At 44.5% G+C, this 143,540-nt stretch overlaps 2 protein-coding genes and 1 pseudogene across 2 annotated transcripts; 2 read left to right on the top strand and 1 right to left on the bottom strand.

Moving 5' to 3' along the window:
* Nucleotides 1-66,439: 66,439 nt before the first annotated feature.
* Nucleotides 66,440-76,279, top strand: ARPIN (actin related protein 2/3 complex inhibitor). The gene is made up of 6 exons (XM_044231154.1): nucleotides 66,440-66,597; nucleotides 67,867-67,942; nucleotides 70,509-70,641; nucleotides 73,505-73,711; nucleotides 74,085-74,248; nucleotides 75,179-76,279. Exons 1-6 carry the CDS (start codon nucleotides 66,506-66,508, stop codon nucleotides 75,185-75,187), a joined length of 681 nt encoding a protein of 226 aa, XP_044087089.1. The 5' UTR covers nucleotides 66,440-66,505; the 3' UTR covers nucleotides 75,188-76,279.
* A 4,890-nt stretch (nucleotides 76,280-81,169) lies between these two features.
* Nucleotides 81,170-134,309, top strand: LOC122893864 (AP-3 complex subunit sigma-2). Its single transcript, XM_044231155.1, has 6 exons — nucleotides 81,170-81,285; nucleotides 86,356-86,447; nucleotides 86,817-86,928; nucleotides 102,488-102,559; nucleotides 131,561-131,668; nucleotides 133,352-134,309. The coding sequence occupies exons 1-6, from the start codon at nucleotides 81,217-81,219 to the stop codon at nucleotides 133,478-133,480; spliced, it is 582 nt and encodes a 193-aa protein (XP_044087090.1). The 5' UTR covers nucleotides 81,170-81,216; the 3' UTR covers nucleotides 133,481-134,309.
* LOC122894029 lies at nucleotides 96,358-98,476 on the bottom strand (annotated as a pseudogene).
* Nucleotides 134,310-143,540: the final 9,231 nt, after the last annotated feature.

Genomic DNA, 143,540 nt, shown 5'->3' with positions numbered 1-143,540 from the left:
GGCCGCAAAGTACCAAGAACCAGCCACGGTCTTCCAGAGAGCCTGTGGGAAGCCCCGTGCTCGCAGGATTACGATGGAGCCAAAGGCAGATGCTTAACCGACTGGGTCACCCGGGTGCCCCTGCCTACTGATTTCTAATGTCCTAGCTCGTTCTTTTTTTTGAGTGTATCCATTGTATTATACGGCCTTGTATTGTTCCCAATTATTTTTCTCTTTTAAATGGCCTCACTTTACCTTTTCTCCTCTCCAACCTTTTAAGCCTTCTGGTTTCCTGTCAGAGCTCCTATTTAGTTATCTGTTTTAATTGTGGTGTATTTCCCTCCAATTTAAAAAAAAATCATATTTTTCTGACTTGAAAGTGTAATGCATTTTTATTGCTAAATGTTTGGAAAATATAGGAAAAGGGTATAAAGAAGAAAATTAAACTATCCCATTAAGCTCTCCTCTAGGAATAATAAGCACTGTCGCTTCCTTCTAGTCTCTTCAACTACCTCTCTAGCCACACACGCTTACCATACTGCTGTAACCCTTTGTCCACCATTGCGCTGTAAATATTTTCCCACGATCTGATGTTTGTTGAGAAAGAGTCTTTATTTCCTCATAGCGTGAATGGTCTAGAACAAACAGTGCACCCGTCCCTTCCTCCACACCCATACCCCTGCGCCTCAGACCAGCCCAATGTCAGGAGAAGGTGCTGTTCCTCTACATCCCTCTAGAATGTGAAAATGCATTTTCATGTATGTTTTAAACAAGAATTGGAGGGCTGCCTGGGTGGCTCAGTGGGTTGAGCCGCTGCCTTCGGCTCAGGTCATGATCTCAGGGTCCTGGGATCGAGTCCCGCATTGGGCTTTCTGCTAGGCAAGGAGCCTGCTTCCTCCTCTCTCTCTCTCTTTCGCCCTCCCTCCCTCTCTGCCTACTTGTGATCTCTCTCTGTCAAATAGATAAAATCTTTAAAGGAAAAGAAAAAGAATTGTATTAGACACGTGGTTCTGCCTTTTGCTTTTCCCCTCAACAACGTGATAGGTGTCTTTCCACGTGAGCCCCGAGTGGGGCAGAGGTGGGCTTGCAGAGGCTCCACCAGGCGGGGGGGGGGTTCACCGCCCCGAGTCAGATAACCCCAGAAGGCCACGCTGGCCCATCTATCACCGGGGATGTTCCAGAGGGAGCTCATGTTTGTGGCCCATAAGCCAGAGAGGATCAAAGCACCATTCATTTCATTATTAGCAGAGCAAATGCCTGAAACCGGAGAGGCCTGGGTTTGAAAACCGGCCTGCAACGTGCCTCCTGGCGCTTCCTGGTGTTCTAGCAAGTGCAGAGCAGGAGGCTAGCCCGCCAGCACTGCTCCGCGGGCACAGGCTGGGGGTGTGGGAGGAGGCGGCTTCTCCAGTTTCCTGGTTCCCACTCAAGACGAGGTGCGAGGGTAGCCAGCTGTCCAGGCTGGAGCCCTGCCTGAGCAGCAGCTTTGCTGTAGTCTGTTGGATTCCATCGTAATGAACACGGAGTGACTGCAGGCCAGGCTCAGCTCCCAGCCTGCTTCTTATCTCCTAACTCTTAATCCTCATGAGCGCTCTGGAAAGCAAACACGATATGATAGTATTTTTGGATGATAATGTTTTTCAGAGAAGAAATCCGAGGAACAGAGTAGTTAAGTAACTCATCAGTGGTCACACAGCTGGCTGGAAGTAGACTCTGGATTTGAACCCAGACAGTTTTCCTAACTGTGATGCTGTTCTAGTTTAGTTTCTAATGGCTCTGAGGTATTTACCTCATCCTGTATCTGGGTCCCTGAGTTAACCTCCTACAGCGCGATGCCACATGAGGGTCAGGCCCTCCCTCTCTCGTGGGAGAGCAATGAGTAGGCATTGAGGCAGTCACACTGCACCCACGTGAGTATGTGTCCTCGTTCATCTTCTGGGTCAGGAGGCCCAGGAAGGCCCAAATGAGGAGCCACACCTCACACGGCACTCAAAGGTAGAAAGAAGTTGGTCCGCGGCGCATAGCCAGGCTGAGTCTGGGAATCTGGGCAGCCCCAGTGTAGGGGAACCTGAAGGAGATCTCCAGAACCCAGGGTGAGGGACAGCCAGGACGCCCCAAGGCAGCCCAGAAGCTACGAGCCCCCAGAGGTGAACAGGGAGGGCAGCCTAGGGAAGAGCAGCCATGGGCGTATCCATTCAACACGGTGACCTCACCCCTGCTAGACCAGGTCTGATCAAAGCCTAGCAACTCCTCCTCCAGGCTTGCGGTGTGTTGAGAGGAAGTGGCAGAGCAATCTTCCCTGCACGGAAAAGTACAGGCCAAGCTGACACATTCTTTTTAACCACGGCACATCATGCCGTCAGGAGGCTTCACCTACTCACGAACATTTAGCCGCATGCTCCCTCTCTTTAAACGTAAGCGAAGCTCAGGGAATAAATTCCACTCCTTCTACCGTGTTCTCCATTTTCTCTGAGTGGCTTTTATGTCATCCAGCAAAGTTGTATAGCTTTTGTCACATAGGAATTTTACATTTCTTGTTAAATTTATTCCTAGGCATTTTACAGCTGTTATTATTTTGAAGTTAGGGTGTTTAAAGCATACACACACACACACACACATATATACATGTGTGTATATATATGTATGTACCTATATATATGTGTGTTGTGCTTGTATATTGCCAGATATGCCCACCTTTTCCTTTGCACCTGCCAACTCTGATACCAGCCTCGAAAGGTCTTCTTCACCCCAAGATTATGGAGCCATTAGCTTAGATTTTCTTCTAAAACTTTCATATGGTTGTTAGCCAAATTGTTAGCCAGTAGAACCAATGTAATGTATTGAGTTACCCATCTTTTCCCCACTGATTCAAAATCAGACCTTTATCACACATCAGATTCTTATATCTTGTGAATCTTCTCAGTTTTGTGTTCTGTTCTATTGATCTGTTAGTTTACTCCCAGGCTGATACTACGAAATGACTTTATTTCTTATTAGAAAAGCAATAAAGGCTTATTACAGAAAGATCAGAAAATACGCAGACAGAAACAAACAAAAAACACTCACGATTGTATCCCAGGATAACTACCATTTTACTCTGGTGTTTCTCATTCTAGATCATTTCATTTATATAAACATGTGTAAAGATATATTCATACAGTAAAATTAAGACAATGTTGTACAGTTTCATCAACTTTTTTCATTGTATGATACTTCAAGAATGTTTCCTTGCTAATAAATACTCTTTTTTAAAGAGGGAGAGAGTGTGGAAGTGGGGCGGGAGCAGAGGGAAAGAGAGAGAGAGAATCTGAAGCGGACTCCGTGCTGAGCACGGAACCTGATGTGGAGGCTTGATCTCCCCACCCTGAGATCATGACCTGAGCTGAAATTGAGTTGGATGAGCCACCCAGGTGCCCCCTGATAAATACTCTTTTAAAAAAATTTTTATTGAAAAGTATAACATGCATGCAGTATGGTACACAAAACACACACATTTAACGCAGTGATTTATCACAAAGTGAACACCCATTCTCTTTCACTATCTCAAATTTAAAAATCTTTAAAAAAAAATAAAGATTTTTCTTTTTGAATGAGTGAGAGAGAACAAGGTGGGGAGGGGAGGGACAGAGGAAGAGGGAGGAGCAGACTCCCCGCTGAGCAGGGTGCCTGACATGGGGCTTGATCCCTGGACCTTGAGATCATGACCTGAGCTGAAGGCAGATGCTTAACTGACTGAGCCATCCAGGTGCTCTGAGAGAGAGAATCTTAAGCAGATTCCAAACCCAGTGTGGAGCCTGATGTGGGACTCGATCTCATAACCCTGATATCACAACCGATATCACAAGCCGAAATCAAGAGTTGGACGCTCAAACAACTGAGCCACACAGGTGCCCCTGTTTTCCTCTTGTTAATTTTTTTTTTTCCAGTCCCAGCCAGTGAACCTAAGATGGGTAGAAGAAAAACTCTTCCTCTCCTACAGTTTGGGCAACTATGAAGGGCCAGTAAAAGCTTGGGAGGCCCCACTGGTTCTGGAATCTACAAATGAAATCCTGGAACAATGGATAAAACTTGGCAAGAGGTAGGAATTCGTTTTTCATGTCAACCTGTGTCTGTCTGTGGTAGCTGGTTGTAGGAGGAAGGTAAAAATTCCTCCTTGTCCTCCCCCGCCCCCCAAATTTAGATTAATAGGAGAAAATATTTGTGTGAGATAGTTCTTTGGCTTTGTGCTGTTTTTGCTATTTGCTATTGATCTGATTCTCTCCCAAGAGTAGACATAATTTTTCTTTGTCTTGGTATTTTATGTCATTTGTCACAGTGGGGAGAATCATAAAACTTAAGTATAGGCCCTGTAAGCCCCTTGTTTGAGTTAGGGACACAGATTGGTGAGCTGACTTCTCCCCAGAATGATATCTATTTGGACAAACTTTGCTGTGGGTCACCAATAAAAAAGAGAGAGAGAGAGAGAAATGAAATTCTGCTTCTGTTTCATTTCATGTCTTGAGAGTTTGGCTTGGATCTCGTGAGTGGATACTTTCCTTGTTTTCTCTACCTCCCCAGGAGTACAAATTGTTGGGGGTCTGCCTCCTTAGGTGATGGGCCATCAGGCTGGGCATCTGAGATGCTTCCTTACCAACTGTGCCAGTGATCAGGGGAATTTGTCTGGAGAAGGGGTCACAGCCTGTAAAAAGTCTTTGTTGTCTTTAACCCTCTCTGCCTTGGCAGTGCTGGGAAAATCCCATCCGAGCCTTGCCTCCCTGGTACTGCAGGTTAGTGGGTCTGCATTTAAAAACATCTAACTTTTGTTGGATGTTGGTGTTTCCTTGTTGCATGTGACAACAAAGGTCTTTGCTTTCTTTGGCAATCTCTGAGAGTGACCTTTTTGGATCACAGGGGCTACACCATCTACACTTGTTCTGGGGACCCTGCTTATACCTATAGTAAAAATTTATTCTAAGCCTAGAAAGCTGTCTCTGGGATTTCCCTTAAAAAGTTTTTCTGGGGGGCGCCTGGGTGGCTCAGTGGGTTAAAGCCTCTGCCTTCGGCTCAGGTCATGATCCCAGGGTCCGGGGATCGAGCCCCTTGTCAGGCTCTCTGCTCAGCTGAGAGCCTGCTTCTCCCTCTCTCTCTCTCTGCCTGCCTCTCTGCCTACTTGTGATTTCTCTCTCTCTGTCAAATAAATAAAATCTTTAAAAAAAAAAAGTTTTCTGCACCTGGCTCAGTCAGTGGAGTGTGTGACTCTTGAACTTGGGATTGTGAGTTTGAGGCCCATGTTGGTGTAGAGATTACTTAAAAGTAAAATCTTTAAAAAAAAAACAAAGGCGTTCTTGTTTGTGCTGCATTTGGAATGAATATACCTTTGGGAGATCCTACCTATTGATGGCCAGGTAATAGTTTTTTTGTTGTTGTTTTTTTGTTTGGTAATAGATCTTTTGATTTGAAAACATTTTTATACATTAATGGATTTTTAGAGAGATCTCATTCAAAGTATCATATTGATACCTATGGAAAAATGGCATTATAAGGAGGGCACATGACACAATGCTGTACCAATAGCCTAAGGGGCTCCCTTAATTTAAAAGGCAAAAGTCAGATGTTAAAAGTCAAAGACAGAGAGAAAACTTGGAAATCAGCTGGAGGAAAGTGACCTGTCACATACAAGGGAGCGCCCATAGGTTCCACTACCCAAGATCCTGTGGTATTAGTGAATATATATCAATGAAATAGACTAGAGAGCCCCTAAACAGACCCACATAAATCTAGTCAACTGATCTTTGACAGTGGAATAAAGATGATGCAATGGAGCAAAGATACAATTTCAACAAATTGTGCTGGAACTACTGGACATGTACATGCAAAAAAGTGATGTAGCCACAGACTTCATGCCTTCCATAAAAATTAACTCAAATGGATCACAGATCTAACTGTAAAACACAAAAATTATATAAACCGACTCTGTGAAAGACAATGTCAATAGAACAAGAAGACAAGCTACAGACGGGGACACAGTGTCTGTGAAAGCACATCTGATTAAGGACTGTTGTCCAAAATATACAAAGAGCCCTTAAAACTCAATGATAAGGAAAGAAACAGCCTGATTTAAAAACAGTCCAAAACCTCAACAGGTACTTTGCCAAGGAAGATAAACAGATGGTAAATAAGCCCATGAAAAGATTTTCAACATCAAGGAAATGTCTCACTTTGGTAAGACAACAGTGAGATACCACTACCCACATCTGTTAGAATGACCCAAATCCGTTAACAGTGACAACACCAAACAGCTCCACCTGTTGGGGAGCAACAGGAATTCTCATTTTTGCTAGTGGGAAAGCAACATGGCAGACTCCCTTTGTATTTCCTTACAAAAATAAAAATACTCTCGTCCTATGATGCAGTGATTGTGCTTCTTGGTCTTTCCCCAAGAGAGTGGAAAACTTCTGTCCCTAAAACTCCTGAGCAAGGATGTCTATAGCAGCTTTGTTCATCACTGCCAAAACCCGGAAGCAATCAAAATGTCCTCCATTGGATGAATGGATAAATAAACCATGGTGTATCTAGATAATGGGATATTATTCAGCACTAAATAAGAATGAGCTATCTAGTCGTGAAAAGACACGGAAGAAACTTAAGTGTGTTGGGGTTCAGGATACACTACCCCCCAAATATGGCACAGCTTGAGATGTTGAATATTTTAAGCTGAAGGAGCTTGAGAAAACAGCAGAAACAGGAAGGTCTCTGTGACCTCTGCAATCCCTTGTTCTTCTTCCTTGAAACACCTCATAAAACAGTCACGTGAGAGGCATCCTCCCTTTAGGTGGAGGAAAGGAGCATCCTTATTTATAGGACTTGGAGAGTTCCTCCAGTTTACTACAATTAGTGGATACTCCTAACCTAGCATACTTTGCCCCTGCTCTCTTTTCATCAAACCTACCATAGAAACACAGAAGTTTTCTTCTCCTTATGAAGGCTCATGTGTCGGGTAACACTCACCTTAGATCATTTTGTTTACCTTTCTCTTATTAACCTGTCTTTGTTGGTGTAATTGTCAGACCCAGTCAGGGACCCTCAAGGGGGTCAAGGAATAACTTTTCTTCCCGTACAAATACATGTTTCTAAGTGAAAGAAGTCGATCTGAAAAGGCTGTATATTGTAGAATTCCAACTATGGGACATTCTGGAAAAGACAAAACTATAGAGACAGTGAAAAAAAATCAATGGCTATCAGGGGTTTGGAGGGAGGGAGGGATAAGTCATGAATGGCACAGAGGATTTTTAGGGCAGTGAAACTATTCTGGATGAATCTGTAATGGGGGGAGCATGTCATTGAACATTCGTCCACTCATGCAGAATATACAATGTCAAAGGGAACTCTAGTGTAAACCATGGACTTGGATGATGATGATGTGTCCATGTAGGTTCATCAGTTGGCCCAAATGTACCCTCTGCTGGGCGTTATGGATAATGGGGGAGGCCGTGCATGTCTGGGATAGAGGCTACATGGGAAATTACCTTCCTTAATTTTGCTGTGAATCTAAAACTATCTAAAAAATAAACCATATTAAATTTTTTTTTAAATGACTCAAATCCTCCTCACCAACTGTAGGAACTTTCTTATTTATCTTAGGACACTGCAGATACTGGAAAAAGCCATGACTTTGGAAAAACAATTGTCCTATGGGTAAGCTTAGGGAGGGAGGATTAAGTAGTAACGGCTCTAGATTTCCGATACTAGGGAAATAGGCCCTCTGAATTCTTTCTCAGAGAAACCCTACATCCTTTCTCTGTCCCTTTGAGATGTAAATCTTACTATACCTTTGAAATATGAACATCCAAGGAGATAACTCTTGGCTATGCAGCCACCTGAGTGGGAGGAAAATAAACATGAGCAAAAAAAGAAGCATTTGGACAGAAGTCTCCACCTGGTATTTTCAAAAGGGTCCCTGGCCCAAAATGTAGTCCACACTCTCTGTAATACTGCATCTCGGGGCAAATAAAAATCCTAAAACTCTCCACAGGTATTGGTAAAAGCTTTAGCCCTCATTGAGCAGGTAATCTTAACTTGTTCAGTCTGCCAGAAACAACTCTGATTAAAACTAAAATAAGACTAGGATGAGAATCAACTCATAAAAGTTAGCAAAATTTATGTTTCTATTTTTATACCAAACTCAGCAAAAATTTAGAATAAAAGCTTTTTTTTTTTAAAAGATTTTTATTTATTTATTTGACAGAGAGAAATCACAAGTAGGTGGAGAGGCAGGCCGAGAGAGAGAGAGGAGGAAGCAGGCTTCCTGCTGAGCAGAGAGCCCGATGCGGGACTCGATCCCAGGACCCTGAGACCATGACCTGAGCCGAAGACAGCAGCCCAAGCCACTGAGCCACCCAGGCGCCCTAGAATAAAAGCTTTAAGATCTCTATTTGCATTTGTATGTTTAGGTACTTAGGTTGTGTACATGTGATAATATTCTAAGTCCGGATGGGATTGCCCAAAGTAATTTGTAAGAAATCTCCATTAATTGACTTTAAAAAAAAAAAAAAGACGTATTTATTTATTTATTTGAGAGAGAGAGAGCAAGCGCGCACGTGCGAGTGTGGGGAAAGGAGCAGAGTGAGAGAATCTTCCCGAGAGCTCCTACCCATGAGGTCATGACCTGAGTTGAAAGCAAGAGTTGGAGCTTAACTGCACCATCCAGGCCTCCCTCTCTCTCTTCATTGAGTTAAAAAAATAAACATGTGGGGGCACCTGACTGGCTCCATCGGTGGAGCGTGGGACTTTTGATCTCAGGATTGTGAGTTCAAGCCCCATGTCGGGTGTAGAGATTACTTGAAAAAAAAAAAAAAGTAAGTGCTCATATAAATTAAGTCTTTCTAACACTTCAAAAGAAAATAAAAATTAACCTCAATGTTTTCCAAGTTCCCATGAGGTGGGATAATCTTTGGTAAATAATTTGGTTAGTTTACAATTGTAAACTAATTGGTTAACTAAAAGTAAGTATGTCTTTAGAATTGACAGCATTAGACAGAATGTAGATATAAAATTTTATTCTGTCTGGGTTTACAAGTCAAGCTTCTCTTACATGTCTAAGATTATTAAATTATCAATTCAACCTAAGAACAAAAGAAACAATAGAGATGAAGGGCTTGATGTATGTCAAACACGGCAGTAAAAAAGAAACGGGGAGAAGGGAGAGACATATGTTTCACTTTTAGATTTTTTGCTTCTGTGACAGTTTTTTTATAGCTGGATTTATCAACAACCACAAAAAATCAGGATGATGGTTAGCTTTATTTAATGTCTCATGGAGCTTTCATGAGCAATCCAAACATAGTTGTTAAGGCAAGCAAATTAAATAAATGTAAGTGGGAAACATATATAAGTGAACATTTATTTATTTAAAGTAATCTCTGCACCCACTGTGGGGCTGACTTACAACCCAGAGATCAAGAGTTGCACTGTCCTCTGGCTGAGCCAACCACAGGCCCTGTAAATGAACTTTTTTTTTTTTAAGATTTTATTTATTTATTTGTCAGACAGAGATCACAAGTAGGCAGAGAGGCAGGCGGGGGCAGGGCTGAGGGGCTTGATCCCAGAACCCCAAGATCATGACCTGAGCTGAAGGCAGAGGATTTAGCCCACTGAGCTACCCAGGTGCCACCCCGTAAATGAACTTTTTAACAGTAATTGTGTTTTATAATATATCCACTTAAAAATAGTTTCCAAAATCTTTTTGGTAACTTGGAACCTTAAAGTTACACTTTTAGTTAAATGATAGATATTCAGTAACTATCTAGATCATTTAAAAAAAATACTGAAACATTAATTGCTAAACATAAATATAAGTTTATCTACTTTGGCTTCTCAGTTTTTGCAGAGAAGCAAAAGATACTTGGATCTGTTAATAAACATGCCTTTTTTGCCATACTGAAAAATTATACTATGGAAAATTATGTAGAAATTATGAAATGGCATATTAATAAATTTACTAATTTGAAGAATGCTGATCTACAACAATTCACAATTGCCTGCTCCCTAATTTTCTTTAGATATTCAGGTCAGTAAAACTTAAGAATCCTAATCAATACATGTAAATGAGTTACAAGAATACTACAGGGAAAGGAGAAAACCCTATATGCATAGTGTGCAAGGAAAGTGAGACAGGTTTTTAAGGAAAGATGTAAGGAATGACAGGTGCATTTTCTTTTTTTTTTTTTTTGGATTTTATTTTTAAGTCATCTCTGCACCCAACATGGGGCTCGAACTCACAACCCCGAGATCAAGAGTCACACACTCCACCCACTGAGCCAGCCAGGCGCCCCACAGTGGGTACATTTTTGTTAAGGGAAAAGGAGAGTAATTTTGTCCTCATTTAAAGGTTATTTAAGGTTGTCTCAGAATAAGAAAGAGGAAAATAGAGGGCAAAATCCTAAAGGGTATAGAAAGTTAAAAAAAGAAAGAGACAGAGAATATCTTACCTCGTGGTGTCAAGCTGGCTAAAGTTCATGGATTTATTATAAGGGTATAAAGAAGCTTTAATATCAATAGAATACCGATGCAAAAGTAGAATTTGATTTTTCTTTCTCTGTTAAAAAGATAAAGTTTCCTATTATTTCCTATTACGATTATTGGTCAGTTCTTTTTTTTTTAAGATTTTTATTTATTTATTAGAGAGACGGAGATTACAAGTAGGCAGAGAGGCAGGCAGAGAGAGAGAGAGAGAGGAGGAAGCAGGCTCCCCGCTGAGCAGAGAGCCCGATGCGGGGCTCGATCCCAGGACCCTGGGACCATGACCTGAGCCGAAGGCAGCGGCTTAACCCACTGAGCCACCCAGGCACCTCTATTGGTCTGTTCTTAATAAAAAATTATAAAAGCTGTTTGTTTTTTAATCTATGGAGTAATATGTCTAGGAAGCAGATACTTTATCAAAATAATTTCCCACACTTCACGTTATCTCTATCAAGTCTTCAATTAGTTAGGAAAGCGAAGCCTTCTCAATATTAACACAGCTAAATCTTTTTTGTTTTTTCTTTTCCCCTCAGCTATGTTACTTCCTACGTTTTTGAAATCTTTTGAAATCTTTTATTTTTGAAATCTTTTTTTGCCACTTCGGTAAATGAATAAGTAAGTATTGCTTCACATTATCTGTAATCCTATCTATAGATCTTCCTCCATTTACGATGGGGTTATGTCCTGATCAATCTACTGTAAGTGGAAAATCATAAGTTGAAAATGCATTTAGTGTACCGAAACTACTGAACCTCGTAGCTTAGCCTCGCCTACCTTACATGTGCTCAGAACATTCACATTAGCCTAAGCTGCGGAAGATCGTCTAACACAAAAAGCCTCTTTTTATAATAAAGTGCTGACTATCTCATGGAATTTATTGAATACTGCCCTAAAAGTGGGAAACTGGGATGGTTGTGTGGATGGACAACGGTTTTAAGTGTGTTTGTCTGTGTTCACCCTTGTGATTGAGAGACTGAGTGAAGCAGTGGCTTGCTCTCGCTGCCCAGCACCGTGAGAGATTACTGGGTATTACTAGCCCTGGGAAAAGATCAAAATTCATGATTTGAAATATAGTTTCCATTGAATGCATACTGCCCCTGCGTCGTCGTAAAGTAGGGAACCATCTGCCATCAAGGGCTTAAAACTTGCGGTATTTTCTACAACCTTTACGAAAGCAAATTCTAAATAAAGTCTTTGACTTCAAACTAACTCTGAGGTTTATTTGTTTTTGTTTTGAGGGTCCTCGGGAAATCACCAAGGATTTGTCCTCTCACCTGGTAAAAACAGATGTTAAGCTGATTAGGTTTATTTTATATGTTAAATTACACAGGAAGCGGGGCGCCTGGGTGGCTCAGTGTGTTAAGCCGCTGCCTTCGGCTCAGGTCATGATCTCAGGGTCCTGGGATCGAGTCCTGCATCGGGCTCTCTGCTCAGCAGGGAGCTGCTTCCCTTCCTCTCTCTCTGCCAGCCTCTCTGCCTACTTGTGATCTCTCTCTGTCAAATAAATAAATAAAATCTTTAAAAAAAATTACACAGGAAGCATTGTCGAATAAAAAGTGGTTTAACTTTCTTTAGGTTGTAATTGTACGGACATATGTTAATAATGTAAGTGTTCTAGCAATTGCATGAAATTCCCAGAGTTGTGTTAATGTTCTTATTATCCATGTACTCAGTCGTAATTTCAATTAAAATCTTGTATGCCACAGAAGTAACAAAATTTCCTTGTCAATTACATTACAGTGAACTCTCATCAGACGTTTCACCGTGACATTTCAAGCCTTTTGTCATTCATAGACAATTATTGTTTTACTCTGACACTTCCCAGAGATCTTTTATAATAAGCAGCAATCCGAAAGTACTTACTCCTCAAAGAAGTTCATGGAGAACCCTCTGACAAATTCTCTGGAGCAGAGGTTTCTGATAACTTTGAAAGCATACCACTTGACTGGGTAAGTATTTCCAGAACTCTAATAAAGAAACAGATAAAACTGTTGGCTCAAGGTCAGATAGAACAACATTGTCTACAATGGCCAAATTATGGAAGCAGCCCAAGTGTCCACGGATAGACGAAGGGGGAAACAAGATGTGGTGTATATATGCAATGCAATATTACTCAGCCACAAAAAGAATGAAATTTTGCCATTTGCAACGACATGGAGGGAGCTGGAGAGCATAACGCTAAGCCAAACAAATCATATATGGAATTTAAGAAACAAAACAAACGAGCAAAAGGGGGGAAAAGAGGAGAGAGAGTAGGACAAACCAAGAAATAGACTCTTTTTTTTTTTTAAAGATTTTATTTATTTATTTGACAGAGAGAGATCACAAGTAGGCAGAGAGGCAGGCAGAGAGAGAGATGGGGAAGCAGGCTCCTTGCTGAGCAGAGAGCCTGATGCTGGACTCGATCCCAGGACCCTGAGATCATGACCTGAGCCGAAGGCAGCAGCTTAACCCACTGAGCCACCCAGGCGCCCCAAGAAATAGACTCTTAACTGTGGGGAACAAACTGCTGGTGACCAGAGGGGAGGTGGGCGGGGGATGGGGGAAAGAGGTGTTGGGGATTACGGAGTGCACGTGTCCTGATGAGCAGCGGCTGATGTGCGGAAGTGTTGAATCACTCTGTTGCACACCTGAAACTATCATAACACTGTATGTTAACTGACTGGTATTAAAATAAAAACTCAGAAAAGATCAGGCAGAACAAGAATTAATTACATAAGATGAAGTTGGTTATACATTTTTAATGGCCTTTTTGTTTAAATTATTTTTTTTAAAGATTTTATTTATTTTTTTGACAGACAGAGATGAGAAGCAGGCTCCCTGCTGAGCAGGGCTCGATCCCAGGACCTCGAGATCATGACCTGAGCCGAAGGCAGAGGCTTAACCCACTGAGCCATCCAGGTGCTCCCTTTTTGTTTAAATTCTTGATGGTTCTTTCAACGTTCTATTTTCTGGATATAGGAAACCCTTTTTCTCTCTTCTCATAAGCTATTTGCAACTTACAGCAATGCCTAAATTGTATCTTTGTAAACAGAAATATAATGTTAATTTTTCTTCTTTCCCAGTATGCTGATATATGGGGGTGAGTCCTGGGGAGGTGATCAGGTCATGAGAGTGGGGGGGCCTCATGAGTGGAACTAACTAGTGCCAGGGACCCCAGAGAGCTCCCTCACTTCTTCCGCCACCTGCGGACACAGTGAGAAGACAGCGGTCTATGAACAAGGAAGAAGCTTCTCCCCGGATGCTGAATCTGCCAGCAGCTTGAGCTTGGACTTTCCAGCTTTCAGAAAACTGTGAGAAATAAATTTCTGTTGTCTGTAAGCCTCCTAGTCCATAGTATTGTTATAGCAGTCTGAATGGACGAAGTTACCGACTGATCCCTCCAGAATTCAGAAATTCTTTTTTTTTTAAACTTTATTTATTTGTCAGAGAGAGAGTGTGTACAAGTAGGTGAGGGGCAGGCAGAGGGAGAGGGAGAAGCAGACTCCCTGCCAAGCAAGGAACTCGACGGGGGACTCGATCCTGGGACCCTGGGATCCTGACTCAAGCTGAAGCCAGACACTTAACTGACTGAGCCACCCGGGTGTCCCCAGAGTTCAGAAATGCTTACTGAGCCTTGTAACCAACATACCATGGCAACAGTGGAGTTGCAGGATTTCCGTGGCTGGGTCACGAGAAGGTTTGCCGTTCCTGCCTTGTTCGTTTCTCCAACACTCTCTGTGGCAGCGGCTGTGGGAGAAATCTGGTTACCTTGCGGGTAAGACGATGTGGAGGGACTACACTTGAGAGGGAGAAGAGCCAAACTGAGCCGACATTTTCAGCTATTCTCCCCAAAACACTAGGCACATGAAGGAGGTCTTCTTGGGCCTTTGGGCCCAGCCCAGCTGCCAGGTGAAGACCATCCAGCAATGCTTGTCAATGTCATGTGGAAGCTGAAGAATCAGCCTTGCCCCAGTTCTTGATAAAAAATATTGTGAGACATTTAAAGGGCTTTATTATTAGTAGCATTTTTGATCACTAAGCTTTGGGGTAGTTTGTTACACGGCAATAGCTAGCTGAGACAATATTAATACATGTCAAATACCTTCTTTCTCTTTATTTATTTTATCCTAGGTACACAAAATTCAGAGTTTCTTCCTCATTGGTCTGCGCAAATTCTCTTTTATTGTATGATTTTTTTCTATTCTTCCGTCCTTGTAGGAATTTAATACAGGTATTTAACATGTGCTTTTCCAATCTACCATCTCTGTTTATTTTGATATATGTCTCTTCTTAAAAAATATAGCAAGTCCCATTTTTTGCATATACCTTTAAAGTTACAGAATTGTGCTATCAATGATGTTCTGTTTTTTACTTTTTTTTTTTTTTGCATTCAATTTATAAATTTCTGAGATCTCACAATATCGTGTCGTGGAATCCAGGTTGCTTTTCCTGAGTGCTGCATAACCTTCCACCGAAAACACACTCCGTCTTCTCCTCACGCATCCTGCTGGTATGGGAACGAATGATTTGTTATGACACACAGTTGCGTTGTTGTAAAGGTGACAAACTTTTGCAAGATAGTGTTTCCCGAGAAGTAAGGAGGGGAAGTATTGCTGTGTTGCAGGGAGTGTGTGTTCTTGATTTCACTAAGTGCTACCGTGTGGCTCCCCAGAGAGCTGCCCTGCTTTAGAATCTTATCAGCAAGATTGGGGGGGGCTTTTATTCCCCCACCTTCTCCAGAACTTGATAACATCTCACTTCCTGGTTTTAGTGCAGTGGTATCTGTTGTTTTGATTTGCATTTTTCTCATTACGGGAAGATCAAATGCTTACTACCCTGGTGACTTTCCTCTTCAGGGACTTACCTATCAAATCCTTTGCCCATTTAAAAAATTGGGTTTCTTGTAAAAAAGAAAGAACAAAAGAAAGAAAGAAAGAACTGTGTTTCTTGTCTTTTTCTTGCTGATCAGCAGTTCTTAAATGTTCTAGCTATGACTCTGTTCTTGGCTTTTTGTACAGATTTCTCTCAGGCTGTCATTAGTCCGCTCCCTTGTTGATGGGGCCACTCTACTGAACTCAAATCTTTAAATGGTCAAATCCACTGATTTTTTAAAAAACAATTTATGTAATTTAAAAATCTAGTTTAAAAGATCCTGCCTCCCTCCCCACCCAAGGTGATAAAGTTGTTTTTCTGTTTTCCCCTGATAGATTTTATCCCTGAACCTGCCACAGTGCCATCTGAGACTCAAAGCCTTTTCCCAGTGAATTCTCCAGCATTTTCAACCTTTCCTTTGAAGGCTGTCCTCACCCTCACCTTCTTGCTCTGGAAGAATCCTGGCTTTCCCTGGGGGATCATACTGAACTCAGGGTCATGGACTCAACTGTAGAGTGCTATGGAGTAAGTCAGAAAAAGGCAGCCCTTCTGGGTGTCAGAGCCCCCAGGCATAGGGATGGTGAGGGGAGTGTAGATCGGGTCTCCTCCCCTGTTGGCCCTTTCCCTGCACACCCCCTGCAGGGCACACTCCTGGCCGAAATGTGGTTTTATCCTTGTCATCCACTTTCACCTCATAAGGCTGAATTCTTGAGGTGCCTGGCTGACTCAGTTGGGAGAGCATGTAACTTGCTCTTGGGGTTGTAAGTTCGAGCTTCACACTGGGTGTAGAGATTACTTAACAATAAAATCTTGACCCAGAAAAAGCTCAGTTCTTAAGCTCTGTCCTCTCTGCCCACTTCCTCCCATACTTCCTGTTGCATCAATGCCCCAAGCCCTGTGGGAACCTCCAAAACACCGAAGACCACTTTCTCAGGGTGCACTCACCATTCCCTGTCTGGACTCCTCCCTCCCAGCTGCCCAGTGACACGTGTAGCTCGCACCATCACATCATTATAACCATGCCCTTGCACCCCCAACTTGCCTGGAAAAACTGTCCCAACCTACCACCAACCTTCCACTAACTCCGTGGCAGCACCTGGACTAAGGGCTGAAAAGTCACAGTCATGCTGAATTAATCTCACTTTTCATTAATGACCAAACATCTCCGTGTCCTATTGACTATTTCTTCCACAAGGAATGGCCCGCCACCAGAGGTTGAATGGTTCTCTCCATTATTTAACTTAGGTCTCTGCTGGGATCACCTCTTTGGAAAGGCCCTTATCATGTGATCTAGACTTCCCCTCCCCCAGGGCTGTCTAGTCCCTGTGATATGGCTTTATTTTTCTTCATAGCATGTACCAACTCCTAATAATCTTTAATTATTCTCCTTCCCTCACTTGAATGGAAGCTCAGTAAAAGCGACTTGCCTATTCTGTTCTGCACCATATCCCCAACCCAAAACCCTCAGGAGGCATTTAATAAATATTTTTGAAATGAATGAATGATGGCTGACTCCAGGATGGATGTCCCCAAAGTATTAAGAACACTGATATAGTATCTGACATATTTGATAGAATTGAGAGTTTTGGAGTTCCGGTAGAGAATCTGGGTATATATTAGCGATAGTCACCTAGAAAAGCAAGCAAATTTAAAGATAAACCAATTACTAATTGCAGGGGGATAAAAACAACAAAAGGTTGTTTCCAGAAAAGAAATATAATTATAGAACCATACAGGGCACAGCTATTAATGTTTATGTGGTCAGAGTAAGGTAGGCATGGAACAATAATTTAACCTAAAACTGTGACATATTTATTTTGGCTCAATGGTGACTAGGGACAGAAGAGGAGGGACAGGCGTCTCCAGGTCAGTATGGTGGGAGTAGATGGCTGGGATTTGTATGTGTGCCTGGTACTTAATCCTAATCTTCTGTGATGGGAAGTCAAATGACAATACCCGGGCGCATGGGTGGCTCAGTGGGTTAAGCCGCTGCCTTCGGCTCAGGTCATGATCTCAGGGTCCTGGGATCGAGTCCTGCATCAGGCTCTCTGCTCAGCAGGGAGCCTACTTCCTCCTCTCTCTCTCTCTCTGCCTGCCTCTCTGCCTACTTATGATCTCTCTCTGTCAAATAAATAAATAAAATCTTTAAAAAACAAACAAAAAAAACCCCCCCAAAAACAAACATAAAATGACAATACCCCAAACTGAAAAATCATGAAATGTCTGTTTACAGATCCTATCGCAAGAAGAGATTGTAGGGGAGGGAAAAGCTTTCCTTGACCCTCTGAGGGTCTCTGGCTGGGTCTGAAAATTAAGCTGACAAAGACAGATTAAGAGGAGAAAAGCCTACACATTTTACTGAATTTTTACATATACAAAGGAGCCTTCAGAAGAGAATGGAGACCCAAAGTAGTGATCAGAGCATGAAGCTTTCATAACTTATAGACAAACAAACAATTTGTGAAGAATTGACAAGACAAAGGGGTAGTATATAATGAAGAAATGGCTAGGAAGGGTACCTGGGTGGCTCAGTCGGTTAAGCGTCTGCCTTGGGCTCAGGCTATGATCCCAGTGTCCTGGGATCAAGTCCTGCATCAGGCTCCTTGCTCAGTGGGGAGTCTGCTTCTCCCTCTTCTTCTGACTGCTGCTACCCCTGCTAAGTTCTTGCTCTCTCTCTCTCAAATAAGTAAATAAAATCTATAAAAAAAATTTAAAATAAAATAATAATTAAGTCTGTTACAATCCAGTTGTACCTTTAATAAATTAGTCCCAGTCAAATGGTTTTTGCTTTTTTTTAAGTGGGCTGGCAATGGAGCCCAACACGGGGCTTGAACTCATGGCCCTAAGATCAAGACCTGAGCTGAGATTAAGAGTCAGACAGTTAACAAGTGAACTACCCAGGTGGCCCTCAAATGATAATTTTCTATAGACCTATAGAAATTTTCTACTTAAACTTTTTGGGTAAAGTTATTAAAATGTAATATTTCTTTAATTATTATTGACAGTATATTAATATATTATGTTTATATTCACCTAATTTTATTTTTTTATCATCTTGTTTTGGAGATTTCAGACAAAAAAACTACTGACTTTAAAATTATCTCAGTTTTTTTTTTAAAGATTTTATTTATTTATTCGACAGACAGAGATCACAAGCAGGTAGAGGACCCTGAGATCATGACCTGAGCCAAAGGCAGCGGCTTAACCCACTGAGCCACCCAGGCACCCCTAAAATTATCTCAGTTTAGGCTTCCTGGCTGGCTCAGTTGGAGGAGCGTGTGACTCTTGATCTCAGGGTCACAAGTTCAAGGCCCATGCTGGGCATGGAGCTTACTTAAAAATAAAATCTTAAAAAATATAATAAAATAAAATAATCTCAGTTTATCCAAAGACTTATGAATAGTTGGTAACAGAATATTGCCTGTGACAGAGGAGAAATGATGTCATAGATAAATGTATACACTAAATTTTTAAAATGAGTCCATATTTACCTAAACAACCTAAAAAGCAAAAGGAGAATTTTGCTTATACCTCAAAAATGTGTATTTCTCTATATTCCAACTTTTATTACTCTTATTAAACTCTATCAACAAATAGGTATTCTCCCTAATATGTCCCTTAGTGTATATTAAAACTTCTTTTATTTTAAATAACCGGTGTTGTGTTCAGAATGGTGTTGATCATGAAAAGTCATCTAGATCTATATACTCGAAATCAGAACCATCATATTCAGCTTTAAAAGGAAAGGAAAAGGATTCATGGCCACCCATGGGATCTAACTCTGCATTTTTGTTTTATTTTAAAATATACAGGTTCTTCCTAAACCCAAAATGTTATTAGGTACTTAAATGAGTAAAACAATTAATGTGTTATAGGTTTGACACTATAATTTTACCACTTAAAATTTAATTGTTTTAAAATTATGATTTTTAAAGCTCTAAGTAAGATAATATTTCAATGTAGATTGCTTTAACAATCTCTCATACATATGTATATTTATATATGTGGGATATATATATATAGAGAGAGAGAGAATAAAATTACTTTGCATTTATTTCTTCCCATTTCCTGAACTATTAATTTGCAAAATTTCTGTTAAATCCACATACATTTATAAAATTTAATATACCATATTTCATATGTATGATTGTATACATATGTGAATCAGGATTGAAAGAAACAAGAAAGGGGCTCCTGGGTGGCTCAGTGGATTAAGCCGCTGCCTTCGGCCCAGGTCATGATCTCAGGGTCCTGGGATCGAGCCCCACATTGGGCTCTCTGCTCCGCAAGGGAACCTGCTTCTCCCTCTCTCTCTGCCTGCCTCTCTGCCTACTTGTGATCTCTGCCTGTTAAATAAATAAATAAAATCTTTAAAAAAAAAAGAAAGAAACAAGAAAAAGACAAACAAAGACCCCTAATAGTTCAGAACGGGGAGGTGTGGCAGTGGAGATACATGTAAAATTTGTTGTTGCTGTTTTAAAGGTTTTATTTATTTATTTGTCAGAGAGAGAGAGAGAGAACGAGCAGTGGGAGCTTCAGTCCAAGGGAGAAGCGCACAACCTGATACCAGTGTTGATCCCAGGACCCTGGGATCACGACCTGAGCCGAAGGCAGATGCTTAACCAACTTAACCAACTGAACCACCCAGGCATCTTTAAAGTTTGTTTTTATAAACAGTAGCCAAATGGAGATGATCTCGCAAGAATTCTTTATTAAAAAGATTTTTATTTATTTATTTGAGAGAGAGTGAGAGAGCATGAGCTTGGGGGAGGGGCAGAGGGGCTCGATCCCAGTGCTGGATCCTAGGACTCCATCTCAGGACCCTGGGATCATGACCTGAGCTGAAGGCAGAGGCTTAACAGACTGAGCCCCCAGACACCCTCACAAGAATTCTTATGTAGGAACTTTGCACTTGTAACCAGCACTGAACCAGAGGCAGGCCCCTCCAAGTTCTTGTACATGATGGTGGCCCACATTTTCCATCCATTTCTCTTCATGTTAGCAACTAAATACATCTGCCAAGTAAGAAGTATAAATTGTAACTTACTAGACCACTATCACCTTTCATTTGAAAATAAATGTGAACAATTGGATCAAGCCAGGCACGTGTTTATACAATCACAGCTGAATCAGGAATTATTACCAATACCTGTCACCAGGTCGATGGGTTCACCATATGGCTACCAAGGACAGCTATAATACTAAATTTCATTACGCATGCACTATTATATGATCAGTGCTGGGATTATAGTTCATCTCAGGATAAAACAAACAACCAATTATAGTTTTAGTCAAGAGTTTTAATTAAGGCTTACTACTTTATAAAAGGAAAAGGGTAACAAATTTAAACACACTGGCAACAAAAGGCTTTGAAAGATCCCATCCCCCAGTGAGAAGGCTCTTGTTCATTGACAGTGTCAGGGCAACGAAGCCTACTGGCCAAATTAGGAAGGAATCTGTATCCCTTGGAATTAGCAGGAACTTGGGAATACAAAAGAGGATTTAAAAAAAAAATAAACCGGACACGGTTTGCACAGAAACCTAATTCAGATGGCCAGATGCGTTTTCACTCTACAGTCAGCAGAAAATTGAAACCCTCCCCCTGCAGAGTCAGGATAAGCCACTTTGATATTCTCTGTAGACATTTATCAAAGGTAACCATATTTATTGATGTATTGAACACACTTTTGTGTTTTTGAACACACTGAAAGGTTTTTGTTGGGATGGATTGATTATATTTGAACATGACTATATGCCCAAGAACTTTAAACACCCCACGAGCACCCCCATCTGAGAAACATAACATTCTTTAAAGTAACGCTACAAATATATTTCCTATGCATGTATTTGCCAAAACATGGAATAGATGAGCCACAAAATAAATAAAATGGATTTCTTAAATGAGTGGAAGGAAACAAGATGGGGAGGGCAGGGGTAGAAGACGCACTTCTCTGAATCGAGGTAGTTTTGTAGACTTGACTCTAGAATTATGTGACTGTTTGGCCTAAGAGTAAAACAAACTTAAATCAAAATGCATCGGCAATTTGTGTCTTCCTTTCTTTTTTCTTGATCAGTCTGTCTCCAGGTGGATCAATTTTATTGATCTTTTCAGAGAACCAGCTTTTGGCCTCATTGATTTTCTCTAATGTTCTCTAATGTATTGATTTTTGCTCTTATCTTATTTCTTTCCCTCTACTTGCTTTGAGTTTAATTTGCCCTTCTTCTTCTAGAAATCTCTTCTTTTTGAATACATGTACTTGCGCAGCTATCAATTTCCCTCCAATGATGTGGCATGTGTGTGAAGATGTTTTTAAATTACAAATCCAATTTCTTTAACTGATACAGGAATATTCTGATTGTCTAGTTCTCCTTATTCCAGTTTGGCAATTTGTGATTCTTTTTCCGGGGACTTTTCAAGGAGTACCCGGGCTGTTCTGTGCCCTGAATGGCTGTGGTCCTGGTTTGGCTTATAGCTCTTGGACAGTTGTCCCCTTTGTGCCCTACAGATATGGACGCTAGGTGTGCACATAGCTTTTGGGGAATCACTTTTCCCAGGTCTTCTCAGCAGACAGGGCTAGGGACTATATGTAAGTGTATATCTTTTTTTTTTTTAAGATTTTATTTATTTATTTGACAGACAGAGATCACAAGTCGGCAGAGAGGGAGGGGGAAACAGACTCCCTGCTGAGCAGAGAGCCTGATGCAGGGCTCAATCCCAGGACCCTGTGATCATGACCTGAGCTGAAGGCAGAGACTTAACCCACTGAGCCACCCAGGTGCCCCTGTAAGTTTGCATCTACACGCAAACATACCTATGTCTGTTTCTTTTGTTTTTTTTCTTTAAAGATTTTATTTATTTATTTATTTATTTGGGAGAGAATGGGAGAGAGAGAACACAAGCAGGGCCAGGGACAGAGGGAAAGGGAGAAGCAGACACTCTGCTGAGCAGGGAGCCCCATGCTGGATCCCAGGACCCGGGGATCATGACCCCAATGGAAGGCAGACGCCTAACTGACTGAGCCCCCTAGGTACTCCCAGGTCTGCTTTTATATAGTTAGTTTTAATAATATAGTAAATACTCATTAATCCATTGCCTGAAAGGAAAGCAAGAACTGTGACAATATTTTGTATCTAATATGTCCCCACCATACCTCTCTTCCAAACTTCTCCCAAGATAAGTATTACCATCTCATTATAGTTCATTCATCTGACTGCCACAGATACTTCATTCGTAAGACTTAATCATGGTTAATTCATCTACTCCCCTAGATGGGCATCTAGATTATTTCCAGGTTTTGTTTGTTTGCTTTACAATTTTTCTCTTTGTCTTGGAATTTGGAAACTCATCCTTCGGGATGTGACGGTGTGTGAATCAATCTTTTTTCACAAATTGTTCCAGTATGTGGAGGATGGTTTCAGACTTGGCGTCTTTTATCTTGTTCAGCACACAGACCATGTCAAAATTATTTGGAAGTTTTTGATATTTTCAGTAATGCTGCTATAAACATTTTTTTTATGTGTTTCTCTGGTTGTGCGTGAGCCAGAGTTTCTCTAGAAAATTTTATCTAAGAGTAGATGATAATGATAACTTTGTTGTTTTCTAAGGTGGTTACAACCATTTACATCCCCACCAGCAATGTTTAAGAGTAATTAGAGATTCACATCTTTTCTAACGCTTGACGGTATCAGACTTTCACAATTTTGCCAATCAGATATATGTAAAATAATATCTCTATGTGGTCTTGAGTGGTATTTACCAGATCAGTTTTAAATATCTCTTCATAGATATATTGATATATATGGTTCCCTTTCTAAAACATCCCTTTTCACATCTTTTACCTATTTTTCTATTGGACTGATTGTCCTTTTTATATTAATTAAGGAAAGTTCTTTATCCATTTTTTTTGTGATGTCAGAGAATGGGATTTTATTTATTTATTATTTTTTATTAACATATAATGTAATATTTGCCTCAGGGGTACAGATCTGTGAATCATCAGGCTTATACACTTCACAGCATTCACCATAGCACATACCTTCCCCAATGTCTTAATCCATTTTTGAGCTGAATTCTTTGTCAGTGTGTGCCTGTTATTTTCTTTAGGTTTTCCTTTGAGATAGAAAATCTTAACTTTAACGCAGCTGATTTGTCAATTATATTTTACTGTCAATGTTTCTTGTAGCTTGTTTGAGAAATTTTTCTGTACTCCATGTTCCAAAGAGCCAGCCTCTGTATTCTCTGTTCAGTTTTTCCCAGTTTGTTTTGAAATTTAAATTCTTAATTGTTCTAGAATTGACTTTTGTGTATGATGTGAGGTAGGGATTTTTTTTCTTTAATTTTTTCCTACATAGATAATCATTTTTCTCCTTTCTCATCAACCTGACATACTATCTCTGTCATTTGTGTATTATACATTGATATCAAGCAATTTTAATTATAATAAATTCATATTCAACCCTGATATCTGGTAGGGAAAGTCTTACTCTCACTTCTTTGTCTTTAGAAATGTCCTATCTTTGGCTTTTTATTTTTCTATGTACATTTTGGAATAATCTTAAGTTTTATGGCAAACTCTATTGAAATACTGATTGTATATGCATCAAATATACAGATCTGGGGAAGATTGATATCTTTATAATAACACATTTTCCTACCCACGAACACGATACGTCTCTGTATCTATTTAGGTCATCTTTAATATGTCTTAATTGAGATTTATTATTTTCCTTAGAGGTCTCAAATATCTTCTCTTGAATTACATTTTCTAGTTGTTCACTGTTGGGATGTAAAAATGCAACTGACTTTTGTATATTAATAATCTTACGTTCTTCCATTTTGTTAAAAATCACTTATTGTTTCTGCTACTTACCTGTATATTCTTTTGGGTTTTCTGTGTTAATAATGTATTATCTACAAATAATGAAAGCTTTGTTTTTTTCTCAATCATTATGCCTCCAGTTAACGTTTCTCAGATTGTTGCATTGGCTAAGATCTCATATACAGTGTTGAGTGGAAGTGATGACAGTGGGCATCTTTATTCCATGTCTGAAGTTAAAGGGAATATTTTTACATTTTAAAAGCAAGTTTGCAGGGCGCCTGGGTGGCTCAGTGGGTTAAAACCTCTGCCTTCGGCTCAGGTCGTGATCCCAGGGTCCTGGAATCGAGCCCCGCATAGGGCTCTCTGCTCAGCAGGGAGCCTGCTTCCTCCTCTCTCTCTCTGCCTACTTGTGATCTCTGTCTGTCAAATAAATAAATAAAATCTTTAAAAAAAATAAAAGCAAGTTTGCTCTGGTTTTTCTGATTTAGGAAGTTCTATTTCTAATTTACTAAGACTTTCCAAAAAATATTCCCTATGGGGGTTGAATTTTTGCAAATACTTTTTTGTATCTATTGACAGTTTACATGGATTTTTCTCTCATAATCTTTTAATATGGTAAATTATATTTGTAGGTTTTCTAATCATCCTTTAATTCCCAGGACAAAACTACCTTGGTCATTGTGCATTGTCTTTTTTATACACTTTGGATTTGGTTTGATAATATTTTGTTTAGAATTTTTGCATCTAGGGCACCTGGGTGGCTCAGTGAGTTAAAGCCTCTGCCTTCAGCTCAGGTTGTGATCCCAGAGTTCTGGGATCGAGCCCTGCATCAGGTTCTCTGCGCCCCTGTAGAAAGATTTTCAAGCACTGATTAACTTCTTAAAATAGTTTCAGGACCATTTAAGCTTTTTAAATCTGAATATTTTGTCCAAGTTCTCAGAATTGTTAATTGTCATCTCTTCTATACTTCCTCTGTATTTTATATGTAGTTATATCTCTATTTTCATTCATACTATTTTGTTTCTGTCTTATCACTTTTCTTGACCAATATGGCTAGAAGTTTGTCAATTTTATTAATTCTTTTTCAAAGAAACAATGTTTACTTGTTGATCAACTCTGTTGACTCTTTACTTTCTGTTTTCTTGGTTTCTGTTTTTTATCATCTTTGCCTTTCTAGTCCATTGCTCTTTTTCTAACTTCTTTTTTTAAAAATACTTTAGTTACATATTTGACAGAGAGAGATCACAAGTAGGCAGAGAGGCAGGCAGAGAGAGAGGAGGAAGCAGGCTCCCTGCTGAACAGAGAGCCCTATGTGGGGCTCGATGTGGGGCTCAATCCCAGGACCTTGGGATCGTGACCTGAGCCAAAGGCAGAGGCTTTAACCCACTGAACCACCCAGGCATCCCTCTTTTTCTAACTTCTTAATGTGATCACTTAGTTCAGCACATTTTAAGGCCTTCTTCTTTTAATATTTAAGCAACTTGAAGCAAAGATTTGCTGTGCCCTGCGCCATCTGAGATACAATGTATTCACGTTATTCTTTTCTAGTTATTGAAAAATGTTATAATGACCCCTTTTATCCATAAGTTATGTAGCAAATACGTTTTACAGTTTCCAGATATGTAGGGACTTTTTACCTATTTTTCTGTCATTAACTTCTGTGAGATGATAGAAAATATATATTGGTTTCTGCCCCCAGTTCCCGTCACAGAGCTCCTAAAACTTGTCATTTCCTAAGTGACAAGAGCACTAGGAGCCTCTCTTGTTCTAAGATTAGTCTTTGACCTCTGCTTCTGACACTGGGCTCCTGATACCCTTGTGATTTCCTGGGTGAAAGGAATGTCTTATTTTATTGAGGTGACCTTGGCTGGGGGCTGGTCACCAGAAAGCGCAGCCCTGTGCATCTCTTCCATCTGATGTTTGTCTGTATCCTTTATCATATCTTTTTGTAATAAACTGTAAATGTAACTGTCTCCTTGAGCTCTGAGCCACTCTAGCAAATTCATCAAACCCACGGAGGGGGCGGTGGTTGGAACCTTCAATCTATAGCCAGTTGCTTGGAAGCACCGTGACAACTGGGACGTGTAGCTGGCATCTGGAGCATGTGACATGGCAGCGGGGTGGGGGCTGTCTTGGGGACGGAGCCGTTAACCTGAGGGATGTGACCCTATTCCAGGTAGACAGTGACAGTGTCAGAATTGAGTTAAATTGTAGAACATCTGTCTCACGGTGCAGGGAATTTCATTGTTTGGTGTGGTACAGTGAAGATGCAAATGTTTGGTGTGTCTTTAGCTATGCATCGAAGAATATGCTGAGGTTTTCTCGATCAGTTTTTGTCAGTGTTTCTCACGTGACGGAGAAACGAGAATTGCACGTTTTCCCTGTTGGATGCAGGACTCTCTCTAGACTCATTTGATCGCCTCTGTTCATTGTGTTTTCAGATCTTTGGTACTTTGGCTGCGGGTTTTCTGCTTGACCTCTCAACAGTCAAGAGAGGGGTGATGCAATCTCCCACTGTGATGGAGGAACATTTAAGAATTTCTCTCTGTGGTGGCTCAGCTGGTTGGGCACCCGACTCTTGGTTTCGTCTGGGGTCATGATCTTGTGGGTGGTGAGATCTCGTGGGTGGTGAGATCGAGCCCTGCCTCTGGCTCCCCACTAAGGGGAGAGTCTGCTTGAAGATTCTCTCCCTCTGCCCCTTCCCCCGCTCACATATGAATGTTCGCTTTCTAAAATAAGTCTTTTAAAAAAGAATTTCTCTTTATATCTTTACCAATGTTTTGTTTATATACTTTATTAGGTGCTTACACATTTTAAATTGCTACGACTTCTTGGAGAAGTATGTCATTTGTCCCAACACCTTCTTCACCTCTGATAATACTCTTTGTCTTAAGACTATTTTATCGAACATTAATATGATTATTGCTACCTTTTTTTTTGGTTTATATTTGCCTGAGAAGCCTTTCCCCATCCTTTACCTTCAATGTTTATGCCTCCTCATGTTTTTAGGTAGCATTTTATATAAACAGCATATAACTGGAGTTTTAAAAAATCCATTATATACCTCTTTATCTTTTAAAATTATTTTAATTATTAATATAATTGGATGTGGTCCTGCCAACTTAATGAATTACTTTAATTTTTCTATTTCTTTTTATTTTTCTTGTTTTTTTTTAAATTGATGCCTACATCCCCCTCCCTCATAAGACAAAAGCTCCCTCATCTTAATATTATAGGTATGTTTATCTTTTAGTTTCATCTTAAATTTTTTTTAAGACAAGCTTGATTAAGGACAACTGGGTGTCTCAGTTGGTTAAGTGTCTGACTCTTGAGCTCAGCTCAGGTCTCTCTCTTTTCTTTTTAAAGATTTTATTTATTTATTTGAGAGAGAGATCACAAGCAGGCAGAGAGGCAGGCAGAGGGGGGGGGGAAGCAGGCTCCCCACCAAGCAGAAAGCCTGATGTGGGGTTTGATCCTAGGACCCTGAGATCATGACCTAAGCTGAAGGCAGAGGCCTTAACCCACTGAGCCACCAGGGCGACCCTCTTTTTTTTTTTTTTTTAAAGTAATCTCTACACCCAACGTGGGGCTCTAACTTACAACCCAAGTTCAAGAGTCGCATGCTCTGTAGACTGAGCCAACCAAGTGTCCCTCAGCTCAGGTCTTGATCTCAGGGTTGCGAGTTTGAGTCACGCACTGGGCTCCATGCTGGGTGTAGATCCTGCTTTAAAAAAAAATAGACAAGCTTAATCAAGTTTAGATTTTACATCTCTTGCACATCCATTAGATTTGTCTCTGCTACTATTCAAATACTTTATGCAACAGTGTTTCTAGTGTGAACCTGCTGTGGTGAATCTTCTCAGGCCTGGTTTACCTTATGAGATTTTTTGATCATGCCCTTCTACTTGAATGAAACTTGGGCTGGATGTCAAGTTTTTTGTTTCTAAATCCTTTTCCTTCAATCGTTTGAAAAGAAGCCTTTTGCCGTCTTGCATCCAGTACCGGTATTGAAAAGTTGATGTAAATCTGATCTCGGTTCCTGTGATAAAATCTGCTTTTTTTCCTGTAAATTTTCAAGTTTCTCTTTGTCTTTGACGTTCTTAAATCTCACTATGATTTCTCTAGGGGTGGGATTTCCTTATATCTCTTCTGGGGCCCTCGTGGCCCAGTTCAATCTGAAACGCTTCTTAGGATAATTCTAGTAAATGTGTCTTTATTATTTTTCAATTATTTACTCCTCTCTGTTTTTTCCCCCTTTCCAGTGTTTCATCTATTTTTTCCTGTCTAACCATGTTTTCTATTGGCTATCCTTTTTTTTTTTGCCGTGGGTGGAATAACATCCTCCCGAAGACATTCACCTCCTAATCCCCAGAATCGGTGACTTATGTTACATTACTTGGCAGAGGAGAGTTAAGGCTGCAGATGGAATTCAGATGACTAATCACCTGACCTGGAAATAGGGAGATTATCCTGGATTATCCAGGTGGGGCCAACATAAAAATAAGGGCCCCTAAATGTGAAAGAAGGAAGCAGGAGAGTTGTGTTGGTGTGTGGAGATGAAGACAGACTCAGCCATGGTGACATGCAATATGGAGGAAGGGCCACAAGCCCAGGAACAGGGGGTGGGAGGGGGAAGCAGGGGTAAGGGGTGGGGGGTGGGGAAGGGGCCTAGAGGCCGGAAAAGGCAAACAATGGATTCTATCCTAGCGTCTCTAGCCGGGATTGTAACTCTGCCCTCATCTTGATTTTAGCCTAGTGAGATTTGTTTTGGACTTTTAAACTTCTGGAACTGTAAGTTAACGAATTTGTATTGTTTTAAGACACCCTAAGTTTGTGACAATTTGTGATAATAGCAAACTAACACACTTAAAAAACAAAAAAACAAAAAAACAACCTAAGGGCACCTGGGTGGCTCAGTTGGTTAAGCAACTGCCTTTGTCTTAGGTCATGATCAGGGAGTCTAAGGATCGAGTCCCACATCAGGCTCCCAGCTCCATGGGGAGTCTGCTTCTCCCTCTGACCTTCTCCCCTCTCATGCTCTCTCTCAAATAAATAAATAAAATCTTACAAAAAAAAAAAACCAACCTAATACACTTAAAAATTATTTTTCTTGTTTCTTTTTCTTTCTTAGGGAAGCCATTCTTAAAATTTATTATGTATATATTTTTAAATAAGCTCTAAACCCAGTATGGGAGGGGGTTTGAACTCATGACCCCAAGATCAAGAGTCTCATGCTCTACCAAATGAACCAGCCAGGAGCCCCTCTTATTTCTTTACCTACCATTTGTTGGCTTGATTGCATTTTACTTATTTCAGTTCTTTTTTCTTATGGCTGGTTGCAAGCTCTATCTCCCATTTTATAATCTTGGTGGTTAACCTTAGCGTGCTCACATTTTTTGCCGTGTTGTATATGTGCTTGGTGTCAGAGTCCAATCACCGTACAAGTTTTGTTATGAAAAATAGCAGTCTCTAGGGACACCTGGGTGTCTCGGTTGGTTTACGTGCCTGCCTTCGACTGGGTCATGATCCCAGCGTCCTGGGATCAAGTCCCACATCGGGCTCCTTGCTCAGGGGGTGCCTGCTTCTGCCTCTGCCTGCTGTTCTCCCTGCTTGTGCTTGCCCTCTTGATCTCCCTTTCTCTCTCTGACAAATAAATAAAATCTTAAAAGAAAAAAATAGCAGTCTCCTCCTTCCTCCCCCCTACCATTTCCTCCTCACCAGCGGAAACCACTTTCACTCCCGTAGCTGATTCTTCTCGTATATACTTCTTTATCTCTGAATGTACTGTTCCTTCTTGATTTTTCAGTTTTGGTCATCATCTGTTGACTTTCCACTGGAGAGGAGGAAGATGGGACACTTCCATCAGCGCATGCACACAAACACCCGTTTTCCAGTCCTCCCAAGCCAGTAGGAGGTAAGAGAAGGAAAAGGATAAACTTTGGTATGTTCACAAAGCTGTGGAGATGAGCGAGGCATAGTCTAAGGGTGAGAGGAAAAGCACATTTCAGAGAACAACAGAGTGATATTCCTTTTTTTTTTTTTTTTAATAAGATTCTAAACCAAGTAAAACAAAACCATCCACTGTTCAGGAACCCATCTATGCAAGAAAAACCATTTTTTAAAAAGCAAAGAATGATAAACACAAATTTCAGGATGGTGGCTACCCTTCCCTGGGGGTGCTGGGGGATGGGAAAAGCAAGGAGGCGGCAGAGTTGTTGGCTGACGGGTTTACGGCAGTTCATCATGTAAACAAGAGCAGGCCGCCTGCATTAGTGCAAGTCTAAGTGAATGGAATGAGAGAACGTGTGTGAGCTACGCAGTGAGAGCGTGTCCTCAGCTCCTGAAAAAGTGTTCACAGCAGCGCTGTACTTCATGGCAACGATTCTGGAATATTTCATCAAATTACATTGTTTTGTAAATAGTTTCCGCTCCTCCATTTTCCCAGTTTTCTCTGTGCAGGCTAATTATTGGACCACTGGATCTCCTGGATGGATCCCCTATTTTTTTTAAATTTATTTATTTGACAGATAGAGATCACAAGGAGGCAGAGAGGCAGGCAGAGAGAGAGAGGGAGAAGCAGGCTCTCTGCTGAGCAGAGAGCCCGACGTGGGGCTCGATCCCAAGACCCTGGGATCGTGACCTAAGCCAAAGGCAGAGGCTTTAACCCACTGAGCCACCCAGGCGCCCCCGGATCCCCTATTTTGTATCTTCTGTCTCTTTGTCTCTCGCTCTCTCTGCCGGGAGATTTCTTCTCCTGAATTTCCAACTCTCCGCTTCCACTGTTATGTTTTTAATTTCCAGAAGCTTAGTTTTGATTCTCCAAGTGTTCCTTTTCTATAGTATCTTTTCTTTTTTAGTTTTTAGTGGATTCATTTTTACCTGTCTTAAGGATTTATTTTTTTATCCTTGGTGTCTTGAAATATCACACTGGGTCTAGGTGTAGGTCATTTTTTTTCTTTCCCTCTTGACTGGTCTATCTTTCTGCTCCAGGCTTCATGTTTCAAGTGTGTCCATTCTGACTTTGAGTTTGTTTTTTTATTTTTATTTTATTTTATTTTTTTAAAGATTTTATTTATTTATTTGACAGACAGAGATCACAAGTAGGCAGAGATGCAGGCAGAGAGAGGAGGAAACAGGCTCCCTGCTGAGCAGAGAGCCCGATGCTGGGCTTGATCCCAGGACCCTGAGATCATGACCTGAGCTGAAGGCAGAGGCTTTAACCCACTGAGCCACCCAGGTGCCCCAAGTTTGTTTTTTTAATATCCAGTTTGACTTTTTGCCAAAATCTTTAATTATTATTATTTTTGAATACCAGCTTCTCTTTTATCTATCTGAGCTTATTACATGTAAGTAATCTAATGTCTTATTGTTTCTTCTGCTTAACGTCTTATTATTTCTGTTTCAAGGTATTAATTCTCGAGGGTTTTTTTTTTTTTGGTTGTGTAATTGTCTCTGTGTTCAAGTGCTACTATTAGCTTCTACAGAAGACTCTAGCAATGGGCTACAAATAGGTGTTCTTCACTTCTTGCTTCCTAACAGAACCCTGATTGTTTTGGGGCAGTCATATGCCCAACCAGCTCAATTGTACTAAATCAATTCTAATTCCAGTGCCTCTTTTTCCCAGCCTCCTCTGCAGCTAAGTCTGGCATGTAACAAACCTCTAGCCAATGAGATAAAAGTGGAAACCTACTGAGAAATTTCTGGGAAATCTTTTTACTTTATTGTAAAAGGAACATTTATATGAGGAAAATTCAATGGTACTGCCTCTTTTCCATTATTCCTTCCTTTGACATGGATGTAATGCTTGGAGCACCGCAGCCATTATGTGACCATGAGGCAGCTATACACTAATGATGTTGAAGTGCAGAGCATGAAATTGATTTGTGGATAGTTTTAATTGGGTCAAACCTGACAAACCTGAAACCACCTCTAGACATCCTATAGTGTGATTTAATGAAATGTTTTGTTTTTGTTTTTGTTTTTTGCATGAGCCACTATTAGTCATACTTGTCATTACTTGTTTAAAGATTTCTGAGAAATGTGGCCAGTATGTGAACACTGTAACCGTTTCCCACATCCTGAATCCAGGGATTATGGTGGAGGAATGGAAGATTCTACTGGATGAGGCGATCCAGTAGCTTATGTCTTTGACCAAAGTAGCTCCTTGCTCCTATGTGTTGATAGCCTTTCTGGGCACTGACATTATTTTTAATCTCCTGAGCTGTCATGCGACTGACTGCAGGCGGATGCCTCTCTTATCCTCATCTTGACATAATAAGGGGAGGAAAACAGAGAGCCAGTGTCCTGTTCCGACTGAAATGCCTCCACAAACCACCTTCAAGTAACCAGACAGCTTTCTTTCTGCTTCCCGTATCTGCCATTTCTGAGCTTAGAGTCTCTCAGCTGCTCTTGACTTCTGTGAGCCGTCTTCTCTTGCATGTGGTTTCTACTGTGGTTTCCTCCTTCAGTCTAGCCTCATTCTCCTGCTGTCTTTTAAGAGTTCCTGATCACTTCTGGTCTACTGAGAGCCCTTGTCACCATAGTGGGCACGTATGCCCGTACAAGCATGCGCGGGTGTCCGCCCACCTCACGCTCGATCCGATGGCTACGACATATATTCACACCCACAAAACAGCCAAACTTCTAAATATCTAAACCCTCTTCTAAGAATCTTTTTGAAGAAATGGCAGAAGTGTAGTCAGGGTTTTATACTCCCAAGTTTTCCTTTCCGGCAACATTAATAAGATGAAGAGGATTAGTATCTCAGAAAGTGTTAGAATCTTTCCAAGAACATGACTTTCTTTCTGCTTGATTAGAAGCATCTACCTGCCTAGGAGTAGAGGAGGAGGTGTGGGAAGGAGAAATATTAAAGTTGACAATAATTCGTCATTTCTAAGACTTACATTTCTTTGAAATTGGGTGTGTCCCATAATCGATGTTGGCTGACAGTAGCTGTTGGCTTGGCAACAGTCATGACATGGTTGTCATTGTCGGCATATATGCAAACGTGGTCTGAAAACCTTCTATTAACACCTTCTGTAAGGCTTTTAAAAGGTTGGGGAGGGGCAGCATGAAGACTTCCAAGATGGGTGTCAGCAGTTCGGAAGAAAATTCCAGAGGCAGCGGCAGATCTCTTACTTAGTCTCTGGGTTGAGATCCTTCGTCGACAATGCTCTCGATGCGCAGACAACTCTGAGTTGGAAAGGGATTCAGAAGAATCCTCTGCATCAGTCTCTTCTGCAAAGAAGTCTTAGGAACACTTTCCAATTTATTTCACTTCTATTTTCCTTTTTACCGATACACAGGGGTGATATATGATAGAAACGTATGTCTAAATGAGCCCAAAAAGAGCTTTTTCAGTAAGTATACACCAAAAATCTAAACTATAAGAAAGCATCGCTCATAACTTAATTGGCAGCTTGTTTTTCTTTCTTGGGAGTACCTAAAATAACAGTGCATCTTACAACCCATGGCATTCATTGCAGTGAAATGCAAAATTACAGAAAGAATGAAGAGAGAAAGAAGGAATTAATATCCAGCTTCTGACATTCAGAATAGAATTATGCAGTATGACATTAGCCTTGCAAAACGGGTGTCTGTCTTAAAAGATCTAAATTATTTCCTTTTGATCCAAAGTACCCCCACAACCCCCTCCCTCCTTCAGCATATCAACAGCGGAGCTCAGAGAACTTAGCTTGTGGGGTCCTCCCTAAGTGGAGGAGATAATCCTTCCAGCTCCGCAAGGCAGGCCCGGGGGGATTGCTCTATGTGGCAGGGACGGAGGCAGAGCCCAGCGGAAGCCCGCCTGTGTCAGGCCCAGGGAAAAGCAGGAAGATGAAAGCAATGGAGGAAGGGGCGGAGGGAGAGAGCACGTCAGGCAGAATGAGACAGGAAATAGAGAAGTCAGTAACTTCTGACACCCACGATGGGGGGGGGGCTTTGCCTCTCTTCCTGCTTGGAGCCCCTAGAAGAGGTCACCTCTGAGAAAGCCCTGTAACTAGTCCAGGCACAGTCCCAGGTGGAGGGGCCCTGGGTCTGTCTACCCCAACCTCTGTTCTGCCCCCACATGGGGTCCAGAAGTGGCTAAGAGGGAGCCGTGATTTGCTGGAGGGGAACACTGTGATGTGGCATAACCTGAGCCTCAGAAGGGACCTGAGGAAACCCATGCCCAAGGAACCCCCAGCCTCCCTCCCACCACTGCCCCTGGGATCCCAGAAGCCACACTCCTTCCCCTGCTTCCTGGCCTCCATCTCGGCAATAGTGGGAGATTGGCCATTTTTCTTACAGAGGCTGAGCTTCCCATATAAGGATTATTGACTAGGAAGAATATTTTTTTTTAAAGATTTTATTTATTTATTTGACAGAGAGAGAGAGAGATCACAAGTAGGCAGAGAGAGAGGAGGAAGCAGGCTCCCTGCTGAGCAGAGAGCCTGATGTGGGACTCGATCCCAGGACCCCGAGATCATGACCTGAGCCGAAGGCAGCGGCTTAACCCACTGAGCCACCCAGGCGCCCTAGGAAGAATATTTGAAGGGTACCTTTTTTCTCCTGAGACTACCCAGAGAACAGGACATGCGGGAGACCAGTAAAAATGAAAGAGCTCCATTTTTGTCTTCATTTCCCAGATATAGTTGAATTTCAAGATCCTGTTACATTTATGAAAATGAAAGCTAGAAACAAATTTGATGTCTTGTTATATGTAGATGGTTTAGCTGGTCATTATACGTGCATCGAATGTAACTTTACATGGTCATCAAACTGATCTTTATGGACTATTTTAATGATACAATAATTGGGAATCAGAAGTAAATGTGTATATACTGAAAGACCTCAGTGAGATATAAAAAACAGACCAGAGGAAATTCACTAAGATTTTAAGAGTGGTTACTCTAAAAAGAGAAATATGGGTAATTTTAATTCTTTATCCTTCACTGTAGTTTCCGAATTTTCTACAATGAGTATGTCGAGCCAAAAAAAATAATAATGTTGAAAAACAATCATATAGCAAATGTCACAAATGGGTTTCTGAAGCCCCTTGCTCTTCTCAAACATAACTACCTGTGACAGGATGTGGGCGACTTGGCTGAGGGAACGATTATGGGAAATGATCCCTTTTTCCCTGTTCCCTAATACCCAGCCCAAGTATGACAGTTTCGGGGAAAAACTGGCAGGTTATTTGTATAACACTAGCCTTCAAAGCAGAAATACAGCAGGACAGTCTCCAGGCCTGTCCCCAAACCCTACCATCCAACACCACCCATTTCTTGATGAACATGTCGGTGACAAATTTCCCATTCACACTGTCTCCGGGCTGGCAGCTCTCGGAGGACCGCTGAGTCTGGCATTCTAATCCCCAGCAATAATTTACTTCTCCGTAAGGACCTAAGACAAAGAAAGGTGTACATACGAACAAAATGTGACCAGATAAAGAGAGCCTGTCTGTTTCATCAGGCAGAACAGTGTCCAGCGGTCAGCAGGGGAACCGGGGAGTGTGGCCAGGGGCCCTGAAAGGACACTCAGCCAAACCACCCGGGGCCTATCCTGCCTCTCTGCTCTGTTAGGTTCCCTTACAGGGACATGACAACTTCAAATATGAGGACATTGATTTTCTAAAAGTCAGCATCTTGCAAATCGCACCAAGGATAAAAACAGCAAACACCACGTGGGGAGTCTCCAACTCCACATCCCCCCTGGGCAGACCTATGCCCAGTGGGGGGGGGGGGTTAAGTCTAGGGAAGAAGCAACTTTAATCCCTTTCTCGAAGCAGGCAAGTTTCAGGTGCTCTGGGCACACCTGGTGAGCAGCAGCAGACCGTCATTTGGAAAAGGACCCTCTTTAGCATTCTGGAATGTGAGTCTGGCAATAAATGGGAATCCCCTTAACGACGACACCTTGCTTCCAGGGTTGGAGGACAGCTACTGTCACTGATACTGTGCCTGAGCATGGAGCTTCCTGCTGGACAGAGGGAGAGACCTGCCTGGGAGCCCAGCCCCACCACACCCTAAGCTTTGAAGGTCAAGTTTCACCCCAGGGGCTCTAATCTGTCTGGAATAGATCATACCCCTAGGAAAACTGGTGTCGGAGGAAATATTCAAGGTCAAATGGAGAAGAGTGACAAAGGGAAATTTGCCTTATTGGTTATTGGAATATCTCCTGGAACTACAAAAATCAAAATGGTGTGGTATTACGCGGACAGTTCCATGGGTCAGAATAAAAAGCCAAGAGATATTTGCAAGTATAGAAAAAAAAGAAAAGAAAGAAGAAACGGAAAGGACAAAGGTGGCATTGCAAGTAGGGATGTATTTAGCTCTGAGTGTAATGACAGACAGGGGAGGGGAGGGATATCAGGAGCTGCTACGGATGGACAAAAATCGGTTCATATTCAGTAACTGTGAACGCTGTAGCTCACGTATTGGTAAGTGTACTCTTTAATCCCTACCCCCTAGTTCCCCCACCCCGCACCCACCTCTCTTCTGTTAGCCATCAGTTTGTTCTCTATTATTCTCTAGCTCCATCCACGTTACTGCAAATGGCAAGATTTCATTCTTTCCTGTGGCTGAGTGATGGTCCATTGTGCATACACACCGCATCTTCCTTCTCCATACATCAGTCAGTAGACCCAGACTGCTTCCGTAGATTGGCTATTGTATATAATGCTGCAATAAACATTGGGGTGTCTGTAGCCCTCTGAATTAGGATTTTTGTGGGGCGCCTGGGTGGCTCAGTGGGTTAAAGCCTCTGCCTTCGGCTCAGGTCATGATCCCGGAATCCTGGGATCCAGCCCCACATCAGGCTCTCTGCTCAGCAGGGAGTCTGCTTCCCTCCCCCTCCCCCGCCTGCCTCTCTGCCTGCTTGTGATCTCTGTCAAATAAATAAAGAAAATCTTTAAAAAAAAATGAGTTAGAGAGGAGTAGGGAATTTGGGTAAATTGGAAGGGGAGGTGAACCATGAGAGACTATGGACTCTGAAAAACAATCTGAGGGGTTTGAAGTGGCGGGGGGGGGGGTGGGAGGTTGGGGTACCAGGTGGTGGGTATTATAGAGGGCACGGCTTGCATGGAGCACTGGGTGTGGTGAAAAAATAATGAATACTATCTTTCTGAAAATAAATAAATTGGGAAAAATATATATATGTTTATAAAAAATAAAAAATTAAACATTTTAAATAAATAAATAAATAATGAATTAGGATTTTCGTATGTTTTGGGTAAATACCTAATAGTGCAATTCCGGGATCATAAGATAGTTCTACTTTTGAGGACCCTCCACGCTGTTCTCCAGAGCCGCTGCCTCGGTTTGCGTTCCCAGCAGCAGTGCAGGAGGCTCCCCTTTCTCCACATCCTCGCCCACACCTGTTGTTTCTTGTGTTGTTGGTTTTAGCCCTTCTGACAGGTGCGAGGTGATATCTCCTTGTGGTTTTGATTTGCATTTCCCTGAGGATGAGTGCTAGTGAGCATCTTTTCATCTGTCTGTTGGCCATCTTCATGTCATATTTGGAGAAGTGACTATTCATGTCTTCTGCCCACTTTTTTAAATATAATTTTTTATTTTTTATTAACATACAATGTATTATTAGCCCCAGGGGTACAGGTCTGTGAATCACCAGGTTTACACACTTCACGGCACTCACCATAGCACATACCTTCCCCAATGTCCATAACCCCACCCCCTCTCCCTCCCCGCCTCCCCCTGGTAACCCTCAGAGTCTCTTATAGTTTGTCTCCCTCCCGATCCCATCTTGTTTCATTTATTCTTTTCCTACCCTCCAAACCCCCCACGTTGCCTCTCAAATTCCTCATATCAGGGAGAGCATATGATAATTGTCTTTCTCTGATTGACTTATTTTGCTCAGCATAATACCCTCTAGTTCTATCTACATCGTTGCAAATGGCAAGATTTCATTTCTTCTGATGGCTGCGTAGTATTCCATTGTATATATATATACCACATCTTCTTTATCCATTCATCTGTGGATGGACATCTAGGTTCTTTCCATAGTTTGGCTATTGTGGACATTGCTGCTATAAACATTCGGGTGCATGTGCCCCTTCGGATCACTACGTTTGTATCTTTTTTTTTTTTTATTTTTCCAATTTATTTATTTTCAGAAAAACAGTATTCATTATTTTTTCACCACACCCAGTGCTCCATGCAAGCTGTGCCCTCTATAATACCCACCACCTGGTACCCCAACCTCCCACCCCCCCCCCGCCACTTCAAACCCCTCAGATTGTTTTTCAGAGTCCATAGTCTCTCATGGTTCATCTCCCCTTCCAATTTACCCAAAAGCACATACCCTCCCCAATGTCCATAACCCTACCCCCCTTCTCCCAACCCCCCCTCCCCCAGGCAACCCACAGTTTGTTTCGTGAGATTAAGAGTCAATTATGGTTTGTCTCCCTCCCTATCCCATCTTGTTTCATGGATTCTTCTCCTACCCACTTAAGCCCCCATGTTGCATCACCACTTCCTCATATCAGGGAGATCATATGATATTTGTCTTTCTCCGCTTGACTTATTTCGCTAAGCATGATACGCTCTAGTTCCATCCATGTTGTCGCAAATGGCAAGATTTCGTTTCTTTTGATGGCTGCATAGTATTCCATTGTGTATATATACCATATCTTCCATCCATTCATCTGTTGATGGACATCTAGGTTCTTTCCATAGTTTGGCTATTGTGGACATTGCTGCTATAAACATTCGGGTGGACGTGCCCCTTCGGATCACTACGTTTGTATCTTTAGGGTAAATACCCACTAGTTCTGCCCACTTTTATATTAGGTTATTTGTTTTTTAGATATTGAGGGTTTTTTTTAAAGATTTTATTTATTTATTTGACACAGAGAGAGAGAGAGAGACAGTGAGTGCACAAGCAGAGGGGAGAAGCAGAGGGAGAGGGAGAAACAGTGTCCCCTCTGAGCAGGGAGCCCTATATGGCTTCCATCCCTAAGCCGAAGGCAGACACTTAACTGACTGAGCTACTCAGGTGCCCCAAGTGGTACTGAGTTTTATAAGTTCTTTATATATTTTGGATACTACCCTTTTAATTATCTTCCCCATTCAGTATGTTGCCTTTTAGTTTTGTTGATTGTTTCCTTTACTGTGCAGAAACATTTCATTTTGATGTGGCCCCTATAGTTTATTTTTAGTTTTTTTGGGGGGGCAGTTTAGTTTTAAGCAATCTCTACACCCAGTGTGGGGCTTGAACTTACAACCCTGAGATTAAGAGTCCCAAGCTCTACTGACTGAGCCAGCCAGGCACCCCAGTTTGTCTTTGCTTCTGTTTCCTTTGCCTTAGGAGACATATTTAGAAAGAATTTTCTATGGATGATGCCAAAGAAGTTATTGCATATGCTCTCTTCTAGAATGTTTATGGTTTCAGGTCTCACATTTAGGTCTTTAATCCACTTTGAGTTTATTTTTGTGTGTGGTGTAAGAAAGTGGTCCAGATTCATTCTTTGGAGCTGTCCAGTTTTCCCAGCACCATTTGTTGAAGAGACTGTCTTTTTCCCATTGCATATTCTTGCTTCCTTTGTTGAATATTAAATTGACTGCATAATTGTGAATTTACTTCGGGGTTATGTTCTAGTCTGTTACTCCATGTGTCTATTTTTATGCCCGTACCATACAGTTTTGATTACTACAGCTTTGTAATACAACTAGGAGTCTGGAACTGTGGTGCCCCAGCTTTGCTTTTTTTTCAAGGTTGCTTTGGCTATTAGGGGTCTTTCGCAGTTACTTCCAATTTTAGTATATGTGCTGCTGAAGCGAGCACTCTTTTGCAGTTCCATACACATTTTAGGATTGTTTGTTCTAGCTCTATGAAAAATGCTTTTGGTATTTTGATAAGGATTGCATTAAATGTGTAGATTGCTTTGGGTCATATTGACATTTTAACAATATTGGTTCTTCCAGGGCATCTAGCTGGCTCAGTTGGTAGAGTATAGGACTCTTGATCTTGGGGTTGTGAATTCAAGCTCCACATTGGGTGTAGAGATGACTTAAAAATAAAATCTTAAAAAAAATTTTTGTTCTTGTAACCCATGAGCATGGAATGTCTTTCCATTTCTTTGTGTCATCTTGAGTTTCTTTCATCAGTGTTTTATAGTTTTCCAAGTACAGGTTTTTCAATCTCTGGTTGTTTATTCCTAGGTATTTGTTTTTTGGTGCAACGGTAAATGGCATTTTCTTAGTTTCACTTTCTGCTGCTTCGTTCTACATGTATAGGAATAAACAGATTTCTGTACATTAATTTTATGTCCTGCAACTTTACTGAATTCATTTATTAGTTCTAATAGTTGTTTGGTGGAATCTTTAGGGTTTTCTATGTATAATAGCATGTCATCTGCAAATAGTGACAGTTTTACTTCTTTCTTACCCATTTGGGTGCCTTTTATGTCTTTATGTCATCTGATTGCTGTGGTCAGAACTTCCAGTAATACATTGAATAAAAATGGTAAGAATGCACACCGTTGTCTTACTCCTGACCTTAAGGGTAAAGCTCTTTCTTAGCTTTTCATCATTGAGTATTTTGTTGGCTGTGGAGTTTTCGTATATGGCCTTTATCATGTTGAGATATATTCTCTCTAGACCTATTTGCAGAGGGTTTTTATCATGAGAGGTTGTTGTACTGTGTTGAGTGCTTTTTCTGTATCTATTTAAATGTTCATATGGCTCTTATCCTACTTCTTATTGATGTGACGTATCACATTGGTTGTTTTGCAAATATTAAATCACCTTTGCATCCTGGGAATAAATCCCACTTGATTATGTAGAATGATTTTCTCAATATATTGTTGGATTCGGTTTGCTAGTATTTTGTTGAGGATTTCAGCGTCATATTCTTGTTCTCTTTTTCTGTAGTGTCTTTGTCTATTTTTGGTGTTAGGGTAGTACTGGCTTCATAGAATGAATTTGAAGCTTTACTTCCTCTTGTATTTTTTTGAGTAGTTTGAGAAGAATTGGTATTAACTCTTCTTTAAATGTTTGGTAGAATTGGAGCGCCTGGGTGGTTCAGTTGGTTAAGTGTCTGACTCTTGACTTTGGCTCAAGTCATGATCTTGGGGTCCTGGGATCGAGCCCTATGGAGGTCTCCCTGCTCAGTGGAGTCTGCTTGAGGATTCTCTCTCTTCCTCTCCCTCTGCCCCCCTCCTCTCTCACATAAGTATGTGCGCGCTCTCTCTCTCTCTCTTTTTAAAAGATTTTATTTATTTACTTGCCAGACAGAGATCACAAGTAGGCAGAGGCAGGCAGAGAGAGAGGGGGAAGCAGGCTCCCTGCTGAGCAGAGAGTCCGATGCGGGGCTCGATCCCAGGACCCTGGGGTCATGACCTGAGCCAAAGGCAAAGACTTTAACCCAATGAGCCACCCAGGCACCCCTGCACTCTCTCTCTTAAACAAATAAATACGTTTTATTTATTTCAGAGGGTGCATAGAGGAAAGGGGAGAGAATCTTAAGCAGACTCCATGCTCAGCCCAATGAGGGGCTCAGTCCCACAATCCTGAGATCATGACCTGAGCTAAAACCAAGAGTGGGACGCTCAACCAACTGAGGCACCCAGGAGCCCCTTACATAAAAATAAATAAATGAGGGGCGCCTGGGTGGCTCAGTGGGTTAAAGCCTCGCTTTCGGCTCAGGTCATGATCCCAAGGTCCTGGGATCGAGCCCCACATCGGGCTCTCTGCTCAGCAGGGAGCCTGCTTCCTCCTCTCTCTCTGCCTGCCTCTCTGCCTACTTGTGATCTCTGTATGTCAAATAAATAAATAAAATCTTAAAAATAAATAAATAAAAATAAAAATAAAAATAAATAAATGAATGTTCAGTAGAATTTGCCTGTGAAGCCACCTGGTCCTGGGCTTTTGTTATTTGAGAGTTTTTTGATTACTGAATTAATTTCATTGCTGGTGATTGATGTGTTCAAATCTCTCTCTTCCTCCTTTGGTTTTCATAGGTTATATGTTTCTAAAACTTAATCCATTTCTTCTAAGTTGTCCAGTTTGTTAGAATATCATTTCATAATATTCTGTTAAAATTGTTTGTACTTCAGGGCACCTGGGTGTCTCAGTGGATTAAAGCCTCTGCCTTCAGCTCAGGTCATGATCCCAGGGTCCTGGGATTGAGCCCCGCATCGGGCTCTCTGCTCAGCAGGGAGGCTGCTTCCCTTCCTCTCTCTGCCTGCCTCTCTGCCTACTTGTATTCTGTCTGTTAAACAAATAAATAAATCTTTAAAAAAATTGTTTGTATTTCTGTGATATTGGTTATTTCTCCTCTTTCATTAGTAATTTTGTTTATTTTTAAAATAAATAGGGCGCCTGGGTGGCTCAGTGGGTTAAGCTGCTGCCTTCGGCTCAGGTCATGATCTCAGGGTCCTGGGATCGAGTCCCGCATCAGGCTCACTGCTCAGCAGGGAGCCTGCCTCCTCCTCTCTCTCTGCCTGCCTCTCTGCCTACTTGTGATCTCTCTCTGTCAAATAAATAAATAAATAAAATCTTAAAAAAAAAATAAAAATAAAATAAAATAAAATAAACAAATGTATCTTTTTAAATGTATCTTGCTAGAGATGTCTCAATTTTATTATTTTTTTCCTTTTTTAAATTTAAATTCTAGTTAGTTAATATATAGTGTAATATTAGTTGCAGGAGTAGAATCTTATCAATTTTTTCAAAGAATAAGCTTCTGGTTTTATCGATCTGTTCTATTATTTTCTTTGTTGTTGTTTTAGTTTTTATATCAATTTTTTCCTGCTCTAATCTTTATTATTTCCTTCCTTTGCTGGGTTTGGGTTTTTGTTTGTTGTTCTTTTTCTAGCTCCTATAGGTGTAAGTTGGCTTATTTGAGATTTTTCTTGCTTCTTAAGAGTGGCCTGTGTTGCTATAAACTTCCTTCTTTAGAACCACTTGTGTTTCATCCCAAAGGTTTCAGACTGTTGTGTTTTCATTTTCATTTGTTTTCATGTAGTTTTTTATTTCTTCTTTGGTTTCTTGGTTGACGCATTCATTTTTTAAATAAAGATTTTATTTATTTATTTGGCAGAGAGGGACAGAGAGAGAGAGAGGGAATGCAAGTAGGGGGATGGGAGAGGGATCTGCAGGCTTCCCGCTGAGTAGGGAGCCTGATGTGGGGCTTGATTCCAGGAACCCCAGGATTGTGACCTGAGCCGAAGTCAGCCGCTTAACGACTGAGCCACCCAGGTGCCCAATCCATTCATTGTTTAGTAGCATGTTATTTAACCTCAATGTATTTGGGCTTTTTCTAGATTTTTTTCTTGTGGTTGATTTCTAGTTTCATAGCATTGTGGTCAGAAAAGATACATGGTATTACTTCAGTTTTTTTTGAATCTGTGGAGACTTGTTTCAGTGCTTAATATGTGATCTATTCTGGAGAATGTTCCATGTGCACTTGAAAAGAATGTATATTCTGCTGTTTTAAGATGGAATTTTCTGAATACGCCTGTTAAATCCATCTGTTCCAGTGTGTCGTTCAAAGCCATTGTTTTCTTGTTGATTTTCTGTTTGGATGATCTGTTCATTGATGTGAGTGGGATGGAAAAGTCCCCTACTATTATTATATTACTATTGATTGGTTCCTTTATGTTTGTTATTAACTGTTTATGAGTTTGGGTGTTCCCATGTTGGATGCACAAGTATTTACAATTGTTATATCTTTTTGTTGGATTGTCCCCTTAATTATTATATAGTGTCCTTCCTTGTTCTTGTTACAGTCCTAGTTTTTTTAAAAAAGATTTTATTTATTTATTTGACAGAGAAAAAGAGATCACAAGTAGGCAGAGAGGCGGGCAGAAAGAGAGGGGGAAGCAGGCTCCCTGCTGAGCAGAGAGCCCGATGTGGGGCTCGATGTGGGGCTCGATCCCAGGACCCCAGGATCATAACCTGAACTGAAGGCAGAGGCTTTAACCCACTGAGCCACCCAGGTGCGCTGATGGTTATGTATTTATTGCTACTTTGTTACTTGTTTTGTGGTTGTTTCTATTGATTTTCTCTGGTCCTTTCTTCTCTTTTTGTATTTCATTTTTGGCTTTCTTTTGTGATGTACTTGGATTCCTCTTCTCTTTATTCTTTGCACATCTATTACTGGTGATTACCATTACATTTGTATATAACATCTTCTGCATGTAGCAGTCTATATTAAGTTGATGGTCTCTTAGTTTAAGCCCATTCTGTATTCCTCTTCCTCCCACATTTTAGATGTTTGGTGTCATGTTTTACAGCCTTGTATTTTATGAATCCCTCGACTGATTTTTATAAAACCATTTATTTTTACTGCTTTTGTGTTTTTTACCTGTCCTACTCTCACTTATGGTCTCCCTTTCCACTCTAAGAATCCCCTTTAATATTGCCTGTAGTGCTGGTTTAGTGGTCATGAGGTCCTTTCGTTTTTGTTTGTCTGAGCAACTCTGTATCTCTCCTTCAATTCTGAAAGGTAGCCTTGCTGCATGGAGTTTTCTTGGCGGCAGATTTTTCCCTTTCAGCACTGCGAATGTATCATGCCACTCCCATCTGGCCTATAAAGTTTCTGATGAAAAATCCACCGATAGCCTTAGGGGGTTTCCTTTGTTCATAACTATTTTCTCTTCCCTTGCTGCTTTTATTTTTATTATTTTTTAAAAGATTTATTTATTTCAGAGAGAGAGAGAGAAAAAGTATGAGCCAGGGTGGGGGAGAGGGGTAGAAGGAGAGAGAGAAGCAGACTCTTACTAAGTGCAGAGCCGGATGTGGGGCTTGATTCCATGATCCTGAGATCATGACCTGAGCTGAATTCAATAGTCAGTGCTTAACCAACTGAGCCATCCAGGCACCCCTTCTCTTGCTGCTCTTAAATATTTTTCTTTATTTCTACTTTTTGCCATTATTTGTTTATTTTTAAGGAAACGCTACGCCCCATGTGAGCTTGAACTCATGATCCCAAGATCAAGAGTCACGTGCTCTACCAACTGAGCCAGCCAGGCACTCCACTTTTTTTTTTTTTAACCATTTTAATTACTATGTGTCTTCATGTGGTCCTCCTTTGGCTGAATTTTTGGGGCTATCTCTGTACCTCCTGGGTCTGGATATCTGTTTCTTTCCCCAGATCAGGGAAGTTTTCAGTTATTATTTTTTCAAATGAATTTTCTATCCCCATCTCTCTCTTTGTTTTCTGAGATCCTTATAATGGGAATGCTATTATGCTTGCTAGAGTCCCTGAGTTCCCTAAGACTATTCTTAATTTGCATAATTCCTCGGCTCGGTTGCTTTCCATTACTCTGTCTTCCAGATCGTTACTCCATTCTGCTTCATCTAGCCTGCTATTTATTCCATCAAGTGTATTCTTAATTTTATTTATTGCATTCTTGATCTCTGACTGGTTCCTTTTTGTCTCTGTGTTAAGGGTCTCACAGATGTTTTCCATTCTGTTCTCAAGTCCAGTGAGTATCTTTATGATCATTATTTTTAAAAAAATTAAAAAAAAATTATTTATCTTTTAAAGATTTATTTATTTAATTTAGAGAGAGAGAGCGCGCATGCTTAAGCACGAGCAGAGGGAGGAGCAGAGGGAGAGGGAGAACAAATCTTCAAGCAGGCTCCCTGCAGAGCACAGAGCTGGATGTGGGGCTCAATCCCAGGACCCTACGATCATGACCTGAGTTGAAACCAAGAGCCTGCCGCCTAACTGATTGAGCCACCTAGGTGCCCCATGATCATCACTTTAAATTCTCTATCAGGCATATTACTTATATCTGTTTCACTTTGGTCTTATGCTGTGGTTTGTTCTTGGTCTTTCATTTGGGACATATGCTTCTGTCACCTTAATTTGTCTGATTTTCTGCATCTGTTTCTGTGTGTTAGGAACATCCGCTACTTCTCTTGCTCTTTCCAATAATAGCCTTATGATGACAAGTTCCTGTAATGCCCTGCAGTGTAATAGCCCTTGTTCCCAAGGGCCTGGCCCTTCAGGGAGTGTCTCCTGTGTGTGTTACCTGTGTTCTATTATTGAATCTTGGCTTTTTATTCCTTCAGTCCATTTGTCTGCAGAGGTTCTGTTTTCCTGTTTGGACAGCGAAGTGTGCAGTGGTCTGCCTGCAAAACCAGACCTGCCCCCACCACTGCTAGAACCGAGGTCCTCTGTATTCTCACAAGCACCTTCAAACCTTTTGTAGAACTAGACTAGGCAAACTTAAAACTAAGTTTAAAAAGGTAGATATGGAAAGTACAAAGAACTATGAACATTTGAGGGAGGGAGAAATCACATCTGCTTTTGGAGTTTGGGATAAGCACCAGGGAAAGGGTGGCCTTCCAGATGAGTCTTGGAGGTTGAGTCAAATTTTAGGACATGGAGATGTTGAAGGAATGGCATTCTTGGTGGAAGGAACAGAGAATCTGAAGACACAGAGGCAGAAAAGAACTAAGTGTTGTGAGGCACAGGGAGTGGTCCTGTGTGGAATATGTATTCATTCATTCACTTATTCTGAAATATTTATTGAGGACTTAATATGTACCAGATGCTTGCTCCTAGAGTTGGCTCAGTGGCTTGCTTATATGACCAAAGACTTTAGTCCTTTATAGGTTTTCAGTTGTCCATATTCTGTGTATCAACAACATTTCCCTCTGGGGACACAAAGGCTGCAGCTGTCCCTGGCAGCAAATCCTCTTGTGACAACATGCAAGAAGGCAGGCTCCTGTCACCTGTCAGTTGATATTAAGGAGGCTCAGGGGCCACTGCAGACTTCCCTTGGGCCCAAGGCCTTGTTTCCTTGCCCAGCCCCATTTATTGCCTGATCTGTCCCCTGTCTCTGCCAGGCTCCCTCCAATACTCACCGATAAATGGAGCTGGGCAAACTGATTGTCCAGATGGGAAAAGAAGCATTCAACTGCCTCTCTTCTTCCTCAGCCAATATGAAAATTGGTATATAATGGATCTAAGTGCCAGGAGTAAAACTTAAAACCTTTTACAGGGGCGCCTGGTTGGCTCCTGGGTGGCTCGTGGGTTAAGCCTCTGCCTTCGGCTCTGGTCTTGGTCTCAGGGTCCTGGGATCAAGCCCCGCAATGGACTTTCTCCTCATCAGGGAGCCTGTTTCCCCGCCTCTCTCTCTGCCTGCCTCTCTGCCTACTTGTGATCTCTCTCTGTCAAATAAATGAATAAAATCTTAAAATAACAAACTTTTACAAAGTCATATAGAAATATCTTTCTAGTTTTAGAGTAGGGCAAGATTCCCTAATCCAGATGCGGAAAGTGTTCTATTAAAGATTCATGCATTTTTTAAAAAAAGATTTTGTTTATTTATTTGTCAGAGAGAGAGAGAGCGAGCACCCAAGCAGGGGCAGGGGGTAGAGGGAGAAGCAGACTCCCACTGAGCAGGGGGTGTGAGGCAGGCCCCATCCCAGGACCCTGAGATCATGACCTGAGCCGAAGGCAGCTGCTTAACCGACTCAGCCACCCACGTGTCCCCATGAGTCCATTTTCTCATATTCTCATCAACTAGGAGCTTTATGAGTTTTTGAATCCTTTCTAAAAAATCTTATTTCCCTGATGTTTTAATTTGCATTTCTCTGATTACGACTGAGATGGAATATTATGATATTTTCAGAGTTTAAAAAATTTTTTTTTTAAAGATTTTATTTATTTATTTGAGAGAGAGAGACAGTGAGAGAGAGCATGAGCGAGGAGAAGGTCAGAGAGCGAAGCAGACTCCCCATGGAGCCGGGAGCCCGATGTGGGACTCGATCCCGGGACTCCAGGATCACGCCCTGAGCCGAAGGCAGTCGTCCAACCAACTGAGCCACCCAGGCGTCCCCAGAGTTTAAAAAATTAAGTAGTTTTTAATTGAAAAAGTAATTCATGTACATGGTATAAGTATCAAACAGCATAAAACCGTACCCTATGAAACATAAGTCTCCTTCCCGTCCTGGAGCTCCAGGCCTCCCGAGGCAGCTGCCGGAATCAGGTTCTTCTTTCTCCTTTCAGAAATGTGTACATAAACAAGCACTCATGCAAGAAAAAAAAATGCATCTATGTATGTTTACGTCCTCTTGTATATAGCAAGAGCATGTTTTTAGAGGAAAATACAGATCCCCAGCTCTGCCTACGGCTCAGACCCCCTCTGGGGTGCCCTCCCCGCCAGTCACCATACTCCGATGGGACTGGCCATCTCTGCGGCCCTCACTCTGAGCTCTTTTCTGCCTCGGGCTCTTTTTTCTTGTACCCTGCTGCCTCAACTCCGAGGATGCCTTTGGAGAAGTCTCCCTGACCACGTGTTCTAAAGCAGCCGGCTGCCCCCAGTCTGTGGCAGTCACATCTCTGTGCACAGTTCCCACCGCAGCATTTACAACTCTCCGAAACGAGCTCATTTCTGGATCTCCTACTTGTCCCTTGCGCCTCTCCTCTGGCAGAATGTAAGCTTGGATCTGAGCCATTCCATGCTTCTCCATTTCTGCAGTGCCGAGGACAGACTGTGGCATAAAGCAAGTCCTCGACTAGTATCTGTTGCATGACTGATGCTTGGACACACTGTGCTGGATTTTGCTGCTTTGACGTCCCAGTGAGTGAAATAGTTCGGTATCGTGTGTGCACACATATGAATGTTGTGTGTATGTGTATGTTCCATTCATTTTACTGCTTCGTAAATAACTCATAATTCATTGAGCCTGCTCACCAGGGATGGACAATTAGCTCGTTTGTAGTATTTTGGTATTTCAAAACATGCTCACATATATGTTAATCCACACACATAGGAATATGTTCCTGGAACTAGAATTGCTGGATAAAGGGGTATGTGTGTTTATGGGTTTTTATATTTGGTTGAGGTGTAATCGACATATACGATTATTTTGGTTTCAGGTGTACAGTGTAATGATTTGTGGATACTGGGGAAGATCACCACAGTAAGTCTAGTTAACATCCTCCACCACCCACAGTTACAAACTTTTCTTTCTCGGGATGAGAACTTTTAAGATCTGTGTCTGTGCTTTTAATAGATCAAATGCCCTTTCAGAAAAGTCACACCAACTCACACACATATTTCCCCCAAAGACGTATGTGTCTGTTTACCCATGTTGTAACCGAATTCGTATTACCAAATGTTCTGATTTTCCTCAACTAGGGGAAAATATGGACACAAGCAAAAATCAGCTTTCACAGAAAATATAAATGGCTCATAAAACATGTTTAAAAAGCGCTCAACCCTACTCAAGCGGTTTTATCACATGACTTTCATGATGAATGAGGAGGAGCACCTTTCGCCATGTTTACGAGGCAATTATAAATGTAGAGTCATGCTCCCCCACCTTGTTTTTATGCCATTGGAACGTTAGTGCAGAACTCCTAATTACACGCAATTACAACCCATGCCCCCCTTTTTTTGTGTGACCGAGATTTTAGGTTTTGTTTTGAAAAGCTGTACCACTCTGAAGTTATTAAGCTTTTTTTTTTTTTTTTTTTTTTTGGCGTGGTTTTTTTTCCTAGTTTTTTTTTTTTCCTTTTACAGTACTTTAGATTTTTCACTTTTAATTAATTGGGATTCAGTGGTCCTAATATCACTTGCTGAGCTGTCCACCTCTTCCCTACTGGTTTGCAATGGTGCCTTTATCGTATACTGGTCTTCTGTTTGTCTACCACACCCTCCTTATGGGGATGTCAAGTCACATATGAATGTGTGAAGCCACCTTCTTAGAGATTTTATTTTGGGGAAGCCTAGGAATCTTGAAGCATAACGCTATGACGAGGGAAAAGAAGTAAGCACCTTTGAGAGCAGCAAGAAGGAGTATGTTCCAAAACTAGAGCTCTCAGTGGGGGGCACTCCTGGCCCTCTACCTCAGGGGTATGGGACAGGTGGCAGGGCCCGAGGGTGTTAGAGCTCGGGAAGTGGCTCAAGGGGAAATTTACAGCCTTATAAACTGAGATTTCTAAACCAGATAGAAGGAAAACAAATGGATTTAGCGTTCAGTTCAGGACATTTTTATTTTTTTTTAAGATTTTATTTGTTTATTTAACAGACAGAGATCACAAGTAGGCAGAGAGGCAGGCAGAGAGAGAGAGAGGGAAGCAGGCTCCCTGCTGAGCAGAGAGCCCAATGCGGGACTCGATCCCAGGACCCTGGGATCATGACCTGAGTCGAAGGCAGCGGCTTAACCCACTGAGCCACCCAGGCGCCCAGTTCAGGACATTTTTAAAGGAATAACAAAATAAATGTAAGGAAAGCAAAAGATAGGAAATCGTGCAGCTGAGAGGAGAGAGAATAAATTCAATAGCAGAGAAATGCCAGAACTGATAAATAGGGTTGGCTTTTGAAGAGAAAAAATTAAAAACTGCTAAACAACAACGAAGAAAACCAGGTAAAGCACAGTCATGGCAAAATGCTGATCAGAGATACTGACAACTTGTGTCTATTTCATCTGTTCTAGGCTGAAAGAAGTAAATTAGTCTCTCACCTCTATTGTATTTTTTAAAATTTTCATTGAAATTCCAGTTAGTTAACATACAGGGTAATATTAATTTCAGGTGTACAATACGGTGATTCAATACGTCCAATACCAGGAGCACATCGCAGGCGCACGCCTTAGTCCGAATCACCTGTTTCCCGCATCCCTCACCCACTTCCCTTCTGGTAGCCAGCACTTTGGTTTTTGTAGTTTAGGGTCTGTTTCTTGGATCATTTCTCTCTTTCTCTCTTTTATTTTTCCTTTGCTCATTTGTTTTGTTTCTTGAATTCTGTACATGAGTGAAATCGTATGCTATTTGTCTTTCTCTGGCTGACTTATTTCACTGAGCATGATACTCTCTAGCTCTGTCTATCTCATTGCAGATGGCAGGATTTTGTTCTTTCTTATGGTTGAATAATATTCCATTGTACATATACACTACCTCCTCTTTATCCATTCAACGGTCAACGGACATTTGGGCTGTTTCTTTAATTTGGCTATTGTAGATAACGCTGCTATAAACATTGCTGTGCATGTATCCCTTTGAATTAGTGCTTTTGTACTCTTTGGGGACACCCAATAGCATGATTGCTGGATCATAGGGTAGTTCTATTTTTAACTTTTTGAGGAACCTCTATATAATTTTCCAGAGTGGCTGAACCGGTTTGCATTCCCACCAACAGTGCGCAAGTGTTCCCCTTTCTCCACATCCTTGCCAGCACCTGGTACTTCCTGTGTTGTTGACGTTAGCTATTCTGACAGGTGTAAGATGATTTTGTGGTTTTGATTTGCATTTCCCTGAGGATGAGCGATGTTGAGCATCTTTTCATGTGTCTGTTAGCCATCTCGTATGTCTTATTTAGAAAAATATCTATTCATGTCTTCTGCCCATTTTTTAATTAGGGTATTTGTTTTTTGGGTGTTGATTTGTATAAACACTTTATGTATTTTGGATACTAGCCCTTCATTAGTTATGTCATTTGCAAAGATCTTCTCTCATTCAGGAAGTTGTCTTTTAGTTTTGTTGGTTGTTTCCTTCACAGTGCAGAAACATCTTATTTTTGCTGAAGTCCCTATAGTTTTTAATTGTTTCTTTAGGTGTTATTTTTAAGTAATCTCTACACCCAGTGTGGGGTTTCAACTTACAACCCTGAGATGAAGAGTCCAGTGCTCTACTGACTAAGCCAGCTAGGCACCCTGGGTTTGTCTTTGCTTCTGTTTCCTTTGCTTCAGGAGATACAGCTAGAAAGAATTTGTTTGGCTGATGTCAAAGAAGCTATTGCATGCACTCTCTTCTAGGATGTTTATGGTTTTGGGTCTCAGGTCCAGGTCTTTAATCCATTTTGAGTTTATTTCTGTGTATGGTGTAAGAAAGTGGTCCAGTTTCATTCTTTGTCTGGAGCTGTCTAGTTTTCCCAGCACCATTTGTTGAAGAGACTTGTCTGTCTCCCATTGCATATTCTTCCCTGTTTTGTCAAAGATTAATTGACCATATCATTGTGGGTTCATTTCTGGGTTTTCTCTTCTGTTCCGTTGATCTCTGTACCTATGTTTGTGTCTGTGCCATACTGTTCTGATCAGTACAGCTTTGTAGTATGACTTGAAGTCCAGAATTGTGATGCCTCCAGCTTTGCTTTTCTTTTTCAAGGTGGCTTTGGCTATTAAGGTTCTTTTGTGATTCCGTATACATTTTAGGATAGTTTGTTCAAGGTCTGTGAAAAAGGCTGTTTGTATTATGATAAGGATTTCCTTGTATATGTAGATTGCTTCGGGTGGTATAGACATATTAACAACATTTGTTCTTCCAGTCCATGGGCATAGAATGCCTTTCTAGTTCTCTGTGTCATCGTCAGTTTCTTTCATCAGTGTTTTATAGTTTTCAGCATACAGGTCTTTCACCTCTTGGGTTAGGTTTATTCCTAGGAATCTTACTATTTTTAGTGCAATTGTAAAAGGGATTGATTCCTTAATTTCTGTTTCTGCTGCTTCATTATGGGTGTATGGAAATGCGACAGATTTCTGTACATTGATTTTGGATCCTGCAACTTTACTGAGTCTGTTGAGCAGGTTTACTAGCAGGTTTTTGATGGAGTCTTTCGGGTTTTCTATATGTAATATCGTGTCATCTGCAAATAGTGAAATTTGATTTCTTCCTTGCTGATTTGGATGACTTTTATTTCTTTATTAAAATTTATTTTGGGGGACGCCTGGGTGGCTCAGTTGGTTAAGCGGCTGCCTTCAGCTCAGGTCATGGTCCCAGCGTCCTGGGATTGAGTCCCACATTGGGCACCTTGCTTGGCGGGGAGCCTGCTTCTCCCTCTGCCTCTGCCTGCCAGTCTATCTCCCTGTGCTCGCTCGCACGTGCTCTCTCTCTCTGACAAATAAATAAAATCTTTTAAAAAAGTAAAATTTATTTTTGTTTTTATTTGTTTTTTTTTCTTTAAGATTTTACTTATTTATTTGTCAGAGAGAGAGAGCACAAGCAGAGGGAGTGGGGCAGAAGGAGAAGCAGGCTCCTCACTGAGTAAGACCCCCTCCCCCCAATCTGGGAATCGATCCCAGGACCCTGGGATCATGAGCTGAAGGCAGATGCTTAACCCACTGAGCCACCCAGGTGTCCCTGGATGGCTTTTTTTGTTGTTGTCTGGTCGCTGTGGCTATGAATTCCAGAACTATGTTGAATGATGGTGGTGAATAGTGGACATCCCTGTCTTACTCCTGACCTTAGAGGAAAAACTCTCAGTTTTTCCTCATTTACGATGATATAAGCTATATTTCATACATGCCCTTTATTAAGTTGAGGTATGTTTCCTCTAAACCTACTTTGTTGGTTTTTTTTTTTATTTTTATTTTTATCATGAATGGATGTTGTACTTTGTCAGAAGCTTTTTCTGAATCTACTGAAATGATCATATGGTTTCTACCCTTTCCCTTATTGATGTGATGTATCATGTGGATTGATTTGCAAATATCGAACCACCCTGGCAACCTAGGAATAAATCCCACTTGATTATAGTAAATGATTTTTTAAATGTACTGTGGGATTCGGTTTCCTGGTATTTTGTTGAAGATTCGTGCATCTATATTTGTAAGAGATATTGGCTTGTGGTTCTCTTTTTTTGTGGTGTCTTTATTTGGTTTGGGTATCAGGGTAATGCTGGTCTCATAGAACAAATTTAGAAGTTTTCCTTCCTCCTGTATTTTTTGAAGCAGTTTGAGAAGAATAGTACTAACTCTTCTTTAAATGGTTAGAATTCGCCTGTGAGGCCATCTGGTCCTGGATTTCTGTTTGTTGGGAGTTTTTTTTGATTACCGACTCAATTTCTCTATTGGTTATCAATCTGTTTAAATTTTCTATTTCTCCCTGTTTCATTTTTGATAATTTAAGTGTTTCTAGGAATTTACCCATTTCTTCTAGGTTGTCCAGTATGTTGGCATACAGGTTTTCATAATATTCTCTTATAATGGTTTGTATTTCTGTGGTGTTGTTTGCTATTTCTTCTCTCTCATTTGTGATTTTATTTGTTTGGAATCTTTCTTTTTGCTTTCTGATAAGTCTGGTTAGAGGTTTATCTATTTTATTAATTTTTTCAAAGAACATACTCTTGGTTTCATTGATCTGTTCTTTTTTTTTTTAGTTTCTATATGGTTTATTTCTGCTCTCATCTTTATTATCTCCTTCCTTCCGCTGGTTTTAGGCTTTGTTTGTTGTTCTTTTTCTAGCTCCTTTAGGTATAAGGTTATATTGGTTATTTGAGATTTTTCTTGCTTCTTGAGGCCGGACTGTATTGCTGTGAACTTTCCTCTTAGAACTGTTTTTGCTGCGTCCCAAAGGTTTTAGATCATTGTGTTTTCATTTTCATTTGTTTCCCCGTATTTTTAAATTGCTTCTTTTGTTTCCTGATTGACACATTCATTGTTTAGTAGCAGTTATTTAATTTCCATGTATTTGTGGTCTTTCCAGATTGTTTCCTTGTGATAGAATTCTAGTTTCATAGTGTTGTCAGAAAAAGCGCATAGTATGACTTTGATCTTCTTGAATCTGTCACGGCCTGTTTTGTGACCTAATAAGTGATCTGTTCTGGAGAAGGTGCATCTACCCTTGAAAAGAATGTGTATTCTGCTCTTTTAGGATGGAGTGTTCTGAATATATCTGTTAAATCCATCTAGTCCACTGTGTCCTTCAAAGCCCCTGTTTCCTTGTTGCTTTTCTGTTTAGATAATCTGTCCATTGATGTAAATGGGGTGTTAACATCCCTTACTATTATTGTATGATTATCCAGTTCTTATTTGTTAGTTATTAATTGTTTTATGTATTTGGATGTTTCCGTGTTGGGTGCATAAATATTGACAATTGTTATACCTCCCTGTTGAATTGTCCTTATTATTATTATTATTATTGTTTTAAAAGATTTTATTTATTTGACACAGAGAGAGAGATCACAAGTAGGCAGAGAGACAGGCAGAGAGAGAAAGGGAGAAAGCAGTTTCCCTGCTGAGCAGAGAGCCTGATGCGGAGGCTCGATCCCAGGACCCTGAGATCATGACCTGAGCCAAAGGTAGAGGCTTAACCCACCAAGCCACCCAGGTGCCCTGTCCTCTTTATTGTTATACAGTGTCCTTCTTTGCCTCTTGTTACAGTCTTTGTTTTATTTTATTTATTTGTTAAAGATTTTATTTATTTATCTGACACAGAGAGAAAAATCACAAGTAGGCAGAGAGAGAGGGGGAAGCAGGCTCCCCACCCAGGACCCTGAGACCATGACCCCAGCCGAAGGCAGAGGCCTAACCCTCTGAGTCACCCAGGTGCCCCACAGTCTTCGTTTTAAAGTCCAGTTTGTCCCTTATAAGTATTGCTACTCCAGCTTTCTTTTCACATCCCTTTGGATGATAAATATTCTCTATCCCCTCACTTTCTTTTTTTTTTTTTTAAGACTTTATTTATTTATTTGACAGACAGAGATCACAAGTAGGCAGAGTCAGGCAGAGAGAGAGGGGGAAGCAGGCTCCCCGCCCAGCAGAGAGCCTGATGCAGGACTCGATCCCAGGACCCTGAGATCATGACCTGAGCAGAAGGCAGAGAGGCTTAAACCACTGAGCCACCCAGGCACCCCTATCCCCTCACTTTCAATCTGCAGGTGTCTTTAGTCTGAAATGAGTCTCTTGCAGGCAACATACAGATGGGCCTTGTTTTAGTCCATTTACATTCAAAGTAATTATTTGTAGATATGTCTTTATTGCCATTTTGTTACTTGTTTCATGGTTGTTTCTGGAGACTTTCTCTGATCCTTTTTTATCTTTCTCTCTTGCATGGTTTGCTGATTTTCTTTAGTGATATATTTGGATTTTTTTGTCTTTATTCTTTGCATGTTTATTAGTGGTTTTACCACTAGGTTTGTATATAACCTCTTCTGCATATAGCAATCTTTTTTTTTTAAGATTTTATTTTTTTGCTTGACAGACAGAGATCACAAGTAGGCAGAGAGGCAGGTAGAGAGACAGAGGGGGAAGCAGGTGCACCACTGAGCAGAGAGCCTGATGTGGGGCTCCATCCCAGGACCCTGGGACCATGACCTGAGCCGAAGGCAGAGAGGCTTAACCCACTGAGCCACCCAGGCACCCCTATATTTTCTATCCTTTTTAAAAATATGAGTTCCCTGAATGATTTTCTTACAGAAACACTTATTTTTATTGATTTTGTGTCTCCTACATTTATACTGTCACTTTTGGTCTCTACTTTCCACTCAAAGAGTCCCTTTTAATATTTCTTGCAGGCCTGGTTTTGTGGTCATGCACTCCTTTAGTTTTTGTTCATCTGGGAAACTCTTTATCTCTCCCTCTGTTCTGAATGATAGCTTTGCTGGATTGTGTATTCTTGCCTGCACATTTCCCCCTTTCAGCACTTTGAATATATCATGCCACTCTCTCCCAGCCTGCAAAGTTTCTGTTGAAACTATCTCCTACCCTTATGGGTTTTCCCTCGTAAGTTAATAACTTCTTTTGTCTTGCTACTTTTAGGATTTTTTTTATCACCATATTTTACCAATTTATTTACAAATGTCTTGGTGATGGCCTGTTTTTGTGGATTTTGATGGGAGCTCTCTGTGCCTCCTGGATCTGGATGTCTGTTTTCTTCTCCAGATTAGGGAAGTTTTTGGCTATTATTTCTTCAAATAAATTTTCTGCCCCCTTTTCTCTTCTACTTCTGGGATTCTTATAATATGAAGGTTATTAAATTTGATGGGGTCAGTGAGTTCCCCAAGTCTATTCTTTTTTTGCATAATTCTCCTTTCTCTCTTTTTTTCAGCTTCATTGCTTTGCTTACTTTTGTCTTCTAGGTCATTAATTCATTTCTCTACTTCTTCCAGCCTGCTGTTCATTGCATCAAGCATGTTTCGAATCTTGCTTATTGCACTCTTCATCTCTGATTGATTCTTTTTTAAACTCTTTTATTTATGGGGTAAGGGTCTCACTGATGTCTTCCATTCTTTTCTCAAGTCCAGTGAGTGTCTTTATTTTTTTTTAAAGATTTTATTTATTTATTTGACAGAGGGAAATCACAAGTAGGCAGAGAGGCAGGCAGAGAGAGAGAGGGAAGCAGGCTCCCTGCTGAGCAGAGAGCCCGATGCGGGACTCGATCCCAGGACCCTGAGATCATGACCTGAGCCGAAGGCAGTGGCTTAACCCACTGAGCCACCCAGGCGCCCCCAGTGAGTATCTTTATGATCACACCTGACATGAACGTATGTTTCACTTAGATCTCTGGCTGTGTACTTATCTTGTTCTTTCATTTGGGATCAATTCCTCTGTCTTCTCATTCTCTTGTATTTCTAATACACTCATACACTTTTTTGGTACACTTTTTAATAAACTTTTTTTTTAGAATGGGGAGGGGCAGAGGGAGAAGGAAAGAGAGAATCTTATGCAGGCTTCATGCCTAGTGCAGAACCTAACACAGGGCTGGATCTCACAACTCTGACATTATGAACTGAGCTGAAATCAAGAGTTGGACACTTAACCAACTGAGCCACCTGGGTGCCCTACAGACATGTCTATTTTAAAATAAATAGACACCTTTCCCCACTAAAAATTCCCAAGCCTGTGATGTATTTAAACCTAAGGAGGGAGTTGCAGAAGACAGAAAATGAAAGGAGAGATGTCATAGAAAATAGTCTAAATGATTGGCTCAGAAATAGTTCTGTTTTGGTGTCCAGCCAGTATGCTAACATACAAGGGAACGAGAAACATCCTCTCATTCTTGCATGAAGCAAGGTGTGGCTGCAAAGAACACAGGGCTACACCAGCTTCTCAAGAACTGCATTACCCCCACGGAGTCCAGAAGGGGCAGACATAACTGGAAAAGGCAGCAGTGGTTGGTAGGTCAGGGTGGGGGAGGGAAGAAGGGTACCAAATGGTGGCTTGACATCAGAGGCAATGATAAAGTGCCTTCCAGATTCTTTACACACAGAAGGGTCCTCAACAAGAGACATAGAATCAGGCACATTGATCAGGAAAGGATGTCTGGGATGGTCGCTATGTGATTATTGAGGATGGGATTCCTAGAAATAATTAAGAGATGGCCACAGGGACAATGTGGGATGTGAGGACAGAGGTCAATAAAATATGAGTCTGTGATGTTATTACGAGCCATTTCAAACCCCACATGCATATCCTTAGGAAGTATGGATTACCATAATATTCAGAAAATAAACACATTTAACTGTAAAAACATACAGAGATCAAATAAAATGACATTTCCCCTCCATTCACTGTTTCCCCTCTCATTCCAGCTCTGTTCCCTGCCACTCTCATCCCCTAGCACCCACTTTTATGCATTTAACTATGTGTCCTTGGTTGGATGTGCATCACCGAGTGACACGCAGTGTTATGGTCTGAATTGTATCTCCACCAAAGTTCCTGTATAGACGTTCTAACCCCCAGAACCTCAGAATGAAGTCTTTAACAAGATAATTAAGTTAAAATGAGGTCTTTAGAATTGCCCCTAATCCAATATGACTGGTGTGCTTTCAAGAAGAGGATATTTGTATGGACTTTGGGGAGGGTTTGTACTATGGTGAGTGCTGTGAAGTGTGTAAGCCTGACGACTCACAGACCTGTACCCCTGGGGCAAATAATACATTATATGTATTATATATAAAAAAATTTAAAAAGAAGAGGAAATTTGGACACAGACATGTATATGCACAGAGAAAAGACGACACGAGATACACGGGGAAGATGGCCATCTACAAGCTAAGGACAGAGGCCTTGGTAGGGACCAACCCTGCAGACACCTTGATCTCAGACGTCTAGCCTCTAGAATTGTGAGGGGTTACATGGCTGCTGTCTAAGCTACCAGTGTATTGGACTTGGTTACGGCAGCCTAGTAAACTAAGATACCCAGTGTTGGTGTATGCATGTGTTTGTTTTCTAATTTACATATATCATCTTAGAAATCTGTTTCTTTTTCTTCCCCTTAGTGCAATTTCTAAAAATGTTTTCTTTTTGCTTATCACATTTTCCACAGTGCATGTGTACATTGATTTTTTTTATTGTGGTAAAATATATTTAACATAAAATTTACCATCTTCTCCATTTTTATTTTATTTTTTTAAAGATTTTATTTATTTATTTGACAGAGAGAGATCACAAGCAGGCAGAGAAGCAGGCAGAGAGAGAGAGGAGGAAGCAGGCTTCCTGCTGAGCAGAGAGCCCGATGCGGGACTCGATCCCAGGACCCTGAGATCATGACCTGAGCCGAAGGCAGTGGCTTAACCCACTGAGCCACCCAGGCGCCCCTCTTCTCCATTTTTAAATGTACACTTCTGGGTTATTAAGTGCAGTCACATTCCTGTGATGTTTCCCTCTCCAGAAGTGTTTTATTCTCCCAAACTGAAGCTCTACACCCATTAAACAACAATTCCGCATTCTTCCCTTCCCCCAGCCCATGGCAACCACCATTCTATTTTCTGTTTCTGTGACTTTGAGACCTCTAGGTATCTCCTATTGATGGAATCACACAATGTTGTCCTTTTGTGTCTGGTTTATTTCACTGAGCATAAGGTCTTCAAGGTTCATTCATGTTGTGATATGTGTCAGCATTTCCTTCCTTTTTTTTTTAAAGAGAGAGAGAGGGTTCTACAGAGAGAGGGCAGGAAGGGGAGATAGACTCTCAAGAAGGCTTGAAGCCCAGTGCAGAGCCCGACACTGACCTCGATCTCACAACCCTGAGATCATGGCCTGAGCTGAAATCAAGAACTGGATGCTTAACCAACTGAGCCACCCAGGTGCCCCGCATTTCCTTCCTTTTTCAAGGCTGAATAATATTCTGTTTTATGTCTATGCCACATTTTTTTAGTCCATTCATCCACTGATGGACATTTCATTTGTTTTCACATTTTAGCTGTTGTGAATAAAGCTTCTGTGAACGTGGGTAGGGAAGTAAATGTTTGAGTCCCTGCTCTCGGTTCTCTTGGGCGTACACCTAGAGGTAGAATTGCCAGACCATATGGTAATTCTATGTTTAATTTTTTGAGGACCCTCCATACTGCTTTCCACAGTGGCTGCACCATTTTACATCCCCACCAACAGTGCACAAATGTTCCGATTTCTCTACATTCTCGCCAACATTTGTTATTTTTGTTTTTGTGTTTGTATAATAATAAGATTAACGGGTGCGAATTTGGATCTCATTGTGATCTTTTTTGATTCTTATTTCATCCTGTAATGTTTTATTTTTGAATTCCAATCCTGCTTTATTTGTCTAAGCTACCAGTGTATTGGACTTGGTTACGGCAGTAACGATATTATCATCATTCTGTTACCTTGTGGACTGTAATTTCCAGCACTATAAAACCCTATTTTTAAAAACCTGAGTTTATGCAGTTTGTGTTAAGTTCAGCCTTGTCTGCTGTTCACGAGTATGACTCTGCCATTTTGTTTTGCATATTTCTCCTCTTTGCCAAGCCTTTTTATATTTATCTTTGGGGGTCACTTTGTTTTAGAAAATTCTTGTATATGATTCTCTTCTATTGGGTTCTTCAAAAAGCACAGCCTGAGACCAACTCTCCCTTGCCACTCCTTTATTAAGAAATGCAATCCCAGGAAAGCCAGAGGAAGGGAACATCCCTGAAGGGCAGGGAAGTAAGACGGGCAAGTGTAAGTGTGCCCTAAGCAGTGGGTCACCACTTGGACAGAAGAGGGAGTGCACGTCTGATCTCATGGGATCATCTTCCAAGAGGCCATATGCCTTTTCAGCTGTTTCTCATCACAGTCTGTACAAGGAGAGAAAGGAGGCAGAATTTACCTGGCAGCTTTCATTCCCCCACATTCTCAAATGTTCTCTCCACAGGTGTTAACTCCCCTGCACTTCAGGGTCGTGCAAGGTTGGTGCCTAGAGGGCTCAGGTGTCTCCTGCTTTGGCATCAATGTGGATGCCTCAGGGCGAGAGCAGGAGACAGCACAGGGGAGGGCTCAAGGCACCGCTGGGCTGTCCCCGAAGGAAGTGAGCTGATGCATGGAAGTTCCATCATCTCAGCGACAGCTGGAACGGAGCGAGCAGCTCTGTCACCCTGACAATCTGCTAGAGAGCCTGACTTTGAGCAGTTTGCCCTGGAGCTGCAGGAGACAAGAGTCTCCTTAAAGGCTACCGTACAGCTCCCCGGGGTACCTACAGATTCTGACGTCTGCTGTGGGCTACCCCGAACCTCTCATCTTCTTTCCAGCAGGGTTTCCATTGTTGCTCATACAAAGCTGGCCCATTCCATCTTTCTCATAATTCTCTTTGCCCCCAGACCATCCCATGCCATAGACATTCCATCTCCCAGCTGAATGTCACCTCCTACCCACACTTCGCCCCGTTGAACCACAGAAGAAAACCCCAGGAAATTTGATGCCTCTTTGTGCTGACGGTGACTGCCACCCACTTTCCATAACAAGCATCCTTGTTGCCAACAGACCTATAGGCAATTCAATGTCATAATCCTACACCCAGAGTCTTCTCCTAAGGGCCACCCTTGGGACCAATGGTCTTTGGAGGCAAGTGTTGAGATGTGGCCTCAAGGCGAGGCGCGGAGGATTGTTGCTGTGTGAAGTGTGTTGGTACCCAAGCAGGGCGGGTCATAACCGAGAGGCCAGGACAGGACGGGTCAAAGGCCCTCGAGGTGTGTAAGGACCAGAGGCTCTGATGTGGTATGAAGAGATGTCTGATACAAAGGCACACCATAGATTTTCTTTCCCAACAAGGCTTGTCCTATTTGCATTTATTGATGTAATGTGATGGATAGGTTTAGTTCTCCTTCTGGCATCTTATTTTATATTACGCTGTCTCTCTTCGCTGCTTCTTTTGTTTTGCATCTTTTGCTCTGCGGTGTGTATGTGTTTTCTTCAGGTGATTTCACTGCATCACTCTCTTTCTTCCAGAACCAGCAGACTTTGTCAAGAAAAGATGTGTCAGATATGCTAAGATGTGTTGTGATGCATAAAGCCTGAGACCACACACGTGGGCGCTTCTCGCCGGTTTTACTGTTGTCTATTTCTGCCGCACAGAAATCCTGGTGAATTCCATTTTGCCCCATGCACACCAAATAGAACAAAAGGGTCGTGGGTTTATAACGACATGGGCAGCTTTAGCGAGAACATTCCTGAGAAAACTTCCATCTTGACTAGGGTTAATAAGACCCAGTCCTCTGCTTATGGTTTCCCCTGTCTGGTGAGTGGGAGGAGCTTCTGTGCACCAGCTTCTCATTCTTCATGTTCTACAGTTTGTTCCTTCTCCTCTCCCCACGTGGGCTCAGCGCGAGGTGCTGCGGCACACATTTCTGCTGCGATGGGACCCCTTGTTCTGCCCCTTCGAGCCCTCCCCTGGGTGAGTCGGCCCAGAGGCTGTTGGGGCCCTCCTGTACCAGGACGGCTTGCAAAAACCGAATGATAGCGGGAAAGACTGCAGACCCCATAAATCTATCCCACAAAACCCAAACTAAACATATCTCATGTCACCCGTTCTCTCATTCCAGTCCTTTCCAATATCATCTGACATGAGGCGAGGGAAAATTCAGGCCAAAAAAAAAAGATATTGGTCTTGAGGCAGCTCAGTTGGTGAAGCATCTGCTTTCAGCAAAGGTCGTGATCCTGGGGTCCTGGGATCGAGTCCCGCTTCTCCCTCCACCCACCCCCGCCCCGACTTGTGCGTGCACACACACACACACAATCTCTCTCTCAAATAAATAAATAAAATCTTAAAGAAAAAAAGATATTGGTCTTAACTGACTGTACCCAAAACTGCCCTGTGAAAAATCTGCAAAAGCATATGCCCCTATGAAACATGATTTGGGGTCCTCAACCCTGTCCTTCAAAGGGGCTGTTGAACTGAGGGGCCCAAAGCTTAAGCTGTCTCCATGTTGTACCTCATGGTTTATAATTTAATGTAGAAACATCAATCACCTACAAATAGGTGTAAGGAAGTCCAACATAGTTCTGGTCTTTTCCCCATGATGACTGGTGTTCTTTAGGAAATACCAAAACCTTTAAAAAAATGTCTTCTTGTTTTTTTAGCTTCCTGTCTTGCTGGTGCCTGGTCTACCAGTTGTACTAATGGGGTACTGATGGAGCCCAGAAAGCAAGAGATTACTCTTTCCAAGAAAGGATTTACAGCAGCTCTGTTCCATCGAACTTTCTGCAATGAAGGAAGTGTCCTGTGTCTGTCCTGTCCAAGGTGGTAGCCACTAGCCACATGTTGCTAGCTATGAAGCCCTTGAAATGTGCCTGGTGAGACTGAGTAATTGAATTTGACTTAGGTTTAATGAATTAAAACTGAAATTAAAATAGCCACATGTAGGGTGCCTGGGTGGCTCAGTGGGTTAAGCCGCTGCCTTCGGCTCAGGTCGTGATCTCAGGGTCCTGGGATCGAGGCCCGCATCGGGCTCTCTGCTCAGCGGGGAGCCTGCTTCCTCCTCTCTCTCTGCCTGCCTCTCTGCCTGCTTGTGATCTCTCTCTGTCAAATAAATAAATAAAATCTTTAAAAAAAAAAATAGCCACATGTAGCTGGTAGCTGCCACATAAGGCAGTGAAGATTTGAAGGCACCAGAGTTGGAAGTTGATAGAAAGAGGAGGAGATGGGGGGGCACCCCATCCACGTGGCTGCAACCAGCCTGAGGTTTTTTTCGCTTGCTTGTTTTTTCATTTTTTTATAAGATTTTATTTATTTATTTGACAGACAAGAGACCACAGGTAGGCAGAAAGGCAGGCAGAGAGAGAGGAGGAAACAGGTTCCCCGCTGAGCAGAGAGCCCGATGCGGGCCTCAATCCCATGAGACCATGACCCAAGCTGAAGGCAGAGGCTTTAACTCACTGAGCCACCCAGGCACCCTTTTTGTTTGTTTTTCAAACTATTTTATTGAGGCATAATTGACGGACAAATTGTTGTACATGTCTAATACATACAACTTGAGTTTGGCGATAAGTGCATACCCAAAAAACTATTCACCACGATCTATGCCATAAACATACCTATTGTCTCCAAAAGTTTATTTATTACTATTATTTTTTTATGTGTCTTATAAGAACACTTAACATAAGATTTACCCTCTTAGGGATGCCTGGGGCCTCAGTCGGTTAAGCAGCTGCCTTTGGCTCAGGTCATGATCCCAGGGTCCTGGGATAGAGCCCTGTATCAGGCTCTCTGCTCAGCGGGGAACCTGCTTCCTCCTCTGTCTTTGCCTGCCTCTCTGCCTACTTGTGATCTCTGTCTGTCAAATAAATAAATAAAATCTTTTAAAAAATTAAAAAAAATTAACCGTTATAGTAAATTTTTAAATATATAAATCAGTCTTCACTATAGGCACTACACTGTGCAGTAGAATCTCTAGGTCTTCATTCATCTTGCATACCTGAAACTTTGCACCCCTTTGACTTCTGCCTCCCCCATTTCCCGCTCCCCACAGCCCCTCACAACCACTATTCTATTCTCTGCTTCTGTGAGTGTGACTATTTTAGATCCTCCATGTAAATGAGATCATGCACTGTTGTCGTCCGGTTATCTGATTTCTTTCACTTCTGGGTTCATCCTTGTTGCAAATGGCAGGACTTCCTTCTTTTTTAAAAGACTGAATAATAGTCCATTGTATGTGCATGCCACATTTCCCCTCATCTATCCATTGGTGCACATTTAGATGGCTTCCCCGTCTTGGCTATTGTGAACAACACAGCAAGGAACATGGCAGGGCAGGCATCCGTTTGAGATCCTGGCTTCAGTTCCTTTGGATGTACACCCAGACGTGTGATTGCTGGATAATATGGTAGTTCTATTTTTAATTTCTTGAAAAAATTCTATTGTTTTCCACAGTGGCTATACCAGTTTGCATTCCTACCAACAGCGTATCAATTGCTAATACTTATCTTTTGTCTTTTTGATACCAGCCCTCCTAACAGGTGTGAGATGATACCTCATTGTGGTTTGGGTTTGCATTTCCCTGAGGATTAGTGATGCGGAGCAGCTTTTCATGTACCTGTTCACCATGTGTATGTCTTCTTTGGAGAAATATCGATACAGTTCCTTTGCCCATCTTTTAATTGGGTTATTTGGGGTTTTGCTATTAAGTTGTAGGAGTTCCTTATCTCAGCCAGAGGAGTTTTGAATAGAGAAAGCCCAGAGATAGTTCTGCTCAGAACCCACTAGGGTTCTTGTCCTTCTCTCTCAGACTTTCTGGAACAGCCAAGTACGCCAGACTGAGGAGGAAGGAGGGGAGCTAACTAATCCGTTTGACACAGTGCCTAGGACCCATGAAAATGTTTTAGTTTCTTTAAAAAATTAGAAGAGAAAAGGAATTTTTAGGCTGAAGAAAATGTTTTAACACATAATATTAATATATTCATCTTTATGTCAACCCACACATTATATATATATATGCATATGCATATATATATTTATTTATTTATTTATTTTTAATCAGGGAAGGAGCCCTTGAAAACGAAAGGGCGTAGGACCCACCAAAGTCTTAATGTGTGTTGGGGGGAAAGGGTGCTTCCTCCACCACTGAGCTCATCTTGGACTCCCACATATCTCCCAGGCCACCTCCCCTATTGAATGCTCCTCCAGAGGCCACAGATGATTTCCATGAATGGGTCTAAGAGAACCCAGGATCTCCAGCAATCCCAGGGTCAGAACAGACTCCTGCCCCCAGGCTTGAAAAATGCCCCTCTCTGCTCTTACATACTTAGGCAGGGGGGAGTAGGGCCCTGGGGAGGGGTTCAAAAGCAGTGCGGGAAGGCAGAGAGGGGAAATGCTCTGTGCTAGAGTGAGTTTACGAAGCCGAACCGGTACCACCCCTGGGATACCGACCCCGTAGAGAAAGAAGAATGGGCTCAGAGAGGTCGAGACACTTGCTCATGCTCGCGCAGCTGGGGTTCAAACCTCAGTATGATATCCAAGCACAGATCCCTGGAACCCCTTCCCCAGCCACTGTGGGACCTTGGGCAGAGCACGAAGAGCCTCTTCCGTGCTGACCATCCCGCCATCCTGAAGACTGTGCCCTTTACTCCATTCCTGCTCCTTCCAGAGCTGATCCTGTAGGATCTCTGGGCCTTAATTTCCCCTTTGTTGGGACGTGCGTTGGGACGGGGTCTCCCTATAGGAACAAGGAAGGCAGGGAAAGAGGAGGACTTGGCTCCCTCCCCCCCCCGCCCCGCCCACAAAGAGGCCCCCAACTGCGGGTCTTCCCGGAAGCCCACCTCCCCGCGCGCGCCGTCCCGCGGCAGGAATTGGGCTCGGCCCCTTTAAGTCCCGCCAGGGCCAGCCGGGCCCAGACCTGGCCCAGACCGCGCCCTTCCCGGATCCGCGCCTGGGAATCGCTCCCCGGCGCGCGCCCCCCGCGCTTCCCCGCGCCCGGTCCGAGACCCCGTGCGCTGCCCGGGAGCGCCAGGCCTGCGGGCGCAGCGGCGGTGCGCGTCATGAGCCGCATCTACCAGGACTGCGCCCTCCGGAACAAGGCGGTGCGGAGCGCGCGGCTGCCGGGGGCCTGGGACCCCGCCGCCCACCAGGGGTAGGCCGCTCTGCCCCCGCCTCCCCGACCCCCGGGGCCGGTTCTCCGTCCCCGAGGTGGAACCTGGGCTCCGGGATTGGGGAGGGGACTGTGGTCCGGGTGCGGGGGGGTAGGAAAGGCAGATACGGCCATAGCTACTCCACGACTCGCACCCCGGCGCTCCCCTCCGCCCTGCAGCCGGAGCGCACCCCCTAAACGCAGATCGGCTAAAAACTCCCCGGTGACCCCCCCCATACCCTTCCCGACGCTCAAAAGCACCGACCTTTGGCTCAACCCCTCCCTGGCTGCGGCTGTGAACTCTAGCCACTTGCCTCCGCGCCCTGCCTGCAGGCCTTGGCACAGGCCGGCCCACTTCCCGCCCCTGCAGGGAGGACGTCGTGCAGGGACCCCAGGAGCGCGGGGCAGTTGGCATGGCCGTGGGAGGGCCGTGCCTGCCTGGTGGCGCGTGTGGGCTCCGGATGGAGAGGGGGTGGCTGTCGTCACCCGCACTGGAGGTTATGAGAACAAATGGACCCTTCCATTTGCAGTTAGAAACACAAGAATTTGGAGGTGAGGCGGTGGGTAGGGTAAGTAAAGTAGAGCGAGTTTCCATTTTCATCCCCATCCTTTCGTGTCCCCATCCCTCTCCCATTTCTGTGGCTCTAAAAAGGGAAGCCTCCAGTTCTTTTATGAAAACTAGAAGAGGGAAGCGGCAATCTAGTTCCTCTTGGGCTAGCCATGGAACTTCTAAGCTTGGGTTTTTCCACCTCTAGGTGGATACGAGCGAGAAGAATAGAAAGTGCTTTAAGACAGGCGGGGGGGGGGGCAAATAGGTGAAAAAGAAACTCTATAGCAGCTTAGATCCCTTCCTCAAATTTGGCTTAATAAAAAAGTAAAATCCTTTATATTTAGTAAGCACTTAATAGTCTATAAACACCTTCACTTACATGATCTTGTGCTGTGGTCATCACAGAAGCAGAGTGAGGTGGCTGTTACTCTCTCATTTTCTAGCTAAGAAGACTGAGGCTGTGCATTACAGTAAACCTTTGGGGGAGGGGCCACAGCTTGGTCTTGCAGTCTGAGGCTCTGCGCTGTGTCCCAGCCTTTGGGGCCCTCCGAGGAATGGAGGACCTGTTCAGTACCAGGCCTACTTAGGGGCCAGGCGACTAGGAGACACTTGTGGGCCCTGCTACCGTCCCAGTGCAGGCCCCGACCTGGGCCACTGAACTTGTGGTTCTTCCCTGACGACTGACAGAAGCAGTGGATCCCTTCTTTCTCTCTCATCCCCAGGGGAAACGGCGTCCTGCTGGAGGGAGAACTGGTCGATGTGTCTCGCCACAGCATCTTGGACGCCCATGACAGGAAGGTGAGGATGCTTGCTGGGGGACACCAGCAGGGACTGGCTTCCTGGTCCTCAGCCACCAAGCCATCTCCCTGTGCTCGGCTCTGCCAGTGCGCAGAGTTGGGGTGCAGCTCATTCCTGGAGGGGCTCATGAGGCAGGTGGGGGGTGAGAGGGGGGGTAGCAGCCCAAAGGGGCCACTGGGTGGAAAGGGGCCAATTGGGACTGTGCTACGCAGAGGACAGAGGGCAGGACCTGGGTTCTTGCTGATAAGACAGAGCAGCCCTGACCCCATTGGCGCGTTTGGGGCTGGGATTGGGAGGGTGGGAGCAGAAGGGGTGAGGTGACTGGTTCAGGGCTGAGGCTGTGGGTGCTGTGTGGCCGGAAGGCGCTGTGAAGAGGGCCTGTCACCGTCTGTTTAGAGCGCTGGGAGCCTTCCTGGCTGCGCAGGATGAGTGGCTCTTTATTCTGGGAGGGCCGAGGGCCCAGACTCCTGGCTTCTGGTCTGGCGGTTCCCACTGCCCTGGGGCCTAATGGACAAGGGGAGAGCCGGTTAGCAGCCTGTGTGGGTGTGAGCAGTGACCTTCCCCTTTCTGAGTACCACGTCTGTTCCTGGGAGGCTGCGTGTCCTTGGAACTGTTTGGAATTGCATTATTTTAAATGTACTGGTGGAATTTGCTATTAGAAGGACCCTTGAAGTTCTCCCTTTGCAAAGCGGTGAATCTCTTGGCGCGGTCCTGCTCTTCTTTGAGCACCACCGTGTGTGGCTGGGCACTTTGGAAGTCTGGGTTTCTAGGACCTCCTTGTGCGTACAGGTGGGGACACTGGGGTGGGAGGTGGGTTGCTGTGTGAGGGGCCTTTGTCCAGCCTACAGTCTGCGTGGTCGACCCTGCCGGGGGCTTCAGCTCCCATGTCCTGGTACCTTCTTCCCTTGCCCTCTCACGTCCCTGGGGTCATGCCCCCTGTCACCACGCCTTCTCAGGTGTGCTCACACACACCTCTGCTGCTTGCCGGTGTCGCTTTCCCGAGCACCAGATCTGAATTTCCGCCCCCTTTCATATAGCCCCGCTCTCGTGTGCTGACCACCTTCATTCCTTGATCCCTAAAGCCAAGCTCATCTCGGTGCCCCCAAGGCAGGCCAGAGGCCTGGTGCTGCTCAGGGCCTATTGCTGTCCTGTGGCCCTGGGAGAGCCTCCGCTCCCCCACCCACTCCTCAGTGTGCAAGTCAGGAGGGCGGACAACCAATCCAGAGCCCCCAGCCCCCCATCCAACAGAAAGTGGATGGAGCCTTGCAAAGCCAGTGCTAGTTCACTCCAGCCTGTTAGGGGGCTCTCTTAGCCCTGCCCAAGCTCGCCCCTCTCAGTTCCCCCGCCCTATGATAAGGCAATACACCTCCCAGCTGCTGGCCACAGGCCTGCAAACCTCCACTGTCTCTTCCTCCCCTCTCCCCCAGGCGAGCCGTGCCTGGTCCTATTGGCCTCCTCCCTTGACCATCCCTTCCCCTGCCATTCCCTTCCTCTTTCCACCGGCCTCGGAGGAGCCTCAGGAACTTAGCCTGTCCTCCCCAAACCTTGCACCCGCCCCTCCTGCCTTCTGGCTGCCCCCAACGCTCTTCCTTGCCCTGCTGCCAGCTCGTTTCCCGAAAGACCTCTCTTAGGATCTCACTGCCGCTCAAAAACCTTTGAGGATTCCTTCTTGTCTACCAGATCAAGTCCAAACTCTGAATACCAACACAGGGCCCACCGTGAACTGACGCTACTTGCATTCTCAGCCTGGATACCCGCGAGGCCTCTGCATTCCCTGTGTCACTCAGACACGCACAAGGGACCTTGACTTTGATTTTGTACCGGTCCCAGGCTTTGAATAGTCTCCCTTCACCCGTCTTTCCCCTCAGTCCTAGGATCGCCCCCCTTCAAGACCTCGCCTTTTCTGTTTTTCCTGGGAGGTGGATTCCTCTTGTCCAGTCTCTGGGAGGGTGTCATCTGCCTGTTTGGCTTAGAGCCGCTGGCAAGCAGCGTTGGCGGCACCTCCGTGTTTTCCACTGTGCCGCCTCCTCTGTCATCTCCTTGAACCTTTGCAACATTCCTGAAAGGAGACAGTGCGTTGTCCCCATGCCACAGGGGAAACTGAGGCTGGGAGGGATTTGCCCCAGGTCCCACATGTGTTGGAAGAGGCACTATGGCTGCCCTCACTCAGAACTCCCTTACAGTGCCCTTTCCATGACACTTGGGTTTTTCACTCCCGCGTTGCAGTATTTGGGGTCCTTGGCACTTGAATTATGGTTTTTTGTCTGTGTTTTCTGTCTCTGGCTGGGTGGAGACCTTGGGGTCAGGCCTGGGGCCTGCCATCTCACAGCTGTCTACGTGGTTCATTTTGTGTCGCAGGTGCTGCGCTAAGCACATGATTAGATGAATGAATGACTGTGGTGGGGGGAGGTGGCATCTGCCCAAGCTTGAGAATCTTTCAGCGCTGAGGTGGGATTCAGGATGGAGGGAGAGGTTGGGGGGCCGTTTGCCGTGGAGCCCTGTGGGGAGTGTGTGTGTTGGAGGTCGGTGGGAGGGAAGCAGCCCCCCACTCTCTCTCTGGCCCCAGGAGCGCTACTACGTGCTGTACATCAGACCCAGTCGCATCCATCGCCGGAAGTTCGACCCCAAGGGAAATGAAGTTGAGCCCAACTTCAGCGCCACCAGGAAGGTCAACACGGGCTTCCTCATGTCGTCCTACAGTAGGTGTCCTCCATCATTCCTCCCTCAGGGCCTCCTGAGCCTGGGGCCTTTCTGTGTCTCTAGGGGGTCCCTTGGCCCTAGTGAGTGTCTTCTCAGTGTGGCTGGCCTTGAAGCCCATGTCTGGCCTGAGGGCCCCCTGGCTGGACTCCTTCCTGCCCTCACTTTCACTCAGAGGATCCCTAGGGCCCCACCTCAATCCTCAGGGCCTGGCTGGCCTCCCACCTCCTGCCGACTCCTGGAGTCTGGCAGAGTCGTCCCTGTACCGTGTATGCTGGGCTCTCGCTGCCTTCGTGCCCAGGCTCCATTTTCCTGCCCAAATTCCCATGGGATGCTGAGGCCCTTTGTGACTTCATTCCTCTTTCCAGTTTTGACTCTACAAGGACGTCTTTGCCGTCTGGCCCTGGGGAAGAAGGTTTCAAGGTTGAATGAGCGTCCATCCATCCGTCCCTCTGTCGGTTTGCTCATTCATGCTCTCAGTTGTCTGTTCATTCTCTGATTATTTAACGAGCACGTGTGCTGGACCAGGCCCTGAGCCTCGTGTGGAGCTGCCCGTTCGTCCCTGGACGAACATGACTGGGACCTGCACTCGAGATGTCCTCAGTCTGGTAGCGGAGATGGACGGGTCCGGGACTGGAGCCCAGGCAGGCACGGTCAGGGGCTGCCCTGGAGGAGGGGACAGCAGGACCAAATGCTGAAGGAAAAGCAGGAGTCAGCAGGGTGCCAGGGCTGGGAAGGGCGTTTCAGGAGGGGGCTGTGTACCAAGGCATGCTGGGAGATGGGGACCCCTGATGCAGGGGGAGGAGAAGCGTCTAAGGAGGCAGGGGCCAGGTCAAGAAGGGCCCCAGAAGGGACACTCACTCAAGGGTTCAGGGGAACCCCGTCATGAGTAGTTTTAAGTAGGAGAGCGACATGATTAGAATGCTTTTTAGCAATCCCCGAGGGGAGATCAGCAGGCCTGTTAGGAGGCTGTGGTGGCTGGATTAAGGGCCTGTGGGTGGGGATGGAGAGACTGGACAGATTGGAGACAGAGGAGGGACCGTGGCCTCAGTGCTTGGAGACAAGGAGAGTGAAGGAGGAATCAGGGACGACCCCCGGGGTTTGGGCTTGGCTGCAGGTGTGGGGAGAAGCATTCTGTCTGGGACCTGTGGTCGCAGTTTCAGGTAGAGGGGCCTGCCAGTGCACTGGGGCCTTGGGGCCACAGTTCTAGAACGCAGGAAGCAGGCTGGGTTGGAGGCACATGTTCAGAAGTTGTTACGCATTGCTGGTCCTGAAGCTAGGAAAGTGGATGGAGTTGCCCAGGAGGCCGTCTTGGGGAAGAGTGACCTGGAGAACAGGGAAGGAGCCGTGAAGGGCAGGAGAGGGACCCCTGCAGAGGCCAGGGTTGGGGGGGAAGCCTGTGTGTCTCTGAGGCCCAGTGAAGGTGGGGGTGAGGTAGTGATGAGGTCAGGTGCTGTCTCAGCCCCAGGAAAGTGGGGGCCACTGAGCCTCCAGTGGGCTCACAGTGAAGAGCTCCCAGTGACCCTAGTCTGAAGTAGTGGGTGTCAAAGGCAGAATTCAGGAGGGCATTGAGGAAAGTTCTGGTAGGGAGAAGGAGAGCCCAGTCCCTAAGGAGGGGGAGTGGATGGGATCTGGAGCCCAGATCTGGGGGAGCTGGCTAGAGGCCGGAGGGGGACCCGTGGTCCTTTGAGGTGGGAACAGAAGGGAGGAGGAGAGGTTTCATGTGCTTATCAGTAGATTGACAGGCAGGTGGTATTAGGGGGTTCTTGGGAAGTGGAGGTGAGGTGGTTTGCTTCCTCAGGGACGTTGAGCAGAGCGAGGGCCGAGGAGTAGGGGGCGGTTCGAAAGCCCTTGGTGGGAGTGAGGTATGTGGGGGAACCCCAGAAAGCATTCCTGACGTTCCTGACGGAGCTTGGAGGTTTTACACCCTGAATGGAACGCAGTGTGGGCTCCATGGGCCAGCTGGCTGCTCTCTCCAGCTGAGCCCTGCCCCCATCTGTTGGCGTCTGTTGGCTTGGAGAGGGCCACTTGTGGGACAGTTTTGGGTCGCTGAGCTGGGGGGTGGCTCTGCACACCTTTCTGAGGTCTCAGGGCCTTGCGAGTCCTCACTTCTCAGTCTGGGACACCGCTGCCCACCCCCCACACCCTCGTCCCCAACCCGGGATCTCCAGATTTGGGACAATCGGGGCTGGCAGGTGAGCCTGTTGGAATTCTCCCTGAGCCTCGAGCTTTGCCAGGACTGGGATGAGCAGGCCAAGGGGGAGGACGGGCATCGCCACAGTTGGCTACTCATTCCAGGAGCTCCAGCCCTACCAGGAGCCCCTGAGAGCCGGGAGAGAACCCCGGTTCATCACTGCGGCCTCCGTGGGGAGGGCACGTGTGGAGGCTTTGCATCCTGCCTTTTCCCCTGACTAGCTGTCTGATCTTGGGCAACTCACCTGACCTCTCTAAGCCTTCGTTTTCTCCTGTGTCAAAAAGGTATAATTAAGACATTTACTTGCATTGAGGGTTTCCCGCGTGCCAGGCACTGTGCTGACTGCTTTCCATGTGTTACTTCATGTACACCTCACGTCAGCCCTAGAAGGTGGGTATCCCCACCTGTCAGGCCCAGGGAAGTTAAGTCACCTACCCGAGCTCACATGGCTTGCCAACAGATCGGCACCAGGCAGCCTGGCTCCAGGGCCCACGCCCATACCTCCTCTGCCAGGAAGCCCTCGGGGAGTCCCGGCACCATGGGGACGCGGAGCCCTCGCTTCAGGTGATTCCATGTGTGTAGAGCCCTACGGCCTTGCCTGGCTCCCAAAAGGCCCTCCTACGTGCTTCCCACTCCAGCAATAATGATCTTCTCGTGCTGTGTGCCTGCAGAGGTGGAGGCGATGGGGGACACCGACAGGCTGACACTGGAGGCCCTGAAGGCACTGGTGCAAAAGCCAGAGCTGTTTGCGCTGACGGAGAGCCTTACCCCCGACCAGACAGTGGCGTTCTGGATGCCCGAATCGGAGATGGAGGCCTTGGAGCTGGAGCTGGGGGCCGGGGTACGGCTGAAAACTCGAGGCGACGGCCCCTTCGTGGGTGAGCATGTTCCTGTGGCCTGTAGAGGCTCCTGGCCTCCTGTCTGAGGATCCCCTACCCCTCCTGCTCAGAGCTCATTGGAGCAGGCCAGGTCTGCTTAGTCCTGAGGTCTGTTCCTAAGTGTCTGGACAAGTGCCCTGGGGCCAAAGCCTAAACACTCTGGATCCTGGGGGAGCCACCCCATCCTGTGGTTCCTGTGGGTGATGTCTCCTGTCTAGCATCAGAGATCACACTCAGGACCTCCCCGAGGGCACCCAGGTCTGAGAGAACAGTGGTTTAACCTCGGCCTAGGGGACCCCAGCAGATCAGGCCAGCCCCCAATATGTTTCCAAAATAGGGAGAAGGGGCCATTCAACTTCTTCCCTTCTTTCAGAGTCCTTAGCCAAACTTGAGGCTGGAACAGTGACCAAGTGTAATTTTGCTGGTGATGGAAAGACAGGGGCATCCTGGACAGACAACATTATGGCGCAGAAGTCTTCGGCGGGAGCCACGGAGGAGACCCGAGAGCAGGGGGACGGGGCCGAGGACGAGGAGTGGGTAGGTCACGAGTGATGACCGTGGGCCCGGCGTTGGTACAGTTTATCTCTCGACAGGAATTTTGTCTGTAGGGGCTGAGGTTGGGTGTAGGACAAGGACAGGGCAACGTGCATTGTATTCCCCCAGCTTTGGTGGAATTCCATGGGATTCCCAAGATTGAGTCAGCCTCAGGAAAATTCTTTTCAAGGAGTGAAGGGTGACCACTTGAGACCTTTCTTTTTTGGTGGGTCTGAGCTGTGCCAATCTACAAGAAAGTCCCAAAGATTAATAAAAGCAAGGGATGGAAAAAATGGACCATAGAGGGGAACCAGTGAAACCTGATGCCCTTGGATCTCCAAACATTTTCACTTCAAGTGAATACATTAGCCATGTTGTGGCAGCTGAGCTGAATGAGCTTTTTTTTTTTTTTTCCTCCTTCATTCTGGGCTCCCTGCCCAAAGTGGCTAGAAGATGGCTGGCTTGGTCCTCACTAGGTTGTTGTGTGTGTGTGTGTGTGTGTGTGCACACGTGTGTGCCAAAGATCAGCCCCCTAGTTGATCTTCAGTCCATCCACAGTGGATGTGTTTTTCTGAAGCTTATTTCACCTGAGACTTGAATTGATGTCAAAAGGCCCCAAATTGAACATTTAAAACAAAGTCCCAGAAAGATGGGCTATTTATCTAGGTGATGCTGATAATGACATTCGCTGGAGAAAGCAGGGAAGGAAGAATGGAGGGTCTGGATTCCTCTTTGTCATAATAAAGTGAGTCTCGGAATGAAACATGATCGGAGCTGCCAGGCCAGCTCCCTGGTCCGCTCGAACAAGGTGAAGCCAAGAAAGGTAGCTGAGGGCTCCACTGGTACCCCTCAGTGGGACCCTTGTTGGTCTGGTGACTTGTAGAAGACTTTTATGAAATGCACTTTGTTCACTTCTCTTGCCTTAACCCCTAGGATGACTGAGGTGAGTGGGCGTGAAGCGTCTCTGAGGCCACCGGCACTGCTGAGACTGTGATCCGTCACCATCTACTCTGGAGTTCAAGGGAGTGGTCCATCAAGCCTTCCCTGGTTCTTCCTCCGGCTGCCCCAGAATACTCTTGGAATAAGAACTGCTAAAGTCAAATCCATGACTGTGACATGACCAATGTCGCCCCATGCTGTGGCTCCTGGAGGGGCCCTCCCTGGATGTGAGTCTAGATCTCCTAGACCTTTCCACTGTGGCCCTTGCCCTGAATAGCAGCCTTGTTTCTAGAGGCAGGCAGTGGACTTGAACTTGGTCTTGGTGTACACTTGGGGAATGTCCCTCATCTGCACGCTTTCCCCTGTCCTTGTATATCGTGCCTTCCTCCCACACCTAACCCCTACCACCAGGGCTCTGAGCTGTAGCCTTTGCTCTTCTGTTCAAACTCCTCGTTCCCTCTGTGCCCTTTTCCTTCCCCAGAGCTGCCAGTTCTTTATTCCTCCTCTGGTTCTCTGCAACATTGCGGGGCTTCCTGTCTCCTGACCTCCCTGGCTGCTGTCTGATGGGGATGCTGTTCTCAGGGAGGCCTAGAGGCTTCCCAGGTGTGGCTGGCTGGTCCCCACCTTGCAGGCTCACTCTGCCAGGCCACATTTTGATAACACCTTTGTCGCTATTGTTTCGTACTTTGAAAACTTTTTATGAGTGAGTAAACCTTCAGAAAAGGATTCCTGTGCATTGACTGGGTCATGTCAGGTGTCAACAGTCTTCCAGCTGATCAATGATCCTTTAAGAAGGAAGCTGCGTCTTTTTGATCATGAACATCCCCTTGCTGGGTAGTGTTCCCGCACTCAGATCTGAGACGGGACGGGGAGTCAAATGAGGCAGAGACTTGGTGACATTCGGATCCTGCTGGCCTCAGGGACAAGATAGGGTGGTGGTGAACTAACAATTATTGAGTCCCCTAATATGTCAAACACAGCATTAGATGCTTTCCTTGACGGTAACTTAGCCACCGACCTGCTTCCCGGTACGAGCGCCCATATCCCCCGTTTTTCAAAAGTTTATGTTATAACACTTGGCTTTTATGAAAGACCTACCTTAGTACCTGTTTTTTCTAACCAAAAGAAATCTGCAGAGGGTTTTCATTTTTGTGATAATAAGGCCCCAAAAAAGAAAACAACATTCAGCATTTGTTTCCCAGGGAGCCATTACAGAGACAGTGTGCACCCCAAGTGGTGAGAGGGACCCCACCCATCTCCTTCCCCAGGAACTGTACCCAAGCATCAAGCCCCCAGAGCTTTGAACTGTGTTTGGGAGCATCTGTGCTTTACTGCAATGGATTTTGTGCACGTGTTAGCAAGATGTGCCCTAAGGTTTCAGAAAAGCCTAAGAGAACGCTCATTTCCCCATGGAAATTAATGGTGAGTGCTTCCTCACTGCCTCTCATAGGGTTCGTGGGAATACTGTACCTTTTTGATAGTGGGGGAAACCTGAACTTGCTGAACGCTTGCAGCCTCTTACTTAACTGTCCCAACAATCCGGGAGGTATGTGAGATTATTCCCATTTTTAAATTTTATATGATTTTGAAGCTTAGAGGCTCCATCGTAGTATATAGAGGAGAGAGGAATTTCAACCCAGGCAGTCCGATTTCAAACTCGTAATCTTCACTGCGTGATTCTGCTTCCACATGTATAACAGGGGAGGAAAGGGGCTTTGGAGAGGTTAAGGCAATTTCCCCAGAGTCACAGCTAATAAGTGGCACAGCCAGGATTTAAATCCAGGACTGTGGAAAGCCAAGCTTATGTTCTCCACCTGCCCCCCCATCCACCATCCTTTGCTTCTTGACCTACAGAAGGAGCTTGGACACGGGGGCCAGAGGAGTCCTGGCCCTGTGAAGTGGGGTTATATCCCTAGACGTTAGGGAGCTTGCCTAAACTCTTGACTGCTGATCTGTCCAGGCTGAAATCAGTTCCATTGGTATTAGCCGTTGAGCAGGTAATACTATGCTTCCTGTACTTACTATCATGGTTCCAATTTTCGTTTACCTTCTTGCATATTTGAGCCTGGGCTTGACAATATGGCGGTGAGGCTTGGGATTCACACTTCAGTGAGGCCACCTGAAGTCACGGGTTACTGGTCTGCTCACGGATCTCTTGTGTTCTTGTCCCCCTTTTCTTAGTTTAGATCCCTGTGACCTCTCACCTCGACAATTACAGAAGCTGCCTCCCTGATGTCCTGTGTCTGAATGGGGCTGGCTGGGTGTTGAGCATGCTGGGACCTCAGTCATGGGGGTGGCCAGGGAAGTGGTTAAGCAGCAGGACTGGAGATACTGACTGGGAGTAGAGACACCCAGTGAGCGCATCCTGCTGCCCATAGCATTAGGGTCAAAGGGTATGGCAAGGTCATACAGGCAGGCCACCGTTCCATAAAAGGAGGTCCAGTGTGTCAGTGGGGGAAGCCCTGGGAAAAAATGGGCAGGAGAGAGGTGAAGGAAGGAAAGAAGGAGAGAAGGAAAGAAGGAGGGGAAGGACAGTGGGATGGAGAAAGGTAAAGGCCTTTGTGGCTGGAGCTCAGAGAACGGGTGGAGATGTTGGAGATGATGCAGGACCTCAGGCATGGTATTTTTAGCATGTTAAGTATTTTAGGACTTTATCCTTAACTTCCTGGAAGCCACTGATTCTGGAGAGAGTGGTACAATTTGATTTGTTTCTACTGAAGATTATTTGACTGCAGAGAAGCTGAAGGCAATGATCCCAACCGGGAGACTGCCTTAATTGTCACAGTGAGAGGCTAGATAGAGTGTGTAGCGAGGGGAGTGGAGATGGAAAGAAGTCCAGGTAGATGGAGGAGAAAAGAGACTTTCCAGCAAGACATGAGCATCTGAAAAGCCATGGAGGTGGGGGTGGGGCCTGCTCCTGGCATATTGTGTCCTTGGTTGTTATACCATACCTACACACAAAACTTGATAATCCTTTTTCAATTAATGTTATATAATCGCTTTCCATGTTGCTACAGAGTCTTCATAACCATTGTTTTTTAAGATTGACTGCCACTTAGCAGCTCTATCATTGTCCAGTTTGGGGGTAATTAATGGACTCCTACTTGGAGCTAATATAATGAACATGTCAATAAGTGTTCTAGATTATGTAGTTCCCTAAATCTCACCCATACACCCTCCCTGTCCTGCACCCCCACCATATTTTTGTATCTTGGGGTTATTTCTTTAGAGTCAGATTCCCAGGAGTCAGATTACTGGGAATCTAGGAGTCTTCTGCAAAAGTTTTTTTAGATTGTCAAATTGCTTTCCAAAAGGGTTGTTCTGAGTTCTAATTTCACCAGCACTATAGGAGAGGACCTTTTCCATGCTACCTTTGCCAGAATTGGGTGTAATAACGTTTGAAAAATGGTATTTGATAAGGTAAAACAATACTTTAAAGTTAATAATTTGCGATTAGCTTTTCTCCCCCATTAATAGTGAGCTTAAAGATTCTTTCCATGTTCATTACCTAGATATAGTTCCTCTTTGCTTACTCAGTTTCTTTACCTGTTGATATACTGAAAGTGGAGATCTTTTCTGTTATTTATATTTTAAATATAACAACTTACCATATTTTATCAACTTGTTTTTAAAAAATTGATTTTTTTACAAAAATGAAATCTTTATATAGATACATCTGTTGACTTTTTGTGAGTTTTTTATTGCTTCTAGGTTTATATTCTCCTTTCAGATGTTAGATACTCGGGTTCAATTCTTTCATTTTGGTTATTTCCTGGTTTCACAGTTAAGTCCTTAATCCACTCTGCCTTTAATTTGTGAAAGGGTAGGAAGTGAGATAACTAAATAGCTTATTTTCAAATTATTAACCAGTTATCCCAATACAGTTTTTGGCTTCCTTCCCATTCTCAAGTTACAATGTCTCCTACATCACATATTAAAGTTATTTTATACTTAAATTATTATTCTATTTCAATGTCTCCCTATAGTGACAATTTGAACTATCATAGTAGGTTTTAATAGTTGGTAGAGCTAGGTCTCCCTTATTACTCTTCTGCTTTAGTATTTTGTTATTTCTCCTCAACATTTGAAACATTTTGTCAAGTTTCAGTGCATATTTATTGACTTCATATTTTTTTTAAGATTTTATTTATTTGACAGAGATCACAAGCAGGCAGAGAGGCAGGCAGAGAGAGAGGAGGAAGCAGGCTCCCTGCTGAGCAGAGAGCCCGATGCAGGGCTCGATCCCAGAACCCTGAGATCATGACCTGAGCCGAAGGCAGAGGCTTTAACCCGATGAGCCACCCAGGCGCCCCCATATATTTTTTTCTAAGTATGCTCCACACCTGGGGTGTGGTCCAACGCAGGGCTTGAACTCACAGCCCTGAGATCAAGACCTGAGTTGACATTAAGGGTCAGATGCTTAACTCTTGGATATTTTTTAACTTAAAAAAAAAAAAAATCTGGCTACAAGAGTAATACATATTTATTTTAGAAAATTCGAAAAAATAAAAAAAATCAAATTTCACTGCTTTGTTAAATCACTTATGTACCACTCAGTTATATGCCATGCATTGCTCCAAGTGCTTTCAAGCAACTGATTTTGTACTTATAACCGTCCAAGTGGAATAATTTTTTTCAAGTAGAAAAGAGCCTAGTTTTAAAGTAAAGGAAACTGATACTATGCCTGTTTTACAGATGAAGACACTTGCCCGAAGTACCCAGGTGGTCACCGGAGCCAGGGTTATAATCAGGACAGTGGTTATAACTGAACACTTAGTGATGCCGACATTCCACTAGACATGATTATTATTTGTATTTGGGTGTATCTACTTACAGTCTTATACACTGGGATATCCATGTACATACCTTGTGTGATCTTTCACCTACAGATAGGCCAAGAACACTTACCTATATCGTAAACATTTCACAGTATTATTTTCAATGACCTTTTAGTATTTCTCATGTGCATGCCAAAAAAGGCATTTAACAAGTAACTCGTTTCAGAATAATTTGTTTCCCATTTTCCCCTGCAGTTAACACTGCTGAGATGTACTTTTTTTTTTCTTAAGATTTTATTTATTTATTTGTCAGAGGGAGAGAGCACAAGCAGGGGGAGTGGCAGGCAGGCAGAGGGAGAGAGAGAAGCAGCCCGAGCGGGGAGCCTGATCTGCGACTTGATCCCCACCTGGGCTGAAGGCAGATGGTTAAGGGACTGAACCACCTAGGGTCCCTGAGATGCACATTCCTGAGGCTTTTCACACGCCCACAATCTTTTTATTATAAATTTTAACAGTGGAAACGCTGGGCCTAATGGTCTATATATTTTGAAGGCTTTTGATGCCCACTGCCAGTCCTCTGGACAGGGGGTTCCAACGTGTAGCTCCAGCCGCAATAAGGGACGTGGCTCCCCCTCGTCCCCACTAAGTTCTTAGAAGAAGAAACACAATCTACCACTTGGGATCGCCCCATGGATTTGCACTGAAGAGTCCTTGAGCCCCCACTCACTACCGACTATGGAAAAACGAAAATGAACTCAACGTTCCCCTTAGCGGACAGTGGCTAGAGGAGCCGGCACCTGCACACTGAGAACCGTCCTGCGAGTGTGACGGGAAAAGCAGGACTTGCACGTCTTCGCGCGGGCGGCGGGATGGGGAAGCTCCCGCCGCCCGGTCGCCTGGGAGCGCGGCTGCTGCTGGCAGCTTCTGCGTCGGGCATCTGCTCTTTCGACGTGCTCCGCCCGGGGACTCCGCGGCAAGCGTTCCGTCCGGGCGAGCGGCGGAGGTCCCGGTTCGCGCCCTGGCCGGGCCCGGACTGGCGAGCCGACGCCAGCCCAAGTGACGCCCCGGCCGGGCCGAGCCCTCCGCCGACCCTGCAGTGCGGGGAAGCCGGACTCTTCGCGCTCGGGCCCTTGAGCGCGGGGGCACGTTTCCGCGGGCCTCGTTCCCCGGCGCACCCAGCGGAAGTGGCCGTGCTGCGACGGAAGGAGATGCTTTGTGGGAGCTGCCGGCGCTGAAGAAACGTGGCGGGCGAAGATGATTCAAGCGATTCTGGTTTTCAACAACCACGGGAAGCCGCGGCTGGTCCGCTTCTACCAGCGTTTCGTGAGTGCGGCCCAGCTTCGTCACATCCCTTCGGAGCGCCCGCGCTCCGCCTTCCCTCCCTTCGGCGACTCCGGCCGGTCCACCACCTCGGGCTCCTCCCACCCGGAGTGACCCTCACCCTCTTGACCCTCCTTGCGGGACCCGGGCGGCTGTCGGGCCGTCTGTCCCACCCCGCGCTCCCTCACCGGTCCCGCACCCCTGCATCTCTCTGCCGTTTGGTGACACCACCCCTTGGGTCTCAGGGCTCGCCGAATGACGGTGGGGGTGTGCCCCCCTGAACACGCGACTGATGGAAGTCCCCTTAATCTGTCGGTCCTTAAGCGCGGCTGGACGAGTAGGAAGACACGGGCCAACTTAGGAAAGTTCTTGCTGCGGCCGGGAGATTGCAGGAGCGCGTTCTTGGGCTTATTTTGCTTCCGTGCTGGCGGGGGCTGCGCAGGGACTGGATGCCCCTTCCTCCCGTAGAGCTGAACAGAGTCCGCTTAAGAGTGGGACGTGATCAGAAATTGCAGATGCTGCCGCGTGAGGGCTCAGTAAATGATAACGTGAATTTGAGTTTTCCCAGAAACTCCTCTGGGAAAGCACAAACGTCCTGATTTGCCTCCTGCCCTCCAGGGTTGTATTTCTTCGTGGCAACATTTCCAAATGTTACACACATAACTGGTGAAACGAAGGAGGGTAAAGAGTCAGAAAACTCCTGTTCAGGCCTCAGCTCACTTTTTTTTTTTTTTTTTAAACCCCGTGTCTATGGACCCTGTGTTTTTCTCTCCCCCTCTCTTTATTTTGGTCAAATAGATAGGAACAAAATAATTTTACCTTTCTCGTAGAATTTTTTAAGCTAGATGACATTTTATTTAATAATTATTTTGAGATAAAACTATTAACGTTCAATACAACGATTCAGTTGGTGTATGCATTTGTGTGTGTGAACTTTTCTGTTTTGTTTTTGGGTGGTGTTGAGAGATAAATCCCACACATAGAGTTCGCCTATTTAATGTGTACAGTTCGGTGGATTTCAGTACGTTCACAAAGTTGTGGAACCGACCCCATGGTCAATTTTAGGACATTTCCGTTTCCCCAAAAAGAAGCCCCTCCCCATTAGGAATCATTCCCTGTTTTCCTCCTAACTCTCTCAGCCCTAGACAACCACTAGTCTACTTTCTGTCTCTTTAAATTTGCCTATTCTGGACATTTCATATAAAGGGTATTCAGTATGTGGTATGTGGTCTTTTAGGACTGGCTTCTTTCACTTAATATCTTTTTAAGGTTAACCCAGCTTGTAGCATGTATTAATTTGTCATTCCTCTTTGTTGCCAAGTTGTCTTCCGTTGTATGGATAGACCACATTTTGACTGCCTATCTGTTGTTTCTCCCTATGGCTCTCGTGGGTAATGTTGCTGTGGACATTTGTGTACATGTTTTTATGTGCACGTATGTTCTCATTTCTCTAGGTTATAAACCTAGGAGTAGAATTGCTGGGTTATCTGGTAACTTTATGGTGAACATTTTGAGGAATTGCCCAGCTGTTTTCCAAAGTGGCTGCACTGTTTTACATTCCCATCAGTAGTGTATACAGGTTTCAATTTCTCTATCTCCCTATCGACATTTGTTACTATCTTTTTTTTTTTTTAAGATTTTATTTATTTATTTGACAGAGAAAAAGAGATCACAAGTAGGCAGAGAGGCAGGCAGAAAGAGAGGGGGAAGCAGGCTCCCCGCTGAGCAGACAGCCCGATGCAGGGCTTGATCCCAGGACCCTGGGATCATGACCTGAGCAGAAGGCAGAGGCTTCAACCCACTGAGCCACCCAGACACCCCTTGTTACTATCTTTTTTTTTTTTTAAGATTTTATTTATTTGACAGAGATCACAAGTAGGCAGAGAGGTAGGCAGGGGTGGCTGGAAGCAGGCTTCCTGCTGAGCAGAGAACCCGATGCAGCGCTCCATCCCAGAACCCTGGGATCATGACCTGAGCTGAAGGCAGAGGCTTTAACCCACTGAGCCACCCAGGCGCCCCGTTACTATCTTTTTGATAAGAAGCTTTAATGGGTATCACGTGGATTCTCATTACGGTTTCAGTTTCCATTTCCCTAATGACTAATGACGTTAAGCATCTTTGCATGTCCTTATTGGCCGTTTGTAAACCTTCTTTGGAGAACTTGGGATTTTTATTACAACCACATTAGCTCATGAGTGAAAGTTACCTTGAAAACTTAAGAGAACTAAAAGATATGAGGGATTGCTAATGTCATTGAGGCATGTAAGCAAGTAGTAGTTCACCTTTATGTTGAAATTAGAAATTAGGGGTGCCTTCCGGCTCAGGTCGTGATCTTGAGTCCTGGGTTAGAGTCCTGCCTTGGCTCCCAGCTCAGTGGGGAGTCTGCTTCTCCCTCCACCCCTCACCCTGCTAGTGGGTGCTCTCTCTTAAATAAATAAATAAAATCTTTAAAAAAATTTTTTTAAATTAAAAAAAAGAGAAATTAGCTTCACTGTTTCATTACCACATCCCCTGACTGCTGCCACCTCTCCCTAGGGTCAGAGAAAAGAGTTTAGTTTGAAAGATGTTTTTATCAGGTTAAAAAAGTGCTGATACCTAGCATGTTTTATATTTCCAAGTACACAGAGTTAATCCTTTACAGCATCCTGGCATCAGTGAGCTAGCTTTGTGACTTTTTAAATGGAAACCAGGAAAATAGTGACTGATTGTCTCCGACTTACAAGAAAACCTTTCTTTTTTTTTTTTTTTTTAAGGTTTTATTTACTAGTTTTATAGGGATAGTGAGAATATAAGCGGAGGAATACAAGAGGGAGAACCAGTCTCCGGATCAGGGACCCCCACTACGGGACTCGATCCCAGGACTCTAGAATCATGACCTGAGCTGAAGGCAGATTCTGAACCAGCTGAATCACCCAGGCGCCTCTTTGGTAGTATTCAGTAAATACTGAGGAGCCACTGTTTATCCATGTTGAGTCAAAGTCATGAAAAATAATTTCTCCACAATGACATTTTCCCTGGGTTTGTTTTTTTTTTTTGGTCTTGATTTAAATAACCATTTCAAATTTTAATTCAATGGTTTAGAAAGAAGGGATTAACATTACTTGAATCTATTTTCTGACTCTTAGGGCAAATCCAGTCTGAAGGTTTCCTTAAGCTTTGCTACTCAAAGTAGGATTCCCCAGACCAGCACATTGGTATCATTGGGAAGCTTGTTAGAAGTGTACTCTCAGGATACACCCCAAACCTACTAAATCAGAACCTGTATTTTAATAACATTCCCAGGTGATTGATTGCACACTGAGATGTGAGAGCATTGGTCTAGAGCTTTCAGTTACTTTTGTGTTAATGATCAGTTTCTTCCTCCTATCATCCTTCTCTCTCTCTTTTTTAAGATTTATTTATTTATTTGAGAGAGTGGGGGGTGGTACAGAGAAAATCTGAGGCCGACTTCTAGCTGGGCACACAGCTCATGGCGGGGCTCAATCCCATGACCCCGAGATCATACCCTGAGTCAGAGGCTTAACTGACTGAGCCACCCAGGTGCCCCCCATCATCTTTTTTTTTTCCTTCTTTTGTTAACCATACTTATTAGGAACCTCCTCTGTAAACAGAAATCCGTGTGAGTCATCAAGAGGTGTCTTTACAGTTGAGCTTTCTCCTGTATGGTAGTGAAAAAAAAAGTATAACTGTTCAAAATTCTAATCTGTAAATGGAACTTTTTCTGTCATTAATACTTCATTGGTGAGTAACTCCCATCTTCAGTGTAATACTGTATTACCAATATAGAAGACAGAAAATTCAGGTTTGTTTTTTTTTTTAAGAATTTATTTATTTGACAGAGAAAGATCACAAGTAGGCAGAGAGGCAGACAGAGTGAGAGAGAGAGAGAGGAGGAAGCAGGCTTTCTGCAGAGCAGAGAGCCTGATGTGGGACTTGATCCCAGGACCCTGAGATCATGACCTGAGCTGAAGGCAGTGGCTTAACCCACTGAGCCACCCAGGCGTCCCGAAAATTCAGTTTTTTTTTTTTTTTAAAGATTTTATTTATTTATTTGACAGAGAGAAATCACAAGTAGATGGAGAGGCAGGCAGAGAGAGAGAGAGAGGGAAGCAGACTCCCTGCTGAGCAGAGAGCCCGATGTGGGACTCGATCCCAGGACCCTGAGATCATGACCTGAGCCTAAGGCAGCGGCTTAACCCACTGAGCCACCCAGGTGCCCCGAAAATTCAGTTTTTAAAAACATGATTATACAATTAAATCTTGCCCTCCTTGAGGGGTTAGACCCATTGATATTTGTTATTTACCTCAGCGTAGATATTTTCTAGGGGAAGGCAAAATATTCAGGACTGGGCCTTCTAGTTATTCTTTGACCTTTTATGAGAGTTTGTCAGTTCTCCTTTACTTGGTTTTTATTTTTTAAAGATTTTATTGATTCAGGGGCACCTGGGTAGCTTAGTCAGTTGTATCTGCCTTTGAGCTTGGGTCATGATCCCAGGATCCTGGGATGAGTCCCGCATCAGGCTCCTTGATCAGTGGGGAGTCTGCTTCTCCTCTGCCCCTCCCCTCAACTTATTTTCTCTCTCTCTCTTTCTCAGAATCTTTAAAGATTTTATGTATTTGAGAGAGTGTGTGCAAGTGGGGGAAGGGGCTGAAGGAGAGAGAATCTCAAGCAGAGCCCATTGTGGGGCTCGATTTCATGACCCCGAGATCATGAGCTGAAACCAAGAGTCATGCCAAACCGACTGAGCCACTCAGGCACCCCACTCCTTTCCTTGGTTATTAACCATAAGGAAGTATGGGCTTACTATCAAGACAGTAACGGTTAGTGACTTGATGTCCAGGTAAATATACCCTAGCTTAATTCCTGTAACTGAGTCTTATCCATTTTCCATAGATTCCCCTTTTATTTTTCCTTTTCTCATCACTTTTATTTTTTCTGGAAACCAGTACCAAATGTTCAGATCTTTCCTGCTTGGAAGCACGTCTCTCCCTGTTCATCCCCGTCTGTGGAATGTAATTTGTCAGACCACCTCCCCCTGCTACTGATTCACTTTTATTTCTTTTACTCCATAGCCAGAAGAAATTCAACAGCAGATTGTTCGAGAGACCTTCCATCTAGTTCTCAAGCGAGATGACAACATCTGTAACTTCTTGGAAGGTGGAAGGTAAATGATGGGCTTCAGCTTTCTGCCTGTGTATCCACTGTTGGGTGCCCTTGAGGTAGTACTCAGGTGTCCGGTCGGTACCTGTGCTGCTGAGGAAGAGACCCAATTCTGTTTTGGAAGCTCTTGAATGGTTGTGCTTCAGATATTACTCATTTAGGTGTTTGGTTCTTGGGAAGATGGCAGGAGAAAAGGTGAGCTAAAGTGCTTTAGGCACCTCTGCCACACTTGGTTGCTGTTCCCTTGGTAGAAGTGGCCTGTTGTTTGACCTGGCCTCCCCTTTCTGTTGCATACCGTTCTCATTCTTTGGCATAGGGTTTCTCTTGGATATGTTTAAGACATAGCCATGTAAGTGTTTCCCATCTTCTGCAGTTTGATTGGTGGCTCCGACTACAAGCTGATCTACCGGCACTATGCCACACTCTACTTTGTGTTCTGTGTGGATTCGTCAGAGAGCGAACTTGGAATCTTGGACCTCATCCAGGTATGTGTAGTCAGCTAATGATGGCGGCCACCAAAGAGAATTTGCACTGGATTTTTGAGTCACTATCCTGTAGATCTTGTTGTCAGTCTTTTTACTGATACTGGTGAGAGTTGCCAGATGTCCACCATATGGTGCACTAAGAAAGCTCCTGGCAACCCATAAAAACTCCGGGAGCTTTTGGATTCACTGGTTTCTACCCAGCCCTCTCTCTGCCCTTGGTTTTCACGTATGATTCTGATACCAGTTCCCCCTCCACCACCACCGAGCAGTTAACTCATTTCTCTGTGGGCAGTGACCAGGTGACCCACAAAGTTAACTCAGTCCTGACAGTATCTACCTGAAGATAAAGACCCGTCACAGGGGCGCCTGGGTGGCTCAGTGGGTTGGGCCGCTGCCTTCGGCTCAGGTCATGATCTCAGAGTCCTGGGATCGAGTCCCGCATCGGGCTCTCTGCTCAGCAGGGAGCCTGCTTCCCTCTCTCTCTCTCTGCCTGCCTCTCTGCCTACTTGTGATTTCTCTCTGTCAAATAAATAAATAGAATCTTTAAAAAAAAAAAAAGATAAGACCTGTCACAAATCCGGGTTGGTGTCACCTGTGCTTTTGAGTGACTCGCTATGGATCGGAGGTTCCCATGACTTCCTCTTTGGGTTTAATTTGCTAGAGTGGTTCATAGAACTCTGTAGAAGAACATGGTACTTACTAGATTACCTGCATACTCTAAAAGGATGGAAGAGATTTATAGGACAAAGAATAGGGAAAGGGCTTCCATGCCCTTTCTAGTCAGGCCACTCTCCAAAGTCCACCAACATGGAAGCTCTCCAAATACTGGCTTGTTGGGTTTTTCTGGAGATCAGGGGTAAGACTGAAAGTTCCAGTCCTCCAGTTGCATGGTTGGTTCCCGTAGCAACCAGCCCTCATCTTTAGGTGCCTTCTAAAAGTCACCTTATTAACATAAACAGGTCACCTTTATCATTTAGGACATTCCAAATTCCTTTATCACTTAGGAGCTCTATGCCAGAAACAGGGATGAATACCAAATATTTTCTTATTATAAATTATAGTATCATACCATGTTTTGAAAATTTTTATCATTTGTTAAACCAAGTGACATTTAAGAATTCATACTTTTTATTTTCACTTGTAATTCTAGCCTAAGACAGAGACTTAATATTTTAGTTAGTCTGTGCAATCTTAACATAGATAAACCTGATTTTTTTTTTAGGATTTTTGTAAATTAAAATAGATTACAGATCGATCAATTGAATTTTTTTTTAAGATTTTAGTTATTTATTTGACAGAGATCACATGTAGGTAGAGAGGCAAGCAGAAAGAGAGGAGGAAGCAGGCTCCCTGCTGAGCAGAGAGCCCAATGCGGGGCTGGATCCCAGGACCCTGAGATCATGACCTTAGCTGAAGGCTTTAACCCACTGAGCCACCCAAGGTACCCCTGATTATTTTTGAAAAGATTTTTATTTATCTATAAATATAAAAAGAGAGAGAGGGTATGGAGAGAGAGAACACCAGCCAGGGCTGGGGGTTCAAGGGAGGCAGAGGGAGAAGCAGGCTCCCTATTAGGTAGGGAACTTGACGCAGGGCCCCATTCTAGGACACTGGGCCCATGACCTGACCCAAAGGCAGACGCTTAACTGACTGAGCCACCCAGGTGTCCTGTGGGTTACAGATTCTTTTCATCGTCTTTAGGAAAACTGAGCTGTGTAGGGACTTTAACTTGGGAACTATTAATTTAGTGTAATTCTGTTATTTTAAATTTTTTTCTTAGAAATAACTTCTGCATCCAACATGGGGCTCAAACTCAACCTCGAGAGTGAGAGTTGCATGGTCTACCAACTGAGCCAGCCACTGGCCCTAATTCCATCACTTTATATGTGAAATTTTAGGTATGCTTCCTTTAAGTGACTTGAATAAAGCACTGAAATAGAAGCTTGCATTAAAACCTAATTAACAATTACAGAGAACTCGAACTCTCTGGCTACAAATTTTTACATTCAGAAAATGATTTAAGATGATTAATTTAAAAACTCCTACATTATATTCATATATTGTACATAACAGTATAAATTATCTAAGAAAAATTGTCTCTAAGATAAGATTTAAAAAGCTTTCTTAAAACACTGGAGTCAGATTGGACATTGAGAGTCAATGTGCATAACAGAAAGAGCTTAAGATCTAGAATCAAAAAACCTACATTTGAGTCATAGATCTATCATGAATTTAGAAGTAATAGATTATAGGATTCAATTGTGACATTGTATTTTATAGTATGGTAAACTATAGAATGCTATAAAAATGGGCATATAATAAGTGTTTTAGAAAAAAAAGGAAATAGTGATAATGTAGTTTAAAAATTGAGATGCAGTTATTGGAGTATCTATATTGGCAAGTATCTATATTGGCAAGATAAAAAGAAATTAACCCTACAATATAATGGATATTTATTAAGTAGTAGGCATTGGATTTGGGAAGAGAGATAAAATGTAGAAATAACAGGAACTAAAGGGTTTGATCCTTGAAAAGACCGCGAAATCAATAAATAGTTGGCCTAATATATTGAGGGTAAAAGTCAGAAAACATCAACTTGTTTTTAGAAGATGATACACATAGTTGTATTCCTAATGTATTTGAAATAGCTGACTTCAAAATGTAAATACCCAAATTAGTTCAACAACAAGGCACTTAATCCAGTATCAGGTTGAAATTCAAAAGGGTTTAAAAAAACCTGACTCCGTGATAGATTCAGTAGAATTTTTAAGTGTTGAAGTACAATAAAACCTCTTATTGCATAAGATATTTTTTCCTTTCTTTTTTTTTTTTTTAATGAACGCAGATTTTGGGGCACCTGGGTGGCTCAGTTATTAGGTGTCTGCCTTTGGCTCAGGTCATGATCGCAGAGTCCTGGGATTGGGCCCCACATCAGGCTCCCTGCTCAGCAGGAAGCCTGCTTCTCCCTCTCCCACTCTCCCTGCTTGTGTTCACTCTCTTGCTGTCTCTCTCTCTCTGTCGAATAAATAAAATCTTAAAAAAAAAAAAATTTTTTTTAATCCTAGATTTTTAAACTTTTCTTTTTCCTTTTTTTTTTTTTAAATTTTTTTTTTAAGATTTTACTTATTTGAGAGAGAGAAAGAGAGCACTGAGTTGGTGGGGAGAGGGTCAGAGGGAGAAGCTCTGCTGAGCAGGGAGCACAGTGTGGGACTTGATCCCAGAACACCAGGATCATGACCTGAGCTGAAGGCAGTCGCTTAACCACCTGAGTCACCCAGAGCGCCACGTAAGGTATTTCTTAAACTAAGAATTTAAAAAAATCACACTATTTAAGTGTATTTTACTGTGTAAATTGTTAGTAATCCAAAAGCCTCTCAAAAGAAATGTTACTTGAAATAACATATTAGTTTGGGTACAGAATTACTAAAGAAGATCTTAGCTAATAATCACTTGTAGCAAGAAGTCAGAAGACCTGGCTCTTGTTCTATCTGTCCTAATAATAAGCAGTGTGGTCTTAAATCATTTTATGCTTTTTTTGACTTAAGGGTTTTTGTTTTCTGTTTCGGCTCTGCTCTGTGTTTGTGTGTTTCAGTTTACAAGTTTGCAAGTTGATCGCTTCTCGGCCTTTTGGCTAAGATCGAGTTTACAAGTTTACAAGTTCTTTTCTAGCTCTGAAATTTCTCTTTCAGGAATATTTCATATTAGAAGAAATATTCATTGTGTCCAAATTGTCTTTATTCTAAGGATGCAAGTCAGTTTAATAAGGGAAAGTTCTTTGACTCTATTACAGCAGTAAGAAAGATAGTGGAGACTGGGGGCGCCTGGGTGGCTCAGTGGGTTGAGCTGCTGCCTTCGGCTCAGGTCATGATCTCAGGGTCCTGGGATCGAGTCCCACATCGGGCTCTCTGCTCAGCAGGGAGCCTGATTCCCTCTCTCTCTCTGCCTGCCTCTCCATCTACTTGTGATTTCTCTCTGTCAAATAAATAAATAAAATCTTTAAAAAAAAAAAAAAAAAGATAGTGGAGACTGATAGAGTTGCATCAGAGAGAAATGATTATCCAAATTATATTCCCAAAATGCTCTTGAATTGGAATAGGAAGCATTTTTGTGTGATTATTAGTGCACATTTATTTATTTATCGTAAACTATTGCTGAAGAGATAATACATACACATTGTTCAAAATTCAAAAGGCAAACCAAGAGTATATAGTGAAAAGTATTTTTCTCCTTCTTTTCTCCAGTATGTAGGTTATTTTTCTCAGAGCAGCAAATTTTAGTTTTATTTATTTTTCCCCCAAGATTTTATTTATTTATTTTTATAGAAACCCTTTTATTTTTTTAAAAAAGATTTTATTTATTTATTTTGAGAGAGAGAGAGTATGTGAGCAAGGGGAGGGACGGGGGGGAGGTTAGATAGAGAAAAATCCCAAGCAGACTCCCTGCTGAGCACAGAACCCATTGCGGGGCTTAATCTCACAACCCTGAGATCAGAACCTGAGCTGAAACCAAGAACTGGCTGCTTAATTGACTGAGCCATCCAGTTGCCACTTTATTTATTTATTTATTCTGCATCCTGAACCCATTGGGCTCAAACTTATCCTGGAGCCAAGAGTCACACACTTTACTGACTGAGCCAGCCATGCACTCCAGCAAATTTTAGTTTTAAAACCAAGAGCCAGTGTTACCTCAGGAGAGAAATTTACAGGCATTCATGAAAACAAGGATCTCTCTTATCGTTTACTCTAATTTGAGTAAACATTTGTAATGAATGATAAAAAAAGAAAGGAACAAGTTACATGGTAAAGGAAGAGAGAACTAAGTTTCACTATAGTATGGCCTGATTATATACCTAGAAACCCTGGGAAAAACAGCAAGCATTATAATAATAAGTAATGAATGATATGAGCAAAATGGCAAAATATGAGATGAATCCATCAAAACTGAGTTTTTCATTTCATGAAAATACTTAGAAAAACCATAATTTAAAAAAACCCTCACAGTAGTGACATAGGATATTGAGTGTTTGGCAATTTACTTAGTATGGAATACTTGACAATTCCAATAGAATTATGAAATCTTAAAGGAAAAAACAAAGGGATAGTTCAAATAAATGGAGCTACAAGTGCTTTCCTTGTTGGGAAAAGTCAACCAAAGATAATAGAGTAACAAGTGGGAAACCAATTATAATTCCATCAGGAAATGTTACAGAACTTGTTGAAGGGAAAATTTATCAGGAAAAATGAATGACAAAGAAATGCAAAAGTATGTTTTGAGGGAAAAAGCTCAGTTAATGGGGGATTGCCTTTCCTAGGGTTGCAGATGAAATTATTACCTACCTAGGAAATCCAAAGCAATCACTGTGAAACAGTTAGAGCTAATAATAGAGCTCAGTACTGGGACACGTGTAATAAGCTTAAAAGTCAATAGCTTTCCCTTAGCAATAATAAGTTAGGAAATACAATATTTAAAGGGACCCACTCACAAAAGCAAAATGGTCCATAAGATATCAAGGAATAAATGTAAAAAATATGCAAGATATATATGAAGAAAACTTCCAAACTCTACTGAAAATGCAAAATAAATGGATAAAACATACCCTTTGTCTGTTGAGAAAGCTCATTACAATGTCTGTCAATACTTTCAGATTCTAAATTTACTGAAAACCCAATCAGAATCCCTATAAGGTTGTTTTTAAAATTATATTCAGGGGCGCCTGGGTGGCTCAGTCAGTTAAGCGTGCGCCTTTAGCTCAGATCATGATCCCAGGGTCCTGGAATCCAGCCCCACATCAGGCTCCCTGCTCTGCAGGGACCCTGCTTCTCTCTCTGCTTTATCCCTCCTCCCTGCTTGTGCTTTCTCTCTCTGCATTCTCTCAAATAAATAAAAATCTTTAAAATAATAATAATAAAAAATTGTATTTATTGTGAAACATGTATATACAAAAAAAAATCTGCTAAACATGTCAATATAGTTTCAAGATGCTAGTAAAATGAAGCTATCACTCAGATTAAGAAACAGTACATTACTAGTTCCATAAAGCTTGTATATACTGTTCCTTACTTCCATCGACTCATTCATTGCATCCCTCCTCAGACTTTTGTGTTGGTCATTCCTTTGCTTCTCTTTATTGTTACCATGTGATGTATATTCCCTAACTAGTATTTATCTTAGTTTGGGATATCTGAGTGGCAAGTACAAAAATCAGCTGTATAAGGAAAGGGTAACTTGCCACTTTTATTGAATTTATTTATTTATTTGACAGAGAGAGATCACAAGTAGGCAGAGAGGCAGGCAGAGAGAGAGGAGGAAGCAGGCTCCCTGCTGAGCGGAGAGCCCAATGCGGGGCTTGATCTCGGGACCCTGAGATCACGACCTGAGCTGAAGGCAGAGGCTTAACCCACTGAGCCACCGAGGGGCCCCTAGAATGCTTTTGCGCAAGTTCTTTTCCTCATGAGCTCTTCAGATGACTCTCTTTATCATTCATGACTCAGCTCAAATGTGGATCTTCCGAGACTTTCATGAAGGCCTGTCTGAAGTAACCCCCGTCCCATCATCCTGCTCATTTCCTTCCGGGCACTTAGGACAATAGAAAAGATCTTCTTTATATGCCTTGTTCTTCCCACACCCGGAACATAAGCCTGGCGAGAGCGCGACTTACTGACTGAGGTAGTCCCAGGGTAGAATGGTATGTGTCTAGCATGTGGTAGCCACTCACTAAGGTCAGTTGAAGAACCATAATTTAGTTTTTGTTTTTACTCATCATTCTGTCCCACTGAGTTGTGTTTCTCTTTCTGCATGAGTTGCACACTGTCTTACTGTTGTTAATGTAGGTTCAGATACTCGGTACAACCAGTTACTCCCCGGGGGTGCAGTTCTTTTTAAATATATTCTCTGATATTTATAACTGTTCAGCTGTTACATTCTTGAATAATTTGTAATGGTCCCAAAAGTCTCTGTTGGATTTATGCTTAGAAATGAATTAAAAACCGCATTTTCTTCCATTTATTAATTTCGTCTTTCAGATCTTACGTTCAAGTTTTGTTGTTGCTTTTTTCTTTTTTTTCCAAAGAAGGTCCTAATATACATACAAATTTTAGAATTATTTGTGTTCTAGTTCTGTGAAAATGCTGTTGGTGTTTGATGAGGATTGCATTAAGTGTGTGGATTTCTTTGGGTGGTATGGCTATTTTAACAGGGTTTGTTCTCCTGAGAAAACCATTTTTATCACCATGACCACCCAGTTCATCTGTGCTGGATTAGGTAGAAAATAGCCAGATAGTCTACAGAACATCTGTATAACATTTCTTTCATGTTTCAAGAGATGAAAATAACTGCAAGAAGTTAAGTGTAAAAGTACCCGGGATGACATAAATAATCCATGTATGAAATTTTATCCCACCTGCAGCTTTTATTTATTTAAAAATTAGAATTCATGAAATAAAAAATTTTTCTTGGAGGGGCGCCTGGGTGGCTCAGTGAGTTAAGCCGCTGCCTTCGGCTCGGGTCATGATCTCAGGGTCCTGGGATCGAGTCCCGCATGGGGCTCTCTGCTCAGCAGGGAGCCTGCTTCCCCCTCTCTCTCTGCCTGCCTCTCTGCCTACTTGTGATCTCTCTCTCTCTCTCAAATAAATAAATAAAATCTTTAAAAAAAATTTTTTTTTTCTTGTAAAGTTTAATGGAAGGAGGTTTAGTCTGATTACAACAGTAACACCAGTGTCACTGATTTGATTTTTATAAAAATGATTTTCTCCCAGCCTCACTGAGATATAATTGATGGATACAGTGTTGCGCGGATTTAAAGTGTACAGTCTGTTGTTTTGATACACTTAGATACTGCAAAATGATCACCACTGAGGTTGGCTAATGCCTCTTATTGCGTCACATAGTTACTACTTTTTTTGTAATAAGGATCTTATTTTTCAATAAATTAAAGTCCGTGTGATACCCATGCAAGCTGGAATGCTAGCCCTCCTGTGAACAAGCACCTGACCTCAGAACAAGAAGTTTTTAAAGTCCTGAACCTTAGAAGTGTGATCTTTTTCAAAGTGAATCCATTATAATCTTGCCATTTCATACTAGATTTCCAAATACAGTTGACCCCTGAACTGTGCTAGGTCCACGTATACATGGATATTTTTCAATAAATATAGTGCAGTACTATATATTTTCCTTATGATCTCCTTAATAACATATTTCCTTTAGCTTGCTTTATTGTAACAGTACAGTGTATAATACATATAACGTGCAAAATGTATGTTGACTGTGTTATTGGTAAGGCTTCCAGCTACCAGCTGTAGGCCATTAGTAGTTAAGTTTTGGGGGAGTCAAGTTATAGATGGATTTTGGATTATGTGGGAAGTGGAGTAGGGTCAGCACTCCTAACCCCATGTTCTAGAGTCAACCTTACTTCTTCCTGTTGCTTAGTCTTGGGACTTCCTTCATTATCAGCTCAGCTCTCTCCAACTTCATCTTCACTTACAATATCATTTACTTTTCTAAATTGGATGTTTTGGTTCTTATTTTCAAAATTCAGCTTAACTCTGTATTTAAGCAGGCATTGAATCGTCCCCTTCTCTCTTGCCTTGCTATAGTGCCTTCTTTTTTCCCCTTGTTCAGCAGGTTTCACTGGATTCACAACTGCAGGGTTGTAATAGCTAGGTAAGACCATTCTCATCTCTGAAAAATATTAATTTGGGCTAACATCTGAGCCATAGCTGTCTTAGGTGTCAGAGTAGTCCCCCTTAATGTACGGCTTCACTTTCCGTGCTTCAGTTACCAGCTCAGCCACGACCCAGAGGCATGTCCTGCTTCTGACTTATCAGAGGGTCAGTAGTAGACTGATGCTACGTCGCAGTGCGTTCATCACTGACCTCACTTTATCTCACCATCAGGCATGTTCTCATCTTGTCATCACAAGAAGGGTGGTACAGAACAGTAAAATATTGAGAGAGAGAGAGACCACATTATGTAACTTTTTTTTTTTTTTAAAGATTTTATTTTATTTATTTGAGAGTGAGAGACAGTGAGAGAGAGAATGAGCGAGGAGAAGGTCAGAGAGCAAAGCAGACTCCCCATGGAGCTGGGAGCCCGATGTGGGACTCGATCCCGGGACTCCAGGATCACGCCCTGAGCCGGAGGCAGTCATTCAACCAACTGCGCCACCCAGTAACTTTTAATTACAATATATTGTTATAATTGTTGTAGTTTTATTATTGTTAATCTCTTAGTAGGCCTCATAAACTAAACCATCATAGGTGTGTGCATATAGGACATAGTCTCTACAGGGTTAAGTACTACCCATGGTTTTAGCACCCACAGGGGTCTAGGGGTGCACCGCCATGGACAAGGGGAGCTCACTGCACTGCCTACAGAGCCACAGCATTGAGAACAGAGCCTCCCATACCTGTGGCTAATTCTTGTTTTTGTTTTCAGCAGTTTCCTCTTCTTGCTCTTTTAATTTCTAGCCTCTGCCCTTTCCAGCTTCCTAGCTAAAGCTTTTTGTGCACTCACTGCTATTTCTGCCTCTGAAGAGAGGTAGACTAGGAGTCTGAGTTAAACTTCTGTTAACGCTTCTTGGTTTTTCCATTGTCTTCTCTATATCTTGACATCTCCTCTAGCATTGCTCCTGCTTCTACCCCTATACCTGTTGGTGAGCAGGAACTAGATCTGATCCACAGTGTTTCCCTTGCTTCTGGATCATGGTTTCTTCCTCTCTCTGCTTCTGGATTATGACTTCTGTATCTGTTCCTGGATTGAGACATTTCCACTCCTCGCTTCTACTGTAATGATGCCTTTAATGAGACTTTGGTCTTGAATGACTTCTGCCTCTCAAAGACTTAATTTCTTTGTGTTTGTGTCTGTCCTCACCATTTTCAGATATATTTAATCTCTCCTTTACTTTATAAGAAGAATGTTCTTTGTCAATATGTTCCTCAAATTTGTATTTCTTAGAGGATTTATTTTTAGATATATATCTTATTATTTTGCTCTCTGCGTCTGTAGCTTCTTTATTTTTTTCATACATTAGCATACTCTGCTTCTTCTCTGGCTCCTGCATTTTCTTCCTACATTATCAGACTTTCATGTTGTTTTGATCTTGATCATGATCTCAAATGATGATATCTTGAGGCTCTAGGAGAAACATACATCTGACTGCTCTTTTTTATCTTTATCTGGGGATATCTTTTCTGGAGCTATTCCATCTCATTCTGTTTTACTGCTTTATTTGAGAATCCAGTTGTTACGGACTAAATTGCGTCCCCTCAAATTTATATGGTGAGGCCTTAACCCCCACTTTGCCTATATTTAGAGATGGGTGCTTTTAAGGATGTTATTATGGTTAAATGAGTTTATAAGCGTGGTGCTCTGATCCCAAACAACTTGTGTTCTTATAAGACAGGAAGAGATACTGTAGATTTCTGTCTTTCCACGTGCACAAACCAAAGAAATTCTCATCACCATCAAAGACACAGCAAGAAGGTGGCTGACTGTGAGCCAGGAGAGCCCTCATCGGAACCAGTCCTGCCAGACCTCGATCTGGGATTACTGGCTTCCAACACTAAGAGAATAAATTTCTGTTGTTTAAGTCACACAGCCTGTGCTATTTTGTTATGGCAGCTCAAGGCAGCTAATACGCTAATCTTAATTTCATTAACCCTCTCTAGTAAAAACAACCCGTTGGCACAGTGATGCTGAGAAATAACGGTCTCCCTTTCCTCACATATGCTCTGGGCATCTTACTCCAGAGTCCTGGCTGCTGGGGCAGCACTTTTAACAATACCAGCCACCCAGAAGCTTCCCACAGACTGAATCCGTTCCCATGAGAGACCTGAGTGGCGCAAAGGGGATTTGCCATTGCTTTTTTAGTTTGTTTTTTACACCTAGTAACACCTGTAAGGTATTTTATGTCTGTATTGGGATAGGTAACTACCTTTAATTTCTCCCCCTGAAGGAAAGCCATTTGTCCCAACACTGTCAACCAGTGCATCTTTCCCCCACCAACTCAAAATATCACCTTTGTCAAAAATTGTATTTTCTTGGGGTGCCAGAGTGACTCAGTCAATTAAGCGTCTGCCTTGGGCTTAGGTCATGATCTCAGGGTCTCTGGTTGGCAGGGAGTCCTCTTCTCCCTCTGTAATCTCTCCCCCCCCCCAAATAACTAAACAAAAAAAAACTTAAAAAATTTTTGTATTTTCTTAGCATGAGAAGCCCCATGTACAATGAAGTTCCCGCACCTTGTAGGACAGGGAAGAGGAGGAGGCTTGCATGGTAGAGGGAGAGGAAGAGGATTTGGGAATGCCATCCGCTGGAGGCTACACGAATATGACACTGGGTGTGGGAGCTCTAGGCATGGAGGCAGCCTGGCGACAGTAGGCTGCAGTGACTTTTCCACAGACTGTTAGGGCTTTCATGGTTTTGGTCTTCCTAGAGTGCATCTAAAAGTATTACACACAAAATCAGCTTCTTAATTTTCTTAAGTTTCAAAACCCAGAGTGCCTATGATGTGTCCTATCCTTCATTGGGCTTACCAGCAGTGGTTTTTCAGCATAGCTTGCCTGAAATTCTTAAGACTGCAGAATTCAAGATAATGGTAGATTTTATCATGATTTGCTTTTGAATTTAGTTTATTGAGGTTCACAGTAAGTGGAAAATAATTTCAGATAATTCATTTTGTTCAGAATTGCATAGAATTCTAGAGCCAGCTTTGTTGAGCATTAAAGCAAAAGCCCACCGCCCACCTTTACTTGTTTATGGAAGGTATTGCTTTAAGAGATAGATATGATGCATTTAATCTACATTTGTATTAATTTATGGCAGGTTTTGTATGAATTTTAACCTTTTAACAAATTTCCAAAAGTGGATTATGCCTTTGATAATAATTAAAATGATTTATCACATCTGGGAGGGGGAGAAGAACATATTTTCTTATACACATGTATATGTTTCAGCATTTTATTTATCTATTATTTATTTATTAAAGATCTTATTTATTAGAGAGAGAGCACGAGCAGGGGGAGAGGCAGAGACAGGGGGAGAAGCAGACTCCCTACTGAGTAGGGAGCCCAACTCGGGGGTCAGTCCCAGGACCCTGGGTGCTCTTAACTGAAGATAGACTCTTAACCAACTGAGCCACCCAGGCACCCTGTTTAAGTATTTTATCTCCTGTCCATTGATCCATATTTTATTTCTATCTTAGTATTTTACTATTTTATTTATTTATTTTTTATTTTGCTTATTTATTTGATAGACAGAGATCACCAGTAGGCAGAGAGATGGGGGGAAGCAGGCTCCCTGATGAGCAGAGAGTCTGATGCAGGGCCCAGAGCCCTGGATCACGACCTGAGCCGAGACAGAGGCTCTAACCCACTGAGCCACCCAGGCGCCCCTGTATTTTACTATTTTATTTATTTATTTTTTTTAAAGATTTTATTTTAGGGGCACCTGGGTGGCTCAGTGGGTTAGGCCGCTGCATTCGGCTCAGGTCATGATCTCAGGGTCCTGGGATCGAGTCCCGCATGGGGCTCTCTGCTCAGCAGGGAGCCTGCTTCCTCCTCTCTCTCTGCCTGCCTCTCTGCCTACTTGTGATCTCTCTCTGTCAAATAAATAAATAAAATCTTGAAAAAAAAAAAGATTTTATTTTATTTATTTGAAAGAGAGACCACAAGTAGGCAAAGAGGCAGGCAGAGAGAGAGAGAGGGGAGAGCAGGCTCCTTGCTGAGCAGAGAACCTGATGTGGAGCTCGATCCCAGGACCCTGAGATCATGACCTGAGCCAAAGGCAGAGGGTTAACCCACTGAGCCACCCAGGTGCCCCTGTTTTACTATTTTAATGACCAAGGCTTTGCAATGAATTTTGATGTCTAGTCATTCCTTACTATAATTGTTTCTCTAAACATTCTTGGCAGAGTATTTTCATGGTTTATTTTCTGTTAAGAATTTTGACTTTGTCAGTTTCTTTTCTTTTTTTTTTTAAGTCTTATTGGGAACTTCCACACTTCTAAGTTCATTTTTTTTTTCCTCTAAAACTAGAGGACACACACCTACACAGACACAGAAGGACAGAACAGGAGAGTAAACAATAACAAGGAACTTTTGAAAGGAGGAAAGAATATGGTAATTGACTTGGCAAGTCCAGGGAAGCCACATCCTGGGCCAGCAGCAGAGAAGGCTGACAGCCAAGCTGCTACACTGCGAAGAAGCCTCACGAGGCACAGAGCTGGCAGCACAGCCCCTGGGTGTGGCGCGGAGTGGGCAGGGAAAGCTGCCTGAGCTCCCGTTAGATCCCTAAGTCCTTGCCCCACTTCCGGGTCTCTGCTTTGGTACACAGCTGGAGGATCAGATGAATGTGTGCCCTGTGAATGTTGTATACTGACTTCCTAGCCTTTTGCCGCTACTCAGCTCCCAAATTTCAGATAGCTAGTCTTTCCATCTTCAGGCTGCAGGTTGTAAAATCTCTCTGGGAAATCGGAGCAGTCTAAGGGGAAGGAATAAAAAGGCCTAAAGGGGGGCGCCTGGGTGGCTCAGTGGTTTAAGCCTCTGCCTTCAGCTCGGGTCATGATCTCAGGGTCCTGGGATCAAGCCCCACGTCGGGCTCTCTGCTCAGCAGGGAGCCTGCTTCCCCCTTCTCTCTCTCTGCCTGCCTCTCTGCCTACTTGTGATCTCTCTCTCTATCAAATAAATAAATAAATAATCTATTTTTTAAAAAATCATTAAAAAGGCCTAAAGGGATGAAGGGGAGGGTCCCCAGCAGACAGCTAGGGTTGCAGAGCTTCCAGTGAGCCTTTGATTCTTACAAATAAAAAAACAAACAAACAAACAAGGATAATCAGTAATCTGAGGAAAGCCTGTAACATGGAATGTGGAGACTAAAGTGAACAAACCGTAAAAAGCAATGTAGAGGAAGTAGAGACCATAAAAGGAAGGAGAATGATAAAACAAACCCCTATCTTTAAGCTGCTGGGAAGTAAAACCAAAAAAAACTAAATAAAAAAGAAAGTTGGAACAAAATATTCTCTTAGAAATTAAAGACCAGAGAGAAAACTGGAAGGGAAAGGATCAGAAAATGAGGAGGTCTAGTACCGCAGCAGAAGCAGCTCCAAAAAGAAAGATTAGGAACAGGAAAAGGGGGAAATTCTCAACTAAAGTATATGATAAAATTTTCCGAAACTGAGGGACTTGGGTTGCTAGATGGTAAGGGCTCACTGAGTATCCAGCACAGGGATTGAAAATAAACTCCTATGCAAGTATGTTACCTCCACGGAAAAATGTGCACCCACTGGTAAAAATGTAAAGAGTTATGGATAGTGCTGTTGTGAAATTGCAATATGTGTCTTTTGGCATATGCATATATATATGCATTTCTGTTGGGTATGTACATAGGTGTAGAATTGCTGATACAATAAAATAAGAATAAATAATAAGTAAATAATATAAATAATGTCAAAGAGTTTTCCAAATTTGCTAGAAATATGATTTCCATTTCTATTTTTTTTAAAGATTTTACTTATTTATTTGACAGAGAGATAGCAAGAGAGGGAACACAAGCAGGGAAAGCAGGAGAGGGAGAAGCAGTCTTCCCATTGAGCAGGGAGCCGGACTCAGGGTTTGATCCCGGGACCTTGGGATCATGACCTGAGCTGAAGGCAGATGCTTAACTGACTGAGCCACCAAAGCAGCCCCATTTCTCTTAGTTTAGAGCCAGTCAAAAGCTAACAACAACTCAGATGTCCCGTCTGTAGGAGAATGCATAAATATTTCTGTGAAATACTATGTAGCAGTGAATATGAACAAGCTTTTATGACATGGATTAACACGGAGGAATTCACCAGCACTGTTGAATGAAAGAAGTCAGACGAGAGAGTCCATGTTGTATGTTGCCGCCTGTGTAAATTCACAGACAGGCAGAACCAAACTGTGATGATAGGAATCAGGATGGTGGCTACCTTTGGAGGGGGATTTTGTCTGAAGGCGCATAAAGAGAGCATCTAGGAGCTGGGAGTATCCCATTGCAATATCTGGATGGTGGTTGGTTACGTGATTCTGAAAATTCATTAAGCTGGACTCTTATCATTTGTATACTTTCCTGTTTAAATGTTATATAAGTTAAAAACAAAGTTGTGAGTATGTTAAGTAATTCATGGAAAGGTGTTTTGAAGTTAATGTTAATTGGAATTAACAGAACAAAACTATGATAACACTGTAATAGTAAAAACTTTTTGTGTGTGTATACACAAAGGCCTGCGGAAAGGACTGCAAGTAGGTGGTATTTCAGTTTGTTATTTTTCTGTGTAAATTAGCACCTTATGGAGGGGGAAAGAAAACCCCATGTGTCTGCCGCTGGTTGTATTGCTATACTAAAAACAAGATTGTCTTGTCCTTGACTGTGCCCCTTAAATTGGGGTAGGTAAGGTGATTGCCTAAAGCTGGTAGTTTTTTGGTTTGTTTTGAGATTTATCATAAGGTAAGTAGTATCGTGACTGCCCCCCTTTGCTTTCAAATGTGACATTTATGAAGATGTGAATATGTTCCTGTTTCTTGATCTGTTTTTCCTTGTTTCCTAGGTTTTTGTGGAGACCCTGGATAAGTGTTTTGAAAATGTTTGTGAATTGGATTTGATCTTCCATATGGATAAGGTACCTTCTCTCCCTAACCAGGGTTACTAGAAAACTAAAAGCCTAGGTTATTTCTATCTGCCTCTACACCTTTATGTTCTTTTTGTGGCTTTTTACTCTGGGAGTAGTCCCAGATACTGTGTTTCACTTAATAACTGAAGTTTAATAGTTTTGGGAGCGTTTTGCTAAGATCTGTTACCAGTTTTAACACACACATGAGATTACTGGGCCTATGTCATCGTTCATGTTTTTATAGACATACTTTTTTTCTTGGTAGAGAGCAGTGATGTCACTAGGATGCTTGACTGCCACATTAGTGGCGTGAGAAGTTGTTTTATGTTGATTGTAAAATGAGTTCCCTTGGCATAATCCGGTGATAGTGAAGCTTTGGAAGAATCATGATGTAGGGTCCTTGACCTAGCTAGTAAAGGTTATAATTTTCCCAAAGAGGAACAGAGTGACTCAGACATTTATAACATCGTTCGAGGTCAGGTGGTATTCTGTAGGGAAGCATACTGCTGGGCAGAATTGAAGTACAAAGTACACATTCTCAGATTTGTGCTGCTGGCATCACTTTGACATGGCCTCTGTCCCCATCTGCCAAGTTAAAGGTGGGGGATAGCCAGCAAGGGGATAGGACCTGCCACATGTATTTTATCCAGCTGGGCTCATGCCGTGTCCAGTGCTATTGACCTTGGACAAGTTCCTCGTTTCCTTCAGCTGGTTTTTACCGTGTCCCATGGCCCTTGGAGAAAGCGAATGATTTTTTAGGAGACTACAACTCATTGCTAAGCCATGATCCTTTTTATTCTATTTTCATCTCAACGAGGTAGTTGTTTTTAGATCCATCATCGCTAGCTCTTTGGAGGACTTTCTTGTCATTTTTCAGGAGGATCTTCCGTCTCCGTTAACCCTCCTGAGATGTGGATGACAGTCTCCGGGCGAGTGCAGTAAGTGCATTCTTAAGGTTGGATGTTGGAATGAGTGACGTTTTCTCTCTAACAGCTAGCTTAGTGCTGAGACTCCCTGAACAACCTGGTACAAGAGAATCACAGAAGCCCATTCTTGCCAGAGATACTTCCCTTGGGGCTCCCCAATAGGCTCAAGGCATCCAGAGCTCACTGGTACTTTTGAGGAGGTCACTCTCCCTTTCCATGTGAAAGAATCTTAGAAACTTCAGAGATCTCTTTGCCTCCTCTTTGCAGGCATTTAGAGTTGCTTTGAGCTTGTCGATTGTTCAAGGTGCTGTCTTGTAATTTCCTTTAAGGAGAGCCATAGGTCAAAGCCAGTGTTCCTCTCTGCCAGTGGGCGTGGCTTTAAAAGGAAATAAAAAGCCAACAAAATGTTGTTCTTTCTCCTGTGTCTTATCTTTAAGTAAGTTCCATAAAATAGTTTGCTGCTGCTGCAGATTCCTTTCATAGTTTATAACCTGTCTATTTTTAGTTGCTCATGTGACATCAGGAAATTACCCTCCAGATTCCCTGAGATCTTTGGAAAGTGATGGCGCAAGGAGCCAGGGCTCCTTTTCCACCCGGCTCACCTTTATAGTGTGGAAGGTGTCTTTCAGCAGGTGACTTTTTTTAGTTCCACCTCAGGCTTGTCCTTGCCCTCACGTAGAACTCACATAGGTTGCTAATTCAGGCTTACCTTCTAGGGCTAGGTAGGCAAAGGACCTGTCAGAAGACAATAGGAATGTCACCTTGAACTCCATCCTTCTGGACTGAAGAAACCTCTCTATCCTAAGTCTCCTTACCTCCTCGCCCTCCCTTTCTTCCTGGCTTAAAGGAAAGTGTGTTTCATCCCATGTGGAGAGCCAGATCCCCTTCCTGTCTCTCCCCACCATACACCACAGCGACTCGGAGCTGTCTGTATCTGTTCCTTCTCCTGGGGCTGCAGTCTCTCACAGAACCCACCTGTTCCTTGCTTCTGCCGTCCTTTTAACTGGTGTCTCATCTCCAGTCTTGCATTTAAGGTGAACATCTTGAGTGCGTGAGTGATTCACATCCAGTCTTGCATTTCTGCTTCATCTGTTCCCTTTCTGGAGCCCTGTCTCCTGGTTTTCATTCTCACCCAAAAGGCACTGTAATTTCCTAATCCTGTTTGCCAGTATCACGTTCTGGATGGTTTCTGCAGCATTCAGTGCTACTGATTCTTCATGAAGTGCTGCCTTCGTAGACCTTTTTCCACCGGTGCTTCTGTTACACAGAACCCTGTCACCTCTTACCCTCTTCCCACTTCTGTCGCTGACTGATGTTGTCAGTCATCTCTTAACTCACTCTTCTCGCACTCCTGTTTCTAGCCTAGATCTCATCCTGTTGTCTTATTTAAATTATCCGTCTGGGTCATTCCCAAACTTGTCATTTCTAGTCCAGGATGGCCCGAGTCCCATGCCTGTATTTCCCGTTGCTGGAGGCATTTCTCCCTCCTTTCATTCCAGCATCTCACTTCTTCCCGCCACTTCTTATCCAGAGCCAGGTTTGGCCTTGTCTCCTGAAAACCGTTTCTTCCTCCAGCCTCCCTTTTCCACTGGTGCAGCCACCATCCTCTGGCGAGTGCACTCAAAACCTCAAAACTTTGCCTCCCGCTTCTTTGCTAGGAATAGCCAGTCAGTTGCTAAAACCTGTCACTTCTCTCCATAGACTCCTTAAATCCATTCTTACATTCACCAGTTATTAACATTTGTACACCTGCTTTTACATCTCTCTATATGCATATATGGTTTTCTTCTCGACCCATCCGAGTTTGTTGCAGACGTCATGAGCTCTCATCCCTAAATACTTTAGCAGACATCTCCCGAGAGCAAGGACATTGTCTTATATGTTAGGCATAATTCTGTAATTAATGCAATAAATTAAACACAGCATAATTAACATAGTTGAAGTCTAACACCAAAAAATACTATTATTCAAAATATAGTTTGTATTTAAATTTCCTCCCTTCCCCCACTAATGTCATTTATATTTTTAACACCGATTTGCAACTATGGGTCAAGCACTGTCTTTACTTATGGTGCCTCTTGATTTCAGTTGTGTCTGTCAGGTTTTCTAACCTTGCTTCTTCTTCCTTCTTGTTGATCCTGCATGTGGAAATTATATATATATATATATTCCCCCCCCCCCCCAAAGCCCCTATTAGACTAGCTGCTTACTTGAGCACAGACCAGTTTTGGTCCTGTTATCAAGCCTTGACCCCCTGGCCAGGCATTCCAGGCTGTCTACAGTTGTCCCTATTCTATCTTGGCCTTGTTTACCATTTCTTCTCTGCTGCAGCCAGACTGGACCAGTCTTAGTCACGTTGTAATTCCTGCTCAGAGCCTCTGCCTGAATTGCCTTTCACATCTTTTTGTAACTGAATCCAGCCTGTCATTCAGGCTCAGCTCGAATCCTACTGCCCTAAAGCTTGTCCTCATCGCCCTGGGCTATTATGATCTCTATGGACCACATAGAGTGCTATTTCTGGCCATATGTTACTTAGTTTATATAAGCTTGTGTGTTTCCCATACTTGATTAGGTTATCCTTATCTTTGTGTTTGCCCTGTCTCCCTCACCAATTCCAGCATGGTACCTGAGTGAGGTTAATCTTCACGGTGAGCGTTCCAAGGATTGCCATCTACCTAGACTCATCAGGTTGTTCATGGTTTAAGCTGCTACAGGCTGGGTAAAGTCTGATTTCACAGTCTCTGGGGTAGTCTTCAATCCAGACTGTGCCGTTTAGAACTTATTTTACCTGGGGCATTTGATTCCCTTTTGCTTTCAGAGATACCCAAATAGCTCAATGTCAGGACTAAGTGGGTGTTGATGTTAATTATGATCAAATAAAACCATATGGGATGCCTCTCTGCTTGCTTATAATCTCTCTCTGTGTCCAATAAAAAAATAAATAAATCTTGAAAAAAACCCCGAAAACATAAGGGTAGCGTAACATTTTGATCTACGAGTCGCTCATCAGCAAAGCTGGATTTGGCACTCAGTTGGGCTTTGAGGATTTGGTCATCAGAGTCACAATTCAGTGGCTGCATCAAGGGAGTTTATCCAGGCTTTTTATGGACTTGGGTTTGCCATGGGCTGTCTCAAGAGGGTTGGAACGTATGTTTTTGGGAGGGTCTGAGGCCAAGAAACCTCATAGTATGGAATTTAAAAATCTCTTGCTAAGTATAGACTGCTGAAGTGGGAAAATGCTGAGGGCTCAAAATTGGAATGAACTGCTGAGCCCAAGATGAAAGGATCATAAATGTCATAAAGGACGGTGCTTCCTTAATGTCCCTTCTGGGAACAGAGCTTGTGATAAGGGCTCATTAAGGCCCTCCACACCCTGATGACTTTAAGGCCTTCCACACCTTAGTGACGTTGAAGCAGGTATCCTGATTGCTGGTCTCCAAAAAATGGAAGACAGTGAGGGGACACATACTTTGTGTGTTTTTAGTGCGGAAGAAGCTACTGTTTTGGCATAGAAGAATAAGACATTCTGTTTGAGTTCTAGTGCTTGAGGAGGTCCTAGTTGGCATGCTGACCGTGTCTTTCTGGCTACCTGTGCTACCTGTGTCTGGCTACCTGTGTCTTTCTGGCTTACGCCTAAGAGGGAGGAGGGGAGCCTAGGGCAACCTTTGGTCCCATTGCATTCCGAGCCCTTCTCTGCTGATGCTTGACAGATAAGAATTTTGTGGCAGAATATTTTTCAGAGGCCAATATCTTATCCTTTCAGAACAACTGGCAGAGACTAGCAATGACGATTTCTTAAATTTCTGACATCACTGTACTTTGTTGAAAGAGAAAGAAAAGCCGAGGCTGCTCCAAACCACTCTTACTGTCTGCTGCACTACTTCACGGTCCTTACTTCTTGAACTTTGCACTGCCTCATTGTCTGCTACTTGAAATTGTAAGAGCCTGTTTGCTTTGTTTAGTCATTCCTTATTAATGGTTAAGGGGTTAAGGGCATTGGGATGATAGTGTATACAGCATAGCAAAAGCTGACCTTTAGAGCTCTCTGTTTGTTAATCCTGCTTTTCAATAAAACCCAGTGTTTGTCCGGACTATAGTCCGCAGTAAGCTTAATACTAATGATATTACTTGGATATATTGCAGCGGAAACATGTTATATATTACTTTGTTGTTTTGTGGGTGCCCTTAAAGTCTGGAAATGAGATCAGTTTTACTGTTCTTGTGTTATCCTTTGTGATCCAAGAGAGGGTTGACCTATTCTGAAGCAAAACCCAGAATTTCTTTTTTTTCTTTAAACCCAGAATTTCTTAATCCCTAGTTGAGAACCCTTGTCAGGCTTGGTGTTTGTATCAGTCTAAGTAGACAAGGTAATACATAACTCCAAAAACTCCAGTTTTTCACTCATGCTGTGGTGTGTCTGTGCGCTATAGTCACTTGGGTGTTCAGGCTGATGACATCCTCCTCACCATATACTTGCAGCTGGACTGACATTTCATTGGTGTGGCAAGTCACCTGCCCACACCTAAGTGGCTAGGGAAATGCCTTCATTCCATGTACCCAGGACAGGGCCGGGGGGTGGGAGGTTGGACCTGATACAGTTTTGAATGTTACTAATGACTACCACACTTTTTCCACTTATTTTCTTAGAGGAAAAGCTGACATTTGCTTCAGGATCAACTTATGGGCAGGATCCTAGAAGTTTTGGTATCCGAAAGACAGAGCAGTGCTCATGAAAGAGGGAAGCGTAGTTGACTCTTAGAAAAAGGCATCTCATGTAGCAGCTTTTCAGTTTCTCTACCAGAACATATGACATTCCTATCCTATACCTCTCACATGAATTTAAGGTGTTTAGGAAATTAAAATTCCTTAACAGAATAAATTGCTTCCACCTCCTTCCTTAGAGAGGCTTTCCTCAAATCATCTATCCTTACCTTGGCTCTCTGACCTAAAGCACTGATGTCTGTTAAGAATGTTTTTTTTTTTTCTTTTTTCTTTTTTCCCCTCTGATTATCAGACAAATAAAAAACATTTATTAACGAGGAGGACCCTGTGCTAGATACGGAGATGCAAAGATGGAAAAGAAAATGCCCTACCCTCAAGAAGCTGATAGGCCAGTTAGAAGGGTGGGTCCCTTAGAGATGTTCCTCGGTCTTGGAGGAAGCAACATTTTTGGAAAAGACATCGTAAGTCGAGTGTAATTTCTCGGTAGGCATGGTGTTATATGAGTGGGCTCTCGTCTTGCACTACTTTTTATAGAAGTGAGCACAGGCACCGCTTTTAGTCCCATGTATTTATGGTATATCTGCATATTATTGTTACCTTGTAAAACTAAAGTGTATATGAATTATTCCTATAGAATAATATAGTTCCTAATCATTAGTCCTGTGATTTAATGATACATGATCAGTGGGAGAGAAAGAAAAGTGGGACTTTGAAGAGATGCGTCTCTGAGGCTCTGAAGTGGACGTGGCCAGGGTCGGTGGTGGCCCACCTGTGCTCTGGCTGGGCATCTGGGGTCCTAGACATGGGAGCACATGTTGGGCAGCCTGCTGAGCACAGCGGCTGTTGCTGAGTCATAACAACACGGGTGAGGCTGGGCAAGTACCACAGGTGTGGCGGCCCAAAGTCAGGTAGCTGGGGAAAAACCCTAGCAGCGTGAGGTAGAAGATCAGGGCTGCCCGAGAGGAGCAGTGAAGGCTGTACAAATTCCTGAGCAGAGACTCACCAAGGGAAGAGACAGTCACAGGAAGGGAAGTTCATGTCCATCCAGTCTGGTGCCAGGCATTGCATTAGGCACTTTATGCCCAGTCATCTTTCATAAAGGGGATGGTAATACCCGTGCATAACAGGCCAGCAAGCTGATGCACAGGCTGAAAGGCCCAGAATATTAAAGACCGACATTCTCGGGCTGCCTGGGTGGTTCAGTCACTAAGCATCTGCCTCCGTTTGGCTCAGGTTGTGGTCCTGGGATGGAGCCCTGCATCGGGCTCCCTGCTCAGCGGGAGGCCTGCTTCTCCCCTTTCCCACTCCCCCTGCTTGTGTTCCCTCTCTTGCTGTGTCTCTCTCTGTCCAATAAATAAATAATCTTAAAAAAGAAAAAAAGCATGAAGACTGCTGATAAAACAAGTGTGTATATTGTAAACAACCACATTCTTTGCATTAAAGCTCAGATGTCAGAATTCGAGAGTTTTAAAGCATGAACTTTATATAGATATGTAGACATTTATGAGATTGGTCCATTTTTAATTCCAAAACCAGAATTCTAGGAGGCAAAGCAGTAGGAAGTGAAGGTATGGCAAAGGGTGGGGAGGAGTGTGTGAACATGAGGGGAGACTTGGAACCACCCGTACACTCAGCTCCAGCTGCACAGCGTCAGCCAGCGCAGGGGCTGTCGACAGGTCGGGTAGTGCAGTTTTTCACTGAATTGCTGGTATTTACCATCCCTGACCCCCTCGACTAAATGCCAGCAGGGCCTCTGCCTCATACCTGTGCAGATGCCGTCGGGTGAGAGCACGGCGTGAAGGACTGAGGCTGAGCAGACTGTGGAGAGCCTCGTCGTCTGCGGTGCTGAGTCCAGCGGGCATTTTCCAGGGTCTTTCTCACGGAGCTATTTCCGCACTTGCTCCTCCTTAGAGCCGTCTTTGTTCTAGTTCCTTTCCGTTCTAGTTCCCATGGCACACGGTCGCCTGGTCTTTTATTTACCTTTCTGGCCATTCCGTCCGGCCTTTTAGGCTTCTTGTAGTTTAATCCCCTTTCTCTTTTCTTTCTTTCTTTCTTTCTTTTTTTTTTTTTTAATAGATTTAGGAGAGGAAGGAAGGACATTCTTTATTTTTTTTTTTTTTAAGATTTTGTCTATTTGACAGAGATAACAAGCACGCAAAGAGGCAGGCAGAGAGAGGGGGAAGCAGGCTCCTCTTCTCTTTTCTTTTAGACACTCTCTTCTCAGGAAGTCTCCCACAGCCATCAGTCTGCTGCTGACTTCTAAGTTCCCAGCCGAGCTCACTTCATTTCGAACTCACTCATGTCCAGAACTGCGTCTCTAGCCCCTGCATCTCCAGACCGACAGTTCTGAATTACCCTTCCAGAAAGTCTTCGAAAACCCTTTCTGACATTCCTCTCCCTGCCCATAGACGGAATAAGTGTACTTTCCTTGTCCCCCCACAGCACCGCTCAACTACTTTTGTCATTATCTTTAACATCATGTGTTGTTTTTGCTCATTTACTTGATTAAGAACACGGACACCAGGGACGCCTGGGTGGCTCAGTTGGTTGGACGACTGCCTTCGGCTCAGGGCGTGATCCTGGAGTCCCGGGATCGAGTCCCGCATCGGGCTCCCAGCTCCATGGGGAGTCTGCTTCGCTCTCTGACCTTCTCCTCGCTCGTGCTCTCTCTCACTGTCTCTCTCTCTCAAATAAATAAATAAAATCTTTAAAAAAAAAAAGAACACGGACACCAGAGCCTGCGTGCCTGGGCTTGAGTCCTGCTTCTGCAGTAGGAATTGTATGACTTGTGTCTTAGGAACTTTGGCGTGGACGGGAATGATGAGAGCGCCTAGCTCTTGTTTACCCCTCACCCACCTCATACCATTGTTAAGGTGGGCATCAGACTGTCTCATTCACCACTGTGAATCTGGTTAACACAATACTTATATAATACTGGCTCCTCAGTTCTCGTTGAATTCATTTTATCTATCTACTCTTCTAGGTGGTTGGTAAAGTTAAAACATTCCTATCTTTATGAACCTTATATCTGGTAGGAGAAGATAAAATGTATATTAGGTGGTGTTAAGTGCAGGGGAGAAAACAGAGCAGGTCAGAGTTGGGTATATTGGGTGGCTGGGGAAGCTATCTCTGATAAGGTGGCATGTGAGCGAATAGTTGGAGGAAGTAGAAATGAACAAGATGTGGCTTTCTGGACAGGAACCTTCTAGGTAGATAGACTAGCAGGTACAAAGACCAAAGACCTAGAGGCCAGTATGGCTGGATGAAAGTGAGAAAGGTGGGAAGTACAGGTGACCCTTGAACAACACAGTTTTGACTTTGTGGGCCCACTTATATGCAAGTTTTGTCTGTTTAATAAATACAGTCTAGTATTGTAAATGTATTCTTTTCTTCCTTATGATTTTCTTCTTTTGTTTTTTAAGATTTTATTTATTTATTTGACAGAGGGAGATTGAGAGAGATCACAAGTAGGCAGAGAGGCAGGCAGAGAGAGAGAGAGGGAGAAGCAGGCTCTCAGCTGAGCAGAGATTCCGATGCGGGGCTCGATCCCAGGACCCTGAGATCATGACCTGCGCCGAAGGCAGAGGCTTTACCCACTGAGCCATCCAGGTGCCCCTCCTTATAATTTTCTTTCTTTCTTCTTTTTTTTTTTTTTTTTAAAGATTTTATTTATTTATTTGATAGAGATCACAAGTAGGCAGAGAGGGAGGCACGGGGTGGGGAAACAGGCTCCCTGCTGAGCAGAGAACCTGATGCGGGACTTGATCCCAGAAACCTGAGGCTTTAACCCACTGAGTCACCCAGGCGCCCCTCCTTATAATTTTCTTAAACGTTTTTTTCCCTCCAGCTTACTTTAAGAATACACTAAAGAGTACATATAACATACAAAATATGTGTTACTTGACTCTTTATGTTATTGGTAAGGCTTCCAGTTAATTGTAGGCTATTAGGAGTTGAGTTTTGGAGAAGTCAAAAGTTCTATGCAGATTTTCGACTATGTCGGGGTGGGGGGCGGAGTAGTCAGTGCCCCTAACTCCCATGTCATTCAAGGGTTCTCTGTAACAGGAGTTGAGGTACGGGGGGAAAGAGGATCACATTGGTCATTGTAAGTCATTGTTACAGAAGAAGTTAGTAAGAATTTCTGCCTCTGGGGAGGATATCTATGTAAGTGTAGGGAATGACTTTTGAGAAATGTACCATGTGCATGTATTGCCTGTTTATCAGTTGGTGTCTTAAGGCCCACTGCGCTGAAGAATATAGGCAGTTTTCTCTCTCTCCAAGCTTTATTGCCTAGCATGGTAAATAGTTAAATTGCTCTCTGCTGCTCTAAGGCAAAGTCTGAGCTCTAAGCCAAATAAGTTGATAGATGGTCTGCAAACTAGCCCCTTCACCCTAGCCTAGGAACTATAATTTATAGCCGGAGCACCAATGTGGAGGGCCAAGGGAGTGTGTGCAGAGCAAGGCTAATGGCCCAGGGTGTGCCTTAGGATACATTTATGACTCTGAAGGCAGATGGATCTGCAGGCTTGGTGAAGACAATACACTAGATTTAATTCCCAGTCGCCGTGAAATCTTTGTGGCCTTACCTGTTAATGACCTCAAGAATCAAGGTTCTGTAGAGAACAAATTGTCGAACCCATTTGTGATGTTAGCCAGGTCTGTACCATGGTACCATAAGATACTTTCAGCAGCTGTAGCAGAGGCCTGCCCTGGTCCAACCCCACTGCTTTAACTGCTGAGACTATTGAAGAAAAGTCATCCTGTCAAAGCCAGGAGCTGAGCATTTCCCCGTGTGGCCTTTTAGATTTTCAGACTCCGCATGCCTGAATTTACCCTGTATGTATCATGTTTAATGATGTTGGTTATGGAAACCTCCAGAAAGGAATGGAAGGCTCTCTGCTGACTGGGCCCAACCTTTTGGACTTTAAGACTGCTGCTCCTTTTTCTACCTATAGAGAGAGAAATGGGTGTGTGCCCCATATCTCATTTCCCGGGCACCATGCTGATTTTCTCCTTGTGCATTCACCTTTGAGTACACACATGCTTTAATCCAGATGGGCGATGGCATCTACATTTCTTTCTTTCTTTTTTTTAAGACTTTTGAATTTTATTTTATTTTAGAGAGAGTGAGAGCGAGAGTATGGGTACACAAGTCGGGGGAGGGGCAGTGGGAGAGGGAGAGAATCCCAAGCGACTCCATACTGTGGGCTGAGCCTGACACAGGGCTCAATCCCACAACCCCAAGAACATGACTCGAGCCAAAACCAGCAGTCAGACACCCAACTGGCTGAGCCATCCTGGCGCTCCATGACATCTGCCTTTCATTCAGACCAAGCTAATGGCTGTGTCTCCCAGAGTGTATGATATCCCTTCGTGTGGATGACCTGCTACTGCACCACACCACTCATATTCTCCCTCCTCCACCTCCTTTCCTGCCTACCCTTCTCACCCACTACCCTCTCCACCCAGCATCTTCTCCTCAACATCCCCAGCCTGTCGGCAACATCGTTCCCTTTAACGCATGAAGTCTTGGGATGCCGCTTTTCTTCCTAGTTCTAAGTGATCACCAGGTGGTCTCAGTTCTTCGTTCAGTATTTTCTCCAGGTCCACTTTTACCTTTTCTTCTCTTTTCCTTTTTTTTTTCTTTCTGTGACCTAAATCCAGGTAACTAACATAGAGCTCTAGCAACTAAATCCAGTTTTTCCCGCAGCCTTCCTCACGGTCTGATCCTCCACAGAAAACATTTCTCCCACTGTCCCTTTAATCGATATTCTTCCCTTTTGCTTCCAAGGATTTCTGGATCATGGAGCCTCCTGGCCCTTAGCATCTCTGTGCTTGGGGACCCAGACCGCTCAGGCCCATGAGACGTCTCTTCCACACACACAGTGCCAGTTCCCACGTCTTTGCCTGTGCCCACACCAGTCCCTCTTCACGCCCAGCACCCTCACGTCCCCCGTCAAGCTTTCCAGGCTTCAAGACCCAGCCCAAGTTTTACATTTGATGAATTTTTCTCTGAACTCCAGTGTTCTGGTTCTCCTTGCTCTAACGTTTTTAGTCCTAATTGTTTCCACTATATTGAAAACTGTCAGAATAGTGTCAGTTTGTAATGCGGTGTTGGTTTTCTAACAGCACAGAGCACGCAAACATAGTTGACTAGTCGATGTAATATATGTCCTTATTCTGTGTGTGCATGTGGGGTTTTTTTCAGTTTTCAAAATGCTTTTCAGATACAATGTCTGATTAGCACAGCTAGAGGCCTCTTTTTGTAAACAGATTTTAATTAGTTTTTGACTTTGAAGGTTTCTGACCTGTGCATGCTCGCTAGTTTCAGGGTAGGACTCTCTGAGATTTGCTGTTGCTCCCTTGGGAGATAGATGACCTTTGGACGGATGCAGAAGAGCCCTTTGTTCCTTGAGGGGCTTCTGCCTGAAGTGGCCTTACAGACTTCCGGCTCTGCTGGCTTCTAATTGTGACTTAGGCAACCTTCTTGAAGACCTCCTTGTGCCTCACTGTCTTCAGTTGTAAAACAGGAATGATAACATACTTCTTTGATTCTCTGACTCCCTTTTTTTTTTTTTTTAATTTATTAATTTGAGAGAGACTGAGTGAGAGAGAGCATGAGAGAGGAGAAGGTCAGAGGGAGAAGAGACTCCCCAAGGAGCTGGGAGCCCGAGGCGGGACTCCATCCTGGAAGTCCGGCATCATGACCTGAGCCGAAGGCAGTCGCTCAACCAACTGAGCCACCCAGGCGCCCTCTGACTCCCATTCTTGGTAATATTTTTGATTTTAACATCTCAAGGCAAGATTTGTCTTACATCACTGGCATTTCATAGTCAGATTGGCAACATTTTTCTCATTTAGTGGTACATAAAATAATGGTGTGTTTTATTGTCGGTGGAGTACGGTAACTTGGCTTTGGTGGAGTACAGTGACAGCCAGCACTCCCTGTTGTTTTGAGGATTGGAGTTTGTAACTGCCACGCTCAACACGTGGTGATCTTGTCTTTATTTTTACCTTTTCCCCACACTGTTCTCTCTGGCTCCACTATTACTCCCTTAAATCCATCATTTACACACCTGCCTAATGACATTAAAAATTTATTTTGACTGTCTCCCTCCCTTGTTTGAATTACTCGGCAGCTCTGTACCCTACACAGCAGTGAGTCTTATAGAAGAGGAGGACACGCCTCACTCCTTGCCCTGCTTCTTACGAACCATTATGAATGTAAAATGACACCTGAGTGATGGAGCACGTGTGTCATACAAATGGGTTTTCATGAGTGTAGAAAGAGTTGGGGACCACTTCCAAAGGGATGGCACTGAGTCCCCTTCAGTGTTGTTTACAAAGACCTCTGACATCTGTCTCAGCCTGCCTCTCCAGGCTCAGCTCTCCCCATTTCTGGTTCTGAACTTTGAGCTACAGCAGTATGGAGTTATTTATACAGCTTGTCTTTAAGGATGTCATAGCTTCCTAAGTTTCTGACCCAGCTTGTAAAGGGCTGGAGAGGGCGGAGCAGGGTCCATGGCCATCCCAGGAACAATGCTTTAGAAGGGACAGGAACTTCATCTCCTTAGAAACAGGTTTGTGGATCAGAACATGACATTTGGAATTTTTTCTTGATGGCCAAATGAATTGTTTGCCTGCCATTTGGTCAGATTAAAAAGATGATAGAATTCCAGAGGAGAGGACAGGGACTTACTCTTTGCTGCTTCACTGGACAGAGGTAAGTCCAGGGGATGGCAGTGGTTCCAAGCATGTTGCAGCTCAGAGCAGTTAAGAACATTCTGATGGTTACTGCTGCTCCACAGTACTCTGGACAGCTTAGGAACCCAGTGAGCTGTCGCTGCTTAGGTGAAGTACCTGTTCTTTCAAGAGCTAAAGAATAAATCCTGGGTGGCTCAGTGGGTTAAATCCTCTGTCGTTGGCTCAGGTCATGATCCCAGGGTCCTGGGATCAAGCCCTGCATTGGGCTCTCTGGCAGGGAGCCTGCCTCCCCTCTCTCTCTGCCTGCCTCTCTGCCTGCTTGTGAAAGAAAAAAAAAAAAAAAATCTTAAAAAAAAGAATAAATTCCTGCTTCGGGAAGGAGGTTGGACCAGATGACTTTGATCGTAATTACTGCATTAACTAGTATTCGTCAGGTACTTATTTACATGGCAGGCACATAAGAGCTCAGTGCTTGATATACAATGTCTCATTTATTTTCTTCATCATCTTACTTTGTCTTTAGGTTAGGCCTCTCAGATGAGAACTCTAGTTCTCCCCATTTTACAGAAGAAACTGAGCTTAGAGATAGGAAACCTCAGTTTCCTTAAGGTCACACAATTCTGATACGTAGCAGAGACAGAATTCAGACCCTGGACTTGCTGATTCCAGAGCCACACTCCCCACATGCTGCCCTTCGTGTCCTCTCCTGCTTTAGCGTCCTCAGTGTGGAAAGAGATGGGATCTGGGTCTTGTTTGTTAGCAGTTAACCAGTCAGAGAGAGGAGAAAACTCAAGAGGGCAAGGCCTGGGTCACTTTCTTCAGCCAGTACTTTGCTTAACATTTGGGACCTGTATTGCAGAATACTGGAGATAGGCAGGGAATGAAGGAGGATGAAACCGCAGACGAGCAAGAAAAAGTCCTGCTGGGACCCTTTAAAAACTGCACCCTTGAGAGCACTGCAGCTTATAATAGGCATTCTTTGGGGAAAAGAAAAAAAATTTAGGAAAGAAGGAATACTGTGCAATGAGCATGCTTCGCTGCGGTCAGCTGTACATACACGGTGTCAGACAGGAAGCCAGTGAGTGAGGAATCCTTTTATTAAAAAATTCTTAGCAGGGCACGGAGAATAGTTCGTGAGTTGCAGGGCGCTGTGCCGTCCCCTCTGCCCAGATGCCTTCTCCGTTTACCAGTTCGAGACCCACCCTCTGAACCGCCATAGCGTTTGGTACTCGGGTCACAGTACTGTCATAGCCGCCTTTTATTACAGCTCATTTCCTACCTGCTTTATCTTCCTTAACTTGATTTCAAGCTCTTTGAGGACAAGGTTCACCTCTTATCTTCCTTTCCTCCTCCTAGCTCTCCCCATTCTGTGATGTTAAGCATATTTGAAAGCAGATGTTGTTACAGGTCACATCCTTTGGGTGAAAATGAGTGAACGCCTCAACCCTCACACATCATCTTGTGTGTAGGGAGAACACTGGGCTCGCACGTGCATTGTTAGCTTATACGGGTTCGACCTTCACCATCTGGAAAAAAGATGGAGGCGAACAATTCCAGATCCTGAGGGATCCCAGCCACAATTCTGCTCAGTTCCTGTGTGTCTGGAGTGCGTGTGAAATGGGCTCTTCTTTGTCTCTGCTCTTTCATGCCTGTCATGTGCCTCTCATAAACATCTTCTGGTGCTTGGACCGATTTTCATGCTTAAAGATACAGTTCGGCTTTTCGGGCTGTGCCCCTTCCCGAGCTGGCCACTTCACCAGTGCCGCTGGTGGCGGAGGACTACAGACGGTGTCGGGGCTGTGGGGCTATGCGTGTTTCTGTCCCTGCGGGTGGCTTACAGCTGACAGGTGGAGTCATGAGGTTCCACTAGACTCGTCCTGTTGCGTTGAAAGAATGTGGGATCATATGAGTGTGAGAAAGAGAGAAAATCACGGGCAAGGGATTGAGCTTTGTGGAGTTACGTGACAAGAAGACATCTGGAGAGAACAGTGCAAATGTCCTGTCTCCATCTGAAGATTAAGGGAGGTCATACACATAATTCCGGAGACGCCCATAACAAGGAAAAGAGAAAAATAGAACTTTACGAAGCAGGTTGTTTCTTTGACTGCCTTCAGACAGCCCTGTGGCCGCGTTCCCAGGGGCATCTCGGAGTCAGAGTGCATTCACTAACGGAAAATAGCAATGAGCAGTGAAGAAAAAAACTAAATTGTGTTTGTCGTATCTTGTTTTAGAAGTCCCAGGAATGTGAAGCATGCTTCGTTTTGTTTCATTACCATTCTCTACCCAGTTTATCAAGAGTTTTGTTATGTAATACCTCTCTACAGCATCATTGTTTTGACAGTGCAGATACCTTAGAGTAATAGAATATTATTCTATTATTCTAAATAATCCTGGTGCCTCTCTGCTGTCCCTTGTGTCATTGCTGTCATGTATCTCACTTATACCTAGGCAAGTGTATACACACAAGCGTGCATCGTAAAACGCTGCTTCTGCTGCTTCTGCTGCTTCTTCTTTGGACTTGCTTATCCTTTATCTTTTTATTCTAGCCCGGTGCGTCGATCTCCAAATTCCAGTTTTCTCACCCCTCAAAACAATGTAAGACTTGGAGCTCCTGGTCTTGTGTTAATAATTCTGCATCAGGTTTTCTGGGATATCTTCTGATCTTTTCAATATATAAAATCGAGTTACATATTTTTTCTATTAATCTTTGAATATCTTTTCTCTCTCCTATTGTTCTGTTTCTCTTTCTGGCATACCAGTTATGCACACGTTATACTGCTCTCTTTTTTTTTTTTATTTTTTAACTTTTTGACCCCCTTGACCCATTTCTCCCACCCTCTTCATCATCCCCTTTCCCCTGCCTTGACAAGCACCATCTGTTCTCTATATTTATGAGCTTGGTTGGGTTTTTTTGTAATTTGGGTTCTTTTTTTTAAGATTCCATATATAAGAGGAGCACCTGGATAGCTCAGACGGTTGAGCGTCTGACTCTTGGTTTCGGCTCAGGACATGATCTCAGAGTTGTGAGATCGAGCCCTGTGTGGGGCTCCTGCTTGGGGTTCTTTCCCTCTCCCTACCCTTTCCCCTCTACCTCTTCCTATCCATTCACAGGTGCATGCAAGCTCTCTCTCTCTCAAATAAAAAATTTGTTTTAAAAAAAGGATTCTATATGTAACAGAGATTATACAGTATTTGTCTTTCTCTTTCTAATTTATTTCATTTAGTATAATGCCCTCAAGGTCCATCCATGTTGTCACAAATGGCAAAATTCCCTTTTTGGGGCCGAATAATATTCTAATATATATATATATATATATATCACAATTTCTTTATCTATTCATACATTGATAGACACAGATTTTTTCCTTGTCTTGGCTATTGTAAGTAATGCTACAGTGAACATGAGGGTACATGTAACTTTTCAAGTTATTGTTTTCATTTTCTTAAGATAAATATCCAGCAGTGGAATTACTGGATCATAGGATAGTTCTCTTTTTAGTTTTTTGAGGAACCTCCATGCTGTTCTCTATAGTGACTACAAAAGTTTACATTCCTACCAACGGTGCATGACAATTCCCTTTTCTCCACATCCTTGCCAATACTTCTTATTTCTTGTCTTTTTAATATTAGCCATTCTGAATGATGTGAGGTGATCTCCTTGTGCTTTTTTTAAAGATTTTATTTGTTTATTTGACAGAGAGAGATCACAAGTAGGCAGAGAGGCAGGCGGGGGGGGGGGGGCGGAGCAGGCTCCCTGCTGAACAGAGATCCCGATGTGGGACTCGATTCCAGGACAATGAGGTCATGACCTGAGCCGAAGGCAGAGGCTTAACCTACTGACCCCCCAGGCGCCCTCTCCCTGTGCTTTTGATTTGCATTTCTCTGAGGATTAGAAATTTTGAGCATCTTTCCATGTATGTATTGGTGATCTATATGTCTTCTTTGGAAAAATGTCTATTCATATCTTCTACACTTTTGAAGGTTTCCATTAAAATAACTTAGTATGGTGATTTATTGTTTGACTCTTTCATGCAGTGTTTTGTCTCTAGCTAGAGAATCAACTTCCCAGTGGAACCAGCTATGCCCGGTACTTGTGTGTGTGGCCCATATTGTTCATTGCAGTTACATCTACGTAGACACTCAGCAGATGGTTGTTGAGTCTATTACCATGGTTCATTTGTAGACAGGTGAGATGAAAAGGCAAGCCACCACGATGAGGATGGGCAGTCCTCAGCATGTTTCAAAACACTGATAAAACACTGGACTTTGGAATGAAAATAGGGAAAAGAGAGAAGACAGCTTAGGTATCAGGTTTCTGAAATGCCTTTTTATGTCCTCTTCCCCTTTTCATTTCTCTCTAAAATTAATAATATGGGAACTAGAGGCTGACTCTGTGCCAAGATGACTCTCAAATGATTTTCTTTTCCCCTTATCAGTACTGAGCCCACTTACAATGTCCTTTCACACTTTGGCCTGCTCAGAGCCACTACCCTCCAGCATGGACAAGGAGGTGTTGCTCATCTCATCCTACCTAGAATTTCTTCCCTCCTCACTCTCCAGGGGTCTTTCCTAGGAATTAATGAAACCAGTCAAGCCAAGAAGAGGTAAAAAAAATTATCAACACTTAGCTTTTTTTTTTTTAAGTGATCTCTATACCCAGCATGGGGTCGAACTCCCAACCCTGAGATCAAGAGCCACGTGCTCTTCTAACTGAGCCAGCCAGGCACCCCAGCACTTAGCTTTCAATGTAGTAGATCTTATCAGTGATTCTTCTCCTTAAAACTCAAGTATTGGGGCGCCTGGGTGGCTCAGTGGGTTAAGCCGCTGCCTTCAGCTCAGGTCATGATCTCAGGGTCCTGGGATCGAGTCCCCGCATTGGGCTCTCTGCTCAGCAGGGAGCCTGCTTCCTCCTCTCTCTCTCTCTGCCTGTCTCTCTGCCTACTTGTAATCTCTGTCTGTCAAATAAAATAAATAAAATCTTTAAAAAAAAAAAAAAACTCAAGTATTAAAATATTGGTATCCTCCTGTTCCAGTACAAGCGCTATGACCATTCTCTTGTATTTGGTTAGTGTTTTACTGCCTTCTGTGTGATTACACAGTTGTTTTTAGAACAGTATGAAAGTGGGGATGGAGCCCTTGCCTTTTCTTGTACTACAGGCTTTTGTCCTCCAATGCAAGAACCTAGGGAGGGATTGATCTCATCTAGAGGCTTCTGTGGTCACGATGAAGCTTGGAGTATGGTGTGCCTTAATGTGCCACTGGTGTCTCAGAACATCTTACCAATCCTCTCTGCCTGTGTTCTGCTAGATAGGTTCCTGCCATCCCAATATAGAACTGCATTTTACTAAAGAAGCAGTATTATTTATGGTATTTAGATGTAGATGCAAAGCTGCTTGGTTGTACTACATTCTAGGTAGCATTATGGATTTCAGTCCACTTCTGTGGGCTGCTAACATGGGAACCTTACTTATTGTATCTGTAGAAAAATTCATTGTTAAGTTTAGTGCTTAAACTCATGAAACATGGCCAGTCTAAGGTGTGAAGAGTGTGTTTTGACTAGATGAAAAAGTGATGTCTTGTTCGTTATCTTTAGGCTCCAGATCACTTTGCTTCTAGTGATGACCTCTGTTGACCTGGGACTGGATTTGGAACTTTTTTGACCTCCGTGAGAGATGTAACCAAGAACAGAACTCTGGCAGATCCCGGAATCCACTGTCCTTGGATAGGGTTGTTGAAACCAACTAGTCTCCATCCCCAGCAGTTCCAGAGCTGTGTCCCTAAGGAACATCGCTGTCCTTGAAGTGATCCTTTTTTGTTCCCGCTTAGACTCTCGATCCTGACATGAAACTAGCAAATTTATTTTAACCCACTTTTATCTGTAGAAGTTAACTCTGAGTCCTGGGCAGTAGAGCTTGTTTCTCAGTGCCAGAATGGAAAGCCAGGCCAACTCAGAAAGCCCATGTCTCCTCACAGTCAGGACTTTGGACTAGGATGAGCTGCTTTTGTCTACTCAGCCAGCATTTATGAAGGCTCTGCTGTTACCAACCACAGTGCTTAGCACCGAAGACCCAGAGATGAATGTGGCATAGAATCTACCCTCAGGAGCGCCTGGGTGGTACATTCAATTGAGCATCCAACTCCTGGTTTGGCTGAGGACACGATCTCAGGGTTGTGGGATTGAACCCCACGTTGGACTCTGTGCTCAGTGGGAGTTGGCTTGTCCCTCTCTCTCTGTTCCTCTCCCTGCTTGTGCTCTCTCTCTAAAATAAATAAAATATATTTTTTAAAGATTTTATTTATTTATTTGAGAGAGAGAGAGCATGAGAAGAGAGAGGTCAGTGGGAGAAGCAGACTTCCTGCCTAGCAGGAAGCCTGATGTGGGACTCGATCCTGGGATTCCAGGATCATGACCTGAGCCGAAGGCAGTCGCTTAACCAACTGAGCCACCCAAGCGCCCCATAAATAAATAAAAACTTTAAAAAAATAACAAAAGAAAGAAAGAAAGAAAGGAAAATAATCTACTCTCAAGGAAAATCATGGTTGACGGAAAGAGGCAGACAAGTAAAAAAAAGACTGAATTAAGTACTTCGGTAGAAATGCCCACAGGCCCCAGTACTATCACTGAGAAGAGGGTGATTATCTTGGCCCAGAGAGCCCTTAGCCTTTCTTGAGTTTACTTGGCCCAAGCTGTGGGTATTCAGCCCCTCCAATCCTAGAAGAAATATCTCTGATTTTTACAGAATTGCTCAACAGGATCAGCATAAAGAATGGTAGAAGGTAGTCCAGATTAGAATTAGAAATCGCTGAGTCGGCGGCAGTATAAGCCTTTGTTCTAGTTTGGAGAAGGGCTTTCTTTGCTTCAGGGAGTCCCAGCAGGTTCAGTAGTCACTAAACTCCTCTGACGGATCCTGGTGTCATTTTCCCATTTCTCTGCATCTTTGCAGAGGCACTGCTGGCCAAGCCTTTGTTGGCCCAGAACCTCTGACTCAAGGTCTTCAGAACAGAAGAGTTACACTTCCTAGGAGCCCCAGAACCATACCTAAGCACTGTGGAATCATCAGCACGCCCCAGATTTGTTCTTCCTATTTCAACTATTCGTGAACTGGGTCACAGAAAAACTTCTGGGAGAGCACTACAAGCCACAAATTTGTAGGTTCCCGTCCCAAAGGACACTTATTATTGCCTCTAGAGAACAAACGGGTGAGGTCTCAGACAGTTAACTTATATTCATACGAAAGAGCAGTGAGGCCAAATTAGATGCCCAGAGGATCCAGTTCTAGAAGTCCTGTCTTCAGGGGAGGGAGGACAATGTGACAGCCTCCTAGAAAAGATAAACAAAGGAAGACCACTGTCCAGATGTGTTGGGAGGGTAGTACAGAGGCTTGACAGCAGGCTAGATTGCCTTTAGAGGAATAGACATTTTGTTAAAAGATTTTCTTTATTTATTTGAGAGGGAGAGGGAGAGGCAGACTCCCCACTGATCAGGGAGCCAGCCACAGGACCCTGGGATCATGACCTGAGCCGAACACAGATGCTTAACTGACTGCGCCACCCAGGCGCTCCAGAGAAATAGGTACTTTGATTCTGGTAATTACAACTGACCCTTGAACCATGTAGAGTTGGGAGCGCTGGGCCTCAGTACAAATCCGCATCTAACTTCTGACTGTCCCTGAGCCTTATCAATAACATAAACAGTGGATTAAAACATATTTTGTATGTTATATGTATTCTATACCATATTTTTACCATAAAATAAACCAGAGAAGAGAAAGTGTTATTAAGAAAATCATAAGGAGGGACGCCTGGGTGGCTCAGTTGGTTGGACGACTGCCTTCGGCTCAGGGCGTGATCCTGGAGTCCCGGGATCGAGTCCCACATCGGGCTCCCAGCTCCATGGGGAGTCTGCTTCGCTCTCTGACCTTCTCCTCGCTCATGCTCTCTCTCACTGTCTCTCTCTCTCAAATATATAAATAAAATTAAAAAAAAAGAAAATCATAAGGAAAAGAAAATACATGAACAGTACTGGAGTGTATTTATGGGGAAAAAAATCCATATATAAGTGGACCCACAGAGTCCAAATCCGTGTTGTTCTGGCGTCAACAGTATTTTACTTTTTGATTGGTTTGAGGGATTTTATTTTTTTTTTTTTAAGATTTTATTTATTTATTTGACAGAGATCACAAGTAGGTAGAGAGAGAGAGGAAGGGAAGCAGGTTCCCTGCCAAGCAGAGAGCCTGACGAGGGCTCGATCTCAGGACCCTGGGATCATGATCTGAGCTGAAAGCAGAGACTTTAACCCACTGAGCCACCCAGGTGCCCTGTTTGAGGGATTTAAAAAAAAAAAACTCAAATAGGACTGAATTAAAAACACCAGTTTTTCCTTATTAAAGTGTGGCCATAAATTTGTTTCTTTGATCTTGTAAAATACGAGTTTCCAGCATTTTACCTGTTAAGATTTCGGATTCATCACCCAAAGTATTTTTTCTGTTGCCTTCCTCTTAAATCAAGTTGGCCTGTTGGTTTATTGGGGTTATCTTAATCTCACTTTCGTTGAAACTCTTAAATTGTTACTATTCCTAGGTCAGATTACCATTAGATTTGCAGAGAACTAAGCACTAAGAAATCAGTAGTGCTTTTGTTTAAATTCTCTTAACAGGTACTTTTGAATGACTTTTGTTGTTGTCATTGTTTTAGATGGTTGTCAAAATAGCAGAGAACAATGAATTATGATTACTTGATAATTCCTGTTTATTCAGTGCAATTGATGTTAGGCTGGGTTTAGGGCTCCTGAGGGCCTTAAGCTCTTTGCTCTCTTCTGTTCTTGTGGTTTTTATTGCCCTCTACATGACTCAGATTTTAGGTTTCCTTTTCCCCGTGCCTCTTTGTTGGTTTGGTACTTTTAACTCCGTGTTCTCTGAGGTACTCACCTGCGTTTCTGCTGTTGTCCTCAAGGTCAGGCTATCCGTCACCTCCTGGTCGTTTAACAGGACCGTTCTTTGTGATCTGACTATATCTAGTTTCTTAAGTACAGGAGTTTGGTATTGGTTCTTTTTTTAAATTCAAGTGTAATTAACAATGCAGTGTTCGATTAGTTTCAGGTGTACGATAAAATGGTTCAGCAGTTCTGTACGTTACTCAGTGCGGCCCATGGTAAGTGTGCTCTGGATCCGCTCTGTGTTCCACTCCTCCCCCACCACCTCCCCTCTGGCGACCCCTCTGTTCCCTGGTTTTAGGAGTGTGTTTTTTTGTCTCTTTTTTCCTTGTGTTTTTGTTTAGTTTCTTAAGTTTCACATATGATTGAAGTCATATGGTATTTGTCTTTCTCTGTTTGACTTCTTTCACTTAGCATAATACCCTCTATGTCTGTCATCTGTGTTGTTGCAAATGGCAAGATCTCATTTGTTTTTACTGCTGAGTCATATTCCTGTGTGTGTGTGTGTGTGTGTGTAGTATTGATTCTCGGCTGCCTTCTGTACACACCCATGCTTAGCAGCCTCCAACCTTCTCCTGTCCCCTCGGTCTGCACTTGAAGAAATGTCGTTCCTCTTTCACAGTGCACTTCACGTTCAGTGGAAGGGGTCTTCACTCATTTGTCAGATGAACCTGGGCAGCGGGGAAGCTGACCCTTTTAGTTCCTCATCCTTTGCTCGTTTATAGCACATGAGTCACTGTGCTGACCAAACGTCAGCTGTGGCATTTGTAGGCCTGGTGATGCCAAACTGGTATTGTAATTACATAACTTAATGATACACAGATGAGCCATAATGAGCAAAAGAACTGCTCTATGAAAACTAAGGTTCGCGAACACTTTGGAAAGGCTGGTTAGGTAAAAAAGGAAAGGAAGCGGAGTCGGGTTTGGGCAAGATAGCTGTAGAAGACTAGAGGTGGAGGCTCCTAACATCCGGATGGAGGACGTACTTACTGCTTCGCGGGGGTCTGAGTCTCCCTGTGCTTAGAGAAACTGATGCGTATGGGGGACTTCGGTGCAGGAAAAGTGGCACGCAGCTCTGGTAAGCAGGAAAGACCTTGCTGGCCCCAAGTCTTCTGATTTTCGCTAGCCTTTCGACGTCATAGGACACACAGCATGGGCCTCTCTTATTGTTCTGCCCCTTCAGCCCAGCCCTGCCTGTAAGCAGACTCTGGTGCTTATGGCCAGTCTGTCTCCCCTCACTTTTGGCTGGCAGAGGTGTTTCCTTTTGTAGGTTTCTCCAGAAAGACTCTTGGGAACAGTGTTTCCCATGCTGTCACTCTGGCTCAGCAGCCCCCTAGGAGCAGATCTTGGGTTGTACTTCCTCTCTTTGGGAATTGTGTAGGTAACTGCATCTTTTTCTGCTACCCCTGAATTTTACTATGGGAATTTTCAAGAGTTTGTCCCTCATTTATGTGATTTGATCTTTTTGCCTGGGTCTGTCTTGGCACTGACAATTCTGGGCCAGCTTTTCCTGGGATGCATTGTCCCTCTCAGTACGTGGATACTTTTGTTTCAGAAACATCTTGAAGGAGATCTTCCTGGAATGCTTATGAGCAACTGTGCCTGTTTGTTCGTTGCAGTTACACTTCCCCTTTCTGTGCATTGGCTGTCTTCTGGAACTCCGTTCGCTCTCTCTTCTGTTGAACCCCTTTTCTGTTTCATTTTATGTGCTTTTTTCCATGTCCCTCTGTTTTATTCCTTACCGTGCTTTCCGCAGTATCTCGTCTCCCTTTTGTTCCTTTTTGTTTTACCCTCATTTCGGTTTGTTTTTCTTTTCCGCTTCTTCCCTGAGCCGTGCCAGGCACGCCTCTCTTCTCCCTGTCGTCTCCCTGCCTCTCCCATGAGCGCTTGTTCTCCTGCTCTGAGTTCTTGCCTCATGGGTTTTGTTTTGTTTTGTTTTGTTTTTTCAGTTTTGCAAAAAAGATTTTATTGCCATTCATCGGCTCTTGGCAGTGTTTTCCAGTGTTTAGTCTTAGTCTGCCTTTGGTTTTCCAGTTTCTTCCCTAATTTTTTTTGTTGTTGTTGTTGTATCTTTGTATCCTGTGAAGATGTCATTTTTATAACTCCTCTTTAAATAGGTGAGGGTTTCGGGGACTGGCTGTTTGCAGGATGCTTGTGTAGAAGAGGTGCCCAGTCTGCGTTCCGCACTGGCTGCCGCTGTCCGTGATTGAGGGTCCTGGGTGAAGTCATCTACCCCCTCTCTCTCCCGCCAGCAGAGATGGGCATCTGTGAGGCGAACATAGCAGCTTTGTGTGGTTTCCCAAGTAGTTCCAGCTCCAGGTCCACGAAGTTCCTGCGTCTCAAAACAAGGAATCTTTTCGGTCCCAGAGAGCATGACCTTTACCTACAGGAAGTCTATTTCGGCAGGTCTTTCTCCCCACCCGCCATGTGTTCTCTCTGTAGTATCCTTTCTTCTTTTCTTTCTCTAAAGGAAAGGAACCTCGTTTGAACTCCCCGCTTTTGACAGCTTTTGTGGCTGCTTTAGAGTCTGGGAGTTTGGTTGTCTTCCAGCTTTGTTGAAAACAAGAGTTTGCATTTTTGTTTCTCCTTTTCGTACTTAGAACACATCTCGAATAGCATTTTAAAATTATGATTTCATGATGCACAGTGTTCAAATCAGAAATCTTAACTGACATTTTCTATTAACCGGAGGCTGGTCCCCATGGTAGTCTGTATTAGGCCTTCTCCTACACCTCTCCTTCCAGCGTCCACTGCCACACTGCCATCCACCTTCTAAGCACCCAAAGCCCAGGAATATGCTACTCAGACTTACGAAAAGCCTTTTCATTCAGTCAGCGTGCCTCCTCCTCACTGGGCTGTGTTCTAGGCCTTGGGATAGAGCATGGAAGAATTCATACGAGATCTCCGACAAACCAAAGGCAAGTCTTAAAATGCTTCCGTATGGACTAGGGGCGTGGTGTGGTCAGGGTAGAAGACACAGTTTGGGATTTTGAGGTGCCCTGGTGGAAAGGATGTAGAACGTGAGCTCCAGAGGCAGGCTGACCTAGACTCGGTGCCCTGTGCTGCTGCTGATACATGTGACATCAAAATAGTTGATCGACTTTTCCATATTTCACTTCCCTTGTATATGAAGTGAAGGTCGTATTACCTACTTCACACGGCTATTCTAAAATTAAAATGAGTTACATATGAAGTGCTCGTCATACAGTAGACGCTCAACAAGTTCTACTTCCCCCATGAAGGAATAAAATACTAGGAGGACTGGTAAATTTTATGTACTGTAAAGCTTACCGGCTTCATTTTGAGTAGCGTTGAGCATATTCGTGTTGTTGTGCTATCCTTCTGGATCCAGAATTCTTCTTCTTGCACAACTGAAACTCTGGGCCCGTCAAACAAGGCCCCGCCCCCTCCTCCCCTCAGCCCCGGCAACCACTGTTCTACTTTCTGCCTCTGGTTTTGGCTACTGGGTAGCTCGCATAGGAAGTCATGCCGTATCTGTCCTTCTGTTTCTGGCTTAATTTCACTTAGCCTAATGTCTTCAGGGTTCGTCCATGCAGTAGCAGGTGTCCGAGTTTTCTTCCTTTTTAAGACCAAATCATATTCCTTTGTATGCGTACGTCAGACTCATCCTTTCATGCACCGATAGGCACTTGGGTTGCTCCTGCCTTTTGGTTATTCTGTGGATAATGCTGCTGTGAAGAGAGGTGTGCTAGTATCTTCTGGAATCCTTGGTTTTGGTTCTCCTGAGTATATGCCCAGTGGTGGAATTGTTTGATTATATGGCTGTTCTTTAAAAAAAATTTTGAGGAACTACCACATTATGTTCAGAGGCTGATTTCTTGATGGGGAAGTATAAAAACAGTGTAGTTCCCTAACAAATAATTTTTTTTTTTTTTAGATTTTTTTTATTTATTTATTTATTTATTTATTTGACAGAGAGAGAGAGAGAGAGAGAGAGAGAGAGAGAGCACAAGCAGGCAGAGAGGCAGGCAGAGGCAGAGAGAGAAGCAGGCTCCCCTCTGAGCAAGGAGCCCGATGTGGGGCTCGATCCCAGGACCCCAAGATCATGACCTAAACTGAAGGCAGCGGCTTAACCCACTGAGCCACCCAGGGGCCCCCCTAACAAATAATTTTAAGATCAGTCTTGTTTAACATTGTGTTAGTTACCTAAATACGAGCTTTTTGCTATTAAATCTCCATTTGCATTAAGAATGAAATAATTCCTGTTGTATAAAATTTAAGAGTGCTGCATGAGTGTGTCTGTGTAGACAGAAAAATGATTTGTAGGGGGCGCCTGGGTGGCTCAGTCTGCCTTCGGCTCAGGTCATGATCCCAGGGTCCTGGGATCAAGCCCTGCGTTGGTCTCTCTGCTCAGCAGGGAGCCTGCTTCCGCCTCTCTCTCTGCCTGCTTATGATCTCTGTCTGTCAGATAGATAAATAAATAAATAATCTTTTTTTTCTTTCTTTCTTTTGTTTTTTTTTTAAGTATTGTTTAAAATAAAGAAAGAGGGGCACCTGGGTGGCTCAGTGGGTTAAAGTCTCTGCCCTCAGCTCGGGTCATGATCCCAGGGTGCTGGGATTGAGCCCCACATCGGGCTCTCTGCTCAGCAGGGAGCCTGCTTCCGCCTCTCTCTCTGCCTGCCTCTCTGCCTACTTGTGATCTCTGTCTGTCAAATAAATAAATAAAATCTTTAAAAAAAAAAAGGAAGAAAGAAAAGTGATTTGTGAAGCCCCATGTAAGCATACATACTTTGTGTTTAAACATATGCTTTTTTTTAAAGATTTTATTTACTTTTTTGACAGAGAGAAAGAGAGAGAGAAAGCGTGTGCACACATAAGCAGGGGGAGGGTCAAGAGGGAGAGGGAGAAGCAGGCTCCCTGCTGAGCAAGGAGCCCAATGTGGAACTTAATCCCAGAATCCCAGGAGATGCCCAACTGACTAAGCCACCCAGGTGTCTCTAAACATAAGCTTTTTAAGGTTTTATTTATTTATGTATTTAGAGAGAGAGCATGCAGTGGGGAGGGGCAGAGGGAAAGAGCGAGAATCTCAAGCAGACCCCTTGCTGAGCATGCTTTCATTACACTTCCTCCCTGAGGCCAGAAGATGTACCCTGGTTACGTCTTCATGCGTTTCCTCCACTTAACTCTGGGCAAAAGACAGAGAACTGATGTGCCCAAAAACGCACAAACGCACAGACACATCTTTTGTCTTGACTCTTTGTTGCCTACAGAGTAGATTGATGCTCACATCCTCCATGGTTCAGTCTAGATGCTAGACCCGTGTGTCTCAACTGGGGGTGATTTTGCCAGAACGTATGTGACCACGTCTGGAAGCATTTTTGGTTGTCACAGCTGGAGCGGTGCTACTGGAACCTAGTGAGCAGAGCCCAGGGGTGCTGCCAAACATGCTACAATGCACAGGACAGCCCCGCCCCAAACAGAAGAAAATTATCCATCCCCAAATGGCAGTAGTGCCCAGACTTTAGGCCCAAACTGCCTTGTCAGCATTGTCTCTAGCCTCCTGGTAAATCTGCCATTCCAGCCAGACCCTGATGTCCTCGTACCCTACACCAGCCGAATTGCTTCCTCCAGTGCCTTTCACCGACATCCTTGTCCGACGGCAGAGCCCGGCTCCGTCCTCCACCATCTCAGTGAACACGTCTGGTCGCTCCAACCACTGCCCTCTTCCTTCTCCGACTGCTCATTTAGTGCTTACTCAACAATATGAGGTGGTACCTGTGGTCTTGCCAGCATGACTGAAAGCACCGTGAAGGCCATGTTGACAGGATTTGACTTGAATGAGGAAGTCCCGCTCCTGCTTACAGAGCCCCGTGGACACCCCTGACCTGACCCTCTGGGCGTTTCCATGGCAGCCCTCCCGCTACCGTGGAGCACGGTGGTTGAGTCAGCACCGCGGCTCTGCTGGCACACCGAGATTCCCCTTTGCTAGGGAGTACTGGCTAGACGGACCCAAGCCCAGGTGGGAGCCTGGTACCCAGGCGAGTATTCGTGCCGAGCCTGGTGTCTGCCTGAGCTCCAAGAAAGGGATGAGGACAAGTACAAAGGAACGGGTCCATTTTACGTCCGGTGGAGCCCAGGCGGAAGGTCCGTCTTAGGAAGCCTGGGAGACGTCCCGCTGTGCAGGGCTCGCTCTGCCACAGCTGCACTGACGGAATGCATCAGTGAGGGTGAGGCCAGTGCTAGTAATGAAGGCCATCCCAGTTCATCCAGAAGCTGCTGTGGGGCAGACGCCAGGCCAGGTGTTTGATACAGGTTATTGCATTCAGTCCTCATCACAACTCTGGAAGGAAGCTGGAAAACTGAAAGGATAATTTGCCCAGGATCATCCAGCTAACAGCAGAGCTGAAATTTAAACAAGGTCTGTCTGACTTCAGAGCCTGTGCTCTTAGCCACCACCTCCCTGCCTTGAGTGTGGCCAGGCAGTTTAGCTGTCACTGCTCGCGGAAGAGATCCATGTTAGGGAATGCCAGGGCGTGGGGGCCATCTGTTTGGGCTCACTTGGGAGGTTGATAACCCAGGGACTCAGGTGTCTGTTGGGAATCAGGAGCTGCTGTCGGGTCCGACTGCTGGGCTGGTGCCGGAAAGGCCATGAGGTCTCATGTGGCCAAGCCACTCATACCTTCACTTCCCGCATGTGGCCCATTTGGGCCACACCCCAGCTACCACAGGGTGCTCTAACCCTTCTTATTCTTACTTCCCCTTTAGGTGCACTACATCCTTCAGGAGGTGGTGATGGGTGGGATGGTGTTGGAAACCAACATGAATGAAATCGTCGCTCAGATCGAAGCTCAAAACAGGCTGGAGAAATCCGAGGTGAGTCACGTCCGTCCTTTTGCCCTGGCCAGTTTGAAGAGCCTGGGGCAGAAGGAGGAATGGACACATCTGATGGTTTGTGTTGCTGGGGAACCTTAGGCATGTTTACGGTCCTCCTTCCTTGAGTCCATCAGAACCAATTGATTTGAAGGCCAGTGCTGAAAATAAAACATGTAAGAATTAAGGCTAAAAGTGTGAATGGAAAAGTCAGTTGGCTCAGGAAGACGAACAGCTCCGGGCTTGGGGGATTATGGCCCATGTTTGTGGTTTGTCATTCCTCCCTTCAAAGCTGTGTGTACCCTGGAAGGAGCCAGAATGCCCTTCTCTGGTCCCAGTGTGGTTTCCTGATGCTATGGCAGTCCGATCTCCCAGCGGCCATTTCTCATGGTGGCTTTCAGAACCTCACAGATGCCAGTTGCCTTATTTCCAGTTAGCCTTCTCCTCAGCTGTAGCAGAGTTTGGCTGGATTTGCAAATAACATACCCCGGCCCATCCCTCCTGGTGCTCACAGTAGGCGTGGCTGGCTGGCTTAGTCGGTGGAGTGTGCGACTCCTAATCTTGGGGTTGTGAGTTCAGGCCCCACGTTGGGCATAGAGATTACCTTTAAAAAAAAAAAAAAAAAAAGCTCACAGTTATTTCCATCCTACCCCTCTGAGGTCTCTCCGTCGTCTCCATCAGCCTTCCCAGAGAGCAGAGGCTACGGTCATAAACCTTCACATGTGGCAGAAACAGCAGAATAAGTTACCACTTTAGTGAGTTGAGTGTCTTCAAGAGCTTTTTCCTTCTTGTAACAGATCTTGATCTTGCAAAACCAGAAATTCCTCTGTCCGTGAGGCTTGGCGGTCCTGCTGAAGAACCTTTTCCAGACCACAGTTAGAGTAGCACCATAGTTCTTTTAGGGAGGCAGGCCAGGAAGCTTCCAGGAATAGTAAGTGAGTCAGAGGCAAGGGATTTGGAAAGCAGAAGAATGGAGACATGCGGCACAAGAGTGGGACTGGAGTCAGTGTCTTGAAAGCAGGAAGGAGGAAATGGATCTGAGAATCTTGTTGGCTTCTCGCCTTCTCTGTGCACTGTGGGAGAGCCAGAGGGGAGCGCCCACCATGGACGCCTTCCCCTGTGTTTGTTACCAGCCTTTCCGTGGCTGTAGGTACATCAGACCTCTGTCCTTCTATCTCGCTGCCACATGATGTTTCCAGAGCCAACTCTTACCCATCTCATGGTGTTAGTCAGCAAGCATTTGGCCCTAAGCTCTGAATTTCCTTTTCCTTGTAAGAATTTCCCTGTGATTGCACTAGTCTCTAAGACACAGTCTGTTCAGGAAAGGTGTTATGTTGGAGCCTGAAAAGTGCCCCCCCATACTATGACTCAGTTGAACCGTCTCAGGTTATTGCAGCAAGCATTTATTGAGCACCTGCGGTGTGCGGGCACTCTTAGATGCTGGGGCTACAGCACTGCATATGGCACAACCCCTTCAGGAGTACAGAGTGTGGGTCCCTACCCCGTAGCCCCTGTTACCCTCGGGATCATCATGCTGGCTACCTTTGGGGAATAAAGAGAAAAAATCAAAGCGTGCATTGTGTGTGCTCAGTGTGGACACTTTCCAGATCTCTGTCACTTTTGTTTCTTAGTGTTGGGCAGATGACACTGAGTGTGTGTCTCATGTCCCTTCCCATTTCTCCTCAGGGAGGCCTTTCAGCAGCTCCTGCCCGGGCTGTGTCTGCTGTGAAAAACATCAATCTACCGGAGATTCCTCGGAACATCAACATTGGTGATCTCAACATCAAAGTCCCCAACTTGTCCCAGTTTGTCTGAGGGTCCATGGCTACTGAACTGCAGTCCTTGAAGCAAGCCAAGCCACTCCTGCCACAGAGCCCACTCTGAGCCTTAGAAGGGTCAGGCCCCGGGTCCTGCCCCCTGCTGCTGTTGGGGTGCTGGTGGAGTTGGGGGTGGGGGGTGTCCCAGGTTCATGGCTAGCATGGGCTTGGTTTTCACATGTGACACCTGCCGGCCTGTGATACATGTGGTCACTGCGGATGTGGGAGGACCCTGGCTTCCTCTGTGGGGATCCGTGTGCCCAAACCACTCGTACCTTTACTTCCCGCATGTAGCCAATTCAAGGGACCAGGCACTGTCTGGGGGCCCATCTGCTTCCTAGAACCCACCACTAGGACTTTCTCTGTCTAGAGTCTTCATCCTTAGCACCGTCAGCATTCACTCTTGCTGACGAGGTGCCGAAGCTAGAACAGGGCCAACCCCTCAGTTAGGGTATGTGGTCAGTGGCAAACAAGGGCCAAGTTTGATGAGAACCAGAGTTACCCCCTGGCTCTATTAGGGTTTTCATGCCCAGAAGCCTTTTTATAGGCAAGTTTCCTGGTTCCCACCGCCTTCAGAATATGTTTCCCTCACTGCCACAGTCTTATCTCTGTTCACACAGGACGCAACCCAGATCATGAACCTGGCGCATGCTAGTAGGGAGCGCACCCGCTTCCCCACGGCCGTTTCTCCAGCACAGCCACAAGGCCCCTCACCAAAGTGGGGAGGCCCCGTGTCTGTGGAAGGCAAAGCTGACGATGTGTAGAATATCTCAGATTTATGACTCTTTACAGATTTAAATACATTCTTCTCATGAGGAACAGACAGATCAGTTGCTGTGTTGTAAGTGATGAGTTTCTCTGTACAGGAAGGCCACTACGTTCTGCGCCTGCTTGTGGGGCAGGAGAGCCTGAGCTGGGATCACTCGTTCTAGAACTGGCACGGGGAAGGCTGGGGCCACGGGAAGTGTGCTAGCTGAGCCTGGTGAGAGCGCAGCGTCTTCTCCCTCGTGTGGGAGGAGCCCCTCCCTGATCTCTGCCTCTGGGCCCGCGCTGTGCCCCCCCAGGTGACATCCTCCCATGGAAAGGCACACATTTTCACGTGTGATGAGTCTTTATTTCTGTGGTTAACTCAGAGCTCAGACTGCACCTTAGAGTAATGCCTCTTCCTACACTGCCTCGGGGACCAGGACTCAGGACCTTTGGGAGCTCACTGCATTGTCACAGCACAGTCTCCCAGCCTGGGGATTTCTCGTGCCTGCTGGCAGGGGCCCAGACTGTTCGCCTGTCTCCTGCTGCTGCTGCAGAGCCCATCTTAGATGGCGCCCATAGGACCGCCATGCTCTGTGCTTAGTGCCCGGTGTTCCCCGAAGCCTCTTGTCACCCTTTCAGGCCTTACCTGACCACCTCGGAGACGGGTGTGGTGATCAGAAGGTTGGCCCTCTTCTGTCCGAAGGAGATGGAGGTTATCTGATGTCACCGCTGATGGCATTCTTTGAAGGCTTAATTTTTTTTAATGGGCATTTCGGTCTCCCATCCAAGTACTAACCAGGCCCGACCCTGCTTAGCTTCCGAGATCAGACGAGATTGGGCGCGTTCAGGGTGGTATGGCCGTAGACTTAATGGGCATTTCGGGATATTCACATCCCTCTCTCACATTTGCTGAACGTGGAATAAGAAAGGACGAAAAAGACTGGTCTTTACTTTACACAGACTGTAAGGCGGTGTGAGCGAGAGCCTTCCACAGTCCTTATAAGAGACATTATTGGCTCCGTTTTGCAGGTGAAGAGAGTAAGACTCGGGTCAAGTAACCTGCTTTTGGTCACACAGGGCTAAGAATTGAGACTCTGCTTGCCTAAATCCGAAGTCCATTTTCTTCACTGTTCAATGGCTTTTCCAGATTTAATCCTCTTTGTTATACATAAGGAAGCCGAGCCTGGTTTGCTCACAGGGCCAGTGACAGTGTCGTAGAGGGCAAGGACTGGAGACCCCATATGTGCTCCGTTGGGCTGATGAGGGAACAGTAGACCAGAGTGTTAAGTGTTGTATTGAGAGTCACAAAACTAGAACCTAGTCATTTTTCTTGAGTTTCTTTCTTCGTTTTGTGGTTTCATGTATTACTTGAAATGTCCTGCATTTCCCAGGACAACCTTCCAATGTTCTTAGCTGCCAGAGACCGTTGGTTTCTGCTCTGTTCCCACAAACTACTGACGGGTCGCAGAGACCCCCAGCAAGTCAGCATCCCAGTCCCCTCCCAGACAGCCTCTAAAAGTGGCCTAAAACTTCAGCCTGCTGTTTTATTGGAAAGCTCCATCCCTTTGGACAAACCACAGTAATTGTTCATTAAATACTTGAGGTTGCCTGCAAATCCAGCTAGACCTATTGCCTGCTACCAGCAAAACCATAAATTTCTTTTTTTTCTTTTTAATTAAAAGGAAATTGTATGCTTTTTTTGAAGAAGGGTACAGATAGTGCTGCTTAAGCGATGTGTTTTTCAAAATAGGGTCTGGGTCTAAATTTGGGAGTTCCTGGCCCTGCACAGTTTACACTGAGGGTTTCCTGAAGTACTGGGTTTCCAGTGCTCACTGCCCCTAATTAAAATCTGAAATTCTTCTGTTACGCAGTGCCTGGTGCGTGTTAGACTCGGCTTCTTGATCTTGTCTCTGCTGAGGAGCTCTGAGTGCCCACGTTGAGTGACTCGCAGTCTGAACTTGTAGTGACTCGAGTTGGTGACTGTGTTATATGGGATATTTAAAGGACAAAAACCCATTTCCTACCGCCAGCAGCCCCCATCATGCCCTTCTGGCCATGCTCTAACCAGGCTGTCTTAGTTCAAGCTGCTGTAACAGAAAGACCTTAGACTGGGTGGTTGAACAAACATCCCTCACAGTTCAGTCCAGTCAAGGTCAGGATGCCAACAGATTTGATGTCCAGTGGAGGACCTGCTTCCTGTTTCATAGACTGCCATCTTCTTGCTACATCCTCACATGGCAGAGAAGGCTCTGTGTTCTTCTCTGTTATAAGGGCGCCAGGCCCATTATGGGGCTCCACCCTATGACCTCATCCAAATCTAATGACCTCCCAAAGCCCCCCCCAAATACCTTCACTTCTGGGGATTAGATTTCCATATCGGGATCTGGGGGACACAGACATTCATCCATAAGGGCATCTAGCTACTTCCCTTTCCTGTTGGCCTGGTCACAGCCCTTGCTTGTTACACTGAGGGTTAGGTTGGGATTTCTTGAGTCCTCTCCGTCCCTGTTACTCAGGCCTCTGCCACTTACAGAGCCAGCCCTTCCCCTCCACCCCCTTCCATGCAGCCACCCTAGCAAAGTGCTCTCTGGCCCCAGCCCCACCAGAGAGCCAGGGGAGCATGCCGGCTAAATCCTGTCTTGTGGACCAGCCTTTATTTTTATTTTTTCCAGGATTGATTTATTTACTTGATAAATAAAACGTGTAAGCTGGGAGAGGGGCAGAGGGGGAGAGAGAAGCAGACTCCCGGCCCAGTGGGGAGCCCATCGTGGAGCTTGATCCCACAACCCCGGGATCACGCCCCCAGCCAAAACCAGGAGTCAAAGCCTCCTCAACCGAGGGTTCAGCCTGGGTTGACACCCAGGCGCCCCTGGACCAGCCCGTAAGAGGGGGTTTCCTTAGTGTAGCCAGCTGTCTGCGGCTTCCCAAATAGGATGCATCAGTGGCGCCTGAAGATAAAAATCAGAGTGAACGTGATAGCCAGGATGGAGAGCCGCTTCGGTATGAGAGAGACCCAGAGGCATTGTCCGCTCCAGTGGACGCCTGCTCTCCAGCTTCCCACGCCTTCTGCCCTGCCTCCCAGGGGTGCCTGTCACACTGGGCACGTGGTTCATCGAGTGCCCACACACCCTTGTGTGCCACCTGGCTGTGCTTACGAGCTGCCAAGTGGCTGTCCCCCTGCTTGAGACTTTGCCCTTTGAGCAGCATGGGAGGGCTCCCATCTGCTGTCTGGCAGACAGCAGATACGCAGACAGACCCCCTTTAAGGAAATATTCCATGGAAATGATTAATCTTTTCCAAAAGGCACATTCTTTCCTATTTCAGTGAATTAATGTTCTAAAAAGGAAATATATTCATGTAGTTCAAAATTGAAGAGAACAGAAGGCTGTTCAGCCAGATTGCCACCCCCATTCCCACAAACCACGAAGCACCCATCTCTGATAGCAACAAGTGTTTCCAATTCGAAGAATTAAGAAATAAGGCCCCTGGATTTTTATTACCAAAACCAAGAGTGTTCTCCTTCTGTGCGAGTTAGGTACCTTTTGACTTGGGTGATGGGCCTCAGCCTGTTAGAGCCCCGCCACCCCCTCGACAGAGGAGGGGCCGCTCCGACCGTCGCACGTGGAGTGGCTCCTCCCTTCTGCATCCCCACCCTTTTTCCATGGCATCTGGCAGACTGTGTATTTGGGTTGTAGCTCCTGCCCCCCGCTAGGATGTATGCCCCCTGGGGGGCGGGGCCCACCCCCCATTTGGTGCTGGGTGGACGGTGCCTGGTGAGCACTGCTCAATCAGGAACTGTAGGGTGAGAGATGGTTGAGGCAAACAAGTTCGTCCTTACGAGAACGCATAGCTCGTGCTCTCCGGGGCGCTGTGCTCAGCCCTTTGGGAAGGAGAACCAGGCTAGTGGTGTTGGGAGCAGCGGGAGGGGAGGGACCAGGTGATGGCCTCTGGAGGCTGATGGAGAGGAGAAAGGCAAAGCCGATGACTGAGGAACCCAGATGCCGGGAGGACCGGTGAAGGTGTAAGCTGAGAGAGGAGGAGGTGGTTTGAGAGGAAGAGCGACCCAGAGTTTGGATGTGGACACATTAGATCGGAGTTGCCCGAGAGTCACTGGGGCAGACGTTCACCAGCCAGCTGGGAGCCTGGGAGTGGGCGGGACAGGAAATGGGTTGAAGCTGCGGGGGCGAGCGGTGTGGCCAAGAGCGGACAGGAGGGGTGCGGACACAGCCTGCGGCCGGGGGAGGGAGAGGAGACGGTGGAGCAGCCTCACGTCAAGGAAGGGGCCTTGAGGGGAAGAGGCCAGGGGGGTGGGGACTAAGAAGGCGTGGCCGTTGAGCTCGCAGTTGTCCCCACGGGAGGCAACGCACCTAGGGAACTTGAAGGATGGTTCCAGCCAAGTGGCAAGGGGGTCGTGTAGGAGTGAGTGAGGGTTACAGCCCCGCTCCCGGATGCCCAGAGCCTGCAGAAGGTCAGCATCTGCAGCCAGAAAAGCAGGAAGCAGGCACTCCTGCCCCGGGGGGTGTTGGGGTTAACAGGGAACTCCTGTAGACCATGGAGGGCCCCCTAAACTCAGACTGCTGTCATTGTGGGGTGTTTGGCAGAGGGAGTGGCAGAAGATGTAGGAAGCCAGGAGGTTTGGCGGTGCTGGGAGGGAAGCCAGGATGGACCTCCCGAGAGAGGCTGCTCGCCTGGCCCCACCAGAGGTAGAAAAAGTGGGGGAGGCTCTGGAAAGCAAAGCTTTTCATATAATGAGGAGCAAACTTCTCTGCTAGGACGTGAAGTGTGGGAGATACAGCCCGCAGCTCCCTCCCAGTCTGCAGGAAAGATGAGAGGTGCCGCGGGCACCGTGGAAGGAGTCCTTGTTTGGCCAGGACTGGGCTAAGTGCTTCTGGCCAAGCAGGCCTGGCCGCCCCCCATGAGAACTGGGATCTTTGGGCATTTGCTAGAGCAAATCTTACAGTGTTACTCAGCTCTGACATCAGCCTGGCCTCCTAAGAGCACTTGGGAACAGGGGTGCCCTCCCCTGCCACCTAGGATTGGGCCACGGCTTCAAGAGAGCAGGTTGAGGGCGCCTGGGTGGCTCAGTGGGTTAAAGCCTCTGCCTTCGGCTCAGGTCATGATCTCAGGGTCCTGGGATGGAGTCCCGCATCGGGCTCTCTGCTCAGCAGGGAGCCTGCTTCCTCCTCTCTCTGCCTGCCTCTCTGCCTCCTTGTGATCTGTCTCTGTCAAAGAAATAAATAAAATTAAAAAAAAAAAAAGAGCAGGTTGAAGGTTGTCTTCTGCATTGCTGAAAATGAGCGGCCCTTTGCAAACACATGACGTTAGCTGAAATGATAAAAAGGAAGAACAGGTGCATATCTAAGACTGGGGTCCATTGCTCCTCCAGATTGAGGTGATCCTCAAAATATTTACCCACCAGCATGGCTCAGGCACTGACTGACCAGAGTGGAGGCACCAGAGAGTGGGGATGTTACCGGTGGTCCATGCTGGTCTGCCTCCAGGAAGGACCGTCCTTTCCAGAGGCAGCAGGAGAGAGAACCCCAGAGGCAGCCACTCCTTTACCAGCCTGGGTGCAGCCAAGATCAGACCTTGCGTTTGCCCGCGGGGCCTGGCGAGTCCGCTCGCCGCCTCCAGCAAGTGCGGCAGAGGGAGGCCCTCCCACGTCCCATCGCTGGACGCTCACAGGCACGCAGGCAAGCCGGAGGTGAACAGGCAGCCACAAACCCAGGCCACTGCCCCACAGCCAGAGACCACTACTCTCTCCCTGGCCGACTGGGCAGGAAGCTTTCCTCCAGCCTTTCTGTTGAGCACCTTCCTTTGACTCCTTTCAATGCCCTTCCTTTGACTCCTCCCCAAGCCTCCGGGTAGCCCTGGCTGGCTGCCGGCCACACGAATCTCACCCAGGCAGCCTGGCATGACGTCGCTAGGAGCCAAAGATGGCGACACTACAGCCTGGGAAGCAATCCTTCCTTGCTAGGGAAACTGAGGCAAGCTAAGGTTTTGGGGTTTTTTTTTTTTTTGGACTGCCAGCTGCTTAGCCAACTTTCCTGGAACTTCTTTGTGTGTCTGGGAGCTTCTTCCCCAGCACCACTGGGAGGGGACTCCTGCTCAGGTGCTGGGCTGGAACACCTTGGGGCATTTTCTGCTGAAATTCCCCTTCTGAGTGTGCCAGCCTCGAGCTGCCTCCTCTCCTGCAGCCGGGCCCTCCTGGGCCCTCGGAAGTGCCCACCAACCCACCAGCTGTTTAAGTGCGTAATGATGTTACCGCATTGGAAGGAAATCCCAAGGTCCAGAGTCTGTGCCAAGCAGGCGGGTGCCACGGCGATGCTGCCTGGCAGCGAGCAGCACCTGGCTCCGGGTGACAGCCCAGGGGGGCCTCTGTGTCAGGCTCAGCTGAGCTGTCGGCTCGGGCTCAGAACTCTTCCCTGTCAGCCACCTCGCTCCCAGCTCCCAGCCTAGCCCTGTGGAGCTGCTCTGGGCTCCTGTGCCCCCAGAAAGGCCACGGACCCAAGGCCAGGCTGGGCTCCGCGGGCCTCCCAGTTACCTGTAGCTCCCGTGTGGCCTCACAGGTAGTGCCTTTGTTTTGAGACGGCAGTCCCCAGCCTCTCCCCTCGTTGAAGCCTCAGGTGACCCAGCCCGTTTTCGCCCTTTCAGAGCCCCCAACATTAAGCCCCCTCCCTGGGAGCCCAGATATAGATACAACCAACCAACCATCCTGGAACCCGCCTGTCACCCCCACGTCCCCGCACCCTTATCCCCTGCCTGGACACTGTCGCAGCCCCTCAGCTGTTGATCTACCCCTCCTTCGCCTCCTCATGGCCTGTTTTATCACCCAGCAGCCAGACCGAACCTTCTGAAGTCTTCATCAGACCACACAGCACTGCCTGCAGCGCGTAAAACCTTCCAAAGCCTTCCCACTAGCCCCACAACGAAACGCAAGGCCCTGCCTCGCTGGGCCCCTACCTGTCTCTGTCCTCTCCTGCCGGCCCGTCTGACTTCCCTGCCCCAGCCGCACTGGCCTTCATGGGTCCGAGGACACGCCGGGCTCGCTGCCACTGAGGGGCCTTCTCCCTTGCCTCCCTGCAGCTCCGACGTCTTCAGAGGACCTCCCTGTCCTGCCTGCCTCATCAGTCACTCCCTCTCCCTCACCTGCTTTGTCCTTCATGGCCCTTGTCACCTGACAGGACAGCATGTGTGATGTCCTCTCTGCTTCACTGTTTGCTGCTACTCTTCTGCTGGTGGCCAGCACAGTGCCTGACCCCCGCCCTTTGCTGTCAGTCAGTAAAGGATGGCTCGGCCCTTGCATGCACGTTCCTGTTTCCCTCTCAAGTGTGCTGACGCTCCATGCTCACTCCAGGATTCAGGGCAGGAAGCTCTGTGGTGTGGGAGTCACGGGACCTGACTTCATGATTCACTGCGTGATCCCAAGTGAGTCACTTAGCTGCCTGCTTCAGGTTGTGGAAATAGTGTATGAGACATGCAGACAGAAAAGCCCTAAATAGGGTATAAGCTTGGTTTGAGTCTTGGCTCCAGCAGGTCAGCTGTGTGACCTTGGACAACCTACTTAACCTCTCTGTGCTGTTTTCTCACCTGTGAAATGGTATTTAAATCGTTCCCTTGAATCAGTCAGGGTATGTGGTTGCAAACAACAGAACCAACCGAGAAGCTTCCTAACGTGCTGTGGGGAAGCTCTCACAGGTTCAAAAGGAAGGTGGAAGGCCCAGAACCAAGCTGACCAGGACACAAGGCAAAAAAGTCCTCCGGAAATCACCTCCGACACTGCCAACCCTGGACCCCAGGACTGCAGACCTTGCCAGCCTTCCTCGAAGACACCGACTCCCAGGCCGGTGCCTTTGATTGGTGAAGCTCAGAGGCGGGGACCGGCAGTGGAGGAGGTGGCCCCAGCGTCACACAGTGGGGAGCTTGCCAAGCGAAGCGGAGACAGCTGTCCACTGCATCGCATGCCACGGGCTGTTGTGCAGATGAAGACTTAACGCAGAACTCTCCTCTACAGCTGGTGGGAAACTTGGGATCCCCTGGAGTTAACATATGCGTATCCTCTGACTCCGTGGTGCCAAATGAGTGCACGTGTCCAGCCAAAAGCTGCGCACAGACATGTTGGTAGCACTATGCATAATTGCCAAGAATCAGGAACGACCGAATGCCCATTTAAATGGAATGGAAATGCATGAATAAACATTGTTCCCTGGAATAAGCACAGCCATGAGAAGAGCCGATGACACCTACATGCGACTTCCTGGGCAAATCTAACAAACAATGCTAGGCATAAGAAGCCAGGCACAAAACAATGTAGATTCTGTGATTTCATTTATTTGCCCAGCAAACACAGGCAGTGTGAATGGATGGTACTACTAGAAGCTGGGTGTCCTTCTGGAAGCAAGAGACAAGGGGACAGGAGCGGGGCTCCTGGGGTGCTGGGTGTGTTCACTTTTGATCTGGGAGCTGGTTTCGCTTGTGTGTTCACTTCATGAAGCTACATGGAGTTCTTCACTTACGATTTCACATTTTTATCTAGGTTTTTTTTAAAGTCAATTAAAAAAACAACAACACATGGATTTGAAAAGGAAAAAAAAAGAATCCATGGGAAGCACTTGGGGCAGTGTCTGGCCCATGGTATGAGCTGAACAAATGTTGGTTCACTGTCATTACTCTTGTTCTTGTCACTGGTTGGTCTTTCCCAGCCCACCAGCCCCCTCCCTGTCCTCTCAGACCGGAAGAAACCCACATGTCCACAACCCTCAGGGGACAGAGCTGGTGCCGCCATCCAGAGACTGAGCTCCTTTGCGGGGAGATGGAGAAAACCTCCAGAAATGTACATTCAGCTCCTTCATCACGGGATTAGATCGCTCCACAAAGGCCAGGGGGCCAGAGAGCATGAGAGTTTGCGAATTAAGGGCTCTTGAGCAGCTAGAGCAGGTGTGGAGACATTGAGGTAAGGGAGGTGACCAGAGCTGGGGCCTTGCAAGGCTCTCCCGAGTACAGCAGGAAGCCAGCGAGCGACTGTGTGTGTTCATTGTGCATAGAGGGGGTGATGATGGGTCCCATTTTGCACCCTAGCTTTAGTGCAGAAAATGGAGGGAAAATACCCCAGGAGGCCTTCAGTGGTGGCCCACACCAGGTCAAGGTGGGACCATGGAGACATATGGAGGATGCATGGGACGGCATCGGGTTATTGCTGAGGAGACTTGCTGCTCGTCCTGTGGCATGGAGGGAGGTGACGACCAGGGCCCTGGGCAGCCATGTGGATAATGCGGCCCTGTGTTGTCGGACACAGTGGGAGGAGCAGG

Source organism: Neovison vison, chromosome 13, assembly GCF_020171115.1.
Source record: "Neovison vison isolate M4711 chromosome 13, ASM_NN_V1, whole genome shotgun sequence".
Taxonomy (NCBI): Eukaryota; Metazoa; Chordata; class Mammalia; order Carnivora; family Mustelidae; genus Neogale; species Neogale vison.
This window is presented reverse-complemented; position numbering and strand designations above follow the sequence as displayed.

Coding starts and splice junctions, on each gene's coding strand:
- ARPIN (XM_044231154.1), top strand. CDS start 66,506: ATGAGCCGCATCTACCAGGACTGCGCCCTCCGGAACAAGGCGGTGCGG. Junction 70,642..73,504: donor CTTCCTCATGTCGTCCTACA/GTAGGTGTCCTC, acceptor GTGTGCCTGCAG/AGGTGGAGGCGATGGGGGAC. Junction 73,712..74,084: donor AGGCGACGGCCCCTTCGTGG/GTGAGCATGTTC, acceptor CCCTTCTTTCAG/AGTCCTTAGCCAAACTTGAG.
- LOC122893864 (XM_044231155.1), top strand. CDS start 81,217: ATGATTCAAGCGATTCTGGTTTTCAACAACCACGGGAAGCCGCGGCTG. Junction 102,560..131,560: donor TGATCTTCCATATGGATAAG/GTACCTTCTCTC, acceptor CTTCCCCTTTAG/GTGCACTACATCCTTCAGGA. Junction 131,669..133,351: donor ACAGGCTGGAGAAATCCGAG/GTGAGTCACGTC, acceptor ATTTCTCCTCAG/GGAGGCCTTTCAGCAGCTCC.